The sequence below is a fragment of the Apodemus sylvaticus genome, chromosome 9 (assembly GCF_947179515.1).
Source record: "Apodemus sylvaticus chromosome 9, mApoSyl1.1, whole genome shotgun sequence".
In the NCBI taxonomy this organism is placed as follows: Eukaryota; Metazoa; Chordata; class Mammalia; order Rodentia; family Muridae; genus Apodemus; species Apodemus sylvaticus.
In genome coordinates, this window is record NC_067480.1 from 71480787 (window position 1) to 71596845 (window position 116059).

Sequence of the window (116059 nt, forward strand, 5' to 3'; positions counted from 1 at the left end):
AACCTGCCAGGCTTAGACCCAAGTGATGTTGGCCTGGGACTATGTCTGCGTACCTGGCTCTGTCAGATCTCTCTGGCATCCGGGAGCCAAGATGGCGGAGCGCCTTGTAACTGGCTGGCAGGAGGCAGAGGTCTAATGGGGCTTCAGTGCAGTAAAAAGTGCTGCAACTCCTTCACACGCAGCCCAGCTGGCCGGTGGTGGCCAGTGGTAGCGGGCACAGGACCTGCCTGGTGTCTGTTGCCTCAGTTCTGCTGGTGGTGGCCCTCTGGTCATGGAGTTCCAATAAGAGCTTGTGTGTTGGCTGGTGGGCACATCTGAGAGAAATGTTTTGTTAAGTTAGCTGATGTGGGGATAATGGGGATAACTGTGTGTGCCATGATTTCGAAGGTACAATGTCTTGTGCTATGTGAATGTGGAAAAATCAAGTTGAATATAATCAACCAAGCAATTGAACATGAACATTAATTAGGATTTGGACTCTGAAAATTATTTTGAATATTGACATTTGGGATATATATTAAACTATCATAAAAGAAGACTTCAGGAACAAAGAACAGAGTCACAGTTTAAACATATTATTGTTGGCCAGAAATGGTGTCAAACAATTTTGTTTTTGCCCTCTGGAAGCAGATTTTTGTGCCAGGGGCAACTGTATCCCACACAGTTAAAGATACTCCAGCCAGGTTTATGTAATGAAACCCATTCTCAAATAAAAGTGAGAAATTTATGTATTCAGTTGACAAAGTTTGAAGTAGTGTGGTTAGCTTTAATTGTCAATTCAATATTTACCAACACATTTATAACAATGACACATATGATTTTTTTCAAAATGAAAATAGGCCCCTGGTTACAGCTTAAGGCTACATGCTACAATCATTTATCATTCATTATTTGTTATTAAGATAAAAGACAAAGAAAGATAAGAATTTAAATACTTAATATGGTTAGTTCATAATGTTTATTTCCAGGCATTTTCACAACATCTAAGGAAACTCCAGAACTACTGAGCAGTCATCCCTTCCTTCCGGCCTTTCAAGCCTGCAGAAATGATCATATGCTGTTCTTGCTCTACACATGTAATGATTTATATAGTTCACTTCAACTGAAAAACAGAGTACTTACAGCCCTCTGTGACTGTATCAGTTATATACTTGGGCGCACCTGTTTATTAGATATCTGTATTGAGACCTCAGTTGTTACAGTATTAATTGTAAAATGACTCTTATTGGTCATAATTTTATCAAAGTAGCTAAGTTGTCCATGAAACTCTAAATATACAGTTATATCTGTCTTCTCTGCATTGGGATTATTTTTTAAATCTTTTAAATTTTTTATAGGATATTTTCTTTATTTATATTTCTAATGTTTCGCCCTTTCCAGGTATCCCCCTCAGAAACACCTTAACCCATCCCCACTCCCCCTACCTCTATGAGAGTGCTCACCCACTCACTCCTGTCTTCTTGCCCTGCCATTCTCTTACATTGGGGCACATAATGCCCTCCAGCCCAAGGGCCTCTTCTCCCACTGATGTCCAATAAGGACATCCTCTGCCACATATGCGACCAGCTGTGTGTATTCTTTGGTTTGGAATTGTATTCTCCAGTCCCCTGGAGCTCTGGAGATCTGGCCTGTTGACACTGTTACTCCCTCCATGGGGCTGCAAACCCCTTCAGCACCTTCAGTTCCTTCTCCAACTCCTCCATCAGGGACCCCCATGCTCAGTCCAAAGGTTGGCTGTGAGCATCTGCCTCTGTATTTGTCAGGCTCTGACAGAGCCTCTCAGGAGACAGCCGTATCAGGCTTCCACAAGCAAGCACTTCCCAGCATCCACAATAGTGTCTGGGTTTGGTGGCTGTGTCTGGGACGGATTCCCAAGTGGGGCAGTCACTGGATGGCCTTTCCTTCAGTCTCTGCTCCACACTTTGTGTCCATATTTCCTCCAGTGAGTACTTTATTTGCTGTGTATAACTTTGGTTAAACATGTATTAATAGTTTTCTTGAGTGAGCAATCAGGGATGGAATGGTTACATTTTGTTTTGTTTTTAGTTGTTGTCTGAATTCCCTATTGTTTTATAACAGACTACTTCAGTAAATTACCATGACACATGACTGCTTGAACACTTTTGCCCATGCACCTATGCCCATAAATTTCTGTTGAGGTCAGCTAATGAAGGATGAATATTATTATTTCTGATATGAAAAGTAACATGTCACCTTAACTCTTGCTAAGCTTTGACCATCTGATATTGAAATTTATAACATGTCTTTGAAATTTAGTTAATAAACACTAATGAAATATATTTAAAATGCATATGAATACATAAATTGCATAATGTGGTCATATCATAGAAGGTAATTAAATCAAAATCAATAGTAGTGACCTTGATAAAAGTTTCTATAGATCATTACAGAATGATGTATTTTGCTTGTAAATCCCAGACCTCTGAACATAAGCATTTAAATATTAGTAATTCTCTAGAATTAAACTTACACATTTTTGCATGATATCAGATATTGTTCTGCCTTGTGGCAGAAAGAGAATGAAGAAATTGCGTGGAATACAGACACAACAAATGGTGTGGTGAGTCAGTCTTGGTTCTCAAAAGTGTCCTGATATCTAAATGTTTTTATTCTATATAGTTGAGCAAATGTTTAGATTACTGCATTTATGTGGTTATTATGCATACATAAAGAAGGAAACAGGGTTTATGTACAAAGCTGTATCAAGGAGACACATTTAGATAATCTTGGTGTACACGGTATCTGTATGAGGAGTAGTATTCAGTATATCAAGACCCAAGATGAGATACCTGGAGTGCAAATTTTTTGCACACTAACTAATCCTACACTTGGAGCAGAGGAAGGCTTTTACACCCAGGTCTGAGCATCCCAGATGCTTTGACTTTCGTCCATGCGTCTGAATCCATGGAATGCCCGTGCCAACAGTACACATTTGCTACAAGCTCTCACTTCTTCCTATATAAATTTATGATGGAGAAATGCTTTGTGACTTTTTACGTTGCTATGTAAAGAATGATTAGGAAAGGTAACTTATGAAAGAAGTTTCCTCTGGTTGACTGTTGATGTCTTCAGTGCTTTGCAGAGTGAACACCATGATGGAAGGTGCATGAGACTCTTGATCATTTTAAATCTGCAGTTGGGAAGCAGAAATATGAACTTATCTGCTCAACTTTCTTTCTCCTTTTTATTCAGGTCTGAAATGTGGGCCACAAATGGTCTATCCACATTAGAGTGGGCATTTCTACCTCCATTTACTCAGTCTAGTCATTTTTCTACCGATAAGAACAGAATTTCATTTCCACAGTAATACTAAATCCCATCAAGTGGACAAATCTAAGAATTGCAGATGAATCTTTAATGTCAGCTATGACTACATTAAGCACTGTATTAACAATGTAAAGAATGTAGGACAATACAGAGCCCAAATTCATGGTACAAAGATATTAGCAAGAATGATAGAGGCATGCAACTGTGCTGAAGTACAAGCACACGTGCCAGAAGTGCCTTGCCTGAAACTGACAATTTACAGCCTACAATCAAAAAGTTTGCCTCAAGTTCTGTGACCTGAGCAGTAAAGCAAATATCTACAAAGCACCAAAAATGATTATTTGCCTTTAGTGTAACTTACCATTACAGAACACAGACAATGGATTATATGGGATTAACTTATTTTCTTGCAGTATAGAAGCAAGGGATCTCAACTGACCAAAAAACCCACATACTCAAAAGTCTTGTCTGAGCTTCAGTGTTTTGCTGAGGAGAAATTTCTTTTAAACAGAAACTCGTGAAGGAGGAAGTGGTGTTTGTGTGTTCTGCTTTGCGGCCACATGGTGGTGGGGGTGGTGTTTCCTCCTTCTCTTGAAATGTGGTTTCCTTTTCTGTGAAAGTTGAAAAGATTTTAACTTGAGAGTAGAAGGGTAGAATTTGCTATGCATTTTGGGGGATATAGACATTCATTTTATTTTAGAATTCATTTTTAAAATTATGTGTATGTAATGTAGTATGTTCATATTCACCCCCTTCTATTTACCACCTCCACCAATGTTCTTTCAGATTCTACCCACTTAATAATGCCTCCAATTAGTGTGTTTCATATGGGTGTGAGCAGGAGGCCATCCAACAAGAACGTGCAGCCCACCAGTTGTGATAACCCACCAAACCAAGAGTATCCTGCAGCAGCTGTCAGCAGCAAATGTCTCCTCATAAGTATACCATCCTGAGCTCTTCCATGGACCATGATTGCATTTCTACTGGCTCTAAAGTTGTTATCTTTTAAGTATCGTGTGACTTTTGTATTGACAGACCTAATAGTGAACCTGTAGTTACCTGGAGAATGTGGTTTCCATTTTGATGGCTAGTCCAACTAAAAGTATTTAATTAGAAGTATTTAATTAATGCATTATATAGTGATTTGGTTATGTGCATGTGTGGAAAACTTGCCAAAGGATGGTGAATGATATTAAAGGAAGGAATAGTTACTGAAATGTAGAAGGTATATTCCTTACCCCACATCATCATATGTAAAATCTCAACAAGGAGTGCATTGGAAAAAGAAAAATGTACATTTTCCTGAATTCTCACCTTCATATTTCTGAACCTAATGTTGGCTAAATGATGGTTTTTATTAAAGACAAAGTGCCCAAGGGATCAATGGTGCAGATACTACAAGGAAAACTTTTCAGTGTACAGAAAATTGGAGAACAAATGTTGTTTTACAAAAACCTTGAAAAAGTCATGATATCCCTGTTATATTTGGAGATATGACTTGGATATACTGAATTATTTCTAGATTTAACTCCTTCGAATTTGAAGATGGAGGTGGGATTCTGTGAGGGTGATATAAGAATGGGAATCTAAGATTTCCTCCAAGCAGAACTGTGGCAGTTTTCATCCGATCAGCTGTGTCTGCTTGCAAGTGTTCATGACGAACAGATTTGTGAACTGTTAATATCCCCTCATAGAAAGAGTATTGGGGAGAATCACTGGACCATCACCTGATAATCACTCTCCTCTCAGTTTTTATATGCAGCTATGTGCTATGGCCCTGAGGTCTATGGAGATAGTACAGTATATAGATAGTCTGGACAAAGCTAATTGAAGAGCTCCATCCATGCAAATTTGATGGCATCAGCTTTAATGGAAATAAAGATTTTATAGTAGAGCTACTCTGGTGTCACACATATTCCTCCACATAAGCCCCACTTGTGCCTTGAACATGAAATAAACTCATCAGTTCCTCAGCATACACTTTGATTTAAATTATTATGACTTCTCTTTGGAACTTATATGTGATGGGTATATGTTTGTTCTGAAACAACTTGTTTCTCTATCAAATAAGATACCCTGTTGATTGTAGAGAAAGGTCACCTATGGAATATTATATCTGATTGCAGGTGGACTTGTTACTTATTTATTCATGAAATGTAAATTTGTCCATCAGTCTTGCATTCAAATTCTAAAAGATAGACACAACTGAGTGACCATCTCAGTTATCATCCATTGCTGAAAAGTTGTCTGGAGTGCATGTTTTCAAATCACTGCCGCCAAGATTATTTGCTGTTTCAAAAAGTAATGTTTAGAAGTGAAAGTCAAATAGTAAAATGCCTGACAGCATATATGCCAAGAAGATTAACCAGTCTGAGATATTTAAAAAAAATCTTGTCACTATTCAAAATGGGCAACAAAATCAGTTTCTACACATGCTGGCAAATTAGTGGATAACGTGTGGAAGGATCAGTCTATCCACTAGGCTTTAATCAGTTGTGAAGACAAATAAAATGGTGTCACTGACAGGGAATATCATTACACTGTGTTAAATCATATCACACATTTCCTCACAAATTGGAAGGCTATTTATCAACATAATCTCTATCACCTACTATCATCTATCTGTCATCTATCATCTATCTATCTATCTATCATCTATCATCTTTTTATCTATCTAGCATCTGTCATTTTTGTACCATTTGTGTACCACATGGCATTAAAATAGAAGAGAGAATATTTCAGAAAAGGGATAGTATCAAAAAGGTGTGAATAGCATCAGCAATGGTGTGGGGGTTGGGTGTCTGGAGACAGGATGAATCCCTAGGTGGGGCAGTCTTTGGTTGGCCTTTCTCTGTTAGTTTTTCTGTCCCTGTCTTTCCTTTAGAAAGGAACTCTTCTGGGTTAAAAATTTTGAGATGTGTGGGTGTGCCCACCCCTCTCCTGGGAGTTGTGCCTATCTATTAGAGGTAGTCTCCTGGGAGCTACGTCCATCTATTAGAGGTAATCTCCATGGGAGCTGTGCCTATCTATTAGAGGTAGTCTTCATGGGTTGTATCTTCCCATTTGTTGGGTATTTTGGCTAAGTCATCACTATTGGCTACTGGGAGCCTCTCACTTCCTTGGAGTCTGAGACTTTCTAGTGGCCCTCAGTTCTCCATCTGCCTCTGCTACATATGTGTATTCAACTTTATGATTCTCTGTACTTTTCTCCTGTGTCTTCCAGTACCTGTTTCTGCCTCCCCTTTTCCCTCCCCCTCACTCTGTGCTTAAGGTCCCTCCCTCCCTCCCTCTAGCTCCTGTGATTAGAGTTGGTAGATGGGTAACAGGAAAGGGGGATATCATTTGAAATGTAAACAAATAAAATATTCCTAAAAAATTCAAAAACCAAAACAAAAAGGGCATTAATGGAAGTGAGAAAAAGAGTAAAGGTTCATAAATATAAGAAAAATAGAAGCACATTCATGCAATTGCCATAATTTTGTACAATGAATGAATATATACAAAAGTATAATATTTCACTTAAATCATAATATTGTTTGTTTCCTAGACATTTGTTACAATGAGGACAACTTGCCTGGTCTGGAGTGATCATTGTAATGGGTTTATAGGCAGATATTTGGTTATGGAAATGATTATATTTAACAGGGATGCTCCTTATACCTCTTATACCTCTGGTGGTCAATAGCTTAACAAACAAAGTAAAGAAATTGCTAACAAGCTTTGATTCTCTTTCAAATGACCACCATGTGGATACTTTGTGCACCCAATAAGCTGTTGTTTGTTGTACAAAATCCAAACACCTGTCCATGTTTCATGTCAATCTCTGAATAAAAATACCCAAAGACAGAAAACATATGTATTCCTTTGTGTGAACATATCTGGAATTAAACACTGAGCACTAATCATACACAATGATTAGAATTTTAAATTTTTCTCTTGATTATGAACTTTGCTTTATTCAGAAGCTTTTATTTCAATACCATTGACTATAACAGGAACAAATGCCTCTACTTTTGGATTAGTATGGGGAGTAGCTTTGTACTACTGAAGGATCGAGTTCTAAATCCATCCCATGGCAATTGTTTGAAGAAGTCATTACATTGACATTTTCACTTATTAAAACAATTAGAGAACAGGAAATAAGTCAATTTGAAGACAAATAATGCTAATTATTTTTTATTTATGTCTGTGACTAGAGTCAAATTACAAGATGTGGATTTTGATTTGCCAAAAAAAGGTGTTTTTTTTCTGGAGTATAGTGGAATTTAACAAGAGTCTTCTAACAAAAAACAAAACAAAATGATAGGACACCATTCTAAAGACAAGTCAAAAATTTTCTGGTGAATAAGATTCACATAATTGCCTTGTCTGGGGCACTTTTATTGTTCAGGAATAAGTAGAAATATGTGAGAATTTTCAAAAAGTGGTGAATTTTTTAGTGTCCCATAGGGAATGCATTGAGACATAGATGTTAATTTTCATCCTACTCTCTTTAAATTTCATTGGAAAACATTTAATTATAATCACAAGCATATTAAGCATAGAGATCAACATCTTCTGCAGTAGTATTTCTCCTGTATATTCCTAGGTAATGTACTGGTTATATTTACTGTAAGAATTTATTGGGAGTTGGAGTTGGGCCTTAGTTGTTCTTCATTCCCTGACCATAATAAGTCTGAAGGTTAAAAAAGTGGGGGTCCATACAAAATTAAGAATTCAACTAAAGATGTCACTTCAAAGTTGGACTTGTAAAGTTAGGAGTTTATACCATGCTGTTTGTAGACCACCACCATTTAAAAAGTTGTTTTCTGGTGGCCGATTTGTCCTTTTTCTTCACCAATCCTACATCAGATGGTGGGCTAATATCCAATATATATAAAGAACTCAAGAAGTTAGACTCCAGAAAACCAAACAACCCTATTAAAAATGGGGTACAGAGTTAAACAAAGAATTCTCACCTGAAGAACTTCAGATGGCAGAGAAGCATCTTAAAAAGTGCTCAACTTCATTAGTCATTAGGGAAATGCAAATCAAAACAACCCTGAGATTTCACCTTACACGAGTCAGAATGGCTAAGATTAAAAATTCAGGAGACAGCAGGTGTTGGAGAGGATGTGGAGAAAGAGGAACACTCCTTCACTGCTGGTGGGGTTGCAAATTGGTACAACCACTCTGGAAATCAGTCTGGCGGTTTTTTTTCCGAAAACTGGGCACCTCACTTCCAGAAGATCCTGCTATACCACTCCTGGGCATATACCCAGAGGATTCCCCACCATTTAATAAGGATACATGCTCTTCTATGTTCATAGCAGCCCTATTTATAATTGTCAGATGCTGGAAAGAACCTAGGTATCCCTCATCAGAAGAGTGGATGCAAAAAATGTGGTATATCTACACAATGGAGTACTATTCAGCCATTAGAAACAATGAATTCATGAAATTCTTAGGCAAATGGATGGAGCTAGAGAACATCATACTAAGTGAGGTAACCCAGACTCAAAACGTGAATCATGATATGCACTCACTAATAAGTGGATATTAACCTAGAAAACTGAAATACCAAAAACATAATCCACACATCAAATGAGGTACAAGAAGAAAGGAGGAGTGGCCCCTTGTTCTGGAAAGACTCAGTGAAGCAGTATTCGGCAAAACCAGAACGGGGAAGTGGGAAGGGGTGGGTGGGAGGACAGGGGGAAAGAAGGGGGCTTATGGGATTTTCTGGGAGTGGGGGGCTAGAAAAGGGGAAATCATTCGAAATCTAAATAAAAAATATATTGAATAAAAAAAGAATCTTTAAAATAAAAAAAAATAAAATAAAAAAATAAAAAAATAAAAAGTTGTTTTCTGAGGCTCTTCAATATAATATACCCTATGCACTGCATTATCTACTTTACACTAGTGAAAAGAGAACTAATTAGAGTTAAGCAAACTACTCTGCCAAAAGTTCAGTTTTTTCATATGACCACAAAATTCCTTGAGAAAGAAAGAACAAGATAAGCAGTGATGCACTTCCTCTTTCATAGTTGCTGAGAATGTTCCAGACTGAGTGAGAAGCAAAAATTCATCATCTCTGAAGTAAGTAACTTTTGTACTAACTGTACATAGAAAATAGGGGGAGAAATCACTCATGAACTTTTGTGTCAGTAAAACTTTTTTGATTGGAAACTCCAAAAAGCAGACCCTCCTTATCATCATCCACTTTATCCCTTGAAGGGTTCTGTGCAGGTGTTAGACCCTTGCAAGTTCATTTTGTATAGTGCTTTGGTGATAAATTTGTATACCATAATCTATTCTTATATTTATTCTTATATTAATTCAAAATTTTCCTAGGTTACTTTAATATAATTGTGAAGTATTGTTTTATTTATGTTATTAAATTATGGATATTAGTATATTCTCATTATGTATTTTCACTTATACACTAGTGAGATACATCTCCATATAGGTCCCAGCAATTTTTTTTGTTGTTGTTGTTGTTTTGGTTTTTTGGATTTGGTTTCTTTGAGACAGGGTTTCTCTGTGTGGCCCTGGCTGTCCTGGAACTCACTCTGTAGACCAGGCTGGCCTCGAACTCAGAGATCCGCCTGCCTCTGCCTCCCAGAGTGCTGGGATTACAGACGTGAGCCACCACCGCCCGGCCCCAGCAATGTTTTTGCATTTTATTGTTTCACAGATTTACAAAGGACACTGTCATTGATAATGATGAATTCACAGGACATTTTATATTAGGTTACTGACATCCACTGTCATTTTTTTCTTTAGGCAATTCTTTGCTCAATTTCATAGTGATGATGATGCCAATAATGCAAAACCCTTACTACAATGACTCATTTAGATTACATTAAGCTGTTCCATTATTTTAATTTAAAAATATTTTTTTCATATAAAGAACTTATATTTTGTTTAAAATGCAAAACAGCTGGTGCCATTGGCATTCAGTTATTTCAGATTCCCAGCCACAAATTTTAAAAAGCACTTGATACTGTAAGTCTTGAAGGTGATTTCCAGAAATATTTTATGAAAATAGACTCACATGTGTTGCCAAACATCTGACACGGAGCCTTTTGCTCTACCTACATACAAGTCACAAATAGACAAAAAAGAAACCCTCCTAGTGCTGGTAGTCTAGAGCCTTGGAACATTTTAATCCTACAGGTTGGACTGGGAGATGAAAAGAATTGTAATGCCAGGTCAAAAGAGCAATTACTATCTTGATCCAGGGATTGAGAACACAGGAGAGCACAACATTAGACAATCGTGTTGGATTATTGTTGTAAATTTTAACAACTAATAGAGCTATCAACAATTAACAAAACGAATAGCAAGTCCAGAGCTTTCAGCATTAGTGAGCTGTAACAACAAAAAGAAGCAGATAGAACGTCTGAGTCACACAGGACTGCTGGTTCTTTGGTCTTATGAAGGCTTTCTGAGAAGCATAACAGGAGTTATGGTTGCAGCTCTCCAGATGATATTCTCGGGGTTTGACAAGTCTCTGAAACCCATATAGTGGCGATGAACCGCAACAACTAATCTTGATCTCTTCATAACTTTCATCATCTATGTTGCCTCAGCTTCCTGCCCATGATACTCTTGTTCCTTCCATTTCCTCAGCTGTTGCTGCTGCATCTGTTTCTGTTTACTGCTACTTCTTGAAATTCTAACAATGATAAACAGCAAAAGTAGGCAAGAAGGTTTGTGAGGTACCTCAAGTCCTATAGTCTGTGATATGCAACAAGTGAAAACTATGTTAATTTGCAAACACTTTCATACATATGTTTACCATATGCACATCAATGCACATAAGTACACATGTACACAGATAAACTTGTATATATGCAGGAGATGTCCAGTTATGATAAGCCTTTTATTGCATATAGTTTTTCAATAACAGAAGATGTCACCAGTCAGGTTAAGAAAATGATTTCAAGGGGCTAGTTTCATGGTCAGAAGAAAATTTGTGACAATATCTGTGCCAACACTTAAACAGACTTTGATGCAAATGCAAAAATGTGCTTACATTAATCACAAGTACTGACTGACAACAAGAGAATTTTCCCACTATAGCTATGACCAAGTGTCTCCATGGTTTTCTGTGGCACATAGAGGCTTATGTGACATTGAAGTAAATACTTTTTGTGAATTCAAGTAAATACTTTATTACAAAATTATCCTGTGGTCAATAAGCACCTCACTATGTAAGTGGCTTTGCCATGCCCTTCTGAATTTAGACGCAATCATGTTTGTTTCGAGTGTTTTCTAAGACCCCTTCTCCAGGGAAGAATCCTGTAAAGGGGGCAATGAGAGAAAAAGTAGCCCAAGAGTAACAGTGATATGATCTTGAAAGCAGAGAAAAGGTCTTGAATTTGATTAGTAGGTGAAGGGTTCCAAGCAAATTCCAAGGCAAAAATTTCAGCTTGTTATTTCCTTATTCTATGAAGATGTTTGTGGTGAAAATGGCCAGCAGCAGTTTCAGCCAAAAGAAGATTTTCCCCATGGGGGGGGGGGGGTCTCTGCCATTCAGTGCCAATTGTCAATTTCTGTTTATATCTGAACTAGTCTCTAGCATATCTCTGTTCTCTATTTTATTATTTTGTGTTTTCTTCCACTTTTCTTAATAAAACATACTCACACAAAATGGGAAGCAAAGACATGAGAGGTTGATGGTCTACAAATGTAATACTTGCCAAAGGTGGTTCAAGCTTTTTTTTTAATACCAAGTTTTGTTATTAGATATAGTCTTTATTTACATTTCAAATGTTGTCTGCTTTCCTTGTTCCCCCCTCCCCTGAAAATCCCATAAGCCATCTCCCCTATCACAATCAACCCTCCCCCACTTCCCTGTCCTGGTATTCCTCTACACTATGGCATTAAGTCTTTCCAGGACCAAGGGCCTCTCCTCCCTTTGGTGTCTAACAAGACCATCCTCTGCTGCCATGTGTACTCTTTGGTTGAGAGTTTTGTCCCTGGGAGCTCTGGAAGTACTGGGTGGCTCATATTATTATTCCTCCTATGGGGCTGTAAACCACTTCAGCTCCTTAGGTCCTTTCTCTAGCTCCTCCATTGGGGACCCTGTGCTCAGTTCAATGGTTGGCTGAGAGTGTTCCTCTCTGTATTTGCCATGCACTAGCAGAGCCTCCCAGGTGACAGCTATATCCGGCTCAGATCAGCAAGCACTTGTGGACATTGATATTACCTATCTGGGTTTTATAACTGTATATGGAATGGATCACTAGTTGGGGTAGTCTCTGGATGGTATTTCCCTCAGATTCTGCTCCAACCTTTGTCTCTGTATCTCCTTAGGTGGGTATTTTGTTTTCCCTTCTAAGAAGAACCAGAGTATCAATATTTTGTTCTTTCTTCTTCTTGGGCATCATTTGATATGTGAATTCCAAGCTTCTGGCTAATATCCACTTATCAGTGAATGTATACCATGTTATTTTCACTGTTTTTAGTAGCTAAATAGTAATCCATTGTGTGTGTGTATGTGTGTGTGTGTGTGTGTATCACATTTTCTGTACCCATTCCTCCATTGAGGGACATCAGGGTTATTTCTGGCTTCTGGCTATTATAAATAGGGCTGCTATGAACATAGTGGAGCATGTGTCCTTATTACATGCTGGCTAAGGATTTATCTATCTTGTTGGTTTTCTCAAAAAAACTAGCTCCTGGTTTGGTTGATTCTTCATATAGTTCTTTTTGTTTCTACTTTGTTGATTTCAGCCCTGAGTTTTGTGATTTCCTGCTTTCTACTATTCTTGGGTATATTAGCTTACAGTCAAAACTGGAACTTATCTTTGTCCTTGGTCGTATGGTTCCCATAAACTAATGTAGCATCACTATAGACATTGTGAAATGTCCAAGAAAGGAGAACAAAAGTATTGGCCAACAAAGGAGAATCTCTGAAGACATAGAGTAGGCTCTGTCAGATATCTATAATGTTTATTCCCAGGCAATACTCATTTTCAAAATCTAGACAGAAATCATTCTGCTATCACTTGACAATATTTCATAGGTTTTACAGTGACTAATGACTGATCCTGTGTCAGAATGAAACATAAGTTGCTCTATCAGTCTCAGTAATAGACATTGACCTATATTTGAGAGATTTGCATGATTGTCTAAGAATAACTGACTTTGTCTCCACATACAATGAAAACATGCATGCACACACATGCAGGTACACTGATATTATTGTGTATGTGCATGTGGTAAATGTTATTACTCAAATATATTTTAAATGCATATGAAAATGTTTCGTTACATTACTGATCTTCTAGCTGTACACTGTTTTCATAGAGATCAGCTCACACCACTCAGTAGTGGTTTATGGACATTAGCTAAGCAAGCCTGCTGTGATGCTTCACGTTCCCCCACTACCCAACACTTGAAGCTCTAATCTAGCCACATGCTAATACCAAGACCTAAAATAATTTTGAATTAGAAATTAACTTTTATCTGGTGCCTAATTACTTCTGGCACTTTGACCAAGTCTTGCAATGTGTGCAAGATTTCCCTTCATTCCCTAGCCTGAAACCCACAAATCATGTAAGAAAAACAAATTCCCTATGCCATTAAGAATTGAGAAGTCTAGGGCTGGAGAGATGGCTCAGTGGTTAAGAGCACTGGCTGCTCTTCCAGAGGTTCTGAGTTCAATTCCCAGCAACCACACAGTGGATCACTACCATCTGTCATGGGATCCTATGCCCTCTTCTGCTGTTTCTGAAGACAGGGGCAATATGCTCACATATATGAAATAAATAAATCTTTTTATTTTGATGGTAATATTCTATCCTTATGACACTATTGCAACCAAATTGGCTTTCCCATCTTGGCTTTAGTAGGTATAAAAGGAAGTGGATTACCATCTTTATTCTATAATGTGTTAAGCGTTATATGCTGGTAGAATCTAGTTTAATTGTTTCAGGTGGAAAGTATTCTTTTGAGTTTCCATTTTGAATGTGTTTGGACTAAAATAATAAAACTACTGATGACTGCAAAAAAAAAAAGAATTGAGAAGCCTGATTATCTCTAGTATCTAAGCCATGCTGTGCATTATGTATATTGATACATAATTTATCTTACATATTTTAATTTTAATGGAGTTTTTATCTGAAATGTAATTTCCCTCAACTTAGTTTCTGCCAAACCACTCATAACATTTTTAATCCATCTAAAAGTTTCTGATTTGCATACCATGATCATATTTTCTGATCATCATCCCTACTCATATACCTATTAGACGCATCTTTATGCCCCCTTGGTATTAAGGTGATTAGTATTTACTTACAGCATGAATTTTTCATCTCTTCTCTAGCCTACCATGCTCTTTTAAAATTTCTGTAAAAATTCAAAAATACATGTATATAAAGACAGTAATATAATGTCTCTTCCTGAACCAGTGCCAAGCTACCTTGAAATGTGATAAATTCCTGTGCAATTTTTGTTTAATCTCTATCACTGATTGCTTTAAAAACCCACTGCCCAGCTATTCATAGCAAATTGTAGTAATTTCACCCTAAATATAATATTTATCACAAAAAGCACAAGGTTCAATTTTAATCACAGACATATAGTACATTCTTTATATTAACAAATTCTTTAGAATTCTCAAATAAATCACCATATGATGAATCTTGGTGAATTACCCTATGAATGAAAAATAAATATAAGAATTTCTAGCTCATTTTTAGAGAAGGTATGCTTTTTAATTTTTGTATTTATTCTTTTAGAATTTGCTACTTGTACATGCAATATATTTTGATCACAATCACCTTTGTATAATCCCATCCAGACCCTACCTTTCATGGACCTCTCCAACTTTATATCTACTTCTTCTGTTATAACCCAAATTTAGTTATACCTAAATGTACATGGATATAAAGTCATCCAGTGAAGCATAGACAATCTAGCAATGGTCACATTTCTGAGGAAAAGTGACTCTCCTTCACCTAGCATCCATGAACTTGAAACAGCTCCCTAATTACTGAGAAGAGTTCTGTGTTTGGGGGATCTTATGAAATCTGTTTCTTTCTTATTTTCTTTTATTTCTCTCTCTCTCTCTCTCTCTCTCTCTCTCTCTCTCTCTCTCTCTCTGTGTGTGTGTGTGTGTGTGTGTGTGTGTGTATGCGTGTGTGTCTGTGTGTCTGTGTGTGTCTGTTTTGGGTGCATAATGGTTTATAGTCATGCATGCAGGAGCAGAAGTCAGAGAGGGTGTTAAGTATCTTCTCATTCTCCACTTTATTCTTTTATGATAGGATCCCCAGTCAAACTGTAACTTGCCATTTATTCTAGCAAGACTGTTCAGAAAGTTGCATTTTTTAAATTAAATTTCCAGTGTTGGGGTTACACACATGTAATAGCTGTCCCCGTATTTTTGCATAGGTGTTAATAATTTCAACTCAGATTCTTTTTTGTTTTTTGATTGTTATTGTTTGTTTGTTTCTTTTTTTATTTGCTATATTCTTTGTTTATGTTCCAAATGCTTTCCCCTTTCCAGGTTCCCCCCTCCCCATAAGTCACATAAGCCCTCTTCCCTCCACCCATTCCCCAATTATACTCCTCCATTTCACTGTCCTGGTACTCCCTTACAATGCTGGATCAAGCCTTTCCAGGACCAGGAACCTCTTATTCCTTCTTCTTGGGAATCATTTCATATGCTAATTGTGTCTTGAGTATTCAGAGCTTCTGGGCTAATTAATATCTACTTATCAGTGACTCCATTCCATGTGTATTCGTTTGTGATTGGGTTACCTCATTTAGCATGATATTTTCCAGTTCCAACCATTTACCTAAAAATTTCATGAGTTGATTGTTTTTAATTGCTAGTAGTATTCCATTGTGTAAATACGCCATATTTTTCTGTATTCATTCCTCCATTGAGGGACATCTGGGTTCTTTCCAGCTTCTGGCTATTATAAATAAGGCTTATATGAACATAGTGGAGCATGTGTCCTTATAGCATGCTGGGGAATCCTCTGGGTATATGCCCAGGAGTGGTATAACAGGGTCATGCCCAGTTTTCTGAGGAACCCCCACACTGATTTCCAGAGTGGTTGTACCAGCTTGCAATCCCACCAGAAGTGGAGGAGTGTTCCTTTTTATCCACATCCTCGACAACACCTGCTGCCTCCTGAGTTTTTCATCTTAGCCATTCTGACTGGTATGAGGTGAAATCTCAGGGTTGTTTTGATTTGCATTTCCCTAATGATTAATGATGTTGAACATTTCTTAGGGTGCTTCTCCACCATTCGCAATTCTTCAGGTGAAAATTTTTTGTTTAGCTCTGAACCGCATTTTTTAATAGGGTTATTTAGCTCTCGAGAGTCTACCTTCTTGAGTTCTTTGTATATATTGGATATTAGCCCTCTGTCGGATGTAGGGTTGGTGAAGATCTTTTCCCAATTTGTTGGTTGCCAATTTGTCCTTTTGACAATATCCTTTGCCTTACAGAAACTTTGCAATTTTATGAGGTCCCATTAGTCAATTCTTCATCTTAGAGCAAAAGCTATTGGTGTTCTGTTCATGAACTTTTCCCCTGTGCCCATGTCTTAAAGGGTCTTCCCCAGTTTCTTTTCTATTAGTTTCAATGTGTCTGGTTTTATGTGGAGGTCCCTGATCCACTTGGAGTTGAGCTTAGTACAAGGAGATAAGAATGGATCAATTCACATTCTTCTGCATGCTGACCTCCAGTTGAACCAGCACCATTTGTTGAAAAGCTATCTTTTTTTCCACTGGATGTTTTCAGTCCCTTTGTCAAAGATCAAGTGACCATAGGTGTGAGGGTTCATTTCTGGCTCTTCAATTCTATTCCATTGACCTACCTGCCTGTCAGTGTACCAATACCATGCAGTTTCTAACACTATTGCTCTGTAGTACTGCTTGAGGTCCTGGACACTGATTCCCCCAGAAGTTCTTTTACTGTTGAGCATAGTTTTAGTTATCCTTGGTTTTTTGTTATTCCAGATGAATTTGAGAATTGCTCTTTCTAACTCTATAAAGAACTGTCAACTCAGATTCTTATGCTGGCACAGAAAGTAGCCTCTCCTAGAGTGCCAAGTCTTCAGTTTCAGACTGTACACATTTTGGAAAAAAAGAAATTGTGAAATTCAGGACTAAAAATAGAATGGTGACTGTGAATCCTGAGGTAGAACAATTACAGAAATGAAATGGTCTTTAAAGAATTTAACTTTCAGACATTTCAAACACTAAACAAGAAAGTTTTGTCATAATATAGTGACTAATATTTATTGTGATATATTGCATATTCTCAGGTACATACAAAAATAGCTAAGTGAAATCATAAAAAACAATGCTCCTGTGAATCAATAAGTGCTCATTGTTTCAGAAAGCACTTTTATATATGATCATGACGTCCATCACAAAATGAATGTGATTGACTATAATGACAATCTTGCTTTGGGGTTGCCTATATGTGAGCTGCATTTAACCTGTCAGCAGAATTAAGGTCCATTGGAGATCAATTCCTGGTTGTCTATTGAGGCGTAAGCATGCATTCTCCAGTACAGGTCACTCTGGTCACCTTTGTTGAGTATTTTCTTTGAGATAGTTATCATATGCAGTTACTAACGGAAAGAGGCAGATGTCAATGGGATTATGCATTATTTATCTGTATTTTCATTTTACTGACCAGCAATAAATATTTTTATTGGTTCATTACTTTCAGGAACTCTCACCAAGCCCTGTTGAAGAAATTCCCAGAATGTTGATGGTGGCAACTGGAGATACGGGAAGCAGGTGCCTGCTGCATGCAGGTAAGTGGAAATGGGCTGTCTCATCTTCCAATATCTTTGCTATTGTGGCACTTCTTACCCAACTTGTGAGATTCTACAGAAAGTGTCACTTCGCTGTGCTATTAAATATCTGTAGATCATTTCTTGGTGTGAGATTCTTTGTGCAGCACCTACAGGTACCAGACAAAATAGAAACCTACAATGAACAAAAGCAAAACAAAATTTCATCAAAAACTTACATTTTTTTAATTTTTTTATTCGATATAATTTATTTACATTTCAAAGGATTTCCCCTTTTCTAGCCCCCCACTCCCCGAAAGTCCCGTAAGCCCCCTTCTCTTCCCCTTTACACAGCAAAGTTGATTGTCAAATGAGTTCATAGATTTATTTGAAAATATAAAGCCATAAAACTTTTTTTTATCCAAAAGCAAGAGGTTTATTTTCCAACATGTTGGGGTCAACCTTCAATTAGTTCCTCAAGGTGAATGACTAGAAGGTGACCCCAAATGACTATTACAGGCAGTGTGTATACTTTTTAGGGGTACAGGTCACATCAGCAAAGTTACAGTTTAAACTTATTGGCTAAGAATATTGACCTTTAAATACACTGCCTAGCAAGCATGGTCAGATCATGACATGCATTTGAACTCTGCCCGGGACTTTCCCAAGGGTCAGGTTACTATCAGTGAATACATTCGTGGTTTTTCTGAGAATTTTTTACTCAAGAATGTTTCTGTGGGTAGAGAATGAAACTTAGCCTAGCCTTGACCCCGGGTAGTATGGGAATCTGTAAGGAGGGAGTAGGACTAGAAAAATCCTTTAGGGTCCCTCATTTCCCCCTTTTTCTTGTACAAGCACCAATACTGGAGCTATACTCATAGCTCATATTCTTCAGGTCCTGTCCTCAGTGTCTCATATTGTTGGTCCAGAACCATCAGTTATACTGCTCCTACTTTCTATTTTATGAAGTCTATAAGCTTGTTCAATATGCAGGGTCCAAAGGTCAACAATAGCAGGAGAAAAATTAGATGTCCTAAGAAGGTGCATATGAGGGTGGTTAAAACTCATATGAAGGAGTTAAACCAAGATTCAAAGCAATCCTGACTCTGTTCTCTTTCTCTCTTCCACTTGGCTAGCCCTTCTCTCACCTTGGCTGTGGAATCCTTAACTAACCCAGAATAGTCTATGTAAACTTCATTGTGGAGTTTCTTCATTGAGGGCATTATTCACTGAGGACAGCACCCAATCCTCCTTGTTGGAGGCACAGTAAATCTAACCCTCTTCCATTCTGTAGGACCACCTCTGACAGAGAGATAAGAGACTCCTGTAGGTGGGAGATTGATGATCCCATCTTCCCAATGTCCAGATCTATGGTGGCCCTGAGGTTTTGGTATTGGTGACATTATAGAACCAAGGAAGAGGTACCAGTAGCCATTATAGCCACTCCCAGCCCCAAGAACAACTACACTGTGAGCACAGTGAAGGGTTCTCTTCTTGTTGAATAAAAGGTACTGCTCCATCTGTCTATAAGGTCTCCATAGGGGTGGTAAATAAGTCTTGGGGTCAATTGGACCAGTACGCAGAAATCAGAGGACTGGTCTAGGAGGGTAGAATGCACACAAGGGGCCAATCCCAAGGCACAAGGCCACCAACCATATGCAGAAGCAGCTGGTAAAATATGGTTCTCCTCCACACACTCTAATGGTCCTGCTGCTGGCTTCTCCCATCTTGGGGGCACACATATTTGGGGATCTTTCACAGGACACTTCTCAACTTTGGGTGTCCACACCCTAAGCCCCGCCCTTCAAGGCAACGTCTGGGACATGGTTTAGATTCACAAGTCCCTACTCCCCCAAATTTGGGTAATTCCTCCCCCTGTGTCTCTAGGGTGGGCATATCCCAGGAGTCAAGGCTAGTCACTAACTTACAGAGACCAAAGACAAGGTTCAGACACCAGGTATAAGGCAGGTGTTCCTCTGTAGTGGACCAAGCTACATCCCCAGTGCATGAGAGTACTTGCCAAGTCACTTTGGTAGGGTTGTGGGGAATGCTGAGGCTCGGTGAGGGAAGGAAGGAAGATATGCCATTGCCATCTCATGGTTTCTCTGTCCCTGCAGAAGGTCAGGTGATCTTGAGCTTGAGGTGGTTGCTGGGATGTCTGGCTGCTGTCCAGTTGGCATCAGGAGCAGATGCTGGTCTGGCATGAGTTACATGAACCCAGGCAGTTATTCCATCCACTTAACAGTGCTCAGGGTGGGCAGCGACACCAGGAACAGCCCTTTGCGCTTTCCTTCCAAGTTTTCAGCATGATGCCTTTTAACATATACCCAATCTCCAGCTTGGTGCTTTTGTGGAATCTCTGGGGTACTTGTGTTCTGTAGAGTACTAAGTTTAGACCACAATTCCTGGTGGCTGATCTGGAAAGTTTGCAATCAAGCCATAATATCCTGTCAGCCTGAAAAGTCACTTGGGGGGGGGGTGGTCAAGAACAGGGGTGAAGAGATTAAGGGGTCCCATACAGAATCTTGAGGGGAATATTTCTAGACCTAAACAATGCATTGGGAAGAAGCACCACCCAGTCTACACCAGTCTCTAAGGACAATTTGGTTAAGGTCTCCTTCAGGGTACGATCCATCCTTTCTACCTACCCTGAATTGAGGATGGTATACACAGTGAAGTCTCTTACCCAGAAACTTACCCACTCCCAGGCTTTTCTGATCAATGAAGTCTGGCCTGTTATCTGAACCAGTGTTCTAAGTCATACCAAATCTAGGAAGTATTTTCTCTAGTATCTTCTTCATGACCACCTACACACAATTTTTTCTCACTATTGCTCTGTAGTGCAGCTTATGGTGTTTCCTCCAGAAGTTCTTTTAGTGTTGAGAATGCTTTTTGCTATCCTGTGTTTTATTTTGTTACTCCAAATGAATTTGAGAATTGTTCTTTCTAACTCTATGAAGAATTGAGTTTGAATTTTGATGGGGATTGCATTAAATCTGTAGACTGCTTTCACCAAAATGGCCATTTTTACTGTATTAACCCTGCCAACCCACATCAATGCAAGATCTTTCAAATTTCTGAGATCTTCTTTGATTGTTTTCTTCAGAGACTTGAAGTTCCTGTTGTATAGATCTTTTACTTGTTTATTTAGAGTCATACTAAGTCATAAATTATATATTATTTGTGACTATTGTGTAGGATTTCACTTCCCTAATTTCTTTCTCAACTTGTTTATCCTTTGAGTAGAGGAAAGCTACTGAATTGTTTGAGCTAATTTTTACATCCAGCCACTTTGCTGAAGATGATTATTAAGTTTAAGAGTTCTCTGATGGAATTTTAGGGATCACTTAAGTACACTATCATATCATCTGCAAATAGTGATACTTTGACGTCTTCCTTTCCAATTTGCATCTCTTTGACCTCCTTTTGTTGTCTCATTGCTCTGGCAAGGACTTTGAGTTCTATATTGAACAGGTAAGAAGAGAGTTGACAGCCTTGTCTAGTGCATTTCAGTGGGATTGCTTCAAATTTCTATCCATTTAGTTTGATGTTGGCTATGGGATTGCTGTACTTTTACTATGTTTAGGTGTGGGGCTTGGATTCCTGATCTTTCCAAGACTTTTATCAGAAAGAGCTGTTGAATTTATCAAATGCTTTCTCGGCATCTAATGAAATGATCATGTGTTTTTTCTTTCAGTTTATTTATATAGTGGATTACATTGATAGATTTCTATATAGTGAACCATCCCTGTATCCCTGGGATGAAACCTACTTGATCATGGTGGATGATCATTTTGATGTGTTCTTGGATTTGGTTGCCAAGAATTTTATTGAGTATTTTTTGCATGGGTATTCATAAGGGAAAATGGTCTAAAGTTCTCTTTTTTTGTTGGGTCATTGTGTGGTTTACATATCAGAGTAATTGTGGCTTCATAGAACAAATTGGGTAGTGTTCCTTCTGTTTCTATCTTGTAGAATAGTTTGAAGAGTATTGGTATTAGGTCTTCTTTGAAGGTCTGATAGAATACTGCATTAAAACCATCTGGTTCTGGGTCTTTTTGGTTGGGACACTATTAATGACTGCTTCGATTTCTTTAGGGATTATAGGATTGTTTAGATCATTTATCTGGTCCTGATATAACTTTGGTACCTGGTATCTGTCTAGAAAATTATCCATTTCATCTAGGTTTTCCACTTTTATTGAGTATAGGCCTTTTTTATAGTAGGATCTGATGTTTTACTGGATTTACTCAGTATCTGTTGTTATGTCCCCCTTTTCATTTCTGATTTTCCTGATTTGGATACTGTCTCTGTGCCCTCGGGTTAGTTTAGCTAAGGGTTTATATATCTTACTGTTTTTTTTTTTTCAAAGAACTAGCTCCTGGTTTGGTTGATTCTTTGTATAGTTCTTTTTGTTTCTACTTGGTTGATTTCAGCCCTGAGTTTGATGATTTCCTGCCATCTATTCCTGTTTGGTGTATTTGCTTCTTTTTCTTCTATAGCCTTCAGATGTGCTGTCAAGTTGTTAGTGTATGTTCCTTCCAGTTTCTTTTTGGAGGCACTCAGAGCTATGAACTATGCTTTCATTGTGTTCTATAAGTTTGGGTATGCTGTGCCTTCATTTCAATTGAATTCTAAGAAGTCTTTCTGCTGATTTATTTTGAGGGCCTTTAGCCATCTCTATGACTTTGGTTGGTGGATGTTCCTATTACAGTAGATATTGTAAGGTTAGTTAACCTAGATGATCCTGGTGTGGTTTGCCTTTGATGGGTATCCTTCAACTGTATGGTTCTAGATCAGCAGGTATTTATGGCTCAGAAGATGACATGTAGTGATGGTGGGCAGAGAGGTGGCAGGAAAAGGAAGATTCTCCTTCACTCGTAGGCTGCTCAGTGTTACTTGCCATGTCCCAAAGGCCTCCATGATCAGGGAAGATGGGTGGAGCAAAGCAAGCTTGTCCGTGTGATTCTTCATTCACAGGTCTAATGAAGGTATGTGGAGAGGTGGCAGAAGAGCGGAGCTACACCTGGGAGAGCAAGCTGCTCAGCACGGAAGGGTGATGGGTGGAAGAAAGGAAACTTGCTTGTGTGGTTCAGGCTTAGCAGGTCTGTTGGAGGTAGGAAGAGAGGTAGGGGAGAATGTTGGAACAGTGAACATAGGAGACTACTCAGGGCAGCTTGAAGTGCCACAGAGGACTCAACAAGTGCTGAAGTTGGGTACTGGAAGGACAGCTAGCCAGTATGAGTCAGTCTCTGTAGGCATGATGAAGGTGAGTGGAAAGGTGTGTGAGAGGGGAAGAGGCCCAGAATGGATAGCAGTCTGCTTATGGCAGCTTGGCAAGCCCAAGAATATTCAGCAAGCAGGAAAGATGGGTTTGGGAAGTGAAGCTTACCTGTATCATTCTGGATCCACAGATCTGATGAAGATGGGAAGAGAGGATGTAAGAGAAGAGAGGGACAGCAGGGACAGCAGGATGCTCATGGAAGCTTGGATTGCCTTAGAATACTCACTGAGCAAGGAAGATGCTTGGGGGAGGTATGGTCCAGTATCTGCAGGTTTAATAAAGGTGTGCAGAGCTGTAGGGGTGAATGGATGTCCAGAGCGGGTAGCAGGCTGCTAGTGCAGCTTGGCATGTCGTAGAAGACTCAGTGATAAGGAAATATCTGAATATTTTTTAACTGCTTTCTTGGCCATTAGATATTCTTCTATTGAAAAGTATCTATTTAGATGTCCACCTCATTTTTAATTGGATTGTTTTGTTTGTTGGTTTATAATTTCTTGAGTTCTTTATAGATTGTGAATAAAAGTATTCCATTGAGTGGAGGGTTGGTAAAGATTTGTTCTAGCCTATAGACTGTCATTTTATACTTTTCTTAGTGTTCTTTGCTTTACAGAATCTTCTCAGCTTAATGAGGTCCCATTTATTAATTATTGAAAATGGAGCCTGAGCCATTGATGTTCTGTTCATCAAGATGTTTCCTGTACCAAAGAATCAAAAGCTATTTCCCAAATTATCTTCTATTAGATTTAGTTCACCTTGTTTTATGTTGGCGTTTTTTATAGGCTTGGACTTGATATTTGTGAAGGTTGATAAATATAAGTTTACATTCTCCTACAGACAGAATTACACTAGCACCATTTGTTGAAGATGCTTTCATTTTTCCATTGTATGGTTTTGGCCATATCATCAAAAAGCAAGTGCCCAGGTGTATATGGGATCATTTCAGGCTGTTTGATTTTATTCTGCCTGTTTATTTTATGCCAATATCATGCAGTTTTACCACAGTTTTTCAGTAGTACAACTTGATGCCTTTATCAATTCTTTTTTATATACAGGATTGTTTTATCGATCCAGTTTTGTTTTGTTTCTCTATTTATTTGACAATTCCTTTTTCAAAGTCTGTAAAGAATTATGTTGAAATTCTGATGGGAATTGCATTGACTCTGTTGATCACTTTTATTGTGCTCGCCATTTTCCCTGTATTAATCCTCTTGATCCAAGAGCATGGGCATCTTTCCATCTTCTGATACCTTCTTTAATTTCTTCAGAAACTTGGAGATCATGTCATTTAGAACTTGCTCACGCGTGTTTAGAGTTACATACAGATATTTTATGCTATTCATGACTATTGTGAAAGGTGTTGTTTCCCTGAGTTCTTTCTCACCCCACTTATCATTCATACAAAGGAGAACTACTAATTTCTTGGAGTTAATTTTGTGTCCAGCCACTTTGCTGATTATTTTCAGCTGTTGGAGTTCTCTGGTAGAAATTCTGGCATTGCTCATATGCCCTTTTATATCACCCATGAATAGTGAAATTTGACTTTTTTATTTTCAAATTTGTATCCCCTGGATCTCATGTCGTTGTCATATTGCTCTAACTAGAACTTCAAGTACTATATTGAATAGATAGGGAGGTGATGATCACCATTTCATTGTTTCTGATTTTAGTGGGATGGCCTTAAATTTATCTCCATTTAATTTGATGTTGACAAATGGCAAGCTAGAATTTTTTTTATTATTTTTAGGTATGTGCCTTGTATTCTTGATCTCTCTAAAATTTGTAATATGCCAAGGTGTTGGATTTTATAACAGCTTTCCATCATCTAATGAGATAATCATGTGGATGGTTTGCTTTCATTTTGTTTATACAGTGTATTACATTGATGTATTTTCATTTCCTGAACCATTTCTACATGCCCGGGATGAAGCCAACTCGATCATTATGAATGAAGATTCAATGTGTTCTTGCATTTGGATTGTAAGAGTTTTATTGAGTATAATTGTGTTGATGTTTATAGGAAAAATTGTTCTGAAATCCTCTTTGTTGAATCTTTGTGTGGTTTAGATGTCAGGCTTACTATGGCCTCATAGAAAGAATTTGGCAGTGTTGCTAGTGTTAATTCTCTTTCTATTTTGTGGAATCATTTGAAGAATATTGGTATTTGTCTTCTTTGAAGGTCTGTTAGAATTTTGCACTAAAACCACCTGTACTGGGCATTTATGATTGGGAGTCTTTTAATGACTGCTACTATTTCCTTAAGTGTTATATAACTATTGAGATTAAGACAATTTACTTGTTGTTTATTTTACTGTGTTAAGTGGTATCTATCTAGAAAATCGTCTATTTTCTTTAAATCTTCCAATTTTGTGAAGTATCATTATTAGAGTAAGGGGCTGACTGTCATGGGATTGGCCTTAATTGGCTAGCCATTCCCTCACATTCTGCTCTATCTTTATGCTGTGCACCATGCAATTACAACATTTTGGGTGAGGTAAGGTCCCCTCCCTCCACTGGAAATCCCACATGACTATGAGAGGTGGCCATTTCAGTATCCATAGCACCTGCTGTCAGTTACCTATGTAGGCTCCTAGGAGACTGTTCATACCCAGATCTCTGTCTAGTCCCAGAGATGCTGCACACCACTCTTCATTCTTAACAGCAGGTCTAAGATAGAATCTCAGCATTACTGTGACTTGCATTTCTCTCATGAAAAGTGACACTGAGCATTATTTTAAATGTCGTCAGACATTTGAAATTCCTCTGGCTGAGAATTTTTTAGTATTGTGCTCCATTTTAAATAGGCTTATTTGGATTGCTTGTGTCTAATTTCTTCAGTTCTTTATATATTTTGGATATTGGTCCTCTGTCGGATGTAGGGTTGATAGTTTTGGAAGATAATTTTCATTACTTTCTAACATTATTTCCCAATCTGTAGTATGTCACTTTGTCCTACTGAAGGTATCCTTTGCTATGTTAGATACTTTTATTAGATCCCATTTATCAATTGTTGATCTTAGAACCTGAACCATTAGTTTTCTGTTCAGGAAACTGTCTCTTGTACCAATGCATTAAAGACTATTTCTCACTTTCTGTTCTACAAGAATTAGTGTATCTCATTTTATGTTGATATCTTTGACACACTTGCACTTGAGCTGTGAAGTGTGATTGATAGGGTGTATTTTCATTCTTCTATATACAAATATCCTGTTAGACTAGCCCCATTTGCTGAAGGTGCTTCCTTTCTCCATTGTCTTGTCATATTTGTTAAAAATCAAGTGTGCATGAGCTTACAGGTTTACTTCTTTGTCTTCGATTCAATTACATTGATCAAATTGTCTGTTTCTATAGCAAAACCATGTAATTTTTTTAATTAACATTGCTCTGTAGTGACACTTGAGTGTGGAGATTGTAATATCTCCTCAGATATTGGTATTTACAGGGTTATTTCAGCCATCCTGTATTTTCTGTTTTTCTTTTTTCTTTTTTTTTCTTGTTCTTTTTATTCGATGTATTTTTTATTTACATTTCAAATGATTTCCCCTTTTCTGGCTCCCCATTCCCTGAAAGTCTCATAAGCTCTCTTCCCTCCCCCTGTTCACCTATCCCCCCTTCCCCCTTCTTTGCTGTGGTATTGCCCTATACTGCTGCTCTGAGCCTTTCCAGAACCAAGGGCTACTCCTCTGTTCTTCTTGGACATCATTTGATATGTGGATTATGTCTTGGGTATTCCAAGTTTCTAGCCTAATATCCACTTATCAGTAAGTGTATACCATGATTGATCTTTTGAGACTGGGTTACCTCACTTAGTATGATGTTCTGCAGTTCCATCCATTTGTATAAAAATTTCATGAATTCATTGTTTCTAATGGCTGAATAGTACTCCATTGTGTATATATACCACATTTTTTTTGCATCCACTCTTCTGTTGAGGGATACCTGGGTTCTTTCCAGCTTCTGGCTATTTTAAATAGGGCTGCTAGGAACATAGTGGAGCATGCATCCTTATTACACACTGGGAACCCTCTGGGTATATGCCCAGGAGTGGTATAGCAGGGTCCTAAGGAAGTGACGTGTCCAGTTTTCTGAGGAATCACCAGACTGATTTCCAGAGTAGTTGTACCAATTTGCAACCCCACCAGCAGTGGAGGAGTGTTCCTCTTTCTCCACATCCTCGCCAACACCTGCTGTCTCCTGAATTTTTAATCTTAGCCATTCTGACTGGTGTAAGGTGAAATCTCAGGGTTGTTTTGATTTGCATTTCCCTAATGACTAATGAAGTTGAGCATTTTTTAAGATGCTTCTCTGCCATCCAAAGTTCTTCAGGTGAAAATTCTTTGTTTAACTCTATACCCCATTTTTAATAGGGTTATTTGGTTTTCTAAAAACCTCCCATGCTCATGGATCAGCAGGATTAATATAGTTAAAATGGCCATTTTGCCAAAAGCAATATACAGATTCAACGCAATGCCCATCAAAATCCCAACTCAATTCTTCATAGAGTTAGAAAGAGCAATTCTCAAATTCATCTGGAATAACAAAAAACCCAGGATAGGTAAAACTATTCTCAACAACAAAAGAAATTCTGGGGGAATCAGTATCCCTGACTTCAAGCAATACTACAGAGCAATAGTGTTAAAAACTGCATGGTATTGGTACAGTGACAGGCAGGAGGATCAATGGAACAGGATTGAAGATCCAGAAATGAACCCACACACCTATGGCCACTTGATCCTCGACAAAGAGGCTGAAAACATCCAATGGAAAAAAGATAGCCTTTTCAACAAATGGTGCTGGTTCAACTGGAGGTCAGCATGCAGAAGAATGTGAATTGATCCATCCTTGTATCCTTGTACTAAGCTCAACTCCACATGGATCAAGGACCTACACATAAAGCCAGACACTCTGAAGCTAATAGAAAAGAAACTGGGGAAGACCCTTGAGGACATCGTTACAGGGGGAAAGTTTCTGAACAGAACACCAATAGCGTATGCTCTAAGATCAAGAATTGACAAATGGGACCTCATAAAATTACAAAGTTTCTGTAAGGCAAAGGACACCATCAAAAGGCCAAATCAGCAACCAACAAATTGGGAAAAGTTCTTCACCAACCCTACATCAGATAGAGGGCTAATATCCAATATATACAAAGAACTCGAGAAGTTAGATCCCAGATGTTGAGCATTTTTTAAGATGCTTCTCAGCCATCCAAAGTTCTTCAGGTGAAAATTCTTTGTTTAGCTCTGTACCCCATTTTTAATAGGGTTATTTGGTTTTCTGGGGTCTAACTTCTTGAGTTCTTTGTATATATTGGATTAGCCCTCTGAAGTCAAGATTTGGTAAAATAGTTATTTTGATATTAGTAAACATTATTTAATGTTAGTAGGTAGTATCTGTCTAAAAAATCGGTCATTTCATTTAGATTTTCCATTTTTTTTTTAGTACAGGCTTTGATCTAATGATTCTTAGAATCTCCTTATTGGCTTTTGTTCTGTCTCTCTGTCTTGTATTTAGTTTGGCTAAGAATTTGGCTATATTTCGAATTTCCTCAAAGAACCAGTTCTTGGTTTCATTGAATCTTTGTATTGTTTTCTTTGTTCCTAATTTATTGATTTCGCTCCTGATTTTGAATATTTCTGCGTTCTACTTCTCTTTGCTATGTTGGATTTTTCTAGAGCTTTCAGGTGTAGTTTTAAATTGCTGATTTGAGAACACTCTTATTTCTTTATGAAGGCAGTTGGTGTTATGGGCTTTCCTCTTAGCTGTGCTCTCATTGTGTCCCATGAATTGGCGATGTTGTACTTTCATTTTAATTTCTTTCCTTACTGAGAGAAGATTGAGTAAAAATTTCTTCAGTTTCCATGAGTTGGTAGGATTTCTGTTCATTAAGTCATTTATTAATCCATGTTGGTCTGATAAGATACAACATGTTATTTTAATTTTCTTGTATCTGTTGAGACTTGATTTTTGTCTACGTATATGTTCAATTTTGGAGAATGTTCCCTGACATGCTGAGAAGAAGGCATAGTCATTTGTGTTTGATTGAAATATTCTATAGACATTTGTTAGGTCTATTTGTTTCATAATATTGGTTATTTTTAATATTTTACTTTTAGTTTATGACTGGTTTACCTGCCATTTGGAGAGAGTGGGATATTGAACTCTCCCCCTATTAATATCTTGCCTTCTCTTCAATTTCAGTTCTCTCCCTCTCCCTCTCTTCCCCCCTCTTTCTCTCTCCCTCTCCCTCTCTTCCCCCCTCTTCCTCTCTCTCTCTCTCCCTCTCTCTCTTCCCCTCTCTCTCTCTCTCTCTCTCTCTCTCTCTCTCTCTCTCTCTCTCGTGTGTGTGTGTGTGTGTGTGTGTCTGTGTGTGTGTGTTTGGGGCATAGATGTTCAACCGAGATGTCAACTTGGTGGATGTTTTCTTTGATGAATATTAAGCGTCCTTCCAGCCAGGCGGTGGTTGGCACATGCCTTTAATCCCAGCACTTGGGAGGCAGAGGCAGGTGGATTTCTGAGTTCAAGGCCAGCCTGGTCTACAGAGTGAGTTCCAGGACAGCCAGGGCTATACAGAGAAACCCTGACTCAAAAATACAAAAGAGAGAGAGACAGAGACAGGGAGAGGGAGAGAGAGAGAGAGAGAGAGAGAGAGAGAGAGAGAGAGAGAGAGAGAGTCCTTCTCCTTGTCTTGTGATTAATTCTAGTTGAAAGTCAATATTAAAAAATAGAATGCCCACTAAAGCTTGTTTCTTGGCTCTGTTAGATTGAAAAACACTTTTTCCAGCCCTTTACTCTGAGTAGTGGTTATCTTTTTTTGAAATGTCAAATGTCTTTATTCTTACAATGTACACATTAGAGTTTACTTAAATACAAAATGAACCCCTTTTTAAGATAAGAATTTCATTGACATTTTCATGCCAATTGGCCTTTTACTCAAAATCTTTTCAATAAAAAATAAACATTTAAATTGCTGAACTATTGTAGATATTAATTGTAATACCTGTCATAAAACTTCAGATTTTAGAACAGACTTTACTTGGCCCAAAGATATGTCCCTGCACTGAGCAGCGCCCTGGAGGAATGCACACCTTTTCAAACATGGATGTCAGTGGTAAGCTTGTCCTCTAGAAGGGCTGACCTGAGACTATACAAGGGCAGCTGAAAGTAGGATCTACTCAGAGTGGGTTTCTGCAAACATCAGCCCCGCCAGACACTGTGGAGTACTGTGAAAGCCCCAGGGCCACAGTTGAATAAGCACCCTTCAGCAATACTCCCCCAGTGATTCAATTGTGGGCTGAAACATTTCACCAGGGTTGCCCTTAAATAGGCCTGATTCTCAAGCTGACAGACCAGTGGTGTTCATCCTTACAAACACCTAAGAATACTTTTAGCTATCCTGGGTTTTTTGTTATTCCAGATAAATTTGAGAATTGCTTTTTCTAACTCTGTGAAGAACTGAGTTGGGATTTTGATGGGGATTGCATTGAATCTGTATATTGCTTTTGGCAAGATGGCCATTTTAACTATATTAATCCTGCCAATCCACGAGCATGGAAGATTTTTCCATTTTCTGAGGTCTTCTTCGATTTCCTTCTTCAGAGACCTGAAGTTCTTGTCATATAGATCTTTCACTTGTTTGCTTAGAGTCACACCAAGATACTTCATATTGTTTGTGGCTATTGTGAAGGGTGTCATTTCCCTAACTTCTTTCTCAGCCTGTTTATCATTTGAGTATAGGAAGGCAACTGATTTGCTTGAGTTGATTTTATAACCTGCCACTTTGCTGAAGTTGTTTATCAGCTGTAGGAGTTCTCTGGTGGAGTTTTTTGGGTCACTTAAGTAGACTATCATGTCATCTGCAAATAGTGATAATTTTACTTCTTCCTTTCCAATTTGTATCCATTTGACCTCCTTATGTTATCTAATTGCTCTAGCTAGAACTTCAAGTACTATATTGAAAAGATATGGAGAGAGAGAGCAGCCCTTGTCTAGTCCCTGATTTTAGTGGGATTGCTTCAAGTTTCTCTCCATTTAGTTTGATGTTGGCTACCTGTTTGCTGTATATTGCTTTAACGATGTTTAGGTATGGGCCTTGAATTCCTGTTCTTTCCAAGACTTTATCCCAGACTTCAAGCAATACTACAGAGCAATAGTGTTAAAAACTGCATGGTATTGGCACAGGGACAGGCAAGTGGACCAATGGAATAGAATTGAAGACCCAGAAATGAATCCACACACCTATGGCACTTGATCTTCGATAAAGGAGCAGAAAACATGCAGTGGAAAAAAGATAGCCTTTTCAACAAATGGTGCTGGTTCAACTGGAGGTCAGCATGCAGGAGAATGCAAATTGATCCATTCTTATCTCCTTGTACTAAGCTCAACTCCAAGTGGATCAAGGACCTCCACATAAAGCCAGCACACTGAAACTAATAGAAAAGAAACTGGGGAAAACCCTTGAGGACATGGGCACAGGGGAAAAGTTCCTGAGCAGAACACCAATAGCTTATGCTCTAAGATCAAAAATTGACAAATGGGATCTCATAAAATTACAAAGTTTCTGTAAGGCAAAGGACACTGTCAAAAGGACAAAACGGCAACCAACAAATTGGGAAAAGATCTCCACCAACCCTACATCAGATAGAGGGCTAATATCCAATATATACAAAGAACTCAAGAAGTTAGACCCCAGGGAACCAAATAACCCTATTAAAAATGGGGTACAGATCTAAACAAAGAATTTTCACCTGAAGAAATTCGGATGGCCGAGAAGCACCTTAAGAAATGCTCAACATCATTAGTCATTAGGGAAATGCAGATCAAAACAACCTTGAGATTTCACCTTACACCAGTCAGAATGACTAAGGTTAAAAACTCAGGAGACAGCAGGTGCTGGCGAGGATGTGGAGAAAGAGGAACACTCCCTCACTGCTGGTGGGGTTGTAAAATGGTACAACCACTATAAAAATCAGTCTGGTGGTTCCTAAGAAAACGGGACATGACACTTCTGGAGGACCCTGCTATACCTCTCCTGGGCATATACCCAGAGGATTCCCCAGCATACAATAAGGACACATGCTCTACTATGTTCATAGCAGCCTTATTTATAATAGCCAGACGCTGGAAAGAACCCAGATATCCCTCAATGGAGGAATGGATACAGAAAATGTGGTATATATACACAATGGAGTACTATTCAGCAATTAAAAACAATGAATTCATGAATTTTTTAGGCAAATGGTTGGAACTGGAAAATGTCATCCTAAACAAGGTAATGCAATCGCAAAAGAATACACATGGAATGCAGTCATTAATAAGTGGATATTAATTAGCCCTGAAACTCTGAATTCTGAAGATACAATTAGCATATCAAATGATTCCCATGAAGAAGGAAGAAGAGGGCCCTAATCCTGGAAAGGCTTGATCCAGTGTTGTAGGGGAGTACCAGGACAGAGAAAAGGGAGGGGGAAAGATAGGAGAATGGATGGAGAGAAGAGGACTTATGGGACATGTGAGGAGGGGAGAACTGGGAAAGGGGAAAGCTTTTGGATTGTAAACAAAGAATATAGAAAATATATATATAAAGCTGTCACAATTCGGCACTCAAGGTCCACAGTCCTCTACCCCTGCGCGGTGTACAGCTGTGGAACCCAGAGTTCTGGAATAAAAATCCTCTTGCTTATTGCATCAAAAAAAAAAAAGATTTTGAGCAATTAACTGAAATTTCCTATGATTTATTTACAAAAAAAGAAAATCCAACTAAAGAGTGTCACAATATTTAAATAAGAATACATAATAAAACACTTTAAAATACTGTTAAAAAAAAAGAAACACCTAAGAATAAACTATTTTTTGCTAGTTTTTAAGCATAGTACTCCAGGTTTCAAAGAAGAAACTTTCGGCTACTAGGAAGTGAAGCAGGAGGTTCAAGTGGCTGAGTCCAGCCATCTGTCTCAGCCGGGGAGGCCGGGCTCTCAGAACTGATACTCCCATGTGAAGAAAGGAGGGTTAGGAACAACTCAAGGAGACAGATGTCCATTTCCTCAAGTGGCAGCAGGGATATCGATAATACAGGGTCTTAAATGTGACCATTGTGACCAACTGTCATTGGGAAAAATGCAAACATAAAATATAGAATATGCAAAGTAGAATGTATATTTAACCTAGTCATACCCATGTGAGTACACACACACACACACACACACACACACACACACGACTAGCTTGCTTTATCCAAATAAAAAAGAAGCTCCTGGGCTATGAAGGGCCTCAGTAGAAATGTTTCCAGAAGGATAGACTTAATCATTTGTTTAAAAAGGCCTTTAGGCACAAGTTTATCACTGAGATTTTACAAATAATGTATTTAATTTAAATTGATGTTGTTGTTTTTAAGTCACCCTCAAGGCCAGGAGGCCTAGTACTCAGGAGTAGCATCCCATGCCCCAACCAGTGTCTTCTGAAGTGTATAAGAAAGACATGACAGGGTCTCTAGAGTCTTCCCCACAGGGACCAAAATTCTACTACAGCTTGATCTGGTTATCGAAGACTCAGGGAAGCTACAACATAACCTAGTGGCCTCTAGTCCCTGCACCCCACAAGGTGACCAGAGTTCCCTGTCCAACTTCAGAGCACCCTGAAACTCCATGAAATCACATTAGGCTTACGCAGGAACACAACCCACATCTGTGGCAGAGTGTATGATGTCTGTAGAGACTGTTCTGGTTTGGCTGCTCATCACTGGATACTGCTCCCATTCAGAGGGGTGGGTAGGATGGGAACAAATGTAGATGTGAAGCTTCATGTAAGGCTGTGTGGCTGTGTGCTGGACCTGCTTCTTTCTAGCATACAGGGCCAAATACACACTAGTCTAAAATGGATGCTGGGAGGGTGAGGACAAAGTTATCATCAAGGCAAGAATGTTCCATTAGAAAAAACAAAACAAAACATGTTCCTCCAGATCCCATGCTTGGCACATTTGAGAATCCCTGGCCCCGGCATTAAAGCTGGAGGCGTGCAGGTGGTTTCCTCTGTGTCGCCATCACTGCCCCAGGTACTCTACACAGCGGGGCAGTAGAGCCAAACTTTCCACGGCTTGGACCTTACCCTGAAGAAACACACGATCATCAGGAACACCGAGGAGGCCACAGAAAGCACCACATAGAAGCTCAAGTCCAGACCGGAGAAGCAAACCCTAAGAAAGGGCATGACTGCCTTGGCCTCCTTACATGACTGGGGGTCCTGAGGGCTCTGGAGTCTTAGGTACGGTCTGTGGTGCAGGCTCTTGGAAATGTCGGTTTTGGAAAAGCTCAGAATATGGGGTATACAGAGACTCTCCGTGTTCTGGACTTTCCTAGGGGTTAAGACCTTTGCCTTCGTCTTGCTCTCTACCTAGGTCTTCCCACTCACTAGGACAGCTCTGGTCCACAGACTCTGCATCCACCAGGTTGTCCATGCTGTAGTGCTGTTTCAGGAACACAAGCACCTGGCCCTCATGCCTGCTGTCCAGGTGTTTAATTTCCTTATGACAGGCTGGGAAGAGGTCTGGAATGTGTCATGGAACCTTTGGAAACTTTGGATCCTCATTCAAATGGCCATATTGTGCTTCCTCCAAAGCCAGAGAACAGTTTGGTCTGGAGTTTTCAGAGAATCCATGGACTCCTTAGAAATTTCCTCAAAATGTTTATCACATTCTTTGCACCCAAAGAATGTGCAAATATATCTCCTCATGGGCTACAACACAGCCTGGGGCAGGGGGGCTGCTGTACCAACCAGTGCTTCTGGATGGATGGAGACCTGAACAGTCAAAGTGTGAAACAGTTTCCAGAGGGAGCATGGGTAGCCTCTCAACTCCAATCAGCTTCCTTGATATCCCACCTACTTTATGTGTCTGGTAAGAAAGATTACAGAAATCTGCATTTTGTTGTTGACTGGGTCTAGGATGGCATTACATGGAATTGTGTCCAGGGGGAGGTTGGCCGACCACTCCTGCAGTGTATCCAATAGCTTCTTGACTGGTAGCTGGCCAGAAAACAGCTTTTCAATGAGTCATGAAGTCCTTAAATGTCTTTAACTGGGCCCTAGTCAGGGACCTGTGGGCAGCCAGCTCCATTCTCAACAGGTAGTGAAGTCCTGCCTCCAGGTCTGCAGTGTCACAGCTTGTTGGCCCTGTCAAATTCTTTCCAAACCACAACCGCTTCATTTTCTTGTTTGTTGAACCTTTCAGGAAAGGAAAGTAACTTTTTCCTCACATCTGGTAAGGATTTTAAGTAAGAGAAGAAAAAGGATAGAGGTTTTGCAACATTAAAAAATCCATGAGTCCCATTTGGGTAAATCAAGTAGCAAGAAAGAACTGAAGAAATGTCAAGTGTGCCCAGAAATACTTTCTCCATATCCAGTGCTCTACTCATCCTGATGTTGTCATATGGAATCAAATCCAAGATCACCTCTCGTCCACCACAAGAACCATTGCTCTCAAACACAATAGCATGGTATTGGTCACTGTGGCTGTCCATGAAGGAAAGGATGTCACTGAACCTTTAAAATGTTTTCCAGTTGTAAACTCCTTTATAAATGCTTTAAAATACCAGCAGGCTTCTGTGTGACCAGGGGCTTCATGTTGTACCTGGCTCTGATTAGAGCCTTCTGTGGCTCAAGATGAGGCAGCATGCTAGGAATGCAAATCCCCTAAAAGTCTTCAGACTTCCAGCCAGAAATGCTAACCTAGGAGTTACTGGTATGCAGATTCTACCTATTAAGCCCCTTGTGAAAAAGGAAGGACTGGAGCAGGGGTCAACATTGCTGGGGGCTCACCCTGAAGGGGGGGTAGGAGTGGATGTCAAATGTGCAGCACACATCCTGGCTCTTTTCTTCTGCAGAGTCCAAAGCAGGGACACAGTGGGCAGCGCCCAGTCTAGCATGTCTGAGGCCAGCACTCTCCAGGCAGGTGCACAGCACCACTACAAATGTAACTGCACCAGCCAAGAGACTGAGCAGTTGCCTGTGACCACTGCACTGTCCAGCAACCACAAGGGGTCCTCACACACCCTGTACAGCCACGCCCCACAACCCTCCTGGGGTCCCACTGCTGCCACCATCTCCAGCAGCAATAGCAGTCTCAGCCAAGGCAGCAAGGTCCCAGGAGAGGGTGTTCCAATGGTTATCTTTATTGCTGACGTATGTTTCTTGTATGCAGCAGAATGATGGACCCAGGTTATTGTATCCTGTGACCTTTTATTGGGGAATTGAATCCACTGATGTCAAAAGATGTCAAGGATCAATATTTGTTAATTCCTGATATTTTGGTGTTAGCTCTCTCTCTCTCTCTCTCTCTCTCTCTCTCTCTCTCTCTCTTGTATGAGTGTGTATATGTGTGTGTTTGTGAGTGCTTCCCTTATTTTATTTTTTGTTGGTGTTGAATTATTTATTTCCCGTGTTTTCTTTGGTGTAGTTAAACTCCTTAGTCGTAATTTTCTATTTACTAATTTTTTCTGTAGGGTTGCATTTGTAGATAGATATTTTCAAAATTTGGTTTTGTCTTGGAATATCATTATTTGGGGGTTTTTGTTTTTGATCAATGATGATTTGGGGTTTTGACGGGTAAGGTGGGCTTTCATGGCTTCCAGAAATCTGCATTTTGTTGTTGACTAGGTCTAGAATGGCATTATATGGAAGCTTGTCCTGGGGAGGTTGGCGACCACTCCTGCAGTGTCTCTAACAGCTTCTTGACTTCATTATGTATGTTTCACTCTTCAGTATCTTCACGCTTCATACAATCCAACATGACAATGGTAGCAAATTAATATTTATGAGTATAAAAGTTGTATTTATTGGATGGACAAAGTCTATACAACTCCAAAGCAGAGCTGGACCTCTAAAGATCTCAACCAGAATATTTCCTTCTCTTTCTCTTTCAGTTCCTGGCATGCTGCTTATCTGGTCAATATTACAAATGATGACTACTTCAGGTGAGTCTATTTATGGTTAAAGTCAGGGGAAAAGATAGTGGAATATTAAATACTGCTCCCTGGAAGGGAAATGTTCACTGTTAAGTGTAAAACTATTTATGAGTTTTATATTTTTATATTTTAAGTACCGATGCCCTATTTTTAATATCTTCATCCTCACCATTAATGTTTACATAACTTAGTTGAGAAATTACACATTTGAATCCATTTGATGCTTAAGAGGCCAGCATGAAGAAGACACTATAACTATAAAGAAGACAATATCCACCCATGATTCTTGGTTCTCCCAAAAAGGAGCTGGGTCCAAGTAGCAGAAATGGCAGATGCTCCCTCTAGTCTCTCCTCCTGCCTGTGTTGCTGATTCATGTTTCAGACTCAGGTCCTCATACTTACATATCAAACTTATGTAAAAGCACACATACATTTATAAGTAATGCATCTGTACAACTCCTGAAGCTGAGGTTTTTATAAATAACATTCTGCCAGTCATTGACTTAATAAATCAGTCCTTAAGAATGGGCATTACTAACTTGTCCTATAGTGATTAATGATGAAAAACCAGAGAAATCTCCCAGAAAAGGAAGCATAAGTTCTCCCAATTGAAATTTGACCATTTTTAAATAGATATTTATGGTAAAAAAATATTTACCAAAAGCCTTCTGAACACCTATATTCAACACTTGAGTAGTTATAAAGTGATATGCTTCAAAGGACATGAAAATTAGTTGAGTGCATTTTGTGTTTCTTGCAGCTTCCTGCCCCCAGTGTAATGAAAATGCCAGCTGCTTCAACAGCAGCCACTGCATTTGTAAAGAAGGGTTCTGGACAGGCTCTAAGAATAGAAGGATTATTGAGCCCCATGTGAAATGTCAAGGTAAAATAGTCTATCCTCATATGTTTTCTATTGCTGTGATTAATACCATAAGTAATCTGGGGAGGAAATGGTTCCTTTTATCCTACACTTCAAGGTAATATTCTATTACAGTGGAAAGATAGGGAATGGATTAATAATAATAATAATAATAAAACACCAAAAACCAGAACAACATCAACAACAAACTGGAGAAAGGGAATGAATGAGAGACCATGGAGGAGTGTTGCTTACTTGCTATCTCTTCATGGTTATTTCAACCTAGTGATTTGAGGAAAGTCATATATTTAACAGCTTAGTTACAAGTTGGTGAAATTGTTTTGGAAGGATTAGAAGGAATGGGCTTGTTGAAGGACTTTTGGTAATAGAGGTAGAGCTTGACATTTTAAAAATCCATGCCACTCTCAATTAGCTGCTTCTTTACTTTCTGCCTGTGAATCAGATAATATGTAATATATCAAATACTGCCCCATCACAGTTCATAAAAATATGTTGTCCTTCTTTATGCCATAATAAGCCCCCAATTAAGTGCCTTCTTTTATAGATGTTATTTGTCACATTGTCTTTCACAAAAATAAAACAATCTTATGACAGCATTTTCTCTTCAGTTAAGGTCCTTACTTTAAAATGCCTTTTCTTTGTTTCAAGTAGAGAAAGAAAAAAACTAAATAACAAAATGGTTTAGTTCAATCATTAGAGAGAATTTAGATATATTCTTTATTTGCATTTCAAATGTTGTTCCCTCTCCTGGTTGACGCCCTGAAAATCCCATAAGCCATCTCTCCTCCCCCTATTCCCCAATCAACCCTCTCCTGCTTCCCTGTCCTGGTATTCCTCTACACTTTGGCATCAAGCCTTTCCAGTACCAAGGGCCTCTCCTCCCTTATGTGTCTAGCAAGGCCATCCTCTGCTGCCTATGTGTCTGGAGTCATGAGTAACTCCATGTGTACTCTTTGGTTGATGGCTTTGTTCCTGGGAGCTCTGGGAACACTGGGTGATTCATATCATTGTTCCTCCTATGGCGCTGCAAACCCCTTCAGCTCCTTGGGCCCTTTCTCTAGCTCCTCCATTGGGGACCCTGTGCTCAGTTCAATGGCTGGCTGAAAGTGCCCCGTTCTGTATTTGTCATGCACTAGCAGAGCCTCCCAGGTAACAGCTATATCCAGCTCCAGTCAGCAAGTACTTGTGGGCATTGATAATAGTGTCTGGGTTTTGTAACTGTATATGGGATGGATTCCTAGATAGGGTAGTTCCTGGATGGTCTTTCCCTCAGTCTCTTCTCCACACTTTGTCTCTGTATCTTTTTCTGTGGGTATTTTGTTCCCCCTTCTAAGAATGACCAGAATATCCATATTTTGTTCTTCCTTCTTCTTGGGCATCATTTGATGCGTGAATTGTGTCTTGCGTATTCCAAGCTTCTGGGATAATATCCACTTTTCAGTGAGTGCATACCATGTTTGTTCTTTTGTGATTGGGTTACCTCACTTGGGATGATATTTTCTAGTTCCATCCATTTGCCTAAGAATTTAATGAATTCATTGTTTTTAATAGCTGAGTAGAATTCTGTTGTGTAAATATACCACACTTTCTGTAACCATTCCCCCACTAAGGGACATCTGGGTTCTTTCCACCTTCTGGCTACTATAAATAGGGCTGCTGTGAACATAGTGGAGCATGTGTCCTTATTGCATGCTGGAGAATCCTCTGGGTATATGCCCAGGAGTGCTATAGCAGGCTTCCCCGGTAGTTTCATGCCCAGTTTTCTGAGGAACTGCCAAATTGATTTTCAGAGTGGTTATACCAGCTTGCAATCCCACCAGCAGTGGAAGATTGTTCCACTTTCTTCACATCCTCTCCAGCACCTGCTGTCTCCTGAGTTTTTTATCTTAGCCATTCTGACTGATGTGAGGTGAAATCTTCTAAAATGTCTTTGATTTCTTTCCTTATTTCTTCCTTGATCAAGGTATCATTGAGTAGAGAGCACTGTTAAGCTTCCACATGTATGTGGGCTTTCTGTTGATTTTGCTGCTATTGAATACCACCCTTACTCTATAGTTATCTGATAGAAAACATGGGATTAGTTAGATCTTATATCGGTTGAGGTTTGTTTTGTGACCAATAATATGGTCGATTTTGGAGACGCTACAATGAGGTGCTGAGAAGAAGGTATATTCTTTTGATTTAGGATGAAATGTATTATATATATATACATATATATATACATACATATATATACATATATGTGTGTATATATACGTATATTTGTGGATGGATAGATAGATAGATAGATAGATAGATAGATAGATAGATAGATAGATAGATAGATAGATAGATAGAAAATCCAATTTGGTCCAAAACTTCAGTTAGTTTCACTATGTCTCTGTTTAGTTTATGCTTTCCTGATCAGTCCATTGAAGAGAGTGGAGTGTGGAAGTAACCCACAATTATTGTGTGAGGTGCAATGTGTGCTTTGAGCTTTAGTAAAGTTTCTTTTATGAATGAGGTGCCCTTGCATTTGGAACATAGAAGTTCAGAATTGAGAGTTTTTCTTGGTGGATTCTTCCTTTGATGAGTATGAAGTGTTCCCCTGCATCCTTTTTGATGACTTTAGGTTGAAAGTCAATTTTATCCAATATTAGAATGGCTACTACAGCCTGTTTCCTGGGACCATTTGCTTGGAAAATTGTTTTCCAGCCTTTCACTCTGAGGTTGTGTAGTGTTTGTCTTTGATACAGAGATGCAATTCCTGTATGCAGCAAAATGCTGGGTCCTGTATGGTTAGTCTATGTCTTTTTATTGGGGAAATTGAGTCCATTGATGTTAAGAGATAGTAAGAAATAGTAATTGTTGCTTCTTGTCATTTTTTATGTTATTTTTATGTTTGTGTGGTTATCTTCTTTTAGGTTTGTTGGAAGATTACTTTCTTGCTTTTTTTTAAGGCGTAGTTTCCCTCCTTGTATTGGCATTTTCCATCTATCATCCTTTCTAGGGCTGGTTTTTTGGAAAGATATTGTGTAAATTTGGTTTTATCATGGAATATCTTGGTTTCTCCATCTGTGGTGATCGAGAGTTTTGCTACATATAGTAGTCTGGGCTGGCATTGTGTTCTCTCAAGAGTCTATATGAGATCTGCCCAGGATCTTCTAGCTTTCATGGTCTCTGGTGAGAAGTCTGGTGTAATTCTGATAGGTCTTCCTTTATAAGTTACTTGGCCTTTTTTCTCTTACTGCGTTTAATATTTTCTTTGTTTAATATATTGATGTTTTGATTATTATGTGATGGGATGTATTTCTATTCTGATCCAGTCTGTTTGGAGTTCTGTAGGTTTCTTTTATGTTCATGGGCATTTCTCTTTTTAGGTTAGGGAAGTTTTCTTCTATAATTTTGTTGAAGATATTTACTGGACCTTTAAGTTGGAAATCTTCTCTCTCATCTGTACCCATAATCCTTAGGTTTTGTCATCTCATTGTGTCCTGGATTTCCTGTATGTTTTGGGTTACAAACTTTTTGCATTTTGCATTTTCTTTGACTGTTGAGTCAATGCTTTCTATGGTATCTTCAGCACCTGAGATTCTTTTTTCTATCTCTTGTATTCTGTTGTTGATGTTTGCATCTATGACTCCTGATTTCTTTCCAATGTTTTCTATCTCCAAATGTGTCTCCCTTTGTGATTTATTAGTTGTTTCTACTTCCATTTTTAGATTCTTGATGGTTTTACTAAGTTCTTTCACTTGTTTGTTTGTGTTTTTCTGTAATTCTTTAAGGGATTTTGTGTTGTCTCTTTCAGGACTTCTGCCTGTTGACCCATGTTCTCCTGTATTTCTTTTTTCTCTTTTCTTTCCTTTTCTTTCTTTCTTTCTTTTTTTTTTTTTGAGACAAGGTTTCTCTGTGTAGCCTTGGCTGTCCTGGGACTCACTTTTGTAGACCAGACTGGCCTCGAACTCAGAAATCCACCTGCCTCTGCCTCCCAAGTGCTGGAATTAAAGGCATGTGCCACCACTGCCCAGCTTTCTCCTATATTTCTTTAAGAGATTTTTGTGTTTCCTTTCAAAGGACTTCTACCTGCTGAAACATGTTCTCCTGTATTTCTTTAAGGGAGTTATTTATGTTCTTCTTGAAATCCCCTATCAGCATCATGAGGTGTGATAGTAAAATTAGGTCTTGCTTTTCTGGCGTGTTGGAGAATTTGATTCAGATGGAGCCATGTTGCCTTGGTTTTTGTTGGTGATGTTCTTGCTTTTGCCTTTTGCCATCTGGTTATCCCTGGTGTTAGCTGGTGCTGCTGTCTCTGACTGTGTCTTCTCTGTGCTCCTGAGAGACCTGTTATCTCTGTGTACACCAATATATAAGTACTTCTGAGAGACCCGCTCTCTTGTAGCTGTATTTGGGTATGTAGCTCTGTGGCCCTGATCAACTCTGGGTGCAGGAGGTAATAGGAAGTCTCCTGTCCCAGGCTGTTCCTAGGCTCTTGAGTCCTCAGGGTTTCCGGCTGTTTCCTCTGAGCAGCAGGGCTGGTTCTATTGTACTTCCGGGACCCTAAGAGTTCTCTGGTGGAATTTTTGAGTTCATTTATGTGTACTATCATATTTGCAAAAACTGATACAGTGACTTCTTCTTTGACAATTTCTAGCATGTTGATCTACTTTTGTTTTATTATTGTTTTAGACAGAATTGAAAATACTTTAGTGAATAACTATTAAGAGAGTTTGAATCCTTGTCTTGGTCTTGATTTTAGTGGAATTACTTCAAGTTTCTCTTCATTTAGTTTTATGTTGGCTCTGTACACTGCCTTTATTAATTTTAGGTATAGGCCTCAATTTCCTGACTTTTTCAAGATTTATAATATGAATTGTAGTTTGGTGCTGTATTTTGTCAAAGGCTTTTTCAGCTTCTAATGAGATAGATATGTATATTTTTTCCTTTGAGTTTGTTTGTATAGTAGATTACATTGAAGGATTTCCATATATTGAACCATCCCTGAATCCCTTCTATGAAGCATACTTGATCAGGATGGATGTTCATTTTGATGTGTTCTTGGATTCGGTTTGCTAGAATTTTACTGGGTATTTTTGCATTGATATTCATAAGGGAAATTGGTCTGAAGTTTTCTCTCTTTGTTGTATCTTTGTGTGGCTTCAGTATCACTTTTACTATAGTTTTATGGACTGAATTAAGTAGTAGTGTTCCTTCTGTTTCTATTTTGTGGAGTAGTTTGAAAAGTATTGGTATTAGGGCTTCTTTGTAGGTCTGATAGAATTCTCCAATAAACAATTTGGCTCTGGGCTTCTTTTGGGAAAAGTTGGGAAACTTTTAATAATGACTTCTATTTCCTTAAGGGTTATATAGGAATGTTCAAATGGTTATTCTGATCCTGATATAACTATGGCACATGATATCTAATTTATAAAATCAGAGATTTCCTCTAGATATTCCAGTTTTGTTTAGTAAAGGCATTTGTAATAGAATCTGATGACTTTTTACTTGCCTCCATTTATGTTGTTATGTCTCCCTATTCATTTCTGACTTTATTAATTTGGATATTGGTTCTGTGCTCTCTAGTTAGTTTAGCTAAGAGTTTATCTATCTTACTGATTTTTTTTTCCAAAGAACCAGCTACTAGTTGTGTTGATTCTTCATATAGTTCTCTTTTTTTGTACTTGGTTGATTTCAATTCTGAGTTTGATTATTTCCTGCTGTCTACTCCTCTTGGGTATATTTGCTTTTTTTCTAGAGCTTTCAGATGTACAGTTAAGCTGCTAGTGTGAGATTATTCCAATTTCTTTATGAATGCACTGAGAGCTATAAATTTTCCTGTTAGCACTGCATTCATTGTGTCCCCATAAGTTTGGGTATTTTGTTCCTTTATTTTTGTTAAATTCTAAAAAGTCTTTCATTTCATTCTCTATTTCTTCCCTAACCAAGTTAGTATAGACTTGTTCAATTTCGACATGTATGTGGGCTTTCTGTTATTTTGTTGTCATTGATGGCCAGTCTTATTCCATGCTGTTCTGATAGAATTCATAGGACTAATTCAAACTTCTTGTATCAGTTGAGACTTGTTTTGTGTTCAATTGTATGGTCAATTCAGGAGAAGGTACCATGAGGCACTGAGAAGAAGTATAATCTTTTGTTTTAGGGTGAAATGTTCTACAGACATGTCAAATCCATTTGGTTCATAACTTCTGTTAGTTTCACTATGTCACTTTTGAGTTTTTGTTTAAAAGATCTGTCCATTGGAGATAGTGATGTGTTGAAGTCTCCCTCTATTATTGTGTGGGGTGTGATGTGTGCTTTGAGCTTTAGTAAAGGGTTTTTTATGAATGTGGATGCCCTTGCATTTGGAGCATAGATGTTCAGAATTGAAATTTCTGGATTTTTCCTTTGATGAATATAAAGTGTCCATCTCCATCTTTTTTGATAACTTTTTTGCTGAAAGTCTATTTTATTGGATATTAGAATGGCTACTACAGATTATTGGGACCATCTGCTTGGAAATTTTTTCCATCCTTTTACTTTGAGGTAAAAGTATTTGTCACTGTATTTGTCACTGAGGTGTTTTTCCTGCATGTAGCAAAATGCTGTGTACTGTTAACATACACATTCTGTTAGTCTATATCTTTTATTGGGGAATTGAGTCCATTTTGTTAAGATATATTAAGGACCAATGATTGTTGCATCCTGTTATTTTTGTTGTTAGAGGTGGAATTATGTTTGTGTGGCTATCTTCTTTTGGGTTTGTTGTGAGAAGATCAAGTTTTTGGTTTTTCTTGGATGTAATTTTCATCCTTGTGTTGGAGTTTTCCTTCTATTGTCCTCTGTAGAACTGGATTAGTAGAAATATATTGTTTAAATTTAGTTTTGCCATGTAATATCTTAGTTTCCCTATGTGTGATAATCGAGAATTTTGCTGGTTATATTAGCCTGGGATAGCATTTTTTCCTCTTAGGGTCTATATGACAACTGTCCAAGATCTGCTGGCTTTTAGAGTATCAATTGAGAAGTCTGGTATAATTATGATAGCTCTGCCTTTATATTTTACTTGAACTTTTCCTCTAACTGTTTCTAATATTCTTTCATTGTTCTGTGTATTTGGTGTTTGGATTATTATACGATGGGGGGATTTTTTGGTCAAATGTATTTGATGTTCTTAGGCTTCTTGTGCTTTTATCAGCATCTTTTTCTTTAGGTTAGAGATCTTTTCTTCTATAATTTTGTTGAAGATGTCTACTGGCCCTTCTAGTTGTGAATCTTAGCTGTCTTCTATACTTCTCATTCTTAGGTCTGGTTTTTCCATTGTGTGCTGAATTTCTTAGGTTTTCTTAAGTTATGAGATTTTTGCTTTTTGTACTTCCTTTGACTGTTTTGTTAATGTCCTGTATGGTATCTTGTATGTCTGTGATTCTCTCTTCTATCTCTTGTACTCTATTGGTGATGCTTGCATCTGTCAATCCTGCTGTCTTTCCTAGGTTTTCCATCTCCATGATTGTCTCCCTTAGTGATTTTCTTTATTGTTTCTATTTCCATTTTTAGATCCTGGATGTTTTCCAATTACTTCACTTGTTTCATTGTGTTTTCCTGTATTTTTAAGGGATTTATGGGATTCCTCTTTAAGGGCTTCTACTTGTTTACCTGTGTTCTTCTGTTTGTCTTTAGAGGAAATATTTATGTTCTTCTTAAGGTCCTCTACCATCTACATGAGATGGGAGTTTAGATCAGAATCTTCCTTTTCAGGTTTATTGGGATATCCAGGGCTTGCTATGATATGAGAACTAGGTTCTGTTATTGCCAAGTAGCATTGGGTTCTGCTTGACTCTTGCCTTAGGATTATCTCTGGTGTTAACTGTCCTTGCTGTCTCTGACTGAAGCCTGTCCTTCCTGTGATACTGGTTATTTTGGCCTTTTAGGGTATGGCTATTTCTGGGTGGGTGAAGGGTTCTGTTGACCCTGATCTGTGAGCCTGACTGTGTCAGAATTCCTTGAGGTCTTTATGTCTCTCTGTGTGGACAACATTGGGGGAACTGGAGCACAGGATATGCTCCTGAGCAAAAATGAAACCTGGTAGAAAAGTGTGTCTCTGGTTGGGTGCATGGGGAAGTTCCTTCCTCTGGGACCCAGGAAGGGTTCCAGTTAGGTCAGATACTGTGGCAGGGGTTGGGACCTCATCTGTGATCCTGGGATCTCAGAACTCCTGAGGTCATGTTGTCTCTGTGTATGGGTATGTTGCGGGGGAGGAGGTTGTCGATCACAGGATCCACTCCTTGGTCTAGACTGGAACTAAAAGGAATATGTCCCCAGCTGGGCAGGACTTCCTGCCTCTCCTGTGATGCTGAGTGTCAGTCAATTATTTAAAGTTAAACTGTTTGTCAATTATCATTAAAATGACAGAAAACAATGATATTTTTCATAAAAGCATGAATCAAGCAGCATCTAGCCCAGGTGTTAATAGAGAAAGTATCTTCTGTGATCTCTTGTGGCCCAACCTTCCAATGCCATCATTATTACCTGAAAAATGTTGTATTTTGAGATTCTTCAATAACAATTAATAAGTCTCTGCTTATAGGATTAACCTGGTTTCTGGTACAGATTTCCGAAGTTTTCTACATTCTTCAAAAAGACCTCATAGTTGGGTCAACTGTATTAATAGTCCCACTTCTTAGTACCAGCTTCATTTTCTATTTTATGCTATGCACATATGTGTTTGTCTTGTATATCCATATCACATACTCATACAATGGGCGTGGAGACTAGAAGTCACCAGATCCACTAGGACTGGAGCTAGAACTGGTAGTGAGCTGCCATGTGGATTCTGGAAATTGTACCTAGGTCTTCTACAAGAGAAAATACTGCTCTTAAACACTGATCCATCTCTTTGGCCCCTCAAATTCAGTATTAGTTATACATTTGACCTTGATATAAATTACATAACTAAAAGCAAGTCACAGAAAAATGTGTTTGTATTACCTTATGGTTCCAGGGACAAAGTTCATAATTATGGAACACTATTGCATGAGGCAGTCAGAGATGATATATCATATCTCATCTATACACAGACATCAGAAGCATGAAGAAGGTGGTATAGCAAGGTTATAAACACTCAACAGTTTCTCTTAGTTATGTCCTTCCTTCAATAGTGTTTTTAATACCACAAAGAGTGAATAATTGAATATCTGAACTCACAGAAAATATTTCTTATTCAAATCACTACTGTTTCCCTTTTTGGTTATTTTTAATTTACATTTCAAATGATGTACCCATTCCTGGTCTCCCCTCTGCAACCCCCTAGAAATTATTGCTTCCATACCAAAACCATAATTTACCCAAAAATATATTTCTCAGCTTTTTTTCTATTCTACTATTCATCCTTTTGATACATTCATCCTCATCATTATTCTGAGTATTTTATAGGGTATTTCACTAGTAACTGCTGCCTACTTCATAATCCATCATGATATTATTTTACAACACACATGCAGTGATTTTATTGATATTCATGATCATTATTCTTCACTATCAACTTGAATGGATTTAGAGTAACACCTGTGAACATGTCTGTGAGGATCTTTGAGGTGGCCCTTATGTGGAGAAAATATACCTTGAATGGGAATAACAAGACTCCTCAGGCTTTAATTCCAGACTAAATAAAATGGCAACAAAGAATAAAACTGGCTTAATCCTAGTATTCATCTTTTTCTGCAGGCTGGCTGCTTATGTAATATGAACAAATACCTCGTATCCATGTGAACAAATCTTCCTGTTATCAAGGACTGCTTCCCAACCACACATTATAAGTCAAAATTAGCCATTCCTTCCTTAAGTTGCTTTAGATACATACTAAAGTGCTTGGAGACATAAGAAAAACAGTGACTGAGGGAGAATTGAATTAAGTTTTATATGTTAAAGGAAAAAATATGATCTGTATATTAGTTTAGCCAAACAAAAAACAAAGGATATTGATAGGTAAATTTGCAAATTAGTCTGGCAGTAGAGACTTTATAGTAAAGAGAATGAAGTATGCTCGATGAAAGCAAAAACAAAATTTCTCTTGATTTACAGATATTAATGAGTGTTTATTGGAAGAACTGGTATGCAAGGATGTGTCATACTGTAGAAATAAAATTGGGAGTTACATATGCAGCTGTGTAGTAAAATATCCTTTATTCAACTGGGTAGCTGGCATTATTGATATTGATCACCCTGATTGTTATGGTAAGTATATCCATTTTTTCAGCTAAGCAAAAGGAGGTGGGTTGGTAAAGCTTGTGGCAGCTACAACACAGAATGCTAGAGTTATTTTTGTATTTTCATCCATTTTTTGCTGTTCTATTATAATCCAATCACACTTAATCTCTAGGATCAAATAACTGCTTCCAAACATATATCTTCCAGATCTGTCTCCAATGAAATTCCTTGATCCCTTTACAGAAGTTTATAGAATTTTTTTATCTTGCACCAATGCCACATTCAGTTCCCATGCCAGTTTTTTTTTCAGAGTAAACTTAATCAGTTCATGCTAATACTCCCAAGACTTCCATCACATGTGACTTAATTCTACAATAATAAGAGATCAGCTTCTTAAGACCCAGAATACATTTTATTGCTCAAGACATGTAGAATACCACACATCAAATGATACTGCTTCAGTCAGTGGCATGCAATACCAGATGTGAGCTCCACCTTATGAAATCAACCTTAATTTTCAGTAGTCAGATATACATATAACAGATATGTCATGTATCAATATGGCATGCAGGATTTATAATCAAGAAAAAATTTTGACGACAATTTTCTTCCACAGAGAACACTTTACATCTCACCATTTTCAAATCTACTAAGGATTGGATTCTAATCTGTCTCAATTTGATTTCTCTATGTCCTTTAGCTAGCAATTTTGGTGTCATTAGAAATATGGTTTTATCATTACGTTCTGCCATCCAACCCAGAATATTGGGAATAAGATTTATGATTTCAAAGATTATGTATTTCTATAGCAAATAATATATAGGGGGTCTTCCTATCTCTGGCACAAGGATTTTCATACATAGTTATTTTCTATTCACAATAAGTCTTTTTTTTTCGAGATGCTTTATAAATTTGTAAGATACTCAAGAGTTAGTGTTACATAATGAAACATTTCTAATGTTGTACATAAGACCACAGATGCCTACCAAATTTCATCACAATTAAATTCTATTTGTTTATGAAAAAGGAACCATTATTAAGGCCCATCACAATGTGAATGACTTCATCCATTCTATAAGTTATTTCATCAAAACAGCAATGCCAGTATGGCACCATTCAAGGAAACATTATTCTTTGTTGTTATCCATTGCCTTTTATGTGTCCCTAGTTACCGTCATTTATCTGCTACACTTTTGTGCATCTCCACTCATCAGCCCTGATGCTCAGCTCCCTTAAACTGTGCCTTGTGCTGGCAGAGGATTCTAAGTTCAAAATGCTCTCAACCAAAACTATGGTTCTTACCTGTACACTAGGTACACCTGGTTTGTCAAATGGCCCCAGGCTGAGTAAACATTTTTCCACTACCTGTGAATTATATACAAAGCACGTAGGGAAAGATCCCTTCTTCAAATGAAACTTAACCTTTCTTTTCCTGAACTGCTGTTTGGCCTTTTACGGCATCTAGAAGCTTATTAGCTTAACAGTTGGCTTTCTGGTAATTTCTTCTCTAGGAACTCTACCTTGACATCAAACTTGCTACATTTACCACCCAGTATCCTTACACTTCTGTTTGATTGCTTTGCCTTTTTCTCCTATTATTGATTTCTTTAACATCTTAGAAGCTAATTTATAAGTCAGAGCACATCACTCACATCACCTAAAACTTCTTTACCTTATAAATGATTTAAGTTATTATGCAGCTCATCAAAGCCATTAGAGGACCACATCTGGCCCAAGCCACCTAATCACTCAACATCTTTCTGAAATTTATGAATAATGTCTTATAAGATGCAATTAAAAGGATATTAAATGCTACCTCTTTAATGCCCAGTTTCCTCAACAGTGTCTGCCCTTTTATTGTCTTTCAATCAATATGTTAATGAAAACTTACCTGCTGATAGATCTCACTAATGTATTTTACGTGACATCCATCAGAAACTTTCTTTAGTATGTTTAGATTATGTGGGGTTTTTGCCACAAGGAGGAATAGTAAATCATACTAATATTTTCTTAGTTTTTAGAGCATTCAAATTGATCATGTCCAGTAGGATGTCCCATTGCCTAATTAGCAAGATTATAAAAAGAAGTTTTGAAATATGCTTGTTTGAAAGTTTTTGTCAATTCATGTCAGATGTAGAATGATCTCTGATTATCATTATTTCTAGTTTCTCATATGCAACTGTTCATAAAAGTGTTGACTGTCTATGAATTGTGGATTTCTCCTTTGTTTTTTTTTTATTGGAAGTCAGAGCTAATGCAGTCTTCTTTCATTTTAGCCAACTATCTTCCAGTCATCAACATATTTTTTTCTGAGTTCCAAGGTTTTACATCTAAGAAAGGGCCACTTGCAAACTCTTTCTCAGTGTTATTCCATGTCTATCTGGCCATGTTCTTTATGGGAAATCACATATCTCACTGTACAAAACAAAGGCTATAAAAGTGATGACTCAGACTGCTCAAGGTCTCATCTCATGTGTGCTCATATGTGCTAATTTCAGGTATTGTAATGTATTTTTTACCCCATCAGCACATTGATGGACATTCCTACACTGGATTGAATGACTCCAATCAACAGTGGGGACTGCTGAGATATAACAAATAAAAGATGGCCACACTGTGTTTCTATCTATGGAAACCCCACTCTTAGACAGCTTATGCTTTGGTATTATTCGACCTTCTAACAAAAAGAAAGTGATACCACAAGTAAACTGAGAAAGCATATCATGCCATACTATATGAGGAAAGGAAGTCATTTGGGATTGCCTTTGTAGAAATCCATCCTCAGAAATCCCAGCTACTGTTGTGTACCACAAATATCTATCACAGGAGCCATATAACTGTTCTTTTTCAAATCATTTTGACTAAGTTAGTACCATTTGACATTTACTGGATCGTATGAACAAGTTCTCTATCCACTAAAGATACAACACTATTGACTACTAAGACAATTCTACTCATGTCTAACTAACTGAGCCAGTGAGTTGACTGGAGCTACTTACAAGAGCATCTTTGAGAAGTTACTAATAACAGTATGGGTTCTTCAAGACAATTATATCAAAAAGCCCACACGGCATGCATTTCAACTCTCTGCAGACAGAGCTCCTTAAAAAAAATTTTAGGCAGCTCAGCAAATCTAACTGTAGCTTTCCCCTACAGCAATAGTTACTTCTTGCATAACCAAGAAAAAGAAGCATAGTAATCTTGCAGGTTTAATGAGAATCTCGAGCCTTTTGAGTCTGTTTACTTAAGTTCCATTGGGCCTTCTCCAACAGAGAATATTTCAGTTCCAAGGAAATAGCTGCAGATCAACAGTACAATTTCATGTCTAAATCTTAATGCAATAAAAGCATGACTTAGAACACATATAACAAATACTAAGAGAGTATGAATCCTTGAGGGTTTAGTGAGAGGTAGGGAGAAAAAAATATATAAGAAAAAGTAGCAGGATATATGAACAAAGACCATATGCATATGTATTATAAATAAAAAGAAATAACTTTTAAAAATCCAGTTTAGTACATATTTAACATTTTAAAATGTATTTATACTTTTGGGGGGTGGATTTATTTTGGAAACACATTGTTGAGAACTTATTTTGAGAATACATTATTAACACTTTTTTCTCTCTCCCAACTTCTTAGATCCTTTCCTCTCCTTATCCATGCAAGTGTATGTTCTTATTTCCTCTTAAAAAAATAACAAAACAATTCAAGAAAGCAGCATCAAAAATAAAAATAATAGCATGGATGGGCTGTGAGGCAATCAGAAAATGATCAAACTTGAACACATATAAACCAGATGTGCTTTTCCCATATCTGATGTAAATCTGACTTTTTCCAGTGAACTACAGCAAGAAAATAGAATCAAAAACAAGTGTTTTGGTGAGTGGAGCAATGTTTTGATTGGGAAGCATCTAGTCTGTTTTGATGGGTTGTTCTCTGCTTAAGTGCTACACCAGTTCACTATAGTTATTATGAGAGAGTATTGCGTATCCCCTGTCTATTTTGTCCTCTATTCTGTGTAAAGCTGGAAAAAATGGCAAGTTTTGCTGCCATGAGAATTAACTACAATATTATGTCCAGGAAAATCGAGAAACTTTAGGGTGGATGCCATATATAGGGTATCTTCAGCTGTCACTCATAGACTTTCACTAAGTGTCAAAATGCATCATCACTCAACCCATAGCAGAGGGACTAACATTGTTAGCTTCTGGAACCAAACAACAAAACTTAATAACCTACATAATTGCAAATATGTGTTTGAAAGGATGTACTGAGTGAATATAAATCCAAAGAGGATGTTGCAAAAGGGGCTACCATGCTACTCCACCAAGTGGAACTTCACATCTTGAATGAAAACTCAGCTACACCAAAAAAGGATGAAAATCCTTCATGGGATATAGGTAAGAGATTGAAAGTTGACTTACTACAGTGCCATAAAGAAGAGTGGGATATGGAACACTCATAGACTCTGAAGCATAAAGCTGTTGTTTCACAGAATTATATGTTTACGATATGAACATCTCAGGTGAATAGCAATCTCTGTTCAAAAAAAGAAAGTGTTCAAAATCATAAGTGATTTAATCACATTTCATCTCTATGTCAGAATAGATCAAGTATGAAAGATTTACTTAACCTGGTAGAGCATTGGGTTACATTTTTCCACTTGAGTTTGTAGATATGTGCTATGTGTAATGAGACAAAATATAGTGATTCTATCAGAAGGTTTAATATAAGGCAGATAGATTATGTATCATGAGCTTCTTTTCAAGGGAAAACCAACAGTAATTTATCTCTTACAACTTACTCCACCACCTAGTTTCTAGAATCTTAGATACAATAACATTAGTCTGTGAATTCAGTTATACATAAATAAATTGATGATGTTACAGGCCTCAAAAAGAATCCCAAATACCATAGGTCATGATACTTGTTAGGAATTTATATATCCTTACTTGTTCCAAGTGTATACAGTGCAGAACATTTTGGCTGAAGCTCAGAAGAAGAATATCTAATACTCTTCGCTATCCATTTCTTGCATATGTTAATGTTAATGCAGCCCTATAAAGCTCCTATTCTCCTGTCACATAAAACAACTGATTAACTCTCACGATCCAAACAAGCACCTCTCAACAGCCAGAAAATTGATGTCAAGATCTTCAGCATATGGGCCTTATCTTGAGGCATTTCAAAGTCAAAGGTTTAATGACAAGTGGATAAATCATCCTCTAAGTGATTTCAACTTTTTCAGATTGGGTAAAGTGTGTAAAATCATATACTAAAATAGAGAATTCTCAAGCAAGATTATTATCCTCATCATCATTGTCATTATCATCATCGTTGTTGTTATTATTCATATGTGAGGTAAAACTCATTTTTTTTCATGGCTTTCAGTGTATGAAACTAAAAGGTGCAAGACGATGGCTCTTCTAGAAGCTGGCAACAACACAATGAAGGTTGACTGCACTAGTGCTTTCAAAGAAAACAAGAATGGAGGTGACATGTTTATGATGATCATTTTCTCCTCTCGCAGTGAATAGGACAAGAGACATATATTCATATTTTGCAAGGGATCAGAATTTTAAGATTAGGTTAAAAAAAAAAGATCATCCTTGAATACTGATTGGGCAGGCATGGAGATGAAGTTGAGTAACTGTCATAAGGACAGCATATTTTGCAATATACTCTAAAATAATGACAGATGTGTACTTCTGTATTTGAACAAGGACAGGCTTGTCACATTTCAGTATGATCCTCTGTCATACTGATATTAAATGGTGCCAAGCAAGCATTTCGTTGACCATCATTCCTTTTGAGATTCATTCTAAAAATACTTTTAAAAAAGCATTTACTCAATTTTCTTCTATCTTGGAAAACACATATTTGTTGTCATATCCGTTTATCTTTTCTGCATGACTCTGTGTCTCTCTCTGTGTGTGTGTGTGTGTGTGTGTGTGTGTGTGTGTGTGTGTGTGAACATAGGAATAGATATTGTGCTGAACAATAGACACAAATGCTTCAGTTGAACTTATGATTCAAAAATAGTGAGCATGCTGCATTTGACATAATCTTCAATAAATGCCTGGAAAAAGAAGGGGGTGTCAGAGAGAAAGAAACACAGAAAGAAAAATTAATAGAAACAACTTCAAGTAGAAAGATCTGGTCAAATCTTTAAAGAGTGTTATTGACTCTGTAAATTTCCGATCACTCAGAATTATTCTGTGCAAAGTCAAAAAGGAGAATGTACTAAAAATGAGTTTATTTTAAAAGTGGAGTAAACGATGCCAGAGGTGTTGGCTGACATTAGTCTAAAACAGGAGGTTGTTCAAAGCCTGCCTGAAGCACTGCTCTCTGCTTTGGCATGACTACTTTTATTGCTTATATTTTATAACACATTTATCAGCCATTCTAATTCCTTTCATTGTGATTAATATTCTTAAAGGGGTAGAAAATATGTAGGCTCATTTGTATTAGTGATGTAGTGCTGTTCTGACCTGAACTGCCTAACATCCTTCACAAGATAGACTCATTTTTGTAAGGTATCTCTACACTGCTATTGCAGTTACTATTTGAATAGACAAATGGTTTTAGACAAATTTACCTGTATTGTGATTCATATCCTTTAAGGAATGTGTGAAATATAGGATCATCTGTTTCAGTAATAGAATGCTGTTCTCATTTGAACATCCCAACATGACTCAATAGATAGACCCCCATCTTTAATTTTTTCCTGGAAGCTCCTCACCAGTATTGGACTTAGTCTTTGACTAGACAAATGATTTTAGAAACTGATTTATTTTGCCATAATAGGTAAGCACTAATAGAATCTAGATTAATATATACAGTGCTAATCAATTGTATTCTGGGGGTTGTAAAGCAATTCACTATCAAAAATGTTTTTAAAATAAGTTTGCACTATTCCTTAATTTTACATGGGATTGAAAAGTGATTTGTACAATATGATAAAATCTACACAGCCAATCAATGGACAGAAGCTGCTGGCCCCTGTGGTTGAATTAGGAGAAATCTGGAAGAAGCTGAGGAGAAGGGCAACCCTGTAGGAGGATCAGGAGTGTCAATTATCCTGGACCCCCAAAATCTCTCAGAATTTGTAACACCAACCAGACAGCATACACCAGCTGATATAAGACCCCCCAATACATATACAGCAGAGGACTGCCAGGTCTTGGTTTAGTCAGAAAAGATTCACCAAACCCTCAAGAAACCAGAGGCCCCATTGAATTTAGAGATCTGATGGGGTGGGGGACAGGAGGTGAGAAATACTTGTGGAGACAGAGGGGAGGGGAGGAGGTATGAGAAGTGTAACAGTCAGAGGATAGACCAGAAGGGGAATAAAATCTGGAGTTTTAAATAAACAAACAAACAAAAAGCAACCAACAGGAATAATTGGAAGTTGTATATTTAATTTGTATATATTAACTTCAAAATTCATGAAGATGGAAAGAAATGAGAGGGAAATAGGAGGGACAAGTGAGTTGGGATAAAGATGAAATAAAAAAGATGAAGTTTGAAGGGAGATATAAGACCAAAGAAATGCATGAATAAACATAAAAGACTGCAAATGAAATGAGAATAAATTAAATAATTATATAACCTTGAGGGAACTTGAGGTGGCATTGCATATTTCCTTAGTCCACTTGTTCTTTAGAGCACAGGTAATCATTTTTTATAACACGCATATGATGCAAGATATTTCCTATCCATTCACATTGAGGCAGTGAGAGACCAGTGATTGGAGGGGAGAGAGGAGGAGGAGCTAAGGGAAGTGAGGGGAGGAAGGAGAGAGAGGTTCAGTGGACTAGACAACTGAACTGTAGAAAGGTAGAGGCAGATATGCAGATGGCTTCAAACATATTCTGTGTTTTAGACAAGTTATAAATACTGGGATAAGACTTTATCAATGTAAATTGGCATTATATAATTGGAAGTTTTATATACATAAAGATATTTGGTTAACTATTTAAGTTTAAGAGTCATACTTTACCGGATACTTGGAAGAAGTGATACAGAGGCCTGGCAGAGTGGTAGTCTCTTTAAATAATTACCTACACACACACACACACACACACTATTTTGTATCAGGTTGACAAAATTTCCAAGCACATAATGTGTATTGCATACATATGCACATACACATATACATGTATATATACATATACAAATATATACATATGTACATATAGCTATACACATATGTGTGGATATGGTGCATGTCTGAAATTCCATGCTTATCTATATGTATAGTGTGTTATACAATTTAAGGGATACATATGGGTAAATTTAGTAGATGTATTATATTTACTTCATGATAATGTAAGTCATTTGTGTAAGCCATTGTTTAATCTCCAATAAAATTTCTTTTATTTTATCAGGTGAAACTGCAGTGGCTTTTATTGCATATAAGTCTCTTGGGAATCTTCTAAATGGATCCTTTTTTAGTAACAAAGAAGGATTTCAGGAAGTAAAATTGAACTCTCACATTGTTAGTGGAGCCATTCGCTCAGAAATCAAACCTAACCTATCTGATCCTGTACTCCTGACTTTACAAAATACTCAGGTGAGTTTATTCTCAAAGCATCATTTAAAACACAATTAGGATTTGATTTTATTTCATGTGCTTGAGTGTTTTGGTTGCATGGACATTTCTGCAACATGGGCATATAGTGGCCAGGGAAGTCAGAGAGTATCAAATTGCCTATAGCTGGATTTCCAGAAGGATATGGGAATGAATGTGGGTGCTGAGTAAGAAACTTGGATAAGTAAAAAGTAAAAGCAGTGAGTTCTACTTAGTGGTGAGAGATCGTCCCTTCGGTGCAGTCTGAAGGGTTTATTAAAGTTAGCAGACGGGTCTGAGATATCATGGTGATCATTAAAAAGTAAGAGAAACTACAAATATGTGGAGAAATTTCAATTTCATGTAACTTCATTATTGTTATCCATATTTTCATATTAACATTCAGTCAATCACGGTTCATAAAATAGTTCATATGTCCGTAACTTCCAGTCTAAAAAGATGCTGGTAATAAACAATATTTTGAGTTGCAACCGTAGGATCAAATGAGTACTCCAAAGTTTTGTGGTCACACAGATGGTACTATTTAAATTCAGCTGCAATTGAAATAAAATAAGAAACATTAATGTTGCGAAGGAATTATAAAAAGCTAGGTTTTTTAATCTCACTAGCTAGGGGCTGCTAGTGAGATTAATGCAAGTAAGGAAACAACACCCTAGTTAAAGTACAATTTATGCATATACGTTAACAGTTTTTAAAATTATAGCTGTGTGTATTGATGAGAATGTAGACAAAGGTGGAATCATTACATATGTCAGTCGAAAATTATTTACTACTCTATCATTTAAGGAAAACAATATAGAATAAATCAAAATGAGAAAGGAAGCCACAAAGAAACCTATCAATCACCTACGAAATGCATGCTAAGCATGCAAAGGTTTTGGTAACTTACTGTCCTTGTACATTCACAGTACTATTAGTCATAATAGCCCAAGTCTGAAGGAAAATTATCATAATTAATCAATAATCTATCAAAGGCAGGGTATGAAAATAAAATGTGAAAAATTTAATAAAATATTGTATAGCCTTGGATTATATAATATCAAATTATAGTTTGATAAATTTACACAAATTTACCATTACAGTTTTTAAAATTACAGCTGTGTGTATTGATGAGAATGTAGACAAAAGTGGAATCATTAAATATGGCAGTTGAAAATTATTTACTACTCTATCATTTAAGGGAAACAATATAGAATAAATCAAAATGAGAAAGGAAGCCACAAAGAAAATCACCCCTGAAAATACTACTACAAGGAATATTTCGTGGACTAAGCATATTGTATTTAAGAATATATATGTATATACATATGTGATGTAATGAATAATGAAATGAATAATGAAATAATGAAAATGAATAATGAAAACAATAGACCATGGACTTGAAAGAGAGCAAGGATGGGTAAATGAGAGGTTAAGAGGAAGGAAAAGAGATATTAGTCAGGCTTCTGTAAAAGAACAAAAGGGACAAAATGATAGAAAGGCCAAGGATTCAGTAGCAGTTTAATTAGTTGTTCAGTCCATGAGACTGAATATCTTATCAATCCCAGTCTGGTACTGGAGTCCCAGAATGTCCTAGAGATTTGCTCATTTTCAGCCTACATTGAAATCCTGAAGAACTATGATCTAACACCAGTGACGATAAGTCTCAGCATCAGAACAGATGAACATGCCTGCAAGAGTAAAGACAAACAGGCAAAAAACAGTGGCTTCCTGTTTTATGTTGGCTGCCATGAGAAAATGTGGCTGGGAGTCAGGGTTAGTCTCCTGGCCTCAAATAATGCAGCCAAGAAAAACCTTTCTCATGGATGCCCACATGCCTTGGTTTTAATTAATTGCATATGCAGTCAACACAAGGCAAATGGTGTAATTATAATATAATTTCAAAAATAGTAGTAGTAATAAAACCTTGTGTTTTAGTGGCTCAGTCTTAAGGTTAAGTCCAATAAAACCTTCATGAGTGCGCTAACAATGGAAAGCAAAACAGTAGAATTAAGTTTCTCTACAATAGAACCTGACAGGGATTGTGAAAGAATGCTGAATCATTAGAAACAAACTTTACATTATAAAATAATATTTTGGAGGCTTAATGTAACCTAGCAAGTCTTGAAATTATTACATTTATTAACATAAATTAATTATACATGATAATGGGTTAAGTGATGACATTTTCATATATTTACATAATGTGTTTAGCTCATATTCACCCTACTATATTAATGTATTTTGGTTCTTCTGTTGTGTGAAACTTTTCCTGAGGAGATGAGAACATCTATTTATGACAGATATAGAACCCATGCAAAGCAAAAAACAATCATGCCACCAAATTCCGTTAATGAAGCAATGACATCGTTAAGTTAAGGGCAAGAGGCTGCTCACAGTTGCTGAGATATCTAAAAGACTCTAATAAGAAAGAACAACCCAATATGCAGGAGGTCTTACAAGCCCTAAAACCCTGGCAATCTCTATGGGTTTTGCAGGTACTTGTAAAGATCAATGACCTTCCCTTTCTCAGGCATTCTCACAGCTTTTATATCTTTCAGGAGGCATGAATTTTTGTGAATTAGCAATTTCATGAGACTTCTGAATTGTTTGTTCCTGAATATCAAAAATTGAATGTTTCAAGCCAGAAGATATTACTGCAATACCTATGCATTCTATCTCTCTTTTCAATTCAAATATAATTATTTCATTCCCCCTTCTCTTTCCTCTTTCCAAGTCCCCCTTATGTATTCTGTCTTTCTTCTACCTCAAATTCTTTATCTCTTTTTCATTAAATGTTATTGTTGTATACTTTCATCTCAAAGTTATTAGATCTCCAAGATCATCACTAAAATCAAAGTGTGAAGTAACGGTTATACTTAGTAGGCTGAACCTAGTAATCCATATATTCTGATACTTCTTTGAGTATATCCCACAACTTAAATATATACATTTTACTTGTGAATGACACTACAAAAAAGATGGGAATAAAGTACTAAGTCACATATACATCCATAAAGAAAAATAATTATCATGCAGAAACTTAAGAAATAATGTCATGAGAACTGTTGAAGATACTGAGAGTCAGATGTAGAAAAGAGAAACTGACCTTTTCCAAGGTGACCATGGAGAAGACAAAGGGTCAGACTTCTTTCTTCAAGCAATGGTTTATCACCATCAGCTATCTTCCATTTCTTCTGTGAAAGAGAACATTACGTCAGTTCTGAGTCAACGCCCAGTGCAATGGGATATACATAGAAATCAAGAACAAATGGTGAAACAAAAATCTACGTGAGATGAAAGATGTGCAATACCCCCCTCATATGCTTTCTCAATCAAGTATGTGTCAGATTAACATAGGTAGAGAAGTTACAAGGTGAGATTGCAGTGAGGGCAGCGAGATCAGGAAGGGCAGGAAGTGAGTGAGCTGAGATAGAAGACAGTTGTTAAATCACATGCTAGCTAATGTCACAAATCTGAATTAGAGAGAAATAAAAATTGGCATATTGGCACAAAAACATGTTCATTTATATTGTTTTCTTTACAGCCCATTTACTCAAGAGCAGAGCATCTCTGTGTCCATTGGGAAGGATCAGAAGAAGGGGGTAGCTGGTCCACTAAGGGATGCACTCACGTGCGCACCAATAATTCCCACACCATCTGCAAGTGCTTCCACCTGTCCAGCTTTGCTGTGCTCATGGCTCTATACCATGAGGTATTAAGTCTCAAGCATGAGTGTGTGTGTGAGTGTGTGTGTGTGTGTGTGTATGTGTGTGTGTGTCCCAGAAGTACTTACAGATTATTATTAGAAAATCCATAAGTTAATGAGCACAGATTGGTTCCTACTCTATTATCTCACTGATATTCTGTAGAATTATTGATCACCAAGGTTAACTTAACTAATTTGACTGGTTAGAAATGTGGTCATTGAAGCTATATGCTTTGCCAATACTCCATGAAGGACAACAGAAATGTTTTTGTCAATTTTTATTAGTTATTTTGCTGCTTCTCTCATAAAACGTTGTGACTGAAAGCAATATAAGTAAAAAGGCTAATTTGGCCATCTAGTTCCAAAGGTACCCTTTCTATCATGACACACAAAGAGTGATATCACAAGCAGAAGGTAAAAACTGAGAGATCAAGTTTTCTTTACACACAGGAAGTAGAGAATAAAAAAAGGGGAAACACAGTTATAAACCCTCAAAACCTTCCCAGAATGGAATATACCCTCCGGTAAAATTGTACCCACAAAAGATTCTATAACCTCCCAGGAATACACAAACTGGAGATCAATGTTGAAATTCACAGTTGATGATGACATTTCACATCTGAACCTCCAGAAAGGTATGTGTAGCTTAAGCTCCCTGATGAAATTGCCAAACTCTCAAGAAATACCAGTAGTTGGTTGTAGAGATGAAATGAGAACAATATTAATGGCAATATATAGAATATTACAATTTTGGATACATAGGTCTTATACTACCCCTAGAAGATTCTCAGAATAAGTTCAGAAAAGACAGTTCATATTATTATAATTGAAGGGTAGTTAAGTCTGGATATAATACATTACCTTTCTTCAGTAATTTTATTTCATGAATATTTTACAGTAACATACTACCTAAATTTTAAATCAAGCCATTGGGTACATAGTGCTTATATGACCCTTGGAATATTTTTGGAATGACTGCAGAACACACACTCTATAATGACACAATTATAGTCATTAAAATTGAATGGTGGTTAAGGCAGGTATAACACATGACCTTTCTTAAGTAATTTTATTTCATGAAGATTTTAGAGTAACAGAAAAACAAAATTTTAAATGAAGTCATTTTAAAAATATATTGATTGAAAGCTCAGGTAGGTAAGTTAAGGAAAGTTACAGAAACTTTCACTGTTCCATCAGTATGAATAAGCATGATCAATCAAAGAAATACTTCAAACGTTGGGAAATGGAGGTGGCAGACCTTAGAGTTGCAGGGGACAATGGGATCTGGAATTGGAAGCATCATTTAACTTGCAAGATAATTATATTCCAAACTGCCTTGATTGAATCAAACTGAAATACCTGGCCATTATCAAAGACAGCATCATTCTACAGAATCTTTAGATGTCAACAAAACCTCAGGGAACTAAAGTTAAAAAAAACACTCACCTATTGTCTTCTAGTCAATCTGAAATAACAAAATTATCAAAGCTCTCATTTCATAAAAAATTAAAAAATACTTTATTCTAGGGTGAAATATAAGTGAAAATGGCCCAGGAAGATAAGTGCAGATTTTTCTAAACAGCATGATTTTTATAATGAGAGAAAAAAGAAAATAATGTATTTAATTAATTCAAATAAGATAGTGGAACATCAGATAGATGAATCACAGGGAAGCATGGAAAATCTGGCGTAGCCTCAAATGCTGCTGATATTTTCTGGTTTGGAATATTAGACGTTAGAAGTCTGGTTGTGTGATTCAAAATAATTTCTACAATATTCCCAAGAATGCTGGGTAATTCACAGATAGGCAATATATGGTATTTATAGGGCTAAATACAATTATAATTATATTCTTGCCATTTCGCACCGTTCCAATTCTCTATAGTCCTAAGTGTTAGACATTTGGTTAGCCTTGTCTAATGTAGCTCTTAGTCTGTAATTTAGATTTGCATACCCCTGTTGTACTTTAGTCCATGTTTACAAAATATTTTACTATTCAATGGCCATCATGCTATATATTTTTGCATTCATGTTTCATTTAGTTAATATTTATTCAGTGACTCTCATTGGTAAGCACGAATCTCAAACTTTATGACACAACTAAGAACAAGATCTCCAATCTCTCAGATTTCCTATAGTTGATACTACAGTAACTGCCATATGTATATGTAGACTCTGAAGTATCTCTTTGTGGTTTGTAGGAGGATGCTGTGCTTTCTGCACTCTCTGTGATCACCTATGTGGGACTGAGTCTTTCTCTCTTATGCCTATTTCTGGCAGTCCTCACTTTTCTCCTGTGCCAGCCCATTCAGAATACCAGCACGACACTGCACCTGAATCTCTCCGTCTGCCTGTTCCTGGCTGACCTTCTGTTCCTCACAGGCATCAACAGAACTAAGCCTAAGGTTAGTGACTTAATAAAATTGCTTCATTGTCCTAATCATTCATAACTATCACATCCTTAGCAAGTATGAAGAGAGAATCAGCAGTAGAGATGTTGGAAGAAAAGGCAGGATGAAAATTTCAGCTTTCTTTCTATATAGAATTGAAGGAATCTCTATGTTTAGTTGGTCATTTTGGAATCAAGAGTGTTACTAGCAGTGATGTCACTCTACAGTGTCATTTATTTTGGTGGTGTCTGAGTCTAGTTCATAGACATGAATATACACATGTAAACAGTAATGTGTATGAGTACAGCAGTCAGAGCAAAGTGTCAGGCTGTTTCTCTATTGTGTCCTCATTAGTGCCTTGGGACATAGTCTCTTATTGAATCAGATGCTTTCCACTTTCACTAGAATGACGGAACCAGACAGCTTTGATGGTGTACATCCCTCTGTTGCTCCATAGTGCTGGCCTTGCAGCCACATGAAAACATGCCCAACTTCCTTTTTTTTCTAGGCATTTAAACACATAACCTCATGTTTTCAAAGCAGGTGGTCTTACTCACTGGGTCATTCCCCTATTCATAGGTGCATTTCATATCATCTCAAAATAGATGTAAACAACTTTTGTGTGTGTGTGTGTTTGAGACAGGGTTTTTCTTCTTCACATGCACACAGGGAGTAATAATAATAATAATAATAATAAAGATGATACTAAAGAAATATTACAATTATAGCTAAAATGTATTTTTGGATACTTATGGATAAAAAATGAGCACACATTTTAAAACTCAACTAACATTTATTTCTATTATCACTTTATGATTTGTAAGTCTGGTTCACATCCACTAAAAGTGATGAACTCTCATCTTGACAGGACATTTATTATATTTATGTAGCACTAACAAACAGTGAATGCTTTATGCTGGGGGCTCATTATAATTTTCTCTGAACACAGATACTGCAACAAGGATTTGATAAACATTTTTTGCCTTTGATCTAAGACTCATTCAACTAGGAAAACAAATAATATCAAGTCAGAAAGAGAGACAAGCCGTGGTTATTTTCAAGTGCCCAGCATAAAAGATTGCCAGTAGATTCCACTGAAGATCCCCAGGAAGCAGCACAGAGCATTTATCTTTTTTTAGATTTTTTCTTCTTTATTAGATATTTTCTTTATTTATATTTTAAATGTTATCCTCTTTCCTTTTTTCCTCTCCAAAACTCCCCTATCCCATTCCCCTCCCCTGCTCACCAACCTACCCACTCCAACTTCCCTGTCCAGGCCTTCCCCTACACTGGAACAAAAAGCCTTCACAGGACCAAGGGCCTCTCCTCTCATTGATGTCCAACAAGGCCATCCTCTGCTATATATGCTGCTGGAGCCATGGATCCCTCCATGTGTAGTCTTTGATTGGTGGTTTAGGCTCTGGAAGCTCTAGGGGAACTGATTAGTTCATATTGTTGCTCCTCCTATGGGGCTGCAAACCTCTTCAGCTCCTTGGGTCCTTTTTCTAGGTCTTCCACTGGGGACCTTGTGCACAGTCCAATAGTTGGCTGAGAGCATCCCCCTCTGTATGTGTCAGGTACTGGCAGAGTCTCTCAGGAAACAGTTATATCAGACTCCTGTCAGCAAGCACTTGTTGGCATCCACAATAGTATCTGGGTTTGGTAACTGCATATGGGATGGATCCCCAAGTGGGGCAGTCTCTGGATGGCCTTTCCTTCAGTCTCTGTTCCACACTTTGTCTCTGTATCTCTTCCCATGGGTATTTTGTTCCCCGTTCTAAGAAGGACCAAAGTATCCAACTTTGATCTTCCTTCTTCTTGAGCTTCATGTGGGCTGTGAATTATATCGTGGGTATTCCTAGTTTCTGGGCTAATATCCACTTATCAGTGAGTGCATACCATGTGTGTTCTTTTGTGACTTGGTTACCTTACTCAGGATGATATTTTCTATTTCCATCCATTTGCCTAAGAATTTCATGAATTTGTCCCTTTTAATAGCTGAGTAGTACCCCATTGTGTAAATGTACCACACTTTCTGTATCCATTCCTCTTTTGAGGGACATCTGGGTTGTTTCTATCTTCTGGTTATTATAAATAAAGCTGTTATGAACATAGTGGGGCATGTGTCCTTATTACACGTTGGAGCATCTTCTGGGAATATGCCCAGCAGTAGTATAGCTGAGTCCTCGAGTTGTACTATGACCAATTTTCTGAGGAACCACCAAAATGATTTCCAGAGTGGTTATACCTGTTTGCAATCCCACCCATAATGGAGGCGTGTTCCTCTTTCTCCTCATCCTTGCCAGCATCTGCTGTTATCTGAGATTTTGACCTTAGCCATCCTGACTGCTGTGAAGTGGAATCTCAGTGTTGTTTTGATTTGCATTTCCTTGATGACTAAGGTTGTTAAACACTTTTCATCCATTTGGTATTTCTCAGTTGAGAATTCTTTGTTTAGCTCTATGCTTCATTCTTCATAGGGGTAATTGATTCTCTGGAGTCTAACTTCTTGAGTTCTTGTATATAGTAGAGGATATTAGTCCTCTATTAGATGCAGGATTGGTAATGAAAATGGCCATCTTGCTGAAAGCAATCTACATATTCAATGCAATCCTCACCAAAATTCCAACTCAATTATTCATAGTTAGAAAGAGCAATTTCCAAATTCATCTGGAATAACAAAAAAAACAGGATACCAAAAACTGTTCTTAACAATAAAAGAACTTCTGACAGAATCACCATCCCTGACTTCAAGCAGTACTACAGAGGAATCATGATTTTAAAAAAACTGCATGGTATTGGTACAGTGACAGGCATATAAATCAATGAAATAGAATTGAAGACCCAGTAATGAACCCATGCACCTATGGTCACTTGATCTTTGACAAAGAAGCTAAAACTATCCAGTGGGAAAAAGACAGCATTTTCAAAAAAATGGTACTGTTTCAGCTGGTGGAAAGCATGTAGAAGAATGTAAATAGATCTATTCTTACCTCCTTCTACAAAGCTTAAGTTCAAGTGGATCAAGGACCTCCAATTCAAACCAGATATATAATAGAAAAGAAAATGGAGAAGAGCCTCAAGCACATGGGCACAGGGAAAAAAAATTCCTGAACAGAACACCAATAGCTTATGCTCTAAGATCAAGAATTGACAAATGGGACCTCATAAAATTGCAAAGACTCTATAGGGCAAAGAACACTGTGAATAGAACATTTGTCTTAAAGTTATGCTTAAAGTTTGGGGGAAATGAAGTATGACTCTAGGAAACCTTCTGCATTACCGATTTGAGGCATGTGCTGGTAGCATTAACTCCTTGGAATTTTCTCATATGATATTCTATTCATGCGGAAAGTAAATTTTAATGATGGTATGGTACTCCTTCAAAGTATGCTGTTTCCAAGCAAAATGTCACAGGATCCTGTTGTGGTAAAACACCACCATCCGGTAAAAAAATAAGTACTGAGAATTGGATCAGGCACAGATGAAATCTGCCCCCACACTCTTTTTATTCTTCTTCCCAGGTGCTGTGCTCCATCATAGCAGGGATGTTGCACTACCTCTACTTGGCTTCCTTCATGTGGATGTTTCTGGAAGGCCTACAACTTTTTCTCACTGTGAGCAATCTCAAAGTGGCCAACTACAGCAACTCAGGCAGATTCAAGAAGAGGTTCATGTATCCTGTAGGATATGGGCTTCCTGCTTTTATTGTTGCTGTATCTGCAATAGCTGGCCACAAGAATTATGGAACATATAACCAGTAAGCATAGTGTATGTGTATGTGTCCAAGAAGAAAATGTATAAATATAACTTCATAATTATCATTGAAAAACTAATTTTATGTTTTGTATTGTTATGAATACCAAAAATACTGGTTCTCAGTATATTCTTTTGTTGGTGGTGCTTTAAGGAATGTTATTATGGATATAACATGAAAAGTTGTCCATTCATAGATGCCATTTGATGTGTGTGTGTGTGTGTGTGTGTGTGTGTGTTGCACAGATAGATAGATAGATAGATAGATAGATAGATAGATAGATAGATAGATAGATGGATGGATAGATGATATACAGATAGATATAGATACAACTATGAATCAACAGACACTATTTTTAGGTGCTGATGCTTTGTTTCTTTGAGACATGGTCTCATGCATCCCAGGATGGAGTGGAACTCACTTAGTCCATGGTGTCCTTGAGCTTCCTGTTCTACTGGTTCCACCTATTGGATGCTTTCATCTCCACACTGAGTTTGTGCAGCAGTGATGGCAGAACCAAGTCTGTGTGCATCCAAGATGCACTCTCACAACCGGTCCCCATATCGTCTAATTCTTAAAACCATAATCTAACTGAAACCCTCTGTATCTCTGGTGTCTTATTGCATTGAGAATTTTGGCAAAATAAGAATCCTTTCACAGGCACATCTACACACACACACACACAGACACACACACACACATATATATACATATACACAAATATGTATGTACACACACACACATACACTTTGAAAACAACTTCAGGAAAATAAGGAATAGTTAAAGCAATACCATAGTTCCCCCACTAAAATCAGATGTGTTGTGTTCTTTAAGAACTTCAAACAGTAGGTAGAGATTAAGATAATTTCCTTGAATGACAATAACAATGAGGATAAAAATACCAACTACCAAAGGCTGATCTGTTGCTCATGTGGCTCTCAACCTGACTCTATGGAGATGGAAGTTCTTTATTCCATTGATAGATATATGGGGATAATTGTAATTCATGTATTTTTGAAAGATCAAAGCTGAAAGGAAGCCAAGTAAAAGTACTCAAGGCTTCATTATGAAGAGTAATGAATTTCTGTCCTTTTAAAAACTTTCCAAATCTCCCCTCTCAGCAGTTAGTTGAATTGATTATCATTTGGATACTGTTGAGTTACAAGCTTGGTTATACCTATGATAGAATGTCATCCACATTAACAATCTTGCACTCAGAGATATGCTTAGTGTGCACTTTGAGTCTTACACTCATCCATATTTATGGCAGAGCATAAATAGTAGACAAAATTGGGAACAGGCAAACTGTTTCAATAAAGGACAAAATATTAATTATATTAGGTTTTCAGACCAAATAGTCTCTTTACCAATCACTCTAAATCATACTCAGTCATTAATAATATGTAAAGTGTTATAAAAACTAATCAATTGCACATCAAAATCTCTACACCAATTTTATTCATTCAGTTCCCAGATAAATGAAACACAAATTTTATATTTAAAATAAGCATTTAATGAACTTGAGCTAGGCAGACATCTAACCTCTAAAATATTTGAGTCTACTTCCCTCTCCATAGCCCCAATGTAGAAATTTGTATGTTTCATCTGAACTGCTCTTAATACCAATTTACTGTCCTTCATTGCAAAGTTTTCGTAACTCACCTACCATAAGGTGATGGCTCCACTTCCATCTTCTATCCCCACTCATCATCCTCTTTCAACACTAAGCCCAGGAATCCCAAATTCTGCTTATCATAATTCTGCCCAGTTGTAGGCATCATTATTCACTAATCAGGGATAACTTGAGGAGGACGGCAAGGATGCATAGCATAAGTCTGGTCTATTTGCAGATTCTTTCTTCCCTAGGAGCAACCTGGCATTGGGGTGCAGTATTTAACCTCAAAATACATAGAAAAGAACACACCTCAACAGGAATGAATGCAACTGAGTCCTAGTAAAACTTATATGTGAAATATTAGTACTTGGCAATTTCATTTGTTACATGGTTGTAGTTTTCAATCCAAGAAGTCAACTTATGAGTGGATTTTTCTTGTATCCTAAATGTTGTCTGTGAACATTACAGTTATCAGATTCATAGTACTCTGCCAAGACCCAGGTATTGACATTTTCCATGACATAATATGACAATCCTCAAGAAATAGAGTAATTTTACATAAAATGTATAATTTTCATTGTTTGATGTAGCTTACAGTTAACTACTGATTTGACCGTCTTTTGCCTACCCATGTCATTATTAACAGCTACATCTATTTACCTTGACTTTTGCTCCAAAAATTTACATGCACATCCTCCTACATAAACTATATCATCTACGGTTTATAGATGAGAAAATTCACAAGTGACCAATAGAAGTTTAAAACAAATGGAGAAGTAAGTGTCCATGTTTGCATAGAAACAATCTTCCTAAGATTTACATTTTACAAAAATTTGTTCTAAATCTTTGAAACATTCAAAACATCACAAAAAGTTTTCTTGTGGAAAATAGAGGAATTGGTGAGTTTATTTGGAGAAATGGCAGCTACTGAACTTGAATTGCCTCGTTCCTTCACATGTATTTTACCTTCTCCAAGTTCTGATCACTTCCTACTTCCTACTTTGGAAACTGATCCTCAGGGCAGCCAGCTTGTGTCAGACAAGAAACTCTTTTGAAATTCAGCTTGGAATTATCGGTTCCACACAGTGTCAGATCATACTCTAGGGCCTGGTGTACAATTCTCTTTCCTTCAATAGTGACAGAGACTGATAATTCCCAACTTCTGAACACAGCTGCTGGCTCAGCGTTCATAGAGGATTCATCTGGAGCTTCTTGGGGCCGGTGGCAGCCATTATCTTGGTAGGTGACTGTTACTTGTAAGTATGCCTACATTCAGCTGGCATAGAATAGTATGCCCATTGTATCTGTTAAAGTGGAACTGAAATGAAGAAGTGTAAACAGATCTAAGTCTGAAAGCCTTTTGTTCTCAAGTATACTGTCATCATACATATGTACCTCCTATGCTTGTCCAAATTTATTTTTGGGAAATTTACATATATATGTATATTTATATTTATAAGGGACTATGGTCCTATTTAATCCTTATTTATTATCTCAAACTCTCTTTGTAATGTTGCATCCTCTTCCTTTTTAAGATTGTCAAATGTGTTAAACTAGGATATGCCATACATGCATCAGTTTGTGTCCAGCAGTGCAGTCATGGATAGCCTGTTAGTGGCCATAGGCAAAACAATATTGAGTCTTTTTCTTCTACTAACTATTTAAGCCAGTCATTCCTCAGTTGGGTTGGCACCTCAAGCATTCCTTCCTCACCCAAGCTGGGATTTTGCATTGTTTAATCTTAAGAGGGTTTTGTGTGGATAACTATGGTGGCTGTGAGATCATGAGCAAAATAATCTTGCCATACATAGAAGACAGCATTCTCCAGGATCTCTTTTCATCCATCTGCTCCTTCCTTCATTCTGATTCCTCTTCTGTAACTATATACATTCCTTCATGGACTGTTTCTAAAGCCCTCGATTTGTTCGTTGATTTTTACTTCAGAAAATTTTTAATGTGCATCCATCTATTGTACAAGATGGGTTCCTAGATTTTTAAAAATTTAATCAATAGCTTTTGCCTAGGTCAATGTCTTAAGTTTACTGTTACAAAAACCAATATTTGGCCAAGGCAAATATTATAACGGCAAACATTTAATTGGAGCTACCTTATATTTTCAGAGATATAGTCCATTATTATCATGGCAGCTGGCAGGGAGACTTGTGCCAGAGAAAACTGGATGTCTACATCTTGATCTGAAGGAAGCCCTGAGGAGACTGTCTTTAATGGGCAGCCAGGAGGAAACTATATTTTTAATTGTGTGGAGCTTGCACATAGGAGAATCTAAGTTCCACCTTGGCACTGGCACACTACCTTCAACAAGGTCATGACCCCTCCAATAAGGCCACACTTACTATGAGTACCACTCTCTATGGCATTCATTCAAGTGCATGAATCTATGGAAACCAAACCTATTCAAATCACCACCGCCATCAATGAATAATAGCCTTCCAATTTCAGAATGTTCCATTTTTAATAAAAATTACTAAAAAATATATAAATGAGGGCAGCTGTAATTGTATTGTGAGCTGTACACAATACTTCAGAGAATGTGCATAGAAACTAAAGGAAGTCTGAATTTTTGCCAAATTATTCTCAGATCCAACACAAGTTGTAGTATATGAAAAAGATCCTGAAGTAATCTCCAATTCATTTCCTCATATGACTTCCACAGGTAAACCTGGTGTTCTACTTTCTAATTATATGGATTTTGAGAAGCAAACTTGCTTCTCTCAATAAAGAAGTTTCTACACTTCAAGACACAAGGTAAGAATGAAGTAGAATCAGGTTTTCTCCTTGTAACATTTTCTAGAGGAAAAACACTTATGGGAAAATATGATAATGACTATGAGTGAAGTTCACAGATAGAGTTCTTGATTATTAGGATTGAAGCCCTAGCTTCTGTTCCCAGACCAACAGACAAATACATAAAATCATACAAAGGTACAAATCAAAATTCTCCATACTAAAGCTCTGAGCATAACCAGGACCATGGAATAGAAGAAGGGAGAAAAGTATACATTTCTGTTAAGCCAATGCAGGCTTTTAATTATGTACTATGGATATTTTGTTATTTAATTATTGGTATAATATTGTTTCTGTGAAATAAATACCAAGAGCTTTGTCTTAATTTATTTTCCTATTGCTGTGATAATATACAATGACAAATACATGTTGATGAAGAAAGGGTCTTTTTCATCTCACTGGTCTTAAACTTTGTATAGCACAAATTAAGGGAAGGTCAAGGCAAGTAAAGATTGAAATGCTTTGCTCTGCAGCATCCATGATTGGAAAGAAGATGGCAATGAATGCATACATGTATACATATTCCTTTCTACATTTTATGTAATGTAGCATCCCAACTCTGGGGTATGATACGATGACACTGGGCAAAACATCCCTCCTCAGTTAATATAATCATGACAGTCCTTCAAAGATATTCGCAGAGGTTAACCTTAATCTCAATATTCCCTCATAGAATATTCCCTCAGAAGCAGGCCATTCAAGTGATTCTAGGTTCTTCCAAGTAGACATCGAATGCATCACTGCTCTGTCCTTCCTAACTTGATACTCAACCTCTTCACTTTTATGCTATTACATTTTACTCATGTTCCTCATAGCCTCAGAGTCATATCACAATGGGGCATCTATACAGTCCAAATCAAAAGCCTGTAAAGACATTTATAGTTTCAACATAGTAAAACTTGAAGTTTTAGTACATACATACAAAATTTCTTAAGTGTGTTCTGTTATAATTTTTCTCTTACTTTTTTTATGTATTGCATCCTGTCCACGGTATCCCTTTCTTCCATTCCTCCAAGTCCCTCCCCACACCTCACTCCTCCCCTAGATCCACTTCTGTTTCACTTAAAATTGAAAATATCCCAATAATCTCTGCACAAAACTTCTCATATCAAGGCTGGACATGGAAACCCAATAGGAGCAAAAGGGTCTTAGGATCAGGCCAAAGAGTCAGAAATACCTCCCATTTCGATTGTTGGTAGTCCAGCAAAACCACTAAGTTATATAACCAAAAAATATATGAGGAGGATCATACAGGGTATTTTTCTATACTTTCAGTCTCTGTGAGCTCCTATGAGCTCTGTTTCACTGATTCATTTGGCTGTATTTGCATTGTGTCCTCTACCCTTCTGCCTCCTATAAGCCTTCCTCCACATCTTCAGTGAGGTTCCACTGGCTTCCCCTAGATTTTGGCTATGAGTCTCTGAATCTACTTCCTTCAATTTCTGGATTATGCCCAACTGATAATGATTGGGCTAGACACTGATCTATGACAATAGTAGGTAATCATTAGGAATCACTTTATTTACTTTTTTGCCAGTATTGTTTGGTTCTATCCTGGGTCTCTGAGTGTCCTGCCTGTGCTTCTTGGCCAACCAGGAAGTGTTCATTTTGTGGTGTAGGCGTCAGGTTGGACCAATCATTAGTTGGCCACTTCAATAAGTTCTGCACAGTCATTACCCCAAAACAACTTGTATGTAAGACATGTATACTTTAATAAGCAAAATATTTCTAAAAATTAATAGCCTACACATGAAAACCATAAAGTTTCCAGAAATCTAAATTAACTTGCAGTGAAAGCCTAATAGACAGAAGTTAACATTGTTGTCATTGTTTTCTTACAGGATTATGACATTTAAAGCCATTGCTCAGTTATTTGTATTGGGATGTTCTTGGGTCATTGGCTTATTTATTTTCATTGACGTTGGGAAGACAGTGCGATTGATCATTGCCTATCTGTTCACCATCATCAATGTCCTGCAGGGTGTTTTGATATTTATGGTACATTGTCTGCTTAATCGCCAGGTAAGGCTGTATCATATCTCACAAACCTAGCTCCAATTGTGTTTAGAACAAGATACTATATTCTTTTTTCACATTTCAATTGTGAAATTTTCATTTATTTATGATAGTTTTTAAGTTTTGCCTAGATAAAGCATACAATGTGTTTCATATCTAGTCAGCATCTAGGCATACATCTTAGAGGCATGTCAAGATGAGATGGATCATTCTCCATTAACAAAGAGTTCTGTATTACCAATTTTTAAATCATGGTGGCATAAATACATAAGATTTGGGTTTTGTTCATGCTATATAATTCACATTTGACTTAATATTTATGAAATGAAAAGCTCTTCACTTGACAGTGATTTTGGTTGGCATTATGAACACATATAATGTTCTGATATCAAATGAGGAAGAGATCATATATAAATCACACCTTAAATCTTGAAGCTTCTACATAGTAGCTATCAAGAACCTCCACATAAAACCAGACACACTGAAACTAATAGAAAAGAAACTGGGGAAGAGCCTTGAGCACATGGGCACAGGGGAAAAGTTCCTGAACAGAACACCAATAGCTTATGCTCGAAGATCAAGAATTGACAAATGGAACCTCATAAAACTACAAAGTTTCTTGATCATTTTGATGTGTTCTTGAATTCAGTTGGCAAGAATTTTATTGAGTATTTTTGCATTGATAGTCATAAGGTAAATTGGTCTGAAGTTCTCTTTCTTTGTTGGATCTTTGTGTGGTTTTGGTATCAGTGAAATTATGACTTCATAGAAGGAGTTGGGTAATGTTCCTTTTGTTTCTATTTTGTGGAATAGTTTGAAGAGTATTGGTGTTAAGTCTTCTTTGAAGGTCTGATAGAATTCTGCCAGAAGGTCTGACAGAAAACCATCTGGTCCTGTGCTTTTGGGGGGGGGGGAGTTGGGGGACTGTCAATGACCACTTCTATATCTTTAGGGGTTATGGGACCATTTAGGTGGTCTATAGGATCCTGATTAAACTTTGGTAATTGGTATCTGTCTAGGAAATTGTCCATTTCATCCATATTTTCCAGTTGTATTGAGTATAGGCTTTTCTAGTAGGATATGATAATTTTTTGAATTTCCTCAGTTTCTGTTGTTATTTCTCCCTTTTCATTTCTGATTTTGTTAATTTGGATATTGTCTCTGTGCCCTCTGGTAGTCTGGCTAAAGGTTTATCTATCTTGTTGATTTTCTCAAAGAACCAGCTCCTGGTTTTATTGATTCTTCATATAATTCTTTTTGTTTCAACTTGGTTGATTTCAGCCCTGAGTTTGATGATTTCCTGCCTTCTACTCCTCTTGGGTGTATTAGCTCCTTTCTGTTCTAAAGCTTTCAGGTGTGCTGTTAAGCTGCTAGCCTATGCTTTATCCAGCTTCTTTTTGGAGGCACTCATAGCTATGAGTTTTCCTATTAGCACTGCTTTCATTGTGTCCCATAAATTTGGGTATGTTGTGCCTTCATTTTCATTAAATTCTAAAAAGGTTTTGATTTCTTTCCTTATTTCTTCCTTGACCAAGGTATCATTGAGTAGAGCATTGTTCAGCTTCCATGTGAATGTGGCCTTTCTGTTGTTTTTGTTCCTATTGAAGGCCACCATTACTCCATAGTGATCTGATAAGAGGCATGGAATTAGTTTGATCTTGTTATATCTATTGAGGTCTGTTTTATTACCAATTATATGGTCAGTTTTGGAGATGGCAACATGAGGTGCTGAGAAGGTGTATTCTTTTAATTTAGGATGAATATAGAATTTATTAAATTTATTCTATAGATATGTTCTATCTATCTCTTAAATTTGGTCAAAACATCCTTTTAGTTTCACAGTGTCTCTGTTTAGTTTGTGTTTCCCTGATCTGTCCATTGAGGAAAGTGGGGTGTTTACATCACCCACAATTATTGTGTGTGGTGTGATGTGTGCTTTTTTTCTTTTTTTCTTTTTTTATTCTATTTTGTATTAGATATTTTCTTTTTATTTTTTTTATTTTCTATATTCTTTGTTTACATTCCGAATGCTTTCTCCTTTCCCGGTTCCCCCCTCCCCATCGGTCTCAAACCCTCTTCCCTCCACCCATTTCCCAATCACCCCCCTCACATTTCCCTGTCCTGGTAAGCTTTAGTAAAGTTTCCTTTGCGAATAAGGGTGCCCTTGTATTTGGAGCATAGATGCACAGAATTGAGAGCTCTTCCTGGTAGATTTTTCCTTTGATGAATATAAAGTTTCCTTCTGTGTCTTTTTGATGACTTTTGGATGAAAGTCTATTTTATCCGATATTATTTTTTTTATTTGTAATTCTTTACATCGACTTTCATGTCTATACTTATATATGATCACACTGTCTTGACTATTTTAGTCTTTTTTAAAATATTTTTATTTTCTATATTCTTTGTTTACATTCCAAATGATTTCCCCTTTCCCGTATCCCCCCTCCCCATATGTCCCATAAACCTTCTTCTCTCCATCCATTCTCCAATCACCTCCCTCCTTTTTCTCTGTCCTTATATTCCCTTCCAATGCTAGATCAATCCTTTCCAGGATCAGGACCCTCTCCATACTTTTTCATGGGAGTCATTTGTTATGCAATTTGTGCCTTGGGTATTCAGGGCTTCTGGGCTAATTAATATCCACTTATCAGAGATTGCATTCCATGTGAATTATTTTGTGATTGGGTTACCTCACTTAGGATGATATTTTCCAGATCAAATCATTTGCCTAAAAAATTTGTGAATTCATTGTTTCTAATTGCTGAGTAGTATTCTATTGTGTAAATATACCACATTTTCTGTATCCATTCCTCCTTTAAGGGGCATCTGGGTTCTTTCCAGCTTCTGGCTATTATAAATAAGGCTGCTATGAACATAATAGAGCATGAGTCTTTATTGCATGCCGGGGAATCCTTTGGGTATATGCCCAGGAGAGATATATCAGGGTCCTCCGGAACTGTCATGTCCAGTTTTCTGAGGAACCGCCAGACTGATTTCCAAAGTGGTTGTACCATCTTACAGCCCCACCAGCAGTGGAGGAGTGTTCCTCTTTCTCCACATCCTCGCCAACACCTGCTGTCTCCTGAGTTTTTTACCTTAGCCATTCTGACTGGTGTAAGGTGAAATCTCAGGGTTGTTTTGATCTGCATTTCCCTAATGACTAATGATGTTGAGCACTTCTTAAGGTGCCTCTCGGCCATCCAAATTTCTTCAGGTGAAAATTCTTTGTTTAGATCTGTACCCCATTTTTTAAAAGGGTTATTTGGTTCCCTGGGGTCTAACTTCTTGAGTTCTTTGTATATATTGGATATTAGCCCTCTATCAGATGTAGGGTTGGTGAATATCCTTTCCCAATTTGATGGTTGCCGTTTTGTCCTTTTAACAGTGTCCTTTGCCTTACAGAAACTTTGTAATTTTATGAGGTCCCATTTGTCAATTCTTGATCTTAGACCATAAGCTATTTGTGATCTGTTCAGGAATTTTTCCCCTGTGCCCATGTCCTGAAGGGTCTTCCCCAGTTTCTTTTCTATTAGTTTCAGTGTGTCTGGTTTTACATGGAGGTCCTTGATCCACTTGGAGTGAAGTTTAGTACATGGAGATAAGAATGGATCATTTCCCATTCTTCTGCATGCTGACTTCCAATTGATCCAGCACCATTTGTTGAAAAGGCTATCTTTTTTTCCACTGGATGTTTTTGGCTCCTTTGTCGAAGATCAAGTGACCATAGGTGTGTGGATTCATTTCTGGATCTTCAATTCTATTCCATTGGTCCACTTGTCTGTCACTGTGCCAATACCATGCAGTTTTTAGCACTATTGCTCTGTAGTATTGCTTGAAGTCAGGGATACTGATTCCCCCAGAATTTCTTTTGTTGTTGAGAATAGTTTTAACTATCCTGGGGTTTTTGTTATTCCAGATGAATTTGAGAATTGCTTTTTCTAACTCTGTGAAGAACTGAGTTGGGATTTTGATGGGAATTGCATTGAATCTGTATATTGCTTTTGGCAAAATGGCCATTTTAACTACATTGATCCTGCCGATCCATGAGCATGGGAGGTTTTCCCATTTTTTGAGGTCTTCTTCCATTTCCTTCTTCAGAGTCTTGATGTTCTTGTCATACAGGTCTTTCACATGTTTGGTAAGAGTCACCCCAAGATACTTTATACTGTTTGTGGCTATTGTGAAGGGGGTCATTTCCCTGATTTCTTTCTCAGCCTGCTTATCCTTTGAGTATAGGAAGGCCACTGATTTGCTTGAGTTGATTTTATAACTTGCTACTTTGCTGAAGTTGTTTATCAGCTGTAGGAGTTCTCTAGTGGAGTTTTTTGGGTCACTTAGGTAGACTATCATGTCATCTGCAAATAATGATAGTTTGACTTCTTCCTTTCCAATTTGTATCCCTTTGACCTCCTTGTGTTGTCTAATTGCCCGAGCTAGTACCTCAAGTACAATATTGAAAAGATAAGGAGAAAGGGGGCAGCCCTGTCTAGTCCCTGATTTTAGTGGGATTGCTTCAAGTTTCTCTCCATTTAGTTTGATGCAGGCTACCGGTTTGCTGTATATTGCTTTAATGATGTTTAGGTATGGGCCTTGAATTCCTGTTCCTTCCAATACTTTTAGCATGAAAGGATGCTGGATTTTGTCAAATGCTTTTTCTGCATCTAATGAGATGATCATATGGTTTTTTTCTTTGAGTTTGTTTATGTAGTGGATAGCATTGATGGATTTCCTTATATTGAACCATCCCTGCATCCCTGGGATGAAGCCTACTTGATCATGGTGGATGATCGTTTTGATGTGTTGTTGGATTTGGTTGGCAAGAATTTTATTAAGTATTTTTACATCAATATTCATAAGAGAAATTGGCCCGAAGTTCTCTTTCTTTGTTGGATCTTTGTGTGGTTTTGGTATCAGTGTAATTGTGGCTTCATAGAACGAGTTGGGTAGAGTTCCTTTTGTTTCTATTTTGTGGAATAGTTTGAAGAGTATTGGTGTTAGGTCTTCTATGAAGGTCTGATAGAACTCTGCACTGAAGCCATCTGGTCCCATGCTTTTTTTGGTTGGGAAACTTTCTATGACCCTTTTTTATTTCTTCAGGTGTTATGGGACTGTTTAGGTGATCTATTTGATCCTGATTTAGTTTTGGTGTTGGATATCTGTCTAGGAAACTGTCCATTTCCTCCAGATTCTCCAGTTGTGTTGAGTATAGGATTTTGTAGTAGGATCTAATGATTTTTTTTAATTTCCTCAGTTTCTGTTGTTATATCTCCCTTTTCATTTCTAAGTTTGTTAATCTGGATACTGTCTCTGTGTCCTTTGGTTAGTCTGGCTAAGGATTTATCTATCTTGTTGATTTTCTCAAAGAACCAGCTCCTGGTTTTGTTGATTCTTTGTATGGTTCTCTTTGTTTCTACTTGATTGATTTCAGCCCTGAGTTTGATGATTTCCTGCCTTCTACTCCTCCTGGGTGAAATAGCTTCTTTTTGTTCCAGGGCTTTCAGGTGTGTCATTAAGCTGGTAATGTATGCTCTCTCCATTTTCTTTTTGGAGGCACTCAGAGCTATGAGTTTTCCTCTTAACACTGCTTTCATTGTGTCCCATACATCTGGGTATGTTGTGTCTTCATTTTCATTGTGTTCTAAAAAGTCTTTAATTTCTTTCTTTATTTCTTCCTTAACCAAGGTATCATTGAGTAGAATATTGTTCAGTTTCCACGTGTATGTGGGTTTTCTGTTGTTTTTGTTGCTTTTGAAGACCACTTTTACTCCATAGTGATCTGATAGGAGGCATGGGATTAGTTCGATCTTCTTATATTTGTTGAGGTCTGTCTTGTGACCAATTATATGGTCGATTTTGGAGAAGGTACCATGAGGTGCTAAGAAAAAGGTATATTCTTTTGCTTTAGGATAGAATGTTCTATATATATCTGTTAAATCTAATTGGTCCAAAGCTTCAATTAGTTTCATTGTGTCCCTGTTTAGTTTCTGTTTTCTTGATCGGTCCATTGAGGAAAGTACAGTGTTGAAATCACCCACAATTATTGCGTTAGGTGCAATGTGTGCTTTGAGCTTTAATAAAGTTTCTTTTATGAATAAGGGTGCCCTTGCATTTAGAGCATAGATGTTCAGGATTGAGAGTTCTTCTTGTTGTATTTTTCCTTTGACCAGCAAGAAGTGTCCCTCAGAGTCTCTTTTGATGACTTTGGGTTGAAAGTCAATTTCATCTGATATTAGAATGGCTACTCCAGCTTGTTTCCTGAGACCATTTGCTTGTAAAATTGTCTTCCAGCCTTTTACTCTAAGGTAGTGTTTGTCTTTGACCCTGAGGTGTGTTTCCTGTATGCAGCAAAATGTAGGGTCCTGTTTACATACCCAGTCGGTTAGTCTATGTCTTTTTATTGGGGCATTGAGTCCATTGATGTTAAGAGATATTAAGGAATAGTGATTGTTACTTCCTGTAATTTTTGACGTTATTTTTTAAATTTGATTGGTTAACTTCTTTTGGGTTTGGTGAAAGGTTACTATCTTGCTTTTTTCAGGGTGAAGTTTCCCTCTTTGTATTGGTGTTTTCCTCCTATTATCCTTTGTAGGGCTGGATTTGTGGATAAATATTGGGTAACTTGGTTTTGTCATGGAATATCTTAGTTTCTCCATCTATGGTAATTGAGAGTTTTGCTGGGTATAGTAGTTTGGGCTGGCATTTGTGTTCTCTTAGAGTCTGCATGAGATCTGCCCAGGATCTTCTAGCCTTCAAAGTCTCAGGTGAAAAGTCTGCTGTGATTCTGATACATCTTCCTTTATATGTTACTTGGCCTTTTTCTCTTACTGCCTTTAATATTCTTTCTTTGTTTAGTACATTTGGTGTTTTGATTATTATGTGACGGGAGGTATTTCTGTTCTGGTACAGTCTGTTTGAAGTTCTGTAGGCTTCTTGTATATTCATGGGCATCTCTCTCTTTAGGTTAGGGAAGTTTTCTTCCATAATTTTATTGGAGATATTTGCTGCCCCTTTAAGTTGTAAATCTTCACTCTCATCTATGCCTATAATCCTTAGGTTTGGTCTTCTCATTGTGTCATGGATTTCCTGGATGTTTTGGGTTACATGCTTTTTGCATTTTGCATTTTCTTTAACTGTTGAGTCCATGGTTTCTATGGTATCTTCAGCATCTGAGATTCTTTCTTCTATCTCTTGTATTCTGTTGTTGATATTTGCATCTATGTCCCCTGATTTCTTCCCAAGGTTTTCGATCTCCAAAGTTGTCTCCCTTTGAGTTTTCTTAGTTGTTTCTACTTCTGATTTTAGATCCTGGATGGTTTTGCTTAGCTTGTTTGTGCTTGTTTGTGCTTTCCTGTAATTCTTTAAGAGATTTTTGTGTTTCCTCTTTCATGACCTCAGCCTGTTGACCAAAGTTCTCCTGTATTTCTTTAAGTGTTTTTTGCGTTTCCTCCTTATTGGTTTTTGTATTCTCCTGAATTTCTTTCAATGATTTTTGTGTTTCCCTTGCAGGGGCTTCTAACTTTTGATCCATTTTCTCCTGAATTTCTTTTTTTTTTTTAATTTTTTTATTCGATATAATTTATTTACATTTCAAATGATTTCCCCTTTTCTAGCCCCCCCACTCCCCGAAAGTCCCGTAAGCCCCCTTCTCTTCCCCTGTCCTCCCACCCACCCCTTCCCACTTCCCCGTTCTGGTTTTGCTGAATACTGTTTCACTGAGTCTTTCCAGAACCAGGGGCCACTCCTCCTTTCTTCTTGTACCTCATTTGATGTGTGGATTATGTTTTGGGTATTCCAGTTTTCTAGGTTAATATCCACTTATTAGTGAGTGCATACCATGATTCACCTTTTGAGTCTGGGTTACCTCACTGAGTATGATATTCTCTAGCTCCATCCATTTGCCTAAGAATTTCATGAATTCGTTGTTTCTAATGGCTGAATAGTACTCCATTGTGTAGATATACCACATTTTTTGCATCCACTCTTCTGTTGAGGGATACCTGGGTTCTTTCCAACATCTGGCAATTACAAATAGGGCTGCTATGAACATAGTAGAACATGTATCCTTATTACATGGTGGGGAGTCTTCTGGGTATATGCCCAGGAGTGGTATAGCAGGATCTTCTGGAAGTGAGGTGCCCAGTTTTCGGAGGAACCGCCAGACTGATTTCCAGAGTGGTTGTACCAATTTGCAACCCCACCAGCAGTGGAGGAGTGTTCCTCTTTCTCCACACCCTCTCCAACACCTGCTGTCTCCTGAATTTTTAATCTTAGCCATTCTGACTGGTGTAAGATGAAATCTTAGTGTTGTTTTGATTTGCATTTCCCTAATGACTAATGAAGTTGAGCATTTTTTAAGATGCTTCTCCGCCATCCGAAGTTCTTCAGGTGAGAATTCTTTGTTTAACTCTGTACCCCATTTTTTAATATGGTTGTTTGGTTTTCTGGAGTCTAACTTCTTGAGTTCTTTATATATATTGGATATTAGCCCTCTATCTGATGTAGGATTGGTGAAGATCTTTTCCCAATTTGTTGGTTGCCGATCTGTCCTCTTGATGGTGTCCTTTGCCTTACAGAAACTCTGTAACCTTATGAGGTCCCATTTGTCAATTCTTGCTCTTAGAGCATACGCTATTGGTGTTCTGTTCAGAAACTTTCTCCCTGTACCGATGTCCTCAAGGGTCTTCCCCAGTTTCTTTTCTATTAGCTTCAGAGTGTCTGGCTTTATGTGGAGGTCCTTGATCCATTTGGAGTTGAGCTTAGTACAAGGAGACAAGGATGCGAATTGATCCATCCTGAATTTCTTTATGTATGTCCTTCATGTGTTTCTGTAGCAGCATCATGACCAGTGATTTTAAATCCAAATCTTGTTTTACTGGTGTGATGGGGTATCCAGGACATGCTGTTAAAGGAGAATTGGGTTCAGATGTTGCTATATTGCCTTGATTTCTGTTAGTGACGTTCCTGCATTTGCCTTTCACCATCTAGTTCTCACTGGTGTTACTTGGTCTTGTCAGTGCTGGACTCACCAGTGCAAGCTGCCTCTTCCCAGGTGGCCTCTGGTGCACAGCTTACCTCCTGCACTGCCTGGAGACAGGCTGCTGTTTCCCAGGCTGTTCAGATCCCGAAGGAGACACCTGAAGGCTCCTGCCTGGGCCTGCTGGATTCACCAGAGCACACTGACTCCTCCCAGCTGGCCCGGAAGCCCCTCTTGCCTCTTGCAGGACCTGGAGATATGGAGTTGCTGCCCAGGCTGATCTGGATCTGAAAGGGGAGAGATCTGAGGGCTCCCATCAGAGGCCTCAGGACTGGAACCTGTTTATCCGATGTTAGAATGGCTACTCCAGCTTGTTTCCTGGGACCATTTGCTTGGGAAACTGTTTTCCAGCCTTTTATTCTGGGATAGTGTTTGTCTTTGTCACTGAGATGCATTTCCTGTATAGGAAAATATTGGGTCTTCTTTACAAATCCAGTCTGTTAGTCTATGTCTTTTTATTGGGGAATTGAGTCCATTGATGTTAAGAGATATTAAGGAATAGTGATTGTTGCTTCCTGCTATTTTTGATGTAATTTTTATGTTTGAGTGGTTATCTTCTTTTGGGTTTGTTGAAAGAAGATTATTTTCTTGCTTTTTCTAGTGTGTAGATTCCCTCCTTTTGTTGGTGTTTTCCATTCATTATCCTTTGAAGGGCTGAATTTGTGGAAAGAGAGTATGTAAATTTGTTTTTGTCATGAAATACCTTGTTTTCTCCATCTATGGTAATTGAGAGATTTGCTGTATATAGCAGTCTGGGTTGGCATTTGTGTTCCCTTAGGGTCTATATGACATCTGCCCAGGTTCTTCTAGCTTTCATAGTCTCTGGTGAGAAGTCTGGTGTAATTCCGATAGGTCTAACTTTATATGTTACTTGACCCCTTTCCCTTACTGCTTTTAATATTCTTTGTTTAGTACATTTGGTGTTTTAATTATTATATGATGGGAGGAATTTCTTTTTTGGTCAAATCTATTTGGACTTCTGTAGACTTCTTGTGTGTTCATGGGCATCTCTTTCTTTAAGTTAGGGAAGTTTTCTTCTATAATTTTGTTGAAGACATTTTCCTGGCCCTTTAAGTTGTAAATGTTCACTCTCTTCTATACCTATAATCCTTAGGTTTGGTGTTCTCATTTTGTCCTGGATTTCCTAGATGTTTTGGGGTCAGGAGCTTTATGCATTTTTCATGACTGTTGTATCAATGCTTTCTATGGTATCTTCTTCATCTGAAATTCTTTCTTCTATCTCTTGTATTCTAGTGCTGATGATTGGATCCATGACTCCTGACTTCTTTCCTAGGTTTTCTATGTCCAAGTTGACTCCCTTTGTGATTTCATTATTGTTTCTACCTCCTTCTTTAGATCCTGGATGGCTTTGTTCAATTCCTTCACCTGTTTTGTTGTGTTTTCCTTTAGTTCTTCAGGGGCTTCTCCCTGTTTACTTGTGTTCCCCTGTGTTTCTTTAAGGGGGTTATTTATGTCCTTCTTGAAGCCCTCCATGATGCCCTCCATCAGAATCATGACCTGTGATTTTAAATCCAAATCTTGCTTTCCTGGTGTGTTGGGGTATCTAGGACTTGCTGTTGTGGGAGAATTGGGTTCGGAAGGTGCCATATTGCTTTGATTTCTGTTAGCAACGTTCCCACGTTTGCCTTTTGCCATTTGGTTATCTCTGGTATTAGTTGGGCCTGCTGTCACTGGTTGGAGCTTACCCCTCCTGTGTGCCTGCAGGCCTATCTCAGCAACCCTGGGTGAGCTGCTTTCCCATGGCACAAACTGCTGTGGTGCTGCTGAGTTCCTGGGTGCAGGTGGAGTCCTGGTGCGGTGTGTCCCAAGTGATCCTCTACTATGGTGAAGCCTGCCTACCAATCGGTTGCACAGTCACAGAAGCAAAGATGGCAGCCGAGACCCACTCTCTTGTAGCTGTATTTGGCTATGTACCTCTGTGGCCCCGGTCAGCTCTGGAGCAGGCTGTGCTGGCTGTCTCCTCCTTGCTGGCTGCTGGGTGTATAGCTGACTTCTTGCAGTGCTTGGAGATGGCACACTGTGGCCAAGGGTGTTCCTGATCTGGAGGCAGAAACCAGAAGGCTCTTGCCAGAGGCCTATGGACTGGATCCTCTGATCTGCAGGGTTGGTCTCACCTGTGCAGGCTGCCTCTTCCTCGCTGGATGCTGGGTGTATCAGGATGATATTTTCAAGTTCCATCTATTTGCCTGTGAATTTCATGAAGTCATTGTTTTTAATAGCTGAGTAGTATTCCATTGTGTAAATGCACCACATTTTCTGTATCCACCCCTCTGTTAATGGACATCTGTCTTTTTTTCCAGATTCTAGCTATTATAAATATGGCTACTATAAGCAAATTGGAGCATGGGTTCTTCTTCTATATTGGAGCATCTTCTTGGTATATGCTCAGGAGTGATATAGCCTGGTTATCAGGTAGTACTGTGTCCAATTTTCTAAGGAACAACCAGAGTGATGTCCAAAGTGGTTGTACCAGTTTGCAATCCAACTAGCAATGGAGGAGTGTTCCTCTTTCTCCACATTCTCGACAGCATCTGCTGTCACCTGCATTTTTATGTTATTCATTCTGAATAGTGTGAGGTATAATCTCCGGGTAATTTGATTTGCATTTCCCTGATAAATAAAGATGTTGAACATTTCTTTAGGTGCTTCTTAGCCAATTGAGTTTATTAAGTTGAGAATTCTCTGTTTAGCTCTGTTCTCCATATTTAGATAGGGTTATTTAGTTCTCTGGAGTCTAACTTCTTGAGTTCTTTGTATATATTGAAAATTAACCCTCTATCAGATGCAGGATATATAAAGATCTTTACCCAATCTGTTGGTTGCATTTTTGTCCTATTGACAGTGTCCTTTGCCTTACAGAAGCTTTGCAATTTTATGAGGTCCCATTTGTTCATTATTGATCTTAGAGTATAAGCCATTGGTTTTCAGGAAATTTCCCCCTGTATCCATGTGCTCGAGGCTTTGCCCCACTTTCTCTTCTATTAGATTCACTGTATATGATTTTATGTGGTGGTCCTTCCTTTATTTTAAAGATTAAAGATCCTTGGTCTTTAATTCTATTCTACTTATCTGCCTTCCTGTCACTGTTCCAACACCATGAAGCTTTTATCACTATTGCTCTGTAGTACAGCTTGAGTTCAGGGATGGTGATTCTGCCAGAAGTTCTTTTATTATTGAGAACAATTTTTGCTATCCTGGGTTTTTGTTACTTCAAATGTATTTGAGAATTGCTCTTTCTAACTTTATGAAGAATTAAGTTGGAATTTTGATGGAGATTGCCTTAAGTCTATAGATTGCTTTTGGCAAAATGGCAACTTTTACTATATTAACCCTGTCAATCCATGAGCATGCCATTGTTTCAACTTCTGAGGTCTTCTTCTATTGCTTTCTTCAGAGAGTTGAAGGTCTTGCAGTACAGATCTTTAACTTACCAAGATATTTTATATTGTTTGTGATTATTGTGAAAGTTGCTGTATCCCTAATTTCCTTCTTAGATCATTTATCCTTTGAGTAGAGGCTACTGATTTGTTTTTGTTTATTTTATATCCAGTCATCTTGCTGAAGTTGGTTTTCAGCTACAGGAGTTCTCTTGTGGAAATTTGGAGTCACTCAAGTATACTATCATATATCATCTGCAAAGAGTGATGTCTTGACTTCTTCCTTTCCAAAGTGTTTCTCTTTGACCTTCTTTTGTTGTATAATGGCTCAAGCTAGAATTTTGAGAACTATATTGAATAGTTAGGGAAAGGGTGGTGGGTAGCCTTGTCTAGTCCCTAATATTAGTAGGATTATTTCAAGTTTCTCTCTATTTACTTTGATGTTGGCTACTGGTTTGCTGTATATTGCTTTTACTATGTTTAAGCATGGGCCTTGAATTCCTGATCTTTCTAAGACTTTTAACATGAAGTGATGTTGAATTTAGTCAGATGCTTTTTCAGCATTAATGAAATGATCATGGTTTTATTTTTTTGAATTAGTTTATGTAGTGCCTTATGTTGATAGATTTCTGTATATTGAACCATTCCTGCATCTCTGGGATGAAGCCTACTTGATCATGATGGATGATTGTTTTGATGAGTTCTTGAATTTGGTTTGCAAGAATTTTATTGAGTATTTCTGTATCAATATTCATAAGTGAAATCGGTCTGAAGTTCTCTTCTTTATTGGGTGTACGTGTAACAGAAGCTACATAGAACAAATTGGGTAGTGTTCCATATGTTTCTATTTTGTTGAATACTTTGATAAATATTGGTATTAAGGTTTCCTAGAGTATCTGATAGAATTCTGCACAAAAACCATCTGTTCCTGAGCTTTTGGGGGTTGGGAGACTTTTAATGACTGCTTCTATTTCTTTAGAGGTTTGGGGGCTGTTTAGATGGTTTATCTGATCCTGATTTAACTTTCGTATTTGGTATTGGTCTAGAAAATTGTTCATTTCATCCAGATTTTCCAGTTCTATTAAGTATAGGCTTTTGTAATTGGATCTGACAATTTTAGAGGTTCCTCGGTTTCTGTTGTTATGTCACCTTCATTTCTGATTTTGTTAATTTGGATACTGTCTCTGTGTCCTCTGGTCAGTCTGGCTAAGGGTTTATCTATCTTGTTGATTTTCTCAAAGAACCAGCACCTGGTTTTGTTCATTGTATAGTTCTTTTTGTTTCTACTTGGTTGATTTCAGCCCTGAGATTTATTATTTCCTGCCTTTTGCTCTTCTTGGGTGAATTTGTTTCTTTTTGTTCTAGAGTTTTCAGGTATGCTATTAAGCTGCTAATGTATACCCTATCTCCAGTTTCTTTTTAGAGCAGAACTATGAGTTTTCCTCTTCGCACTGCTTTCCTTGTGTCCCATAAGTTTGTGTATGTTGTGCCTTCATTTTTATTAAGTTCTTAAAAAGTCTTTAAATTCTTTCTCTATTTATCCCTTGACCAAGTTATCATTGAGTAGGGTGTTGGTCAGGTTCCAATTGTATGTGGGCATTCTGGTTTTGTTGTTGTTGTTGTTGTTGTTGTTGTTGTTGTTATTGAAGAACAGCCTTAGTCTGTGGTGATCTAATAGGATGCATGGGATTATTTCAATATTTTTGTATGTGCTGAGGCCTGTTTTGTGACCAATTATATGGTCAGTTTTTGAGAACATGCCATGAGGTGCTCTAGGAACAAGATAAATTCTTTTAGGGTGAAATCCATTTGGTTCATAAATTCAGTTAGTTTCACTGTATCTGTTTAGTTTCTGTTTCCATTATCTGTCCATTGTTGAGAGTGGGTTTTGAAGTCTCCCACTGTTATTGTGTAAAGTGTAATGTGTGCGTGGAGCTTTAGTAAAGTTGTTTTCATGAAAATGGGTGGCCTTGCATTTGGAGCATAGAGGCTCAGAATTGAGAGTTCATCTTGGTAGATTTTTACTCTGATGAGTATGAAGTATTCTTCCTTATCTTTTTTGATAACTTTTGCTTGAATGTCAATTTATTCGATATTGGAATGGCTACTTCAACTTTTTTTTTCTTGTTACCATTTGCTGAGGTAGTTTCTGTCTTTGACACCAAGGTGTATTTCCTGTATGCAGAAAAATGCTGGATCCTGTTGATGTATCCAGTCTGTTAGTCTATGTCTTTTTATTGGGTAATTGAGTTCATTGATGTTAGGTGATATTAGTGATTGTCGTTTCTGGTTATTTTCGTTGTTAGAGGTGGAATTATATTTGTACGGCTATCTTCTTTTGGGCTTGTTGGAAGATTATTTTCATGATTTTTCTAGGGTGTAGTTTCCCTCCTTGTACTGGAATTTTTCATCTATGATCCTTTGTAGGGCTGGAATTGAGACATCACCATCTTGATGGATTTTTTTTCTTTGATGTTATTCCCTATGTCTCTTGATTAATTTTAGTTGTAATTCTATTTTGTTAAATATTAGAATGCCTATAACAGCTGTCTTCTTGGGCCCATTTGATTGGACAATCTTTTTCCAACCATTTCCTCTTATGTAAAGTCAATCTTTGTTGTTGAGGCTTTTTTATATAGCAGAAGTGTAGATCCTATTTTATATCTACTATTCGCCTTTTATATCTACTATTTTTATTGGAGAATTGAGTCCATTGATATCAGATATCAATGACCAGTGCTTGTTAATTTTTGTTATTTTGTTGGTGGTGGTGGTATTGTGTGTGTGCATGTGTACATATGTGTGTGTTTCTTTACTTTTGTTGTTGATGATGTGAGATTACTAATTGTCTGTATTTTCATTAGTATAGTTAAACTCCTAGGATTGGAGCTTTCTTTTGGTTCATTTGTATTTGTCATGGTTCTCCAGAGTCACAGAACATAGAGGTAGTTTCTATATAGTAAGGGAACTAGTTGATGATTTACAGTCTGTAGTCTAACTCCCAACAATGGTCAGTAGCAGCTGTGAATGGAAGTCCAAGGATCTAGAAGTTTCTCAGTCCCACCGGGCAAACAGGCAAAGAGAGAATCTTCCTTCTTCCAACATTGTTATGTAGGTCTCCAACAGAAAGTATGGTAAAGATTAAAACTGTGAGCCACCATGCCTGGATCTGGGACTTACTTTGCCCCAGATGACCTTGAACTCAAAGATCTCCTTGCCTTAGTCTCCTGGGATTCATAACCACTATGCCTCAAGATCACCATGCCAAGATCCAGGTCAGAAACTTGTATCTCCCAGCCTCAAGGTCAAGATCACAGGTGAGATTTCCAACTCTGGATTGTAGTTCATTCCAGATATAATCAAGTTGACAATCAAGAATAGACACTACATCCTTCTATAAGACTACATTTGTGAATAGCTTTTGTTTGGGGTTATTAAAAAATGATTTTATCATTAAACATTTTGGTTACTCCATCTATAGTTATTGAGAATATTGGTGGATATAATATTCTGGTTTTTAATCTGTGGACTCTTGAGTTTGGGGGATGTTAGTTCAGGCCCCTCTGGCTTTTACCCTTTCTATTAAAACGTCATGTCTTATTCTAACAGGTCTACGTTTATATGTTACTTGCTGGTTTTTTACCTTGCAACTTTTCACTATTCCTTTTTCTGAATACGGAATGTTTTTAATATTATCACCTTTTGATGTTCTGTAAGCTTCTTGTACTATTATATGTGTTTTCTTCTTTATGTTAGAAAATTATTGTTCTATGGTTTTGCAGAAATATTTTCTGTATCTACAAGCTGAGAATCTTGTTCCATTTGTATGATTCTGAGGTTTGATCTTTTCAGTATTTCATAATTTCCTATATGCTGTACATCATAGGTTAAAGTTAAAATTTTCTTTGATTGATATGTCTATTTCTCCCATTGTATCTTCAACATCTTTGATACTGTTTTGATCTCTTGTATTCTGTTGGTGACATATTGTGTCTGTAGTTCCTGTTCATGTACCTAGATTTTTTTATTATTTCCAATTTTCCCCTAGTTTGTGTTTAATTTATTGATCCTATTTTGATTTTCAGGTCTTGAGTAGTTTTATTCATTTCTTACAACTGTTTTTGTTGTTGTTTATTTGTCTGTTTGATTTATAGATTTATTCATATCCTTCAACTGTTTGTGTTTTCCTGAATTTCCTTATGGGATCTAATCATTCCTCCTCATGGGCCACAATAATCTTCATAAAGTTAGTTTTCAAGGTCTTTTCCTTCTTTTTGTTGTATTGAAGTATACAGGGCTTACTGTAGTAGTATATCTTAGTTTTGTTATTATACTCTGACAGGTCTTTATTGTGTTCATATGTTAGCATCTAGATTTCTGGATTTGGGGTAATTAAAGGTTTCAGTACCCCTTTCCAAATTTGCCTTTGCTGGTTGTGGCTTTTTCTTGTTTGTTTGTATGGTTGTGGGTTTTTTCTGTTTGTCTGTTTGCTTGTATGGTTGTGGGGTTTTTCTGTTTGTCTGTTTGTATGTATGTTTATTTTGTATTTGGTTGGTTGGTTGGTTGCTTGCTTGCTTGCTTGGTTTCTATCTCTTCTCTCATCTTCTCCTCTGTGTAATCTGGGTTTTCCCATTAAGTATCATCCCTGGTATCAGAGACAGTCTCTGCCCCAGCTGGAGCCTGAGGAAAGGCTCATGAATAGATACAAGACTGGTAATAAGACTGGGAAATGCTGAATTAGTGAGGGGTTGACAAGCAGTCAGACTACCTAGACTCTTCACAGTCTTTATGATCTCTGGTAAAGTGGGAAGTCTCTTGCCCAGTTGGGGGCTCTTATTGTTGTGGACTTGTGTGTCTTTTTTAGATCTGCGAAACTCTGCTCCAGTTAGGGTCTGAGATATCACCAAGAAGGTGGTAGCAAACAACAGATAAGTTGGGGAGCCACAGAGAGAATGTAGTATTTTAATGGCCTGACAATCTACCTGGATTTCTCCCAGTGATTTTTTTCCCTGGTAGTGTGAGGAGTCTCTGCCCATGTTCAAAGCTTGGGCACAACTAGGAGGGTGCAGGACAGGATATGAGTCAGAGGGATACCTACATAATAAGAGTGAATATGCTTTTGTGGTGGACAGCCTACCTGGACTTCTCCCAGTAGCTGAGATCTAGTTGAGCTAGAAGTCTTTACCCCAGGCTTGTCTCAGGTAGAACAAAAATTCTCCACCCCAGTTGAGCATTGGAGTATAGTGGCTAAAAAGTCCAGCCGCTGTGTTCTTTGTGTGCAGAGTAAAAAATAATGTGGAGTTTGATGGGCTGGCATCCTACTTGTACTTCTCATAGTCTGATTGGTCTCTGATCTCTGATAGAACAGGATGCCTTTGCACCCATCAAAGGCTGAGCACCTGCCAGTGTATGGGTTTCTAGAACAAGAGAGAGTCTCTGCCACAGGAGGTCTCTACTTCAGTTGGAGGCAAGAACAGTGATTGGGAGGGTGGTGTACTGAGTGAGAGCAGGGCTTGAGAATGCAAACGGTTGTTTATAGGGACTCTTTCTGGACTCCTAAGAAGTCTTCTTGCTCTCTGGTAGAGTAAGGGGTCAGTGAACCTGTTGGAGGGTGGGGCACAGTACTTAGGAATGCAAGGGACTTGAGATAGGGTTGGTGGAATCTGAGATAGTGAGAAAGTTCACGTTTGGAAGAAGAGCAGCCCACATGGATTTCTTGCAGTCTTTGATTTCTCTAGAAGAGTGGGGTATCTCTGCCCCCGGGCTGGTCTCTGTGAGTACAAGGACTCTCAATACAGTTTGGAACTGAGTTATGGCAACTAGGATGGTGGAATATTGGGTATACAGAAGGCAGATACTGAGGGGTGGAAGTTTGACAGACAGGCAACCTACCTGGATTTAACTCAGAATTTTTAGTCCCAGGGCACACTCTCATATCTTCTGCCTTTTCATCTTCATTACCACCATCATCATCATTCAGTCTTCATCCTGTTCATGATTATCAAAATCACATCCATTAATATAGTATTATCACCATCAAAATTATTATCATAATCATAGTTTTATTCACTATTATCATTCTCACTATCATCACTACCATCAACATTGCCTCTCTGATCACCACAATCATGATGCACCTTTTATCATATTTTGCCAGTCATATAACATAACCATTATATTCATCATTACCAGCCACACCATTACATCAATCATACAATTGCAATAATTATCAAAATCTTCATTATTATCATCTGTGCCACTATCACCACCAACAACATCATCCATCCTCTTGATGTTAATTATAGATGCATTTTATAGTTGAGGAAATAAAATTTAAATAAAATTAACAAGTTCATTTACATTCATATACAGAACTGCAATGAGATTGACAGAGAGTAGTAGTTCACATTTGTATCTTTTGGATCTCATGTTAGATACATTTCCTTTTCTTGAACCAAGTTCAGGTATGATCATATTTCTAATTGTTCTTTGCCAGGTACGGATGGAATATAAAAAGTGGTTTCATAGACTATGGAAAGAAGCTGAAAGTGAAAGCACTGAAATATCTCATTCCACTACTCACACCAAAATGGTAAGCTTAATTCTCCAGGAAGGCTTTTTATGACTTGACCCATTACCACATGTAAACCTAAATTTCCTCTTTGTTCCTTGGTAGAAGAAATTAAAAATCTGACCTACAGAGCAGAGCCATGGCTTCTAGGTTTGGTAGAATAGTTTTCTTCATTCCTTAATTTTTCTCTCCTTCCACCCTTCTTACTGCATTCTTGATATAAACTTCTCTCTCTACCCCACTCATAACTCTCTTGCGTATCACTTTCTTTCCCTATTTCTCTAATCTCCCAATCTCTTTCTATCATTTTTATGTGTTCATTGTCAAGATTGGGTATGTATTTCCTTCAGAAGACTCAAGACAATACTCACTAAACATAAGCAATGGAAAAATTATGTAAGATACCACAGGATGCCTTAGCCTCTGGTAATATCAGTGACACCACTGAATTTGGCAGTGGAGTTGAGAACTCACATATTTGCTTCCCCTTACTTTGGCACTTTACAACCTATTAACTTTGATACAAGACACATAACTTGTCTTCATTTTCCTTAAAAAGGTTGGACCATCATCTGATATGCTCTTTACTCCTCATCAGGACATAGCCCTACTATTTTTCCAGCCTTTTTTATCTATTATACTCTTATGTGACCATCTCAGTCCCTGCAGCTGCAGGAGTTTTCCTATAGACTCCATGAAAAAAGATTTTCTCAGATATGATAATCCTCTGGTATATATTGTCCATAAAGATAGAATCTTTTTCAAGATTGTTCTTGCTTTTAGCTCACTGGGGTTTTGAGGAGCCATGGAATTAAGTTATTATCTTGTGCTAACTTTCATTTTAGGAATATCCACTCTCAAACTCACTATGCCTAAAGGCACTAAAACCACTAAAATTATGGGTTGGGGAAAGAGAAAATCTAGTAGAGTATCTGTCCTATAAGTAGAAGCTCATTTTTGATACCTGAAACTTACACAAGACCAAAACAAGCATGCTGGAGCATCTTTGTAATCTTAGCCTGAACAGATAGAGGTGAGTGAACCTTTGATTTCTGTGTACAGCTTGTTTAGATAAATATGTGAGCCCCTGACCAAAAGACCTTGTTAAAAAATCAATGGTATCTGATGAAATGACACACGGATTGTTCACTGGTCTTCATTTGTGTGTCCATGTACACACACACTGACATAGACATATGAGTGCTCTCACTTAAAATTGAATCCCTGTAGCTACTATTATGTAATTATTTATTAATTCACACCATTTTCTTTAGCTTGTGTATAGCAAAGTCATATTTTTACAACTATGACAATAACCATTTTCACAATTACTGAGAAAGTTCTTCCCATATTCTGGCGCATTTTTCAACTTTTTCTTCAGAGTATCTAAGCTTTCAGTGAAGAATTATTTATTCTCATGGCTCAATTTACTCTATGTTTTAAAAAAAAATTATCATTAACAAATCTATTACCCAGTTATTTTTAGATGTTTACTGTTGATATATAAGAAGACTCTTAAATTTTTTTATAAACTGGTGTATGGTTATTTTCTAAATGTGTGTTTATTACTGGTGGTAGTTTTCTTATGTACTTTTTCTGATCTTATATGTATAGAATTATGTCACCTGTAAATAAAGATACTTGATCTGCCCAATCAAATCCATACTCCTTTAATCTACTTTGGCTGCCTTATTTCAGCAGTGACACCTTCAAGTAGTATGCAACAGAAATATATACAGTGGATATAACTGGCTTGTTCTAGACTTAAAAAGAAATATTTCAAATGTTCTGTAAGTGGAATGTTAGTTGGGAGTTTGCATGTTTCCATAATTATGTTGAGATATTTTCTCCATCTGCATAGATTGAATTTTTTCTAAGAATTTTATCATGAATCAGTATTTTCTCCAGGCTCCTTTTTAAATCTAATTTTTAAATATTTTTGTTATTAACTATTTGATTTATTTACAGCCCAAATGTTGCTTCCCATTGCCCATTCAAGGATCTTCCCCTCTGGAATCCCTCACAGCTGGGCATCATCTATCTATACTATTAAGTACATCCTCTTTCCCTGAGGTCATCAGACAAGGCAGCCTTCTGCTAAGTGTGCAACAAGGGCCTCAGACAAGACCAAGAATTCTATTTAGCTGGTAGCTTAGTCTCTGGGAGCCTCCTGGGGTCCAGCTTAGTTGACATTCTTGGTCTTCCCTTGGAGTTGTCATCCATTTCAATTCCTTTAATTCTTCCACTAACTCTTCCATAGGGGTCCACGACCTATATCTGATGCTTGGCTGTGAGTATATGCATCTGGGTATAGCTTCTCAAAGGACAGCCATGCAAGTCTCCTGTCTGCAAGCACAACACAGAATCAGAAACAGTGTCAGGGTTTGGTGCCTACCCAAGTGATGGATCCTAAGTTTGGCAGGTCACTGAACAAAGGTTTCCTTCAGTCTCTGCTCCATTTTTGTCCTTGAATTTTTTTAGATAGGAACAATCCTGGATCAAGAAGAAATTCAAGGTGGATTGTTTACCCACATACCTCTAATGTGGGCCCTGTCTATCTACTGGAGGAAACTTCTTAAGGTCTCATCTCCCCAAGCTTAGGCACTTCATTAAGGTCACCCCATTGAGTCCTGGGAGGCTCTCACAACCCAGGTCTCTGGAACTTTCTAGAGGTTCCTCCCATCCTCAAACCCTGGCTGCCACATATTTCCCTTCATTCTGCTAAGTTATCCTCATACCTGATCCTGCCTCTATTAACCCTCTCCTCCCCTTTGCAACCAGGCCCCTCCCTCCCACTGCCTCCCATGATTATTTTGTTCCTCCTTCTAAGTAGGATTGAACCATCTTCATTTGGGCCTTCCTTCTTGTTAAACTCCATGAAGTCTCTGGGGTATTTCAAAGGTATTATGGCTAATATCCACGTATCTGTGTGTACATATCATGTGTGGTCCTTTTGGGTTTTTGTTACCTTACTCAGAATGATATTTTCCAGTGTCACTCATTTACCTACAAAATTCATGATGCCCTCATTTTTAAAGGCTGAATAGTATTCCATTGTGTAAATGAACCATATTTTCTGTAGCCATTCTCTGGTTGAGGGACTTCTGGGTGGCTTCCGGTTTCCGGGTATTAAGAATAAGACTGCTATTAACATAGTAGAACTCATGTCCTTGTTGAATAGTGGAACATATTTTGGGTATATGCCAAGGAGCAGTGTAAGTTGGGACTTCAGATAGAACCATTGTCTGTTTGGTATCTCCAACTTCCACTTGGTGCCCTGTCTATCTATTTGGTGGACCCTTTGAGTTCCATCTCCCCTCTGTTGGGCATTTTTGGCTAAGGTCATTCCTATTGAGTCCTGGGAGTCTCTCACATCCCAAGAACTGGCAGACTAATTTCAAGAGTGATTATGAAAGTTTTCAATCCCACCAGCTATGGAGGGGTATCCCCCTTTCTCTGTAACTTTCTAGAGGGTTCCCCCACCTCTTCTACCTAAAAGCTGCATATTTCTGTAATTCTCCTGGCCCTGTGGGTTTCTCTCCTGTTCACTCCCAGATAGCTGATCCTGCTCTCTTTTTCTCCTCTACCTCCCGACTTCTACACAAGTCCCTCCCTACCTCTGCCTCCCATGATATTTTTGTTGTCTCTTCTAAATGAGATTGAAGCCTGATGTTCACTTATCAGTGAGTGTGTACCATGATATCCACTTATCAGTGAGTGTGTACCATGATATCCACTTATCAGTGAGTGTGTACCGTGATATCCACTTATCAGTGAGTGTGTACCGTGATATCCACTTATCAGTGAGTGTGTACCGTGATGTCCACTTATCAGTGAGTGTATACCATGATGTCCACTTATCAGTGAGTGTATACCGTGATATCCACTTATCAGTGAGTGTATACCATGATATCCACTTATCAGTGAGTGTGTACCGTGATATCCACTTATCAGTGAGTGTGTACCGTGATATCCACTTATCAGTGAGTGTGTACCGTGATGTCCACTTATCAGTGAGTGTGTACCGTGATGTCCACTTATCAGTGAGTGTGTACCGTGATGTCCACTTATCAGTGTGTGTGTACCATGATATCCACTTATCAGTGAGTGTGTACCGTGATATCCACTTATCAGTGAGTGTGTACCGTGATATCCACTTATCAGTGAGTGTGTACCGTGATATCCACTTATCAGTGAGTGTGTACCGTGATATCCACTTATCAGTGAGGATGTACCGTGCATATCTTATTTGGACTGAGTTACCACACTCAGAATGATATTTTTTAGTTCCCTCCATTTTCCTGGAAAGTTTGTGATGTCCTTGTTTTTAATGTCTGAATAGTATTCTATTCTATGAATGAACACCATTTTCTGTATCCATTCTTTATTGGAGGGACACCTGGGTAACTTCTAATTTCTGGATGTCACAAGTACAACTGCTGCAAACATAGAGAAGCATGTGTCTTTTTGCTATGGTAGAACACATTTTGTGTATATGTCAAAGAGCAGTATTGCTGCATCTCCCAGTAGAACTATTTGCAATTTTCTGAAGAACTGACAGACTAATTTCAAGAGTGATTATGAAAGTTTTCAATCCCACCAGCTATGGAGGGGCATCCCCCTTTCTACATATCTTCAACAGCTTGTGCTGTCACTTGAGTTACTGATCTTAGCCAATCTAATGGGTGTAAGACGGAATCTCAGAGTCATTATGTTTTGCATTTCTCTTAGGACTAAAAACGTTAAATATTCCTTAAAGTGTTTTCTTGGACATTGAAGGTTCCTCTGATGAGAATTCTCAAAAAAGAGAGAGAATTCTCTGTTTAGCTCAATGCTACATTTTTAATTGTGTTATTTGTTTATTTTGAGTCTAATTTCCTGACTTCTTTACTTATTTTGAATATTAGCCTTCAATAAGTTGTACCATTAGTGAAGATCTTTTCCCAATCTGTCAACTGCCATTTTTCCTACTGACAGTTTTCTTTACAGAAGCGTTTAAGTTTCAAGAGCCCCCATTTATCAATTGTTGATTTTAGAGACTGAACCATTGGTGTTCTGTTCAAGAAAATTTCTCTGTGTGTGTTCAAGGTTATTTCCTATTTTCTCTTCTATTAGAATCAGTATATATTGTTTTATGTTGAGGTCCTTGATACTCTTGGACTTGAGCTTTGGGCAGGGTGACAAATATGGCTCTATTTCCTTCTTCTACATGCAGAACTCAGTTATACCCACATCATTTATTCAACAACATGCTTTCATTTTTCCACTCATAGTTTTTGAATCAATGTCAAAGATCAAGTAAGTATGTGGGTATATTTATAGGTCTTGGATTCCATTCCATTGATCAATCTGTCTCTGTACCAATATCATAATTTTTTTTCACCATTGCTGTCTAATAGAGCTTGAGGTCAAGGATGGTGATTCCCCCAGAAGTTCTTTTATTGGTCAGAATTGTTTTTGCTATTTTGTTTGTTTAGGTTTTGTTGTTGTTGTTTGTTTGTTTGTTTGTTTGTTTGTTTTTCCATATGGAGCTGAGAGTTGCTCTTACCAGGTATGTAGAGTATGGTTTTGTCATTTTGATGAGAATTACACTAAATCTGTAGGCTGCTTTTCTTAAGATGGCCATTTTAACTGTTCATTCTAGTGATCTATGAGCTTAGTATATCTTTCCATTTCCTGGGGTCTTTGATATCTTTCTTCACAGACTTGAAGCTCTTCTCATATACATCTTTTACTTGCTTGGTTAGATTTACACTGAAATATTTTAAATTATTTGTGTCTATTAGGAAGGGTGTTGTTTCCTTAATTTCTTGATGAGCCATTTGTCATTTGTATAAAGGAAGGTGATTTGTTTGAGTTGACTTTATATCCAGTCACTTTTCTGAAATTGTTTATCAGCTGTGGGATTTCTCTGGTAGAGACTATCATATCATCTGTAAGTGCTGATGCTATGACTTCTTCCTTTCAAATTTTTACACTCTTTTTTTTCTTTTTTTTTCTTTTTTTATTCAATATATTTTTTATTTAAATTTCAAATGATTTCCCCTTTTCTAGCCCCCCACTCCCCGAAAGTCCCATAAGCCCCCTTCTCTCCCCCTGTCCTCCCACCCACCCCTTCCCAATTCCCCGTTCTGGTTTTGCCCTATACTTCTTCACTGAGTCTTTCCAGAACAAGGGGCCACTCCTCCTTTCTTCTTGTACCTCATTTGATGTATGGATTATGTTTGGGGTATTCCAGTTTTCTAGGTTAATATCCACTTATTAGTGAGTGCATACCATGAGTCACCTTTTGAGTCTGGGTTACCTCACTTAGTATGATGTTTTCTAGCTCCATCCATTTGCCTAAGAATTTCATGAATTCATTGTTTCTAATGGCTGAATAGTACTCCATTATGTAGATATACCACATTTTTTGCATCCACTCTTCTGTTGAGGGATACCTGGGTTCTTTCCAGCATCTGGCAATTATATATAGGGCTGCTATGAACATAGTAGAGCATGTATCCTTATTACATGGTGGGGAATCCTCTGGGTATATGCCCAGGAGTGGTATAGCAGGATCTTCTGGAAGTGAGGTGCCCAGTTTTTGGAGGAACCGCCAGACTGATTTCCAGAGTGGTTGTACCAATTTGCAACCCCACCAGCAGTGGAGGAGTGTTCCTCTTTCTCCACACCCTCTCTAACACCTGCTGTCTCCTGAATTTTTAATCTTAGCCATTCTGACTGGTGTAAGGTGAAATCTCAGGGTTGTTTTGATTTGCATTTCCCTAATGACTAATGAAGTTGAGCATTTTTTAAGATGCTTCTCCACCATCCGAAGTTCTTCAGGTGAGAATTCCCTGGTTAACTCTGTACCCCGTTTTTTAATAGGGTTGTTTGGTTTTCTGGAGTCTAACTTCTTGAGTTCTTTATATATATTGGATATTAGCCCTCTATCTGATGTAGGATTGGTGAAGATCTTTTCCCAATTTGTTGGTTGCCGATTTGTCCTTTTGATGGTGTCCTTTGCCGTACAGAAACTTTGTAATTTTATGAGGTCCCATTTGTCAATTTTTGATCTTAGAGCATACGCTATTGGTGTTCTGTTCAGAAATTTTCTCCCTGTACCAATGTCCTCAAGGGTCTTCCCCAGTTTCTTTTCTATTAGCTTCAGAGTGTCTGGCTTTATGTGGAGGTCCTTGATCCATTTGGATTTGAGCTTAGTACAAGGAGACAAAGATGGATCAACTCACATTCTTCTGCATGCTGACCTCCAGTTGAACCAGCACCATTTGTTGAAAAGGCTATCTTTTTTCCATTGGATGTTCTCAGCCCCTTTGTCGAGGATCAAGTGGCCATAGGTGTGTGGGTTCATTTCTGGATCTTCAATCCTGTTCCATTGATCTGCCTGCCTGTCACTGTACCAATACCATGCAGTTTTTAACACTATTGCTCTGTAGTATTGCTTGAGGTCAGGGATACTGATTCCCCCAGAATTTCTTTTGTTGCTGAGAATAGTTTTAGCTATCCTGGGTTTTTTGTTATTCCAGATGAATTTGTTAACTGCTTTTTCTAACTCTGTGAAGAATTGAGTTGGGATTTTGATGGGTATTGCATTGAATCTGTATATTGCTTTTGTCAAAATGGCCATTTTAACTATATTGATTCTGCTGATCCATGAGCATGGGAGGTTTTCCCATTTTTTGAGGTCTTCTTCCATTTCCTTCTTCAGAGTCTTGAAGTTCTTGTCGTAAAGATCTTTCACATGTTTGGTAAGAGTCACCCCAAGATACTTTATATTGTTTGTGGCTATTGTGAAGGGGGTCATTTCCCTAATTTCTTTCTCAGCCTGCTTATCCTTTGAGTATACGAAGGCCACTGATTTGCTTGTGTTGATTTTATATCCTGCCACTTTGCTGAAGTTGTTTATCAGCTGTAGGCGTTCTCTAGTGGAGTTTTTTGGGTCACTTAGGTAGACTATCATGTCATCTGCAAATAATGATAGTTTGACTTCTTCCTTTCCAATTTGTATCCCTTTGACCTCCTTATGTTGTCGAATTGCCCGAGCTAGTACCTCAAGTACAATATTGAAAAGATAAGGAGAGAGGGGGCAGCCCTGTCTAGTCCCTGATTTTAGTGGGATTGCTTCAAGTTTCTCTCCATTTAGTTTGATGCTGGCTACCGGTTTGCTGTATATTGCTTTTACTATGTTTAGGTATGGGCCTTGAGTTCCTGTTCTTTCCAAGACTTTAAGCATGAAAGGATGCTGAATTTTGTCAAATGCTTTTTCAGCATCCAATGAAATGACCATGTGGTTTTTTTCTTTGAGTTTGTTTATGTAGTGGATTGCATTGATGGATTTCCGTATATTAAACCAACCCTGCATTCCCGGGATAAAGCCTACTTGATCATGGTGGATGATCGTTTTGATGTGTCCTTGGATTCGGTTGGCAAGAATTTTATTGAGTATTTTTGCATCGATGTTCATAAGGGAAATTGGTCTGAAGTTCTCTTTCTTTGTTGGATCTTTGTGTGGTTTTGGTATCAGCGTAATTGTGGCTTCGTAGAAGGAATTGGGTAGTGTTCCTTCTGTTTCTATTTTGTGGAATAGTTTGAAGAGTATTGGTGTTAACTCTTCTTTGAAGGTCTGATAGAATTCTGCACTGAAACCATCTGGTCCTGTGCTTTTTTTGGTTGGAAGACTTTCTATGACTCCTCCTATTTCTTTAGGCGTTATGGGACTGTTTAGATGATCTATTTGGTCCTGATTTAATTTTGGTATTTGGTATCTGTCAAGGAAATTGTCCATTTCCTCCAGATTCTCCAGTTGTGTTGAGTACAGGCTCTTGTAGTAGGATCTGATGATTTTTTGGATTTCCTCAGTTTCCGTTGTTATATCTCCCTTTTCATTTCTAAGTTTGTTAATTTGGATACTTTCTCTGTGCCCTTTGGTCAGTCTGACTAAGGGTTTATCTATCTTGTTAATTTTCTCAAAGAACCAGCTCCTGGATTCATTAATTCTTTGTACGGTTCGCTTTGTTTCCAATTGATTGATTTCAGCCCTGAGTTTGATGATTTCCTGCCTTCTACTCCTCCTGGGTGAATTGGCTTCTTTTTGTTCCAGGACTTTCAGGTGTGTCATTAAGCTGCTAGTGTATGCTCTCTCCATTTTCTTTTTGGAGGCACTCAGGGTTATGAGTTTACCTCTTAGCACTGCTTTCATTGTGTCCCAAAGATTTGGGTATGTTGTGCCTTGATTTTCATTAAATTCTAAAAAGTCTCTGATTTCTTTCTTTATTTCTTCTTTGGTCAAGGTGTCATTGAGTAGAGTATTATTCAGCCTCCATGTGTATGTGGGCTTTCTGTTGTTTTTGTTGCTATTGAAAATCACTCTTACACCCTAGTGATCTGATAGGAGGCATGGGATTAGTTCGATCATCTTATATTTGTTGAGGTCTGCCTTGTGTCCAATTATATGGTCGATTTTGGAGAAGGTACCATGAGGTGCTGAGAAAAAGGTATATTCTTTTGCTTTAGGGTGAAATGTTCTATAAATATCAGTCAAATCCAATTGGTCCAAAGCTTCAATTAGTTTTACTGTGTCTCTGTTTAGTTTCTGTTTTCCCGATCGGTCCATTGAGGAAAGTGGAGTGTTGAAGTCCCCCACAATTATTGTGTTAGGTGCAATGTGTGCTTTGAGCTTTAGTAGAGTTTCTTTTATGAATGAGGGTGCCTTTGCATTTGGTGCATAGATGTTCAGAATTGAAAGTTCTTCTTGGTGGATTTTTCCTTTGACCAGCAAGAAGTGTCCTTCTGTGTCTCTTTTGATGACTTTAGGTTGAAAGTCAATTTTATCTGATATTAGAATGGCTACTCCTGCTCGTTTCCTGTGACCATTGGCTTGTAAGATTGTCTTCCAGCCTTTTACTCTAAGGTAGTTTTTATCTTTGACACTGAGGTGTGTCTCCTGTATACAGCAAATTGTAGGGTCCTGTTTCCTTATCCAGTCTGTTAGTCTATGTCTTTTTATTGGGGAATTGAGACCATTGATGTTAAGAGATATTAGGGAATAGTGATTATTACTTCCTGTCATTTTTGATGTTCTTTTTATATTTGAGTGGTTATCTTCTTTTGGGTTTGATGAAGGAAGGTAACTATCTTGCTTTTTCCAGGGTGTAGTTTCCCTCCTTGTATTGGAGTTTTCCTCCTATTATTCTTTGCAGAGCTGGGTTTGTGGAAAGATATTGTGTAAATTTGGTTTTGTCATGGAATATCTTGGTTTCTCCATCTATGGTGAATGAGAGTTTTGCTGGGTATAGTAGTCTTGGCTGACATTTGTGTTCTCTTGTGACATTAGAGTCTGCATGAGGTCTGCCCAGGATCTTCTAGCTTTCATGGTCTCTGATGAGAAGTCTGGTGTGATTCTGATAGGTCTTCCTTTATATGTTACTTGGCCTTTCTCTCTTACTGCCTTTAATATTCTTTCTTTGTTTAGTGCATTTGGGGTTTTGATTATTATGTGACGAGAGGTATTTCTGCTCAGGTCCAGTCTGTTTGGAGTTCTGTAGGCTTCTTGTATGTTCATAGGCATCTCTCTCTTTAAGTTAGGAAAGTTTTCTTCCATAATTTTGTTGAAGATATTTGCTGGCCCTTTCTGTTGTAAATCTTCACTCTCATCTATACCTATAATCCTTAGGTTTGGTCTTCTCATTGTGTCCTGGATTTCCTGGATGTTCTGGGATACAAGCTTTTTGCATTTTGCATTTTCTTTGATTGTTGAGTCAATGGTTTCTATGGTATCTTCGGCATCTGAGATTCTTTCTTCCATCTCGTGTATTCTGTTGTTTATATTTGCATCTATGGCCCCTGATTTCTTCTCAAGGTTTTCTATCTCCAAAGTTGTCTCCCTTTGTGATTTCTTAGTTATTTCTACTTCTGTTTTTAGGTCCAGGATGGTTTTGCTCAGTTCCATCATTTTTTTGTCTGTGTTTTCCTGTAATTCTTTAAGAGATTTTTGCGTTTCCTCTTTCATGACTTCTGCCTGTTGACTCAAGTTCTCCTGCATTTCTTTAAGTTTTTGTTTTTTTTTTTTTTTTGTTGGTTTTTTTTTTTTTTTGTTTTTTGTTTTTTTTGCCTTTCTTCTTTATTGGCTTCTATCTCTTGGGCCTTATTTTCCTGCATTTCTTTAAGTGTTTTTTGTGTTTCTATTATACAGGTTTCTAGCTTATTCATGTTCCTCTGTATTTCTTTAAGAGATTCATTCATGTCCTTTTTGTGTTCTTCTAGCAGCATCATGAACAGTGATTTTAAATCCAAATCTTGTTTCTCTGGTGTGTTGGCATAACCAGGACTTGCTGATGTTGGAGAGTTTGGTTCAGATGCTGCCATATTGCCTAGATTTCTGTTAGTAGCATTCCTGCATTTGCCCTTTGCCATCTTGTTCTCTGGAGCTAATTGGTCTTGTCTCTGGCTGGTGTTTCAGCCTCCTGAGAGGCTCTAGGGCTATTTCTGCACCACTGGAGGGCAGGGTTTCCCCTGTTGCAGATTGCTAATGTGCTTTCCTCCTCTTGGGTGCCCTTGCAGCCCTAGTGTTCTTTGCCACAGATTGTGTCTGTGAGCCAGAGGGTGCCCGTTTGCTCCTTCAGGGAGTGCTGAGGCTGTATGCTGCAGGGACCTTTTCTGCGTGCTGATCTCTCTGCTGGGCAGCGGAACTCCCAACCGGGTTGGTGCACACAAGGCTAGCCTAGCTGCTCAGGCCCTGAGTCTAGGCAAAAGCCTGGCAGGCCAATGTCCGAGCAAAGTTCCCCTCAGCTGTGAGTGTTAATTGGGTCTGTCAGGTGGCTAGGATGGTGGCATGTGCGCGCTCCCTGAGAGTGCTGGGAGAGTCTGCTGGGCTAACAACCTTCTGGCCAGGTCAGCACACAGATGGCCCACCGAGCAGCCCAGGGCCTGGGGGCAGTCCAGGGCCTTACCGTCTGAGACCCCTGCTATGTCCGCATCGGGCTATGCCTGTTAGCTGGTTTGGTTTTGCCTGCTAGGTCTCTCTGGCTTCCCGTAGGCAAAATGGCGGTGGTGCGCAAACCGGCCCGGATAAACAACCTCTTGGCTGGGTTGGCACACAGATGGCCCACCGAGTAGCCCAGGGCCTGGGGGCAGTCCAGGGCCTGACCGTCTGCGACCCCTGCTATGTCCGCCTCAGACTATGCCTGTTAGCTGGTTTGGTTTTGTCTGCTGGGTTCCTCTGGCTTCCCATAGGCAAAATGGCGGCGGTGCACGCCAGCCCGGGCAAACAACCTCCTGGCTGGGTCAGCACACAGATGGCCCACCGAGCAACCCAGGACCTGGGGGCAGTCCAGGGCCTGACCGTCTGAGACCCCTGCTATGTCCGCCTCGGGCTATGCCTGTTAGCCGGTTTGGTTTTGCCTACTAGGTCTCTCTGGCTTCCCTTAGGCAGAATGGCGTGGGGCGCGCGCGCCGGCGGGGGGGGGGGGGGGGGGGGGGGGGGGGGGGGGGGGAGAACCTCCTGGCCGGGTTTGCACCCTGGTGGCCCCCCCGATCAGCCCAGGGCCTGGGTGCAGGCCAACGCCCGTCGGGCTTAGACCCCCGCGATGTTGGTCTCGGGTTATATTTGCGTACCTCAGTCTGATTTCTCTGGCGACCGAGAACCAATATGGAGGCTTCGTATCTGACTGGCAGGAGGCAGAGTTCTGATGTGGCTTCTGTGTGGTGAAAGGCGCCGTAAATCCTCCGCTGCTCACAGCCTGGCTGGCCAGCGATGGCCAGTGGCGCAGGGTCTGCCTGGACCCTGTCCGCTTGGTTCTACTGCTGATGGCCCTTCCTCTGGACCAGCTGCTGCTGCTGCTGCTGCCGCTGCTGCTGCCGCCACCGTCACTCCCGAGAGTCAGCCATAGTGTTTCTAAGCCTGCTGATGATGCTCATTTTTACACTCTTGATTTCACTTAGTTGCCTTCTCACTCTAACTAGAAATTCAATTATTGTATTAAATATATGAGGAGGCAGTGGACAGTCTTGTCTTGTTTCTTATTTTAGTGGGATTGCTTCAAGTTTCTTTTCATTTAATTTAATGTTGGCTGTTGTTCTTTAGTTTGTTGCTTTTATTAGGTTTGGATATATGCTATAAGTTCCTGTTGTCTTCAAGACTTTTAACATCAAGGGGTGTTAGATTTTGTCAAGTACATTTTCAGCATTTAATGACATGATTAGGGGTTTTTGATTTTTCTTTGAGTTTGTTTATATAGTGTATTACATAGATGAATTTTTGCATATTGAACCATCCTTGCATCCTTGAGATGATGCCTACTTGACAATAGTGAATGATGTTTGTGATGTTTTCTATTTTTGTTTGCTAGAATTTTATTGAGTATTTTAAAACCAATGTTCATAAGAGAAATTTGCCTCAACTGATCTTTTTGGTTGGGTCTTTCTATAGCTTCTTAGAATGAATTAGATAGTATTCCTTCTGTTTGTATTTTATGGAATACTTTGAAGAGTACTGGTATTATCTCTTCTTTGAAAATCTGATATAATTTCTCATGAAAACCATCTGGCCCTGGGCTTTTTCTATAAGGGAGGGTTTTAGTGAGTGTTTCTATTTCCTTAGAAGTATAGGACTGTTGAGATAGTTTACCTGATTTTGATTTGTCTTTGGTTAAGTGGTATCTGTCTAGAAACCCAACTGTTTTGTCTAGATATCCCAGTTATGTCAAGTGTAGGCTTTTGTAGTAACATCAGATGATTTTTTGAATGTCCTAAGTTTCTGTTGTTATGACACCCATTTTCTTTCTGATTTTGTTAATTTGGGTACTCTTTCTGTGCTTTTTAGTTAATTTGGCTAAGGCTTGCTTTTGTCAAAGAACCAGCTCTTGGTTTTGGTGATTGATTTTATTGTTCTCTTTTTGTTGTTGTTGTTCAAATTGTTTGATTGCAGCTGTGAGTATGATTGTTTCCTGCCATTTCCTACTCCTATTTTGTATGTTTGTTTCTTTTTTGTTCTAGAACTTTTGGGAGTGCTCTTAAGCTGCTAGTATTCCATTCCAATTTCTATATAAAGGCACTTAGTACTATGAATTTTCCTATTAATACAATTTTCATTGCATCCCATAAGTTTGGATATTCTGTGCCTTCATTTTTATTGAATTCTAGAAAGTCCATCATTTCTTTATTTTTTCCTGACCAAGGTATTATTGAGTAGAAATTTTAGAGTATGTAGGCTTTCCTTTGATTGTTTGTTTGTTTGTTTGTTTGTTTTGGATTGTTTCTTTTATTGAAGTCAAGATTTTGTTGTGATCCTCAACACATAATTTCAGTCATCTTTCATCTGTTTAAGCTGATTTTGTGTTCAATTATATGTCAATTTTGGAGAAGGTTCTATGAGGTGCTAGAAGAAGGTATATTCCATTGGTTTTGGATGAAAATGTTCTGTACATGTCAGTTAAATATCTTTGGTTGATAAATTTTTATTAGTTTTATTGTGTCTCCCTTTACTTACTGTTTTAATGACTTGTCCATTGGTGAAAGTGGGGTGTTGTAGTCGTCCATTATTATTTTGTGCATTTTAATGTATTTGAACTCTAGTAAAGTTTCTTTTATAAATGCCATTCTTGAATTTTCACAAAATGTTGATAATTGACACTTCATCTTTGTGGATTTTTCTTTTGTTTAGTCTTAAGTGTCCTTTTACACCAAGCTTGATTAGTTTCGGTTGAAAGTATATTTTACTTTATATTAGCATTGCCTCTCAAGCTTTCGTCTTGGGACCTTGTGCTTGCAAACCTTTTTTCAGCCCTCTACTCTGAAGTCATGTCTGATTTTGTTGCAGAAATTATTTTTATTATATGGAGCAAAATTATGGATCATATTTATATATCCAGTCTGTTATCCTTTGCCTTTCTATTGAAGAATTGAGTCCATTTTTGTTGATAGATATTAATGACCAATTATTGCTATTACCTGGTATTTTTGTTTTTAAAGATGATATTATGTGTGTGTGTCTGTGTGTGTGTGTTTTTGTGTGTGTGCATTTATTGTGGGATGATTAGTTTCTTGTGGGTTTTTGTTTTTGGTTGTTGCTACTTTTGTTGTGTAGGAATTTTCCTTCTAGTATCCTCTATAGGGCTGAATTAGTACAAAGATATTGCTTAAATTTAGTTTTGTCATAGAATATATTGGTTTCTCCATCTATGGTGATTAAGAGTTTTGCTGGGTATAGTAGTATGACCTGGTATCTATGTTTTCTTATGGTCTGAATAACATCTGTTTAAGATCTTCTGGTTTATAGAGTCTCTGTTGAGAAGTTGGGTATAATTCTGGTCTTGTTTTATATGTTTCTTGGCCTTTTTCCATTATAGCTTTTAATATTCTTTCTTTATTCTATACATTTCATGTTTTGATTATTATGTGATAGGAGGATTTTCATTTCTGATCCAATCCATTTGTTTTCCTATAGGCTTGCTGAAAGTTTGTGAGGATCTCTTTCTTTATGTTAGGGAAGTTTTCTTCTATGATTTTGTTGAAGATGTTGTCTGGCCCTTTGAACTGGCAATAGTCACCCTCTTGTGTTCCTATTATTCTTAGGTTTGGTCTTTGCATTGTTTCCCAAATTTCCTAGATGTTTTGGATTAGAAAATATTTACACTTCTCATTTCTTTGACTGATGTCACTATCTTCTATGGTATCTTCTACACTTGTTCTCTTTTCTTCATTTTCTATCTCCAGGGCTGCTTCCATTTGTGATATCTTTTTTACTTCTATATTCATTTTTTTGGTCTTGGACTGTTTTGTTCAATTCTTTCACCAGTTTGACTGTATTAACTTGTATTTCCTTATAGGATTTGTTGCCTCTTAAAATCTTCTATCCATTTGCCTGTATTTTACTATATTTCCCTAAGGAATTATTTATATCCTCCATAAAGGCCTCTATCATCTTCATGAGATGAAATACTAGGTCATAATCTTGGTCTCCTTGTGTGTTAGGGTAGACAGTGTTTGCTATATATGATAAATGAATTCTGAAGAACAAATCTGAGCATATATAGCCTTAAAGACCATGCATTTATTTCTATTGTTGTTTTGCTGTTTTTATTGTTATATGTTGTTGGGTTTTTTGTCTGTCTGTCTGTCTGTCTGTCTGTCTGTTTGTTTGTTTTTAAATTCAATGTGTTTCTGTGTCTCTGTACAATGATGACTGTCCTGAAACTTACTCTGTAGAACATGCTAGCCTAAAACTCCGAGTGATATACCTGCCACTGCCTCCTGAGTACAGGTGTGTGCCATCACTGCTATAACCATACATTTTATAAGATTGATTGATTGATTGATTGATTGATTGATTCTTTGATGTTTTGTGTCTGTGTGTGTTTCCATACATGGGTTTATTCCCATAATTATAGAGATACATGTATGTATGTGTGTATGTGAAGGCCTGAAGAAGGCAGGCAACGGGTAAGAACAGATCTGGCTATCCTGACCACACTCATGTCTGCCACAAGGATGGCTCACTCACAGTGTCCATATTCAGGGTCATCTCTACTGTGCTATCCAGATGCAGACCTTACAATTTCTGTAATTCCAAAGTCTACAGGTAGCCAAGGGATTTATTTGCATTAATTGTGATTTTGAATGTACTTGTTTGACTTTTATCAATCATATTTTATTTGAGCTTCAGTATGCAATTTTTATTATTATTGGGTGTGTATTTTGTATTATTATTTAGTTTTAAAATATTTACTATTATTATTATTTTGTTGTTGTATATTTGTGGTATTATATGTTCATATATGTGCCCATGAGCATATTCATGAAGAGACTAGAATCAAATGTCGGGTATTCTGCTGTCTCATTCTGCATCTCATTGTCTTGACACAGGGTCTTTCTCTGAACCTGGAAAATTACTGCCAAACAGAAAGCGACCATGCTCCTTCTGACTCCATCCCTCCAAGTACCGAAGTTGCAGGTGTATATTTAGCCACGCCCAGGTTTCATCTGGGTGCTGAGGATCTGAACTCGGGCTCTCATGCTTACTGGAGCAGAATCGTTAGTGACTGAATCAACTCCTTCCCAAGCCTCCTAGAGTGCATTTCCGCTCGTAGGATGCCATGCACAAGAAGCCATATTGCTAGTCTGGTAAAAGAACAATATGTGTTGCGTATACCATTTTCATTTCATTTTATCTCTACTTTAAAAAGTTAGCTTTCTTTTTATATCTTTTTATTTCTCTTTCTTTACTTTATATATAGCTTCAATTAAGTAATTTCCTAGTCTTAACTTTCTAGATCACTGTTTTCTTTTCAGTTAACCTTTGTTGGTATTCAGTTCCTGTGTAGTGTATACTACTGGAATACTTTTAATTATTTCTTTAATTTTGAGGTTAAAATATAGTTACATCATTTTTCCTTCTTTTCATTCCCACAAACTTCCTGTATACTTTTTTATTGGCATCAATTTTATTGTTTTTACATACACATATATTTTATGCATAACATAAATATATATGTTAAAACATATATGATGATATAAATATATATTCTTGTGTGCATAAAAACAATCTACTTAGTCTAAATAATGTTTCTTCTATGTATGTTTTCAGGGCAGGGACAACAATAGACATGGTAACGTGGACAGGGGAAAGCCCACAGGACCCCAGCCTTATATAAAAAAAATCAGAGGCAACTGAGGAATGCTGAGTTAAAGGAATAGTCTTACACAGGGGAGAACACATTAATTTGTTATCTGATACAAAATTTTAATCCCCAAAACAGTTAATATATAAAAGCCTATATGCATCTTAGGAAGTATCTACCTTGATAGTCCTAGAAAAACCACACCTTTATGGGAACATCATCCACATGTTTACTCTGTGTTGGTCTGCTGGATTTCTGAGGGTTGATAAATTTAATTATACTATTTTATGTTCAGTGTGTTTTGCTTTGCTGTAGTGAATAATGCTCTATTTCCCTGTATGTGTTGCCTTTGACTGTTATTTTTTCCTGGCAATACTTTATTCAACAAGAACCTAGAGCCTTGGATTATTACCTTTTCTTCCATAGAAGAATTTCATTTGTCTTCCAGGATTAAACATGATCAATATTTCTTGTAAGCATGTATCAAATGTCATGATGAAACACATTACTGTGTATAATTAATAACTGCCAATAAATTCCAAGAGAAAATGGATATTACTGTTAATGTGTATTCTTTAATTCACTAAATATTCCTGAATTTGAAAAATATTGAATTATGAAACACATTCTATAATCTTGTATTTGCTTTCAAGAAATCATAAGGGTCCCTGAAATTGGTTTATTTCATACCTGTGAAATTATAAAAGGAAACTATAGGTACCTATTACCAAAACAATGTCTAAGCCTGATCTTTGGGGACTCTGGTCTTTCTAGAAGTTTCTATGGCTGCAGTGATACTTGGAAAAGCTTGAAGTACATTGTTGCAGATATGTTATTACATAATTGAAGTTATTATAAATATTGAAAATTTCTAGCTCCAATATACATACTGTTATATTCTGTCATCCACACTTTTAAACTAGAAAACTATCTTAGAAGATGAACAAGAATCTGAAACCCTAGAGAAGATATTGTGGAGTCATGGCTCAGCAGGAAGAATCATATGCACAATAGATAACTAAGAAATATCCATCTTGGGCTAGAGAAATGGCTCAGTGACTAAGAGCACTGGCTCCTCTTCTAAAGGTCCTGAGTTTAATTCCCAGCAACCACATGATGACTCACCACCATCTGTAATGGGCATCTGATGCCCTCTTCTGGTGTGTCTGAAGAGAGGAATGGTTTACTCATATACATAAAATAAATAAATATTTAAAAAAAAAGAAATATCCATCTCAATGCTCAGACAGGCACGGCTTAGTACAAAAGGATTCTTTTTTTATATTTGAGTAATATTTCACACAAGTATATAATGTACTTTGAACAGTGCTGCCTTCTTCCTTCTACACATTTCCCTACCACATCACCCTCAATACTTCATGTCCCACTCTTTAAAAAACAGATCAATTGCGCTACCCATATGTGCAAGTAAACAGGTCTATTCACTGAATCATGGGAAATCTGCCCAAAGCCACACGTAAATGAAGGTGACTCTCACACTGGCAGCATGTCGCCATTTCTCCTTCCCTACAGACTCTGGAAACATCAGACACAAGGAAGTGGAAAGTTGCACCAAAGTGTTTTAAGAAAAACAAAATGAAATTGAAAACAGAGTTAACTAATATAGACCCCTGGGTAAAACAAAGATTTTAACAATATGAACTTAAAAGGATCCAGAGTAAGTTTTGAAAAGAATTATCAACATAGCCTAAAGTTCATGAATAAAACAGATTCCCAGGTAAATGATCTACAGAAGTAGCATTAATAAATAATGAGCTTTTACCCGCTTTAGTAACTTTTAATTATCATTAAAAATACATAAATAACTTGAAAATTGAAAATGGTTTTTCAACTCACGGGTTTGCAAGTTCAGTTAATGACTTATTGTAGAAGTCTATGGTGTGCGGCAACACAGGATAGCACACAGATTTGAAAGGTGTAACAGATTTTTTACCCCATGGCAAGGAAGTAAAAAAGAAAAAAAATGAAAAGGTTCCTTTACTTTTCCTTCATAACTTTCTCCTGGAAGTCGTGGACACTGTGGCAATTGTATCATGACCAGTAAGTGAGTGGATGATTTTATTACTGAATTTGAAGCCTTCTCTACAGGAAATATTTTATGCCTTATTTTGTAACAGAGTCAAATGTCAAAGTACAAGTCATATACCCTAGAGAGGAACATACTAATGCTCTGATATATAGTAATGTTCTCAAAATAACCACCAAGTCTTCGTTTAGATTTGTGCTGATCTTAAATTTGGTCAGAGAACTTCTTTGTAAAATGGGTACATGTTAAAGATTCGAAACTGATAAAATTTTAGCTGTGAATTAGTGACTGTAAGTGCTCGTCTGTGGATGGGTCATCTATGTCACATGCATACACATACCTGACTCAGCACATATTACTCATTACACACAGTACATCACACAGCATACGTCAAGGCCTGGGTAACAAAAAAAGAAACAAGAAGAAAAGAAATTAGATTCTGGGATCTCTTTCTTTAAAAAAAATTTTGTTTACTTATTTTATGTACATGAATACACCACTGTAGCTGCCTTCAGACACACCAGAATAGGTCATCAGATCCCATTACAGATGGTTGTGAGCTACCACGTGGTTTCTGGGAAATGAACTCAAGACCTAAGGAAGAGCAGTCATGCTCTTAACTGGCAAGTCACCTCTCCAGCCCTCTGGGATCTCTTTCTTTCCTCTCTCTCTCTCCTCTCTCTTCTTTTCCTCTTCTGTCTACTGTTAGTGAGTTGAAAGGGTGGATAAAAGGCAGAGAAGGGTGAAGGAAAGAAAAACCCAGAATGTAGCACAGAGGGCTATATTTCTGTTTAGTTTTTTTTTGTCTCTATGACCTATCTATCGGTGAGAATTGGGCATTGGAGTCTTCCACTTTCAGTATGGGTGACAATATGTGATTGAAACTGTAGTAGTGATTGGACATAGGTTTTGAGAATTTGAACATTCTCTTGAGGAGCGGGTTTCTTCTATGAATATTTAGTATTATATATCTCTTCAAGTTAGTTTTGATTTAAAGTTTATTTTGTCAAATACTAAAATGTCTGTGCCAGATTGCTTCCTAGGTTTATTTTCTAGGTTGTTTTTCTCTAACCCTTTACCCTAAGGTGACGCCTGTCCTTGATGTTCAGATGCACTTCTCAGCTGCAGCTGAAGGGTACATCCTATTTAGACATCCCATATGTTAGCCCATTTCTTTTTATTGGGGAATTGAGACTATTTATTTTAAGAATTATTAAAGAACAATGATTGTTGAGTCCTGTTATTTTGATTTTATTGTTGTATTTAGTGCATGCTTCCCTATTTTTATTCTGCTGGTCTAGGATTATTTATTCCCTGACTCTTCAGGGTTGCAGATAACAAACTAGCCCTTGTTAGTTTGGAGTTTTCATTCTAGCACCTTCTTTTTTTTTCACTTTTATAAACAAGTTTATTAAATGGTGCAAAAGATCCTGTGGTACAGACAGGATTACTTGGGATACTTTGCTTTCAGGGTGGCTGGAGACTCCTCTGGGAATATAACCTCCTCTTCTGTTTCTAACAATCTACAGTTCTGCAGTCAATTCTCAGAACTTGAAAGGCGACACCCTCATGGGAGGCCACAGCTGCTGGCCATCTTCCACTCTAAATCTCCAACCTCATGCTGGGATATTGCTCCTGTTGCACGTTGCCAACATCCCGTCAGGCTCCCCTAGATCTGTGCAGCACCCACGGCGGAGCTGAGAGGCTGGGCCTGGGTTCAGCATCGCTCGACCGGCCAAAAGCAGGCCACAGCGAAGGCACCAGACTCAGGTATGGAAGGAATGAGACCCCATGATGGCTGCAGAGATCATTCTAGCACCTTCTATAGGGCTAAATTTGTAGATAGATACTGCTTAAATTTTGTTCTATCATGGAATGTCTTATTTCTTCCATCTATAGGGATTGAAAGTTTCACTGGGCTTAGTAGTCTAGTCCAGCATTTGTGGTTTCTTAGTGAGCAACACATCTTTCCAGGCTTTGAGGGCTTTTAGAGTCTCCATTGGGAATTAATATGCAATTCTAATATGTATGCCTTTATATGTTACTTGGCCTTTTCACCCCTTGCAGCTTTCAATATACTTTCTTTGTTTCTATGTTTAATGTCTTAGCTTACATATGTCAAGGGGACTTTCTTTTTTGGTCTAGTCTATTTCGTAGCTGATATGCTTCTTTTACTTTGATAAGCCTCTTGTTTAGTTTAAGGATATTTTCTTTTATAATTTTACTGAGAATATTTTCTTTGCTTTTGACCTGTGTTTCTTCTAATTCTTGCTCTACACTTTATTATTCTTATATTTGTTTGTTTTGTAGTAACATTCTATATTTCTTGGCTGTTTTGTTCCTGAATTTTTCTTTCTTTTCCTTCCTCCTCCACTCTCCTTTTCTTTGGATTTAACATTTTCTTTAATCGATGTATCTATTCCTTCTATCATATTTTAATGCCTGAGATTCTCTATTCAATCCTTGCATTCTATTGTTAAGGTCTACCTCTGAGGGTCCTATTTTAGTTGTTACATTTTTCACTACCAGATCTCTCTCAATTTAGGTTTTCTTTATGATTCTGCTTTCTCTTTATCTTAAACTTTATTTCATTCATTCTATGGGATGTAAAACCATGCCAGCAAGTTTGTTATGGTAGAGCAGGTTGAGACCCAGAGAATCAGTGGGCATACACCTGAGTTTTAGGCAATTCCCCAACACCTTCCAGATTCCTGGAACATGTTCCGCACTCCTCACATAAATAATCGTGTTCCACAGTCATAGAGACCCAAACCAGGAGTTATTCATGATAATGGGGTACTAGAAGGCCTGATGGGCTTAGCCAATAAGCTTCCCTTCCAGGCCATTCCTCCCTACAAAAGTTATATAATCTCAGACCCATTCTGAGATGTGGGTATGATATGTTATGCATCCATTTTCCATGATGAACAGCCAATAAACAGTTTAGAAACATAGACTGTGTTTCTCATCTAGATCCATTGTGGGGTTTCATCGGGAAGGCATTCAACTACACTGGGAGTGCTGAGAGGCCAAGCTTAATTTTCCTGTAGAAGGCCTCTCAGCACTCCCAGGCACAACCACCATCAAAACTGCCTCTGCCAAGCTAAGGACATTTACTGCTGAGACAATCCAGAGTTCCTATTGCCCTGAGTTCATTGGACCCCTGACTACCTAAAGTAGAGATGCTGGGATCCCGCTGAAGGGATGGACTTGTTAGCAAGGTGAGAGCAAGCAGGCAAAGAGCCAAAGCTCCTTCTTCCGTGTCTTTCTATAGGCTTAGAGAAGAAGGTGTGGCCCAGATTAGATACAATCTAAGTTAATTTAGCCTGATTGAATGTCCCAAGGCAAGGTTCCCATTAAAGGTGGCTGCCTGCCTGCCTGCCTGCCTGCCTGCCTGCCTGCCTGCCTGCCTGCCTGGAGATCCAGATCAGCTGTGACCTGATTGATCATGATCTCCTCATGTCACATTAAGCACCACACCTATAAGCTTTTTGAAGTTAGACCAGACATCTACTTGGGATGCTCTGCTAGGATCACTTCCCTCTTTTCCTGCTTTCAACAAGATCGCAATTACCTCTTAAATGACCCAAGTCAAATGAGCTCTTTCCCATTACAGTTGGAGTCACAGGCAGCCATTGTTTAAGCAGAGTTGTGCCCACCACCATTTCCTGAATGGTTTAGTCTCTAAATTTTCTATGAGATTTAACTTCTCTGCCCTTGTATATGAAAACCCCAAATGCCAGTTTCCTCCTCTCCCAACAGCCATGACACTATACAGTCCTTGCTAGTAAACACATGGTCCGAGACCCTGAGATGTAGAATATTTGCTGGCTTCCACTGAGGATGGAGAAACTAAATGTAACTAAAACAGTTACATTATGGAACTGGATTCTAGGCCAGCTTTAACTCCACTCTCATTGGTGACAATATTTGTAGGCTACACTAGTAAATGTTTGGAAGAGGCAAATACCATGACCTTTGGCCTTCACTCTTGAGCACAGACCCACAGAGACCCAAACAGTGTAATCAATATTCTATCACCACTGTTAAGGTTCTTTCTCAGCTCCAGCCCCACACTTACCTGGCAATGGCCATGTAGATCTGACCCATATCAAAGGGGCTGCTTGCCTCTCTCTCTCTCTCTCTCTCTCTCTCTCTCTCTCTCTCTCTCTCTCTCTGTCTGTCTCTG

The 116059-nt window shown here is 37.9% G+C and overlaps 1 protein-coding gene and 1 pseudogene across 1 annotated transcript; one reads left to right on the forward strand and one right to left on the reverse strand.

Moving 5' to 3' along the window:
- Positions 1–9255: 9255 nt before the first annotated feature.
- LOC127692310 (adhesion G protein-coupled receptor E4) lies at positions 9256–110376 on the forward strand. The gene is made up of 17 exons (XM_052192523.1): positions 9256–9366; positions 17975–18062; positions 37236–37286; positions 38038–38160; positions 48211–48363; positions 52177–52217; positions 52603–52738; positions 53730–53831; positions 56729–56913; positions 60458–60625; positions 62821–63024; positions 66534–66769; positions 69554–69620; positions 71056–71147; positions 73028–73208; positions 92131–92226; positions 109069–110376. The coding sequence occupies exons 2-17, from the start codon at positions 18011–18013 to the stop codon at positions 109246–109248; spliced, it is 2067 nt and encodes a 688-aa protein (XP_052048483.1). The 5' UTR covers positions 9256–9366; positions 17975–18010; the 3' UTR covers positions 109249–110376.
- LOC127692735 (sulfhydryl oxidase 2-like) lies at positions 34378–35988 on the reverse strand (annotated as a pseudogene).
- Positions 110377–116059: the final 5683 nt, after the last annotated feature.

What these genes read in the sequence shown, in the direction of transcription:
- LOC127692310 (XM_052192523.1), top strand. Translation starts at nt 18,011, where the DNA reads ATGTTGATGGTGGCAACTGGAGATACGGGAAGCAGGTGCCTGCTGCAT. An exon ending in TCAACAGAACTAAGCCTAAG is followed by an intron (nt 63,025 to 66,533) that starts GTTAGTGACTTA and finishes TCTTCTTCCCAG; the next exon opens with GTGCTGTGCTCCATCATAGC. An exon ending in ATTGTCTGCTTAATCGCCAG is followed by an intron (nt 73,209 to 92,130) that starts GTAAGGCTGTAT and finishes GTTCTTTGCCAG; the next exon opens with GTACGGATGGAATATAAAAA.